This window comes from Dipodomys spectabilis, unplaced genomic scaffold (assembly GCF_019054845.1).
Source record: "Dipodomys spectabilis isolate Male_0828 unplaced genomic scaffold, ASM1905484v1 ptg000069l, whole genome shotgun sequence".
In the NCBI taxonomy this organism is placed as follows: domain Eukaryota; kingdom Metazoa; phylum Chordata; class Mammalia; order Rodentia; family Heteromyidae; genus Dipodomys; species Dipodomys spectabilis.
In genome coordinates, this window is record NW_024870746.1 from 8,822,745 (window position 1) to 8,944,640 (window position 121,896).

General features: G+C 46.5%; 8 protein-coding genes, 1 long non-coding RNA gene and 1 pseudogene across 11 annotated transcripts in view; 7 read left to right on the forward strand and 3 right to left on the reverse strand.

Moving 5' to 3' along the window:
* Positions 1–4,439, forward strand: part of Them5 (thioesterase superfamily member 5) — a 7,852-nt gene extending 3,413 nt beyond the window's left edge. Inside the window, exons 4-6 of the mRNA XM_042682181.1 lie at positions 3,237–3,347; positions 3,591–3,715; positions 4,287–4,439. Coding sequence (XP_042538115.1) covers positions 3,237–3,347; positions 3,591–3,715; positions 4,287–4,330 — 280 coding nt within the window. The 3' untranslated portion in view covers positions 4,331–4,439. The remainder of the gene's footprint in view (positions 1–3,236; positions 3,348–3,590; positions 3,716–4,286) is intronic.
* Positions 4,440–15,939: 11,500 nt separating this feature from the next.
* C2cd4d (C2 calcium dependent domain containing 4D) lies at positions 15,940–17,084 on the forward strand. Its single transcript, XM_042682302.1, has one exon. It carries the CDS (start codon positions 16,049–16,051, stop codon positions 17,078–17,080), a length of 1,032 nt encoding a protein of 343 aa, XP_042538236.1. The 5' UTR covers positions 15,940–16,048; the 3' UTR covers positions 17,081–17,084.
* Positions 17,085–22,339: 5,255 nt separating this feature from the next.
* On the forward strand, positions 22,340–44,692 carry Rorc (RAR related orphan receptor C). Its single transcript, XM_042682266.1, has 11 exons — positions 22,340–22,417; positions 25,060–25,089; positions 37,060–37,145; positions 37,732–37,873; positions 39,111–39,632; positions 39,825–39,946; positions 40,964–41,096; positions 41,264–41,371; positions 41,549–41,659; positions 42,732–42,841; positions 44,388–44,692. The coding sequence occupies exons 1-11, from the start codon at positions 22,378–22,380 to the stop codon at positions 44,547–44,549; spliced, it is 1,566 nt and encodes a 521-aa protein (XP_042538200.1). The 5' UTR covers positions 22,340–22,377; the 3' UTR covers positions 44,550–44,692.
* Positions 44,693–47,227: 2,535 nt separating this feature from the next.
* Lingo4 (leucine rich repeat and Ig domain containing 4) lies at positions 47,228–51,552 on the forward strand. The gene is made up of 2 exons (XM_042682179.1): positions 47,228–47,266; positions 49,567–51,552. The coding sequence occupies exons 1-2, from the start codon at positions 47,245–47,247 to the stop codon at positions 51,414–51,416; spliced, it is 1,872 nt and encodes a 623-aa protein (XP_042538113.1). The 5' UTR covers positions 47,228–47,244; the 3' UTR covers positions 51,417–51,552.
* Positions 51,553–60,391: 8,839 nt separating this feature from the next.
* Positions 60,392–61,330, reverse strand: LOC122109742. Its single transcript, XR_006147735.1, has 3 exons — positions 61,306–61,330; positions 60,945–61,087; positions 60,392–60,571 (listed from the first exon to the last, which is right to left on the reverse strand). It is a non-coding gene; the product is annotated as an uncharacterized LOC122109742 (long non-coding RNA).
* Positions 61,331–61,702: 372 nt separating this feature from the next.
* Tdrkh (tudor and KH domain containing) lies at positions 61,703–82,903 on the forward strand. Of its 2 annotated transcripts, XR_006147734.1 has the most exons (15): positions 65,875–65,879; positions 70,877–71,010; positions 72,508–72,614; positions 73,735–73,924; positions 74,661–74,800; positions 74,907–75,228; positions 77,101–77,261; positions 77,414–77,586; positions 77,796–77,860; positions 78,287–78,438; positions 78,815–78,916; positions 79,374–79,470; positions 79,897–79,987; positions 80,139–80,688; positions 80,732–80,905. XR_006147734.1 is itself a non-coding variant. In XM_042682332.1 (14 exons), exons 2-13 carry the CDS (start codon positions 70,887–70,889, stop codon positions 79,947–79,949), a joined length of 1,686 nt encoding a protein of 561 aa, XP_042538266.1. In that variant the 5' UTR covers positions 61,703–61,779; positions 70,869–70,886; the 3' UTR covers positions 79,950–79,987; positions 82,723–82,903. The 2 variants fall into 2 exon arrangements, 1 of the variants encoding a protein (XP_042538266.1); XM_042682332.1 differs by lacking the exons at positions 65,875–65,879; positions 80,139–80,688; positions 80,732–80,905 and adding exons at positions 61,703–61,779; positions 82,723–82,903 and having other exon boundaries at positions 70,869–71,010.
* Positions 81,987–87,897, reverse strand: Oaz3 (ornithine decarboxylase antizyme 3). Its single transcript, XM_042681511.1, is given in 7 exon segments — positions 81,987–82,238; positions 82,835–82,920; positions 83,375–83,550; positions 84,324–84,401; positions 84,403–84,463; positions 84,720–84,896; positions 87,776–87,897. Coding segments are annotated over 7 exon segments (843 nt in total). The 3' UTR covers positions 81,987–82,095.
* Mrpl9 (mitochondrial ribosomal protein L9) lies at positions 87,878–92,358 on the forward strand. 2 transcript variants are annotated; one of them, XM_042681702.1, is made up of 7 exons: positions 87,878–88,039; positions 88,223–88,379; positions 88,786–88,910; positions 89,106–89,156; positions 91,085–91,186; positions 91,635–91,718; positions 91,832–92,358. In XM_042681702.1, exons 1-7 carry the CDS (start codon positions 87,896–87,898, stop codon positions 91,964–91,966), a joined length of 798 nt encoding a protein of 265 aa, XP_042537636.1. In that variant the 5' UTR covers positions 87,878–87,895; the 3' UTR covers positions 91,967–92,358. The 2 variants fall into 2 exon arrangements, with proteins under 2 accessions (XP_042537636.1, XP_042537637.1); XM_042681703.1 differs by lacking the exon at positions 91,635–91,718.
* A 12,324-nt stretch (positions 92,359–104,682) lies between these two features.
* LOC122109790 lies at positions 104,683–104,802 on the forward strand (annotated as a pseudogene).
* A 5,529-nt stretch (positions 104,803–110,331) lies between these two features.
* On the reverse strand, positions 110,332–119,764 carry Riiad1 (regulatory subunit of type II PKA R-subunit domain containing 1). The gene is made up of 5 exons (XM_042682068.1): positions 119,649–119,764; positions 119,064–119,140; positions 112,517–112,563; positions 111,390–111,516; positions 110,332–110,378 (listed from the first exon to the last, which is right to left on the reverse strand). The coding sequence occupies exons 1-4, from the start codon at positions 119,730–119,732 to the stop codon at positions 111,446–111,448; spliced, it is 279 nt and encodes a 92-aa protein (XP_042538002.1). The 5' UTR covers positions 119,733–119,764; the 3' UTR covers positions 110,332–110,378; positions 111,390–111,445.
* Positions 119,765–121,896: the final 2,132 nt, after the last annotated feature.

Here is a 121,896-nt window from a genome sequence, read left to right on the forward strand (position 1 = left end):
AGCAAGAGCCTGACCTCCATACCTGCTCTGGAGTTGCAAACAAGCAGTATCGCCTCTGTTTTTTGTTTTGTTTTGGTTTTTTGTCGGTCGTGGGGCTTGAACTCTGGGCCTGGGCGCTGTCCCTCAGCTCTTCAGCTCAAGGCGAGAGCTCTACCACTTGAGCTACAGCGCCACTTCCGGTCTTCTGGTGGTTTATTGGAGATAGGAGTCTCACGGTCTCTCCTGCCGGGGCTGGCTTTGAACTGCAATCCTCAGATCTCAGCCTCCTGAGTAGCTAGGATTACAGGGGTGAGCCACCAGCGCCCGGCTCACCTCTGTTTTTTTATCTGTCTTACTTGAATTCTAGGACAATAATACCTGCCTGCCATAATAGACTATATAATAAACATAGTGTATGCTCTCATGAGCCAAAAATCACAATATAGTTATCATACATGTATATCCAAACTCTTGTATTACCCTGAAGTGCAGAGACATTAACTTGTCTGAAGTAGCACAGCCAATCAAAGTCAGATCCAGGACTCTAATCCAGGGATTTGGATGCCAACTCTCCTTCTACTGTACTCTACCACTGCCAAACATATACTAGACCTAGGAAGAAAGTCATACTGAACGTAAATCAGGATGTCCCTGGGCCTCTTGGCTAAGGCCACAGGACCTTCAAGTCCATGGTTCTCTACCTTCTCTTCCATTCCTATTCCTACTCCAGTCACCAAAGGAGAAAGTTGTTGAGGGCAGAGTTCTTGCTAGGGAAAGAGGGACCAAAAGTGTAGCATAAGCTTTATAGTCCTAAGAATTCTGACAGGAGCTTTACAGGGCTAAAGAGTATCCAGAGTGCTAAGTATGTCAGCTCCATAGGCTGTGGGCACAGACTGCAGCCCTCAGAGTCTTAGCCATCCCACAGATGTCCTTCACTGAAACACTGTTCTCCAAGCCATTGAATAAAGCCTTTCCTGGGACACCGTCCCTTTCTTTCTGCAGAAGAAAACTCCAAGAGGCAGATGGATGTCTGATATGTGCTAAGGAAGCAAAACAGACCATCCAACACAGGCTGGCCAGCAGATTGAGAAGGATCCAGACAAGAGATTAATATTCATTGGTCCCCCCAGGCAATAGGAACAACTCATTGGTCAAAAGCCACTCTGCAAAATCAGTAGTTACTAATAGTCCCTTTCTGGACAGCAAGATAAAGAAGGAAGAACAGATCTCGGTGGTTTGGTTTTGTTGTTGTTGTTCACATCAACGTCGTTTCCCTTTTCTAAGCACTTTAGGAGATGAGGAGGTAAATACCTGGAAATATGCATAAGGTTTTACAAACATTTGTTCATTGAATCCAGTGAGATGGGAAGTTTTTATTCACAGTGTATAATGGAATAATTAAGGTTCAGAAAAGTTTAATAACTTGCTCAAAAGCAAACAGGTTGTTAGCAGTGAAACAAGGAGACCAACCTGATGTGGTGCCATGGCCCCCAGTGAGGGCCTGCTAAGTTCACTGATGGCAGAATCTGGAAAACAACCTTTGTACTACAGCATGAACAGCTAAGTCCATGGAGAATTGCAATTGCACTTTCTGGTTGTGTGTGCGTGTGTGCGTGCACACGCAAGTGCATGCACCAATCCTGAGACTTGAACTTGGGGCCTGAACGTATTTATTCAAGGTTAGTGCTCTACCACTTCAGCCACACAGCTCTACTTCCAGCATTCTGGTGATTACCTGGAGATAAGAATCTCACCACTGGGACGGGAAAGGTGGCTCAGTGATAGAGTGCTTGCCTCTCATGCATGAGGCCCTGGGTCGATTCCTCAGCACCACATAAGCAGAAAAAGCCAGAAGTGGCACTGTGGCTCAAATGATAGTGTGCTAGCCTTGAGCTGAAGAGCTGAGGGACAGCGCCCAGGCCCACAGTTCAGGCCCCATGACAGACCAAAAAAAAAAAAGTCTCACCACTTTCCTATCCCAGCTGGCTTCAAACTACGATCTTCAGATCTCAGCTTCCTAAGTAGCGAGGATTACAAGTATGAGCCACCAATGCCTGGCTACAATTGTACTCTCAAATATCAGAAACTTAAACCTATTTTGTTATTTGCATTCTAAAGTTGGGGGTCTCTGAATTTTCCCCAGTTAACTAAAATGATGTGACTTTGTCATGAAGGCCAGCTTGCATGGAAATGAAGGTTTTCATATCCAATAAGTAAAGCAAATGTTTGCAGCATGTTTGCAGCCTGCTAGAGCAGGCTTTTACCTTTTCCAAACAATGCTGCTCAGGAGTCTGCCTTGCTGGCATATATGGTATAAGTTATTTCTCAGATCTACCTGTCATGAAACCGTGAGCTAGTATCGCAAGATAGCACAACCGCTGAAAGGGGTGGGGCGTGCTACTGGAGGGGTGGGGCATTGAGCCCCACATGGCTAGCTGTCAGGAAGTGATTGGACAGTGGACAGCTTGGGGAAGGCACATGAATGGCAGTTGGAAACCCATTGGAGGGAAAACCGTTAGCCCAGAGGGAGGAGGGGAAAGCTTGGAAGAGAGTAGTACGAGTGGAGGGAGAGACGGCAGGAGGGAAAAGCCTTCTGGAGCAGAGCAGGGCAGGCCTGTGAAGGACAGGGCAAGCCTCCAGAGGCCATTTGGGGCTTCTCAAGGAAGCCATTTGGGGCCTCCTCGAGGGGCCATTCGGGGCCTCTTTCAGAGGTCATTTGGGATCTCCCTCTTGAGAGGCCTATGGAGAGGCGCCTCCCTGAGCAGAGCAGGGCAGGCCTGTGGCCTGTGGAGAGTGGAGAGGCCTTCAGTGGAGGAGGAAGGGAAGAAAGGGAAAAGCCTTCCCCTTTGGAGGTTTGGAGCTTTGGAGCTATGGAGGTTTGCAGGCAACTAATTGAGGTTTGCAGACCAACGAATAATGATCGGGGGCGGGGGGTCGGGGCTGCCTATTGGAGGCTTGGAGGCTTGATGGTTGAGGTTGCTCTTGGTTCTGGGTATCTAGCCCAGGACAAGGTAGTCTCAAGACCCTTTTCTGGTGTAAATAAACTTCTTTTGTTCATCTTTCAGCGTGACTTGATGGATTGTCTCGCTCTCCAAAGGTCATAAGTCTGCCTTGAGCAGAAAAGCTCAAGGATAACACACAGGCCCTGAGTTCAAACCTCATAACCAAAAAAAAAAAAAAAAGAGTTTTGAGGTAGGCTAGAAGGTGTGGTGAGGTGGTCTGCCCATTCTTACACTTGCTCCCCACCCAATCCCTAGGTTTGCCCATGGAGGATCTCTGGCAGCCATTATAGATGAGACCTTTTCCAAAACTGCCTACCTGGCTGGAGAGGGGCTGTTTACACTAAGCCTCAACATTAGGTTCAAAAAGTAAGTATGGATTCCTGGAGCTATCGTGGGCAGTTGGAATGTGGAATCCCAAACTGCCACTCTCCTGCCTTGGCCTACTCCCAAGCAGTCCCCAAGTCCCTGGCCAGAGTGCAACCTCAGCCATCCCACTTTGGGAATCTCTGAGCCCATGTATGAGTCCCTGGGGCCAGGTGGGGTAAAAATAAGATGAGGGTCACAACGAGGGTGAAGTTGAAGGATGGACTAAACTGCCTCTTCTCCCAGCTTGATCCCTGTGGGCTCACTGGCTGTCCTGGATGTCCAAGTGGAAAAGATTGAAGATCAGAAGCTTTACATGTCTTGTGTTGCCCAGAGCAGAGACCAGCAGACAGTCTATGCCAAATCCTCAGGTAAGGAATTACTCAGCCCTAGGCTCTGACCTGCCATGACCCACCTCAGAACAAAGACTGCTGGGGATCCATTCCAAAGCTGGGGGTCTAGCTATTTTTAGGGGTGGGACAGGGCACCTACTACTACTACTAGAGACATGGATGAAGGGAGGAAGAACCCAACTAGGATTTTCTTTCCTTTTTCCCTTTCTTCTTTCTTTCCTTTCTTTCTTTCTTTCTTTCTTTCTTTTGTCGGTTGTGGGCTTGAATTCTGGGCCTGGGCGCTGTCCCTCAGCTCTTCAGCTCAAGGCTAGCACTCTACCACTTGAGCCACAACACCACTTCTGGTTTTCTGATGGTTAATTGAAGATAAGAGTCTCACGGACTTTCCTGCTCACATTGTCTTGGATTCTCCACCCTCAGATCTCAGCATCCTAAGTAGCTAGAATTACAGGGGTGAGCCACTGGCCCTGGTAACAGGGGACAGTTCCAGGTAGTGGGTAATTTGGAGTCTAATGATCCATTCACATAGGCAAGCTCTTGTCCTCGTGGCCCTCCTGTCCTCTAGACTCAACGCACCCTTCTCTTGTAGGTGTTTTCCTTCAACGGCAATTGGAGGAAGCGTCACTACAGTAGCAGTCATTGTGTCTTCAGTAGCAATGACCCTGATGGCCCTTCCAACTTGGTGCCAACCACACAGCAGGCAGGGTTCCCCAGGAAGCAGATGGCAGGTGAGGGAAAGGACATGTTCTCCAAGTAAATAAACTTTCACCCCGTGCTCAGCCCAAGAGTCTTCTGTAAATGGAACTCAAAATCTTTCCAGGGCCTCCCATTCACCCCTTCCCACTGAGATCTCAGAGAGTTATTGAGTTCCTCCTAGGTGCCAGGCACTGGGTGGGGCATTGAAAGATGCACAAGGGGAAAGTGGTACACAGAGGGTCTGTCAAGCTCCTCCTGTCTCAACCGTGCAGGAACAGTAAAGACAGACAGAGGCAGGTCCGTGTTGCTCTCTGAACACAATGAGACAAGGCTTCCTAAAGCAAAATGTGCCTGAAAGAAGTCTCAAAAGTTAAGTGGAACTCACTCACCAGGCAGGAGGGGCAGATGGGATATTTCAGCCACAGGGAACCAAAAGAAGAGGCACTGTCACATGAAAGAGCACAGGGACTTTGGACAACTGCAAGGCACTGAATAGGGTAGGAGTCTCAGGAAAGAGAAGGTGCTCAGGGCAAAAGCACACCATGGGAACCTTCAGAATCACCGCCATAGAGTAGGAACTGCATGTTATAGATAACAGCAGCCACAAAAGGTCTGCACTGAGGAGAGACATAATGTTGTTTTTAATAGAGGTGACAGGTGGGAGGAAGCAACAGCAAGACTGAAGGGAGGGGGCTGGGAAGGTGGCTCAATGGTAGAGCGCTTGCCTTGCATGCTCGAGGCCCTGGGTTTGATTCCTCAGCACCACATAAGCAAAAAGAAAAAAGCCAGAAGTGGCGCTGTGGCTCAAGTGGTAGAGCGCTAGCCTTGAGCTGAAGAGCTGAGGGACAGCGCCCAGGCCCAGAGTTCAGGCCCCACGACCAGACCAAAAAAAAAAAAAAGACTGAAGGGAGGAATGCTGGTTAGGAGACCCCTTCAGGACTCAGTGCTGAAGACAGGAAGGACTGAGGGTCACAACCATATAGATGAAAGAGCTATGGGGAAAGCTGCAAATAAAAGTGCAAGCTTGGGCTGGGAATGTGGATTAGTGGTAGAGTGCTTGCCTAGCATGCATGAAGCCCTGGGTTTGATTCCTCAGTACCACATAAACAGAAAAGGCCAGAAATAGCACTCAATTGGCAGAGCATTGGCCTTGAGCAAAAGAAGCTCAGGGACAGTGCCTAGGCCCTGAATTCAAGCCCCAGTACTGGCAAAAAAAAAAAAAAAAGTACAAGCTTTGCTACTGGTTACACATAGTAGATGTGTGAAAGAGAGCTATCTAAGATGATTTCAAGTTTCTAGTTTGTGGAGCAGGGGCTGTTCCACGTAATATCATAGGGAACACAGGAAAAGCAGAAGTAGAGAATGAGCTGTTTCACATGGACTGAGCTTGGAGTACTCATGGAACCTACACTGTGAAGGAAACACCAGCAAGATCCTGGATATTATGATTGGGTCCTCAGGAAAAGAGAAGCTACTTACTCAGTTTGTGGATTAAATACTAAAGCCCACATGGAACCCCTGGCAATAGCTTGTTCAGAGTGAAAGTGGAGAGGAAACAAGGGAAATGAGAGTGGAGGCAGGGAAGAGGAAATGGAGAAGGAAGAAAACAGCCAAAGACAGAGCCTGAAGCCACAATGAGGCTTAAAGTTGGAGCAGAAAGCCAAGGACCCACTAAAGAGACAGAAAAAAGAATAGGAATGCCTATCTCTGAGAAGATGAGATCTGCAGTCTCAAATGCTAACAAGAAAGCAAGGAAGAAGAGAACTAAAAAGAGGCCTTTGGATTTGGCAATGAAAAAGGAGGTAGTCTTTTTTTTTTTTTTTTTTTTAAATGCCACACCTGGGGTTGGAACTCAGGACAGGGCTTTTCTGCTCAAGGCTAGTACTCTACCACTTGAGCCATAGCTTCACTTCTGGCTTTTGGTAGTTTATTGAAGAGTCTCCTGTCCAGACTGGCTTCAACCTCCTGAGGAGCTAGGATCACCTGTGAGCCACCCACACCCAGTGACGTCATCTTTACCAGAGCAATTTAAGACGTAGAAGCAAAATTCAGAGTGTGATAAATTGAAAAGTGATGATGAAATGAAGGTAGTGATTTCTTTCAGGGAATTTTGTTGTTTTAGCTATTCTTTAAAGAAAAAAGGCATTAACTGTATTTATAAATTTGTTTAGGAGGAGCTAGTAGAGAGAGGCTTACGATTTTAGGAAAGAGAAAAGCATCATCCCAGAGACCAGCTTGTTGCTCTCACAGATGGACTGAGAGCACAAAGAGATGGGAGAGCATCAGACTGACGCTGAGACCAAAAGGCAGGAAGTGAGGACACACAGCAAGATGAGAAGTTGAGGGGATCCTCCTCAGACTGTCTCAACTTTCTCAGTGAAAGAGGAGGCAAAGCCTTCGGTGGAGAGAGAGGGAGAACAATGACTTGGAAAAGCCTCTGTAGGGATGAGGAAAAGCAATTGATCAAATACACGTATAACCAAGGCATGCTGAGGTCCCCATTGCTAGTGGAAAATAGGTTTCTGGAGTGACACCAGCCTGAGGAAAAGATGGGAGCTAGCCAGCAAAGCTCAGGGAAAAGGGCAGCTAAGACAGGTGGGAGCAGAGTAAAAATAGAAAGAGGGCAACATGGCTGGTGCACCTTTTAAGCAATGATGCTGTAATGGAGATGATGGAGTGAGGAAGGTAACGTTCACCTAAGAGTAGCCTGTACCTTCTCAGAACCTGGGGAGGAGATGGGAGAGAAACGGTGCAGCTTTCACAGGGAGAACTGCAAGAGAAGAGGGCTCATGTCTCAGGACAGTCAGAATTGCAGTAAGGCCAGTAGGTGGAGAGGATGTTTAAGAAGAGGTCAAGATTAGAAATGTTTTGAAATGCCATATGATAAAGGGATTTCTTATTGTGTGTGGTAAAGTCAACTGTTGAAATACATAAGCCTTTAACTTTCCATAGCTTTATCCATACAGAATATAGTTCTTACTCACCTGAATTCCAGTTAGTGGTGTCTAAGAGTCATTCAGGAACTTGGCTGATAAAACTTCTGCCATCTTAAACACGTGACTTCCAGGGGCCAGATAAAGTAAGAGAGAATCCCCACAAAAGGTGGAGATCAGGCCTCAAAGTGGTTCCACTCACTAGAACACAGTTACAAGACCCCCCCACAAAGCCACAAAGGAGTTTTGTTTGAAAAATATTGTCAGCCGGGCACCGATGGTTCACACCTGTAATCTTAGCTACTCAGGAGGCTGAGATCTGAGGATCAAGTTTCAAAGCCAGCCTGGGCAGGAAAGTTTATCTCCAATAAACTACCAGAAAACTGGAAGTGGCGCTGTAGCTCAAGTGGTAGAGGGCTAGCCTTGAGCTGAAGAGCTGAGGGACAGCGCTCAGGCTCAGAGTTCAAGGTCCACGACTGACAAAAGAAATGAAAAGAAAAATATTGTCTAACTATATGTTGAAGGACAGGGGAAAAGGGGCTCAAGGAGTAACTAGCAGCCTCTGCCTTTGTTTGACATCTGTAGAAGGAAGAGTCTGTGCCTAAACACTCATCCTGCCAAGTGAAGGATTTGGCTTCAAGCCTACACTGAAGTTCCAGGATCTGAGGCTGGGACTGAGGATTCAGAGGATCAGAGAGAATGTAATCCTTTGCAGCATGGAACAAGGCCAAAGAGCTGTGCGCAAACTCAGCAGCAGTGATATACAACATACTTCTAAGTGAAAATAGACATAGACTAGAAGGGCCTTGACCCAAAGCTTCCCAAAAGGTGAGGACATAGTGGAAGCTGAGGCCAGAAATCTTGTAACAACCAACTGGCTGCTCCCCATATACTCACCTCAAAACCTTTTACCCTTTGTGATTTCACAGTTACCCTTAATAATCTGTTAAACCTAGAGGCTAAATCAATGTATCCTGGAAAAACTAGTTGTCTTCTATTCATGGTCAAGAAGATTTAACTATCATTCAAGAAAAGAAACAAATTTTTGTCTTTTTTTTTTTTTTGGTCGGTCATGGGGCTTGAACTCTGGGCCTGGGTGCTGTCCCTGAGCCCTTCAGCTCAAGAAGAGTGCTCTACCACTTGAGCCACAGCACTACTTCCAGAAATACATATATATTTTTTTTTAAGGAGGGAAATATAGTTCATCTTTCCTGTGCAGAAAAAACAGTTCTTGGGTTTCCATATTAATATAAGCTGAATGCATCCTCTACTAAGGAGATGGAAAACTCTCAGGGAAAGTTCCAAGGCGAGACTGGAAGTATCAGCCCTGACTGGGCAAAGTCAGCTGGGTAAGCAGGGGTCTTGGAAGGAAAATAAGGTCAGTCCCCCCAGGACATGTCTCTAGTATCTAAGGCTTGACTGATGAAAGCCTCCCACAAGGCCAAGTTTGACAGCTATTTGGGTGAAACAAGGGGAGATGTTACCTCCACATTTGCAAACCCATTCCCATGTGTAGCAGCTATCTGTAATACAGCTGCTCCAGAGTACACGGAACAGCATTTCGTAGGCCATTCAAGTACAGGTGGTAACTTACCCTGTTTGAGGTAGGGAATATTCTCCCGATACCTGAGTTGGGTTTCAGGAGAAATTGTTAGAGTATATTAGACTTGCCAGAAAACCACACAGACATCCAGGTACAAAGAACAAAGAAAACGTTTATTGGGAGTAAAGGGAATGGCAACAGCCCTTTTCACAAGAGAGGAGTGAGAAGTGGTGCCAGCTATTGTCTGAGGTGACCTATATAACCTACTGAGTCTAGGAGGGGCTAGAAGGGGCTAAGAGGCGGAGACCCTAGTGTAGAAGTGTGGGCCAGGGGCTTCTTCATGGCAGTCTAGGATTGATGGCTGCTGCCCAAGTGGTAGATTAGGGGCTGCAGCTGCCCAGACCTGAAGGTCACTCTAAGGGGTTCTTGCTGCCTTATATGGTGGTGGTACCCCAGAGGAGTACCATCTCAAGGTAAAGGGGGGTTGGAGGCTGATTATTTACTGTCTTTACTAAATGGGCCTACTGCTGCCTAGGGAAAGAGCATGCTAAGCTATGGGAAGGGAGCTCATTGGGCTAACAGAAATTTTAAAAACATATATAGCCATTGCAAAATCAAACAGTTCAAAAAGGCAGAGGATATCAGTAGAAGATACTATCTGTGTGTCTTCTTCTCTGTCTCTATCTCTCTCTGTGTCTGTCTATTTGTCTATCTGTCTGCCTGTCTGTCTGTCTGTCTGTCTCTCTCTCTCTGTCTATTACTCATATGGGGCTTGAACTCTTCTTTAACTTTCTGCTCAAGGCTGACACTCTACCATTTAAGCCACAGCTTCACTTCTGGCTTGTATTTTTTGTTGTTGTTGGTTAACTGAAAGAAAAGAATCTCAGTCTTTTCTGCCGAGGACTGGCTTCAAACTGTGATCCTCAAATCTCAGCTGCCTGTGTAGCTAGGATTATAGGCATGAGCCACTGGTGTCTGTCAGGACACCAGCTTTTAAAAAGGGGCCTGTTAGGCCCTCTTGGAACCGAGACCACGGAGTTAGATCTTCACTACAGGTTCTCAGTGACAAGCCCAAGCTGGAAGACAGCTTATCACCAACCCCATCACCCTCTAGAGCTTACAGTGAGCATTGGTGGCCAAGTCACACACCTGAGGCCACCTCAGAACCCATGTATTTTCAAGACCCCAAACCTAGGGAGCCCTGTGGCAGTGGCTTTCCTCTCTGCAAGAAAAACCTTTCCTTCTATGCCTCTTCCACCTGACTTGGACCCGGGAAAGCACTCTGTACTTCCTAGTCCTCTAAGTGCTTTTCTTCAATGCCACCAGCAAGAGCCAAGAAATTGAGTCCCTTGGGATACCTGCAGGGTACTATGGTTTGAATATGCTTTGTCCCCTCTGAAAATCATGTTGAATCATGGCGCCATGGTGGTGGTCCTGGGAAGAGGGCCGTTAAGAGGTGACTAGGTCTTTAAGAGAGAGCAATGCCTTTCTCTTTGGAGTGGGCTTGTTCTCATAAGAGCAGGTTATTATAAAGTAAAGTCACTCCTATGATGGCTCTCCTCTCTCCTCCACTTTTCTACCATATTATGAGGTAACACAAGGACCATACTGGAGCCAACACCATACTCACAGATTTCCCAGTCTCCAGTAGCATGAGCCAAAATAAATCTCTATTCTTTGAAAGTCATACAGACTCAGTTATTCTTTTTTTTTTTTTTTTTTTTTGTCGGTCATGGGGCTTGAACTCTAGGCCTGGGCACTGTCACTTAGCTCAAAGCACTAGCTCAAAAATCTAGTGCTCTATCACTTGAGCCACAACACCACTTCCAGTTTTCTGGTGATTTATTGGAGGTAAGAGTCTCATGGACTTTCCTGCCCAGGCTGGCTTTGAACCATGATCCTCAGATCACAGCCTCCTCAGTAGCTAGGATTACAGGTGTGAGCCACCAGCGCCCGGCTCAATTATTCTTTTATAGCAACAAAAAAGTATACTAAGAAGTTCAAAAAGTATGGAGCAATGACACTGGGAAAAGTGAAAAAGTACTCATGTCCCCAATCAAAAACAAAGCTTTGCTCAAATCCTTAGGGAACAAGAAAAAAAAAATGTTCTCTGAGACAGAAAATTGGAGTCCTAATCTAGACTCTGCTATTGTTGTAGGCCATCATTTTTTTCCAGATCTGTTTTCTGTCCTGCAAAAACAAGGATGGATTCCTTCCAATGTGTAGATACTTTGTTGTCCCTAGGGAGGCAACATTGCTAGTCATTAATCTACTTGCTCCAAGATTTCTCCTATTCTACTTTATATAGCAGAATATATATTTTCTCCTATTCTGCTTTACATGGCAGAATATTTCTATCTTTTCTGACCCCCTTTGTCATCAACTTTAGGAAAGTCCAGAGACAGTTTAGGATGTGCCAAGAAGGGATAAGGAAGGCTATTTCTTCACTGCTCTTTGTTTTGCGAGGCAACTAAAGCAGTAACTGGATCGCCATAGTTACAACCCCTTTTCTAGACACTTCCCACCCTATCATCTTGTTTGCCTTTTAAGCTCTTCAAATACCTTTGTAAGGAATTTCCTGTTAACTCCCACCTCTGTTGAACTACTTAGCAAGTGCCATTTTCTGGCTAGACTCTGACTACTACAGCCAGGGTGTGAATTGTTCCTAGCTAATTTTCAATCCCATAGCTAGTGTGCAGTCTCAAATGCAATCTTCATTTTGCATGCACCAAAAAAAAAAAAAGGAAAAAAGTGAACTGTCAAAGATTGAGCATAATCCTAACTAAATTAAAAAAAAAAAAAATCTCTGCCATTTTCTTCCTATACATTGCTCACAACTGGAGAGAAAAACCCAACCATGCTGTCCAGTTTCACTTTAAAATCATGACCACCGTCCTAAAGTGGGTCATTCACACTGCCCAGCAATCATCCCGCACTTCCCTTCCCGTCACTCTGCTGCCCCAAATGCCACCTTACTCTCAGCTGGTAACCGTGTTTCCTATTACGCTAAGAAATTACAAGCATTCAGAAGATAACAAGTTCTTGCCATCACATCTCTCCTCTTGGTAATCTGTCCCCATTTAATCAACTGTTCTTCTATTATCTGTGGGTAAACTGTCCACACATCAGGCGTGAACAACCCTACATCTAGTTTTTTAACTCAGGGCACTCATTTTTTGGTCTATTCAAGAACATTATTCTACAATTCTCCCTTCTTTCTTCTGCATTAGCAAATGTTCTTCCTGTTCCATGGAATCTTTCCTATCAGCACATAAACCCTCCGTCGTTTCTTTCATGTAACATTTTCTTGATGCTCCTTTCCCCACTAGCCTCTGCCCCACTTCTCCCCTACCCTTCCAGTCAGTACTTCAAAAGCATTATCTTGGCTCTTGTTCTCTCTGTTCTTATTCTTTCTTGACTGCACTCTGATTAGGCATTTACCTCCACCTCTCCTCCAAAACCACTCTTGTCAAACTTATCCCTCATCTTACCCCACCTCTCCTTGGCATCTGGCTCAGCAGGTTCTTTTTCCTCTCTTCAGCCTCTGTACATGGGAGTACCCAGGACTCAGTGCTGGGACATTTTCTCTTTTCTGCCTTCACTTTAACAAGTTTAATGACTTTAAACTCTTTATTTTCATTTCTTTTGGTGCCCACATTTATCAATTCCAGTCCGGGCCTCTTCTCTAAGCTCCAGATTCACATATCCAACTGCCTATTCGACATCTCCCCTTAGATGTCTACTGAGCATCTGAAACTTAGCATATCTACAACCAAGGGTATTTCCCCTTCAGAAAAATGGTAACACCATTCTTACATCACTCAAGCCAAAAACCTTTGAGCATCCCTTCTCTTTGGATTGAAGGACTAAGTTAACTCCATTCTAAAAACAAACCATCATTACCTGTAAAACTGACCTCAGGTTAAACTTAAGGGACAAAACAGTTATTGGAAAAAACAGTTTTTGGAAAAGTTCTCAGAAAACCCACAATCGAAACTACAATTATACCCCTAGCAACTGCCAGTTAGGTAAGGGTTGAGAAACATGACCCCAGTTATTAGAAAATGGACAGGTTGGTCAAGTTCCTGGAATAAGCTATAGGGTCATAAACAGTTAAAAAACATATTGTTGCCTGCATTCCTACGGTAGTCTTATGTATCCCAACTAATGATCTGCTTGCTATGTATGATTTAACCAATCCTGTAACTACTAAGTTGGAAAGCCCCTACCCTTACTGGAAATGATTATGCCCCTAACCAATGAGCTTACCCCGAAATTTGCCCGTGAAATGCTGACCAGTTGCCGACCAATTATGTAGAAGCCCGCAAACCAACCCCCTCCTATTTGCTGGAAACCCTATAAGAACCCTACTGAACATGTGGTAAGGGCTCACAACTCTGACCTGCTGCATCAGTGACAATTGTGAGTCCAGGCTCGAGCTTGCAAATAAACGACTCTTTTGCTGTTTGCTTTGGTCGTGGTCTCTTGGGGAGGTCGCTCAGGGGTCTCAAGTTCAAGTCTTAACAGGATGAGGCTGGGGCGCTCAGGGACCCTAGTGGCTACTTTCAGATTATATCCAGAAACTCACTACTACCCTGATCCATACCCCAGACATCCAAGGCCAGGATTATTCCACTAGTCTGCTATCTGATTCCCCCCTCATTCTGTTCTCTACATGGCTACCAAATGGACTCTTTTTTTTTGGAGGGGGGGGCAGTCGTGGGGCTTGAACTCTGGACCTGGGCGCTGTCCCAGAGCCCTTCAGTTCAAGGTAAGCACTCTACCACTTGAGCTAGAGAGCCACTTCTGGTTTTCTGGTGGTTAATTGGAGGTAAGAGTCTCACAGACTTTCCTGCCCAGGCTGGCTTTGAACCGTGATCCTTAGATCTCAGCCTCCTGAATAGCTAGAATTATAGGCATAAGCCATCTGTGCCTGGCTTAAATGGACTCCTTCTGACATAGGAATCCAGCCATATCTCTCCTTAACACACCGAAAGTAGAAGACTAAATTGTTTCAGTGGTTACAAGCTGCTTCATCCTGGCTCCGTTACCTCTCTGACTTCATCCTTCCCACATTTAATCTGGCCTTTGGTATCCTTGACTCCAGGCATCTCCTGGATCTTGGTAATTCCTTCTGCCTAGACATTTTTCCTTGGAGTCTTTCTCCTTCCTTTTATTTCTGAAATGTTGCCATCCCTAACCCACTGTATTTAAACTGCATGCCCTCACGCCTTCATTCTCTATCATCCTCTCATACTTTTTCTCCTCAACAATTACGTCTAACTAATAAACTATGACTTTGCTAATATAATTTTATTATTTTCTTTCTTTCCCCATTAAAGAATAAATTTCATGTGGCCAGGGGACTTGTCTGGGTTTCACGAGGAGGACTGGAGTCAGTACAACAAAGGAATGGGCCACTGGCCACTGATGACAGTCTCCCTCTTCTCTGCAGTCCTCCCTTAACCTTAACCCACGCAGTCTGGATCTAGGCTTTGCAGGTTCTGCTAGAAATCTGGATCTGGCTGAAGGAAGAAGTTTAGAAGGCTGGGGTGAGACAGAACTCTGTTTATCCAGGAAAAAAAGTCAGACGCAGGCAACAGAGGCCCCTGCCAGCTCCTCCCAGAAGTAATGGGGGGAGGGGGGGTGGCAAGCTGGAGAAAGAAAGAAAGAAAGAAAGAGAGGGAGAGAGAGGGAGGGAGGGAGGAAGGGAGGGAAGCAGGGAGGGAGGGAGGGAGGAAGGGAGAGAAAGAAAGAAAGAAAGAAAGAAAGAAAGAAAGAAAGAAAGAAAGAAAGAAAGAAAGAAAGAAAGAAAGAAAGAAAGAAAGAAAGAAAGAAAGAAAGAAAGAAAAAGAAAAAGCAAGCAAGCAAGCTGCTCCTCTAGAGCTCTTCACGCGTTTTCCAGGCTAGAAGCCAGATCCAGGCCCCATCGGCAGCCCACAGCTAAGGCCGGCACTCAGGTATGGGGCTCCAACTCCCAGGCGGATGATCAGACCAACACCGTCCCCCCACCCTCACCCCTGCAGGACGATCAGACCTACACCACCCCCCACCCCCACCCCTGCAGAGCTGTGGCGACCTCGAGGCACAGCCGAGGAGCCTTATGGAGCTAGGAGCTACTCGGGAGGTGTAGAAGAATCAATGCAGCCTTTGTGTGGAGTGGTTTCCTAGGAAGAAAGAGTGGGGCGTGGGAGGGGCGACCCAACGGCCCGGACCCGCCCCGCAGACCCGGGATGTCATAGGGCTGAGAGACTTCTTGAGAAGTAAAGGTGGGAATCTGTTCCCCACCGAGAGGTGCATCTACTTGGACTGGCCCTGGATGTACTCAGATCCGGCGTGTCCCCTGCGTCCTGGAGCAGAAGAGAGACACCTTTTGTCCAGAACAACTTGAGAAGGTCAGGATCGACTTTTATGGGAGGAGCCAAGGTAGATAGGAGGGGCTAAAACCTAAGGATGGCACTGACCAGAGATTCCCAATTGGGGGGGGGGGGGGGGGGAGGAATCCTGGAGGCCTGGAGGAGGGCCAGACCAGATCCTGGAAGAAAGCTCAAGTCATCAGGATGGGCCAGGGGGAGGGGAGGGGAGGGGCGAGGAGAAAAAGAGAGAAGGTAAAGCCGGTCCAGGGCACCAACGTCCTTACAGGGAAGTGTCTACAGGCAGGATTAGGAGTCCGCGTTTGTGACCACAGAACTTGTGGTTATGCTAGTTCCTCTAGCAGTACCCTAGGGGTTCAGTGGGTGTCTTGGGTCCTTATAACTTTGACGTGGACGAGGCATCCTCCATAACAATGGAAAGGTCTGTGTGCTTGAGAATCTGAGGCTTGAATCTGAAAATGTCAGGCTGGTCCCGAGCTCCAACAATCTTCAGCTTCCTTCCTTCCTTCTTTTTCTTCCTTCCTTCCTTCGAGCTCCAGTTCTCTCTTTCTTTTCTTCTTCCTTTTTCTCCCTTTTTTCTTTCTTTTCGTCTATCTGCTCAAATAGAGACCTAGCGCCCCAGGAGTCTGGGGAAGAAGGGCGGGGAGGTGGTTGTGCTGGATTTGTCAAGTGTTGACTCAAATCACTGACCTCCGGATCCTCTTCTCTCTCAACCCAGCTCCGTCCACCTCTCCCAACTGAGCTGCTGGATTTGGACTCTCTCGGCCCTACGGATCTCCAGGTTTCCTTACTCCCTCCCCACTGCATGTGGCTCTTGGAAAAAGCTGGCTACGGGGTGGGGACCGCGGAGCCCGGAGCCCGGTGGGCCCCCTCCAGGCTCTTCCCTAGGCGCCGCGCCCCGGCCCCGCCGACGCGCGCCTGCCCCAACGTCCTCACCCCGGATCGCATCCCGCAGTTCTTCATCCCGCCTCGGCTCCCCGATCCCGGCGGCGCCGCGTCCCCGGCCGGGCGCGACGCGGGAGGGCGCAGCCTCCTGGCCGCCTGCTCTCTGCCGCACCTGGCGGGCCGCGAAGGCTGGGCCTTCCTGCCCGAGAGCCCGCACACGCGCCGGCGCGAGTCCCTGTTCCACTCGCCGCCGCTGGGCCTGGCCGCGGGGCTCCCGCCTGCGCACTCGCGGCTGCACGTCTCCGCCCCGGACCTGCGCCTCTGCCGGGCCCCCGACAGCGACACCGCCTCGTCGCCCGACCCGTCGCCCTTAGGTTCCCCGGGGCCGCCCAGGCCGCGCTTCCTGGCCCCAGAGGCGGCCGGCTCCAGGGACCCGAGCCCCCGCGCGCCGCGCCGCGCCGCGCCGCCCCTCTTCCACCTGGACTTCCTCTGCTGCCAGCTGCGGCCCACCAAGGAGAGCGTGCTGCGCCTCGGGCCCCGCGGCGGGCAGCTCCGGCTCTCCGCCGCCTACCACGCGGGACCCGGGCGGCTGCGGCTGCGCCTGGTGAGCGCCGAGGATCTGCCCCGGCCTCGGCCCGGGCCCGGGAGCGGCGGCGGCGGCTGCTGCGTGGTGCTGCGGCTGCAGCCCCGCGTCCGACCGCAGGCCCAGCGCAGCCGCGTGGTCAAGGGCAGCGCCAACCCCATCTTCAATGAGGACTTCTTCTTCGACGGGCTCCGCCCGCCAGACCTGGCGGCCCGCAGTCTGAGGGCAAAGGTGCTGGACAGGGGCGCAGGGCTGCGCCGGGATGTGGTGCTGGGGGAGTGCGAGACGCCGCTTATTGCCCTGCTGCCCCCCTTGGGAGGGGGTCTAGGCCCAGGGTCCTCCCTGGCACCTGCCCATCTCAGCCTGTAAACGGAGACTGGGGGCACCTCTGGAGGTTTCCTCTGGGTCCGCGGTGATTCTTACCCAGGGTGTATTTATTTTTGTTAATAAAACGTCCGTTTGTCTCTAGTTCCATTGTTGGTGCCCTACTGCCCTGGAGTTTGCAAGCTACTTTCAGGCAGGCTGTACACAAAACGGAAGATGCTCCTCATTCGGATTATCTGAGCAGGAGCAGACCTTCAGCCGTGGTTCTCAAACTTCGAGGAGTTTCACAATAACCGAGCATCAGAAATCCTGCAAGAGCATGTTAAACCTACAGAATCCTGACCTCCAATGCAAAGGGCTGTTACTCCAGAAGATCTGGGCTGATAGGTCCCAAGGCCCCTGTCCAGCAGGGCCCTAGATCTTCAAAAAACCGGAGGGCTCTTTGGGTCACTCCCAGCAAGAGCTCTGTAACAAAAGGCAGCAAAAGCCACCTTCCCCTGGAGGTTCCTGGAGGATTTGGGGGGTGGGGGGGGGAATTAGCCCTTTTCTTCCTCTCTCCCTCTTACCCCCTACATCTGTCCTGAAAACAAATGACATCCTTGCACCTTGGGAGTGGGTCAGGGGATATCACACAAACACACCTGTGTGTGTCCTTTAACCTTCCTGTCTCCCTCTTGCTTGTGTCTTCCACACCTATGCTTCCTAACAGCAAGACTGGAGCCAAGAACAAGAGAACAGCATTTAGATATCCAAAGCCTGAAATAGAATGTCCCAGAGATGGAGAAGGAGGGCTACCAGAGTATAAGAGTTGTTCTCAGCAAAAGCTAACCTGGCCAAGAGGAGGAGGAGGAGGAGGTAAAGGACAAAGAAGTAAATGTGGGTCAGATTATGTTTACCTCTTACCTGAATATCCTTTACGTCAGCAATGACCTTCTTCTCTCTACCTCCACCTTCCTGGGAACTGGTTCCTCTTGGCTCAGGTTAGACTCAGGGGAAGGAAGGAGGAGAGAAGGCACTGGGCCAGTCTAGCTTCCTCCTCCCTCTTGGGCCCTTTCTTACTTCCAATGGTCGCAGATTTACACTGCTCCAAGGCTAAGCCTTCTGAGTCTGAACAAAACTATAGAACCCGAGCTCAAAACTCTAAGGACAGGCACACAACACCCCTCTGTTCAGATGGTTCCCTATGTCCTTCTCCCCAGGCTGATTAGATCCCCACTACTTGTGCCCTAGGCCTAGGAAACCTAGCTCCAGATATCCACCAGGTGGTAGCATTGACCAGATGATCATAAGTGGCAGGAGCTCTGCCCAGATTAGCCTCATACAAGGAAATGTTCCAACAATTTGTCAAGTCAATTGCTCTCTCCAGCAACTGCCGTAGAGGTGCAGTCCTATTGTTATCCAATGTGACCTTGAGCTTGACTCAGCTAAGCTAGTGAAGAGGACTTGAACTGGGAGAGACTGGCTATAAAATTCCCCAGGTGCTACCTGCTTCTAGCTCCGTTGGGTCGCTCTGAAAGGGTCTTCCTTGCCCACGAGGATAGCTCTCCAATCATCTCACACCCTGGAAGTTGGAATTCATAATTGTGGTCTCTTGAAGCCTACCTGAAGGTCTAGTTTTATCTCTCTGACTGTATTGAATTTGTACTTCAGCCCTAAAATCCTCCCACTGACCATCCTTAGTGAATAGCTGGATTTGGAAGTATCTGGAATGAATGTTAAAGATCATAAAATGTTCATTTGTAACTTTTAGGAAGGTCTATGAGGTGCCAGACCTTGGATAAAGCAGTGATCAAAACAGACACAGAAATCAGACAAATTGCAAAATGAACACTATCACTTGGTGATAGGGTATAGAGGGGAAAAGAAACAACAAAGGAAATAGAAAGTGGTGGTCAAATAAGGAAAGGGAGGAACAGAAAATTGAAGAGAGGGAATAAAATACTTATTTGTAACGGTGGTACTTTGTGCTAGGTCCAATACTTTACCCATGCCCTTATCTCTGTCATCACAACCACTCAGTAAAGTAGATATTATTCCTATTTCACAAAGGAGAGAAGAGATCAGAGAGGTTAAGTAAACTGCCCCAGGGTCAGCCTTGGCTTCAGGAAAGGTTTCTGACTAAGACTCTACCAATGTACCTTCAGCTGCAACCCAGGGGCTCATGGGAAGCTGTAAAGTAGGAAGCAGTGCTCTCAGCATGCACAGCCCACAGTGGCTTGTGATGGGGGCTACACCATCACTGGAAGAGCCACAGACACATACCCGAGGGGCATATGAGTCAAGAAAAGCTGTCCTGTGTGCAGACTGCTCAAGCTGCTGAGCGCCTCCAGCGAGGCAAGCCAGGAACAGTGGTATTGCCACTTCTGACTGATGTGGTCACTGAGGGCTTTGAAGGGCCTCAAGGCCCACAGCTGATGCCCAGCAGACCACATCGCTACAAGCCTTTTGGCTCTAGAAATCAGAGCTCCAGCTTGTCAGTGCTTTTCAACGCTTCTAGGTCTATGTGACTCTCAAGTTGAATTGATTTGGATGAACGGTTTGAAGAGGGTCACCAAAGTTCAAGGCCAGGGCTGGGGCTATGGTGGCCTTTGTGATTACAAGGGGAGGTCTGGAGGCAGGGAGATGAGAGGCTACAGCTATTTATGGAGTCTGCATTGACCTTTGGTCAATGGTTGAAACTCTCTCCCCTCCTGAAGTCATTCTGGTAAGTTGAGGGCTTCTCAGGGCTGGAGCCCCTCAGACCCAAAAAAAAAGGCAATCCCTTATCACTGAGGCAATGTCTTACAGGCAATTGCCTGCCATGGATGGGGCTAGAGCTGTGTGTGGCATCACAGGCTCTGAACCCAACCTATTTTCCATCTTTACCCCCTAGGCCCTCCCTGGAAGGACAGGCTTGTTCTGAGCTTTAAGTGGTTTCTGTGGTTTAGGGGGTGGGGAGGAAGGGAAAGAAAAGTTGGTGACTACTCCCCAGAGTCAAGCCACCACCAACAGCCCCCCTCCAGGCTGTTTGCCCCCTACTTTGAGATTCCCCAGCCTGATAATGGGACTGGGCACGTGGGGGGAGGGGGGTTGAAATGATTCTCTGATCCCTATCAGCCTCTTCCTTGCATAAGAATGTACGACTGTATTTGAGGAGGAAATCACCAGTGCTCAGTTTTGAAAGGACTGATAACCTCCGGAAAGGGGCTGTGATTACAGCAAATGGGGAGGGAGGTTTACTAGAGAGGCCGTTTCCCAAAAGGGTAACCTAAGTCCTTTCTTCCCTTGAAGAAAAAGAACCCAAACCATCTATATTTTAGAGCAGAGAAAGCCTAGCCTAGAGGCTAGACCCCTGCCTTCCCAGCCCTCCACTCACTTCCTGCCCACTCCACACAGCAGCAGGCAGTGGCCCTCTGAAAGTGGTATCTGGAGATGTGGAGGCCCAGCCCATCCACAAGCATTCTGCATTCTGCATGACCACCCTCCCCCCACACCCTGTGGCTACAGTTTGGGGGAGGGATAGTGTCATGGGGGAAGAAAAGCCTAAAGAGGAGAGGAGATGGAGGGGCAACCTGGAGAGGCACAGAAAAACCAAAGAGCCAGGGGCAGACGGACCAGGAGAGAAAGAGACAGGGACACCGCGCTCTTCTCTCTGGGGAAAAGGAAAACAGATCTATGCTGCCTGCACTCTCCTCTCTTGCTACCTCGTGCCTACTCTACTTACCAACCCTTCCCCCGCATCCCAGGGTGGGGTGATGTTTCCAGAGCTTGGCATTTTATCCAAAGCTGCCCAAAAGGTAGAGCCCTGAAACAGACTATCATTGTGTTCTGAGCAGAGTGTACCATGGACCTGTGTTTATCAAAAAAAAAGGACATGGGGTACCAACACATACCCTCAGACTCTCAGTGCCGAAGGGACCTCAAAATCTACCCTCCTTTCTTCTTCCCCATCTTCCTGTCAACCACCCCAGGAGTTAGAAAGTCCTTCTCATTTTCTAGTCCTTATCCCTCAAGCTGCAGCTCTTGGGAGACTCTGGGAGCTACCCTGGGACAGAGGTGCTGATGGTAGCAGAGTGTGAAGTTCCAGGGCGGGGCAAGAGCAGAGGCTGGTGAGAAGGGACAGCTGCCTGCCCTCTCCACGCCAGGTGCCACGTGCATCAGGTGGGGGGAGTGGGCGAGTCACGAGGCTGTGTCGTGGCTGGCTCCTGTTCTGCTGTTTACCAGCTGGGAGAGCGCAAGAGGGAGGAGGTGCCAGGGAGCCTTCCCTGAAGCCTGGCCCCTGGCCAGCTGCCTGTTGAGTAACTAGGAGTGCCAGGCCCAGCTAATCAAACTCTGGGCCGATGGTGGGCAGGAGAATAGCAACATCTCAGATCCACAGAAGCTTTGCTCCTCAGTGCTCCTCAGACTCCAGAGCAGGCCTCAATGAGGGCAGGCTCAGACTTGGGGGGTCTCCACACAACCAGTCCAGTGTAATCCAGACCACAGGAAAGGGCAGCATGGATCAGGGACCGACAGTGTCCTTAAAGAACCAAAGAGACACCTGGATGAGTCTAACCCCATCCCAAAGAAGCAGAACAAACAGGCTCTCCCTTCACCGTTACTTCTGTCACTTGTCTTAGTCTGATAGAAACTGTGGGGTTCTGAAATCACAGAGACCTGGGTTCAAATCATAACTCAACCGTGCATCATTTTGTGCAAGTTCTGGAGCACGTACTTAATATCTCTAAGCACCACTTGATTGACTCACTGATTAATCTAAAATAATTGTTTCCTGTGGTGGATGTCATGAGGAATTACATAAAGCAGTATGATGGTTTACAGAGAGGACCTGGCAAAGGACCTGGTCCATAGTAGGTGATTGCTAAATGCTAGGTCCCTTCTTTTCTTTTCTTCTTTTTCTTTCTTTTTTTCTTTTTCTTTTTTCTTTTCTTTTTTTTTTTTTTTGTCGATTGTGGGGCCTGAACTCTGGGCCTGGGCGCTGTCCCTCAGCTCTTCAGCTCAAGGCTAGCACTCTACCACTTGAGCCACAGCACCCCTTTGGGCTTTTTCTACTTATGTGGTGCTGAGGAATCAAATCCAGGGCCTCATGCATGCTAGGTAAGCGCTCTACCACTGAGCCACCTTCCCAGCCCTAGGTTCCTTCTTTTCATCTGTTCTGTTTCTACTCAAAGGCTCTAATCTCTAGTTTTTTGGTCTCTCCCCACATTCCCTCCTGGTGCCAAGACAGCTCTGCCAGCCACTCCTTTTCCCTGCCTGCTGACAGCCAGGTGCTCCCTCCCTCCTCTACCCTCCCTCCCCTGGGCCCTGCTCCCTGCCCTCCTGGGCAGCCAGGGCAGCAAGGACGGCACCAAGGGAGCTGCCCCATGGACAGGGCCCCACAGAGACACCACCGAGCCTCAAGGGGTAAGAGGCCCCACAGCTCTGTAAGCAGGTGGAAGGGACTGCCAGGAGGCTCAGAGGTGGGGAGAGATGGGAAGTCAGTGGGCAAGTAGAGAGGGGGACAGATAAGAATACACAGAAAGGGAGAGATGGACTGGTAGGGGAGCCCAGGTAGGTAAGATAGGACAAGTCCTGATTGAAAATGAAGAAGAAACAGGAGAAAGGACTGGAAACTAAGAGAGGGTAACAGGAAAGGCAGGGAGAGGTGGCAAGAACCCTATGGGGAGGGGAGGGGGGCAGAAAGGGAAGAAGTGAAAAAGAAAGACAATTTGGGGTAGGGGGAGGAGGGGAGAGCAGGATCAGGGTAGCTGGAAGAGTGAAGAATCAGAACAGGGTGGCCTTCCCAGGTGTGAGTGCTCTGAGGGGTGGCAGGGTCCCCCCACCCTTACTGATCTCAGCAGCTGGCCAGGCCCCTGGACAACAGGGACAGGGAGGCTGGCTGCTTCATTCACCAGTGGAGGAACCTGTCCCATCCTGCTATGAAAGAGGGAGGGGGACAGCCACCACGCCCCATTAGTTGCCCATGCCCACTAGCCTGGCACTTTCCTCCCGTTGGCCCAGAAGTATGGGGTTTCGTTTCTGCAGAGAATGTGGGGCACTGGGCCAAGCACGGAGAGGGACCGAGAGTTGGATTAGCCCTAGGCCCCACCAATGGACTAACTCAGGCATCCTCACCCCATGCCTGGTCAATGTGAGCACCCAGGGAAATATGTGAGCTGAGCAAGTGCCAGAGCTACCAAGCTCCAGGGCCACCTGGTGGAAGAACAGCTTGCTCTCTGGGCAAAAGAAGCATACTCCCCCCCCAACCCCCCCCACACATACAAATTTAGGACTATTCTGAGGTGCAAAGCCAGAGGAGGGACAAGGGTGCCACCTCAGGAAGGAAGGTAGGTGGGGCTGGATAGGATGGCCAGGATGGGTGGGGCTTGGTGGTGTCATTCCTTCTCTGGGCAGACCCAGGGATCCCAGATCACCAGGCCCACTTGGCACCATGACAGCCCAGTTGTGGGGGGAGCATCCCCTGGACAGAGGGACAGTGACGGGGATGGGGAGGGGTATTGGAGAGAGGGTATTGGAGAGGGGGTATGTGTGGTAGGCTTGGACAAGAGAAGAGGAGAAAAGTAACAGAACAGAGTCAATGATTAGGGGGCTGGGATGTAGTTCAGTGGCAAAGCGCTTGCCTAGCAAGTACAATGTCCTGGGTTCGATCCCCCGTACCAAAAAAAGAAAAGACAGGGCTGGAAAGGTGGCTCAGTGGTAGAGTGCTTGCCTTGCATGCATGAGGCCCTGGGTTTGATTCCTCAGCACCACAAAAGCAGAAAAAAGCCAGAAATGGCGCTGTGGTTCAAGTGGTAGAGCGCTAGCCTTGAGCTGAAGAGCTGAGGGACAGTGCCCAGAGTTCAAACACCATGACTGGCAGAAAAGAAAGAAAGAAAGAAAGAAAAAGGAAGGAAGAAAGAAAGGAAGGAAAGAAGGAAGGAAGGAAGAAAGAGAAAAAATAAAAAAAGACAAAAAAATACAGTTAAAAAACAAACAAACAAACCCAGAGTCAATGATTAGGGAAGTTACAGGCATGGCTGGGACAAAGACTAGACATAAGCTCTACGAATTGCCACTATGTGGATATAGGAAATGGATCAAGATCTGGTCTGGAAGCTTCTTCCCATGAGGCTCCCTTCCCAGGTGCTTCATCACCTCTAACTGTGTGAGGGAATGCTTCCATAGCCATGCTCTGGCTAATCCTCCCTTAGCAGCTGCTCCTCCTAGGTGGTCCTCTATCACATCACCCACCCACCTGAGCCCTCTTCTGCCAACTCTCCATCCAGATCTAATCACACAGCAGAGCAGCACAGGAAAAGCAAATTCTTCCCTGGGCAGATGGCAGGCCAATGAAATCTGGCTGATGGAGGCCAGAGAGGGCTTTTGTGTTCAAAGCTCTCTGCTTTGCCACCAGCCCCACTACTCTGAAACTTCCGGATACTTTCAGGAATCAATCAGCAACCAAGAGTTTTGTTTTCATGCAGATTTTGCTCTGGGTACAGAACAGTTATGGTGCACTTCTAATGTACCAGGTACCATGGAGTGTTCTAGATATTGTCAGGACAGCAAGGTGAACAAGACAGATATAGGCACTGTCTTCCTAGGGAAGAGCAGACCCATTTTACAGACCACAGCATACTTTATGGTGGTTGGGTAATATGTGAGTGCCAGGAAATTAAGTGCAAGGTGTTGAGTGAGTAAACCTCAGTAAAAACTCAGGGGAGAGTGCCTGGACAGCTTCTCAGGAAGGGATAGAATCTGAGACGTGATAGGTGATGAGAGGATGGTAGATTAAGGGGTAGGGAAGAGAAGGTCACTCCAGGCAGAAGGAGTGGCACGGGGGAAGTCCTGGAGGCATTCAAGAGCCTGGCACTTTGAGAACCTGGAAGAGGGCCAGCATGGCTGAAGGGCAGAGAAGGCAGCAGAATGGGAGCTGGCAAAGGTGGCCTAGCTTTCTTTCAGAAGCCAGGCTCTGCTGGGAAGGAATGGAGTAGAATGGAACCAATCCTGTAACTGGGAGGAGTGCCTTCCACAGTTGACACTGAGCCCCTCTTTTCTCTTTCCAGAGCTGCTGGCTACAAAGAAGACCCACACTTGTGAGTAAGGGCTTGGGACCAAGAACTGGGGCTGAGCTGTGGTGAGAGAGAATTCGTCAAGGACTCTGGGAGGTCCAAAGTAAAGAAAGCCCCAGGGCTGGACAGAGGTAGAAGAGCCAGACAGAAATGATAGGCTGGAAAGGAGGCAAGCCTGGGAACTCAAGGGAGTGAGGAAAGGTTGGGACAGGTGAAGGGCCTCAGCCAAGGGCAAGCCTGATAAGGGAAAGATGTCAAGAAACAAACAAAGAACAAAGGAAAAGCAGGCAGAGAAGTTGGACAGAGCCACACAGGAAGTAAGAGGGAGGCCAGAGGGAGACTGGCGGTCCAGGGAAGGGGGGAGGGGGAGAGGTAGTGCTGGGTAGCAGCCTCAGAAACTCAGGGATGCCACAATGAGAGGCCCCAGCTTTGCGGCAGCAGAGCCAGGTTTGGTGTTCATCTCTGTGGTTAACACATCCTGAAGTGTGAACAAGCTTGGAGCCTGGCTGTGCCACACAGAAGAGCAGGAAAGCCTTGGCTCTGTAGGAAACAGAATGAGTTAAAGACACTCTCTGCCCTGGGGCTGTAAAAGACTACAGTCTGTGAGAAGAAAGCTAGAGCTCAGGTAGAACTTTCTAATGGATACATTCAAGTCAGCATCTTCTTTAGACTACTTTCCCAGAAGATGCACATGCTTCATTTCAGTAGCAAAACTCATCATCCCTAGCAGGGCCACACATGTGCTCAGCAGCCTGTGGGCACGCTGGAAAAGGCTTCCTGTTAGCAGGGGTTCCTGATCTGATGAGAATCCTCCATTTCTCCCATAAGTCCCTCCCTTCAACTGCTCAAACCATGGACAGTCTCTCTATTCCAGGCAGAGCCATCTCAGAGAGCATAGAGCTTCTCCTCCTTGAGCCAGAGACAGGGCTGGGGACCATCTAGGATTTGACATCCTCCTGGGGATGGGGGCTGCTTCGCTCAGCACAATCCTGAACAAGCCTCGCCTGCCTGCCCATAGTCACAGGGCCTCACGGAAATGCTGAGCAGGGCCCTATGAGGAAAGCAGGTCAGAGAGTGACGTAGGTGAGCTAGAGGAGGGGGGGAGTGTTGGGGGGAAGAAGGGGACTTTTGGAGCAGTGGGAACTGGGAGAGGTAAAACCATTCCTACTCTCAATCCCTTACCATAGAAACCTTGTTGGCCAGGACCCTATCTCTGACTCCTGTCCCAGGCCCAATAGCCCTTGCAAACATTCGGTACCCCCAAACTCATGAGTTAGTATTAGGATCCAGGCCAACAGGCCCAGCTCTCAAAAGCCTGCTTAGAAAAGCTCACACTGCCTGAGTTGCTTGTGGAGTTCTAGCAAGATCAAAGACTTCTCAGGAGAGTTGGCCCAAAGAATCTAGATGTTCAGGTCTCTCACAGATGAATCCCCAAGGCTGAGGTACACTGCCCAAATTATTTGGCCCATCGGTTGGAACCCCATATCAATCTACTGAGAAACTCGGGCCAGGAGGTATCTGAATCTGAGACACCTTCAAAAGCAGACTTGAACCAGAGAAACCCTCCTGGTCCTTTGAGGGAGAGCTAAGGCCAATCTGCCTGGGCTTGAATTCTATCTCTACTACTCACTAGGTCAGTGACCTTCAGCAAGTTACTTAACTTCTCTGTTTCGTTTTTCTCATCTTTGGAAGGGGAAAACTACCTTGGAAAATATTTTGTGAGGATTAGCTAAAGCCACATAATATGTTAGAACCACTTCTGGCACATAGTAAGCACTATTATTATGATTATGAGTTAGACAGTGATAAATGTCATTATCTGCATTCCAATTTAGCAAAGTTGCCCTAAGGAAATGTCTGATGGACTGACTCTCCCCTCCTGCCGATTCTGAGTATTTGCCTGATAATTGTTACTACTGTTAGTATTATGCTCACCTTTGGTCCTCAGCTCCTACTATAATTTTCATGTTCCCTAGCCCAGGGTAGATGGCATGTTGGTAGGGAGGAGCATAGGGATGAGGGTGGTGGTAGACAACCTCAGACACAACAGGCTGGGTTAGTCCACAGGGTTTCAATGGCAGATGCTGCCACCCTCAGCAGACATCCTGTAACTTACCTCTGGGACATTCCTGTCCCCCGAGTTCTCTGGCAAAGAGAGTCAGGCTGGGATCCTTAGAGAAAGGGGAATAGGAGGTCCATTCCGGTTCCCCAGCCAGAACTACCCTGGCAAGTGGAAACAGCTTTTACCGCGAGTGGTTGTTGCATGTGGTTTTGGAATTTTCCAACGCCCCCTACGATTGGCTGCTCCACCCCTCACACCCTGCCCCAGGCCCAGATTGGCCACGTGGAGCGCCTGTCATCTTACCCACTACACCCCTGGGGGACTAGGGGGGCTGTCACTTAGCCACCTGTGTGTTGCAGAGTTTATCCCCCCCTCCCCCTTTCAGAAGCACTGGGGGAGAGCTAGGTGCAGAGCTGCAGGCTGAGGCTCCGCTGAGAGGGCCTCACCCCCACCTCCACTGCCAGCTGTTCCCTGTTCCTGGACCACCCTGCTGAGAAGGACAGGGAGCCAAGGCCGGCTAAGCTGCCAAGCCTAGGTTCAATCATGAGAAGTAAGTGAGTTGGGGCCACCTGGGTGTGGGGGAAGCTTGGGAGTGGGGTCACCATCCCTGAGCCTCTCAAGAGGAGGGTGCCTTGGGAACAGTATGAACAGAGCTGAGGGCTCCTCCCTGGAAGGGTGTGTCGTGGTCAAGGGCAAGAGCCCTTGGAAGCTGGGCGGAGTGGCTGGAAAGTTGTGTTTCCTCCCCACCCCCCACCCCCTTCCAGGCAGTTCTTTACTGGAGCCGTAGTAAAAAGAACAGTTGAGGAATTCTTGCTGTAAGTTCTGGAAAGATTCCCTGAGAATGCCTGAGGTGTCCAGCACCTAAGTTCACAAAAGCAGAGACCCAGGGAGGGTAGTGGTACACCCCAGAACACACAGCTGGGAGCTGATGGAGGGTGGCAATTACCAGAGCTCTGAACTTACTCTCTCAGCTCCTAGTGAAGTAGATCCCTTAGTGACTCCAACCAGGGGAGTTGCTATGTTCTGAAGCAGGACAGTCAGAGTAAACTGAGGCAGGCAATGATGGATCAGAATGCCAGAATCTATACCTCACGGACACCACACTTTCTGCTCATCCAGGGATGCAAGAATTAAGTGCCTTCCAGCTAGGATGGGCTTTGTGTACATGCATGCATGTGTGTATGTGTATGTGCATGCTTTTCCAGGTTTAGTCACTAATTCAGGGATCAGAAGGATCAGAGCAGTGGAAATAGGAGCAGAAAACCTTTAGCATCATTCCCTTTCTGCTTTGAAACACTGGGCCAACCACTGGTGGGAAGATGTCTGGGGTCCTGGTTCTTTCAGCTGAGCTAGGTGGACAAATCAGATGGTTCATGTAAGGACCTCCAGAGAACCACTCAGAGCACAGGGTAAATGAAGAAAAGGGAAGCCTGTGTCCCTGCGGCCTGAGGCCTGTGACGGCCTCAGCCTCAAATGGGGTCTTCCCACAAGCCACAGAAGAGAGGTCATATTGAGTCCTGGAAAGACCCATGGACTGAGAGTCTAACAAACAGATTCTGGTACCATTTCTGTCACCATGTCACCTTTTGGCAAGTCTGCAGAGTCCTGGTCTCTCATGTGTAAAACAAGGACATTAAACTTAAAAACAACAATGCCAACTATAAAGGAGGACTAAAGAGTGAATCCTAGTTTCTGAGGTGTGCCCCAAGAGTTTCTGCCCTCCCAGGCAGTAGAAGAAAAGGAGACCAAGGCAAGAAAGGAGCTTCATTTCTGTAAGTGGGATGAGACGGCAGTGCAGGTGTATGAGCTGCCCTGGATGAAGAGCAGGAGAAGAGCCAAAGGCATCCAACAATGCAAGTAGGAACATCTGTTTCTAGCTTCTCCTCATTAGCAGCAAAGGCTAGCAGGCTGGACTGCCCACAAATGACCCCAAATAAGCACATTAACCCTACGATGCCATGCTGGGTATGCTTCAAGCCCAGCATGGAGGCAGGAGTTCCTGGAAGTGACTGAGGAGACAGTTGGGCAGCTCTGGGTTAAATCCACCCCTCACATACACACAGCTGTCTAGGAGAGGGGATCTCATCCGATTTGGAGGACAGTGCCACTGGTCCTCGTGTGGGCATTTCTGAATATCTCAGAACCCCAAGTTTTCTGGTCCTAGGTAGTACTAAGCCCCCAACACCTAGGGAGAGTTAGAAGCTTGTGAAGCTTGTGTCTGTGACATACCCAAACACTAAGGCCGAACAAACAAGGAGCAGAAACAGTCCAAGAACTAAAGAGATACAGAAACTAAACTCAAAGGACTGATTTATGAAAGGCACAGGAACAGGCTATTGTCTAGATGGAGATGTGGACTGAGCTTACCAAGAGAACCAAAGCTGTGTGGTATGACGCCTGAGAACTGCTGGAATGCAGTTCACCATGTACAGATACAGGGACGGGTAGAGAAGGTAACCATTAACCAAACAGACTCCCAGCTGGCCAGAAGGTGGCCCAAGTACTCACCCTAAGAGGCTTGGCCAATGAGGGGCCAATAGACATTGAGGCCCTGGCATTGAGCCTAGATAGGGAGGTGGGATGCCAATGGGTGAGAGGTCACATGTCTGCCCTCTCCGTGCCCTGATCTTTAATCCTGTCATGATAATGAGGAATAATGGGCCAGAAGGAACTGTAAATCCGCAGGGTGCCACAGAGCTCACCATGAGAGTCCAGGGCCATCTGAGGGTTTTGTAGAAGACTCTCCTTTCTAGCATCATTCCTGTTTCTTGCTCTTTTCCTTTCTTCCTGTTCCTAGCACAAATCCCAACTCCCTGGAGCCCAAGGCACTAGAATGTAGAGTCTCAGCCTGTCCTATCACTATGAAGATAAAGTATGTTAATATGTCTGTCCCTAACAAGGATGCACTTTTCCCTTCCCCCTGCCTCTGTGCCACCGCAAACTAAAGCCCAGGCCCAGGGCTCTCCAAGGAAAGCAGTCATGGAGTCTCATTCATGTACCATTTAATGCATAGTTCTTCCTGAGATCTAACCACCTTCCCTGGGGTGCTGAGGTTCAAGAAGGACGAGGATGTCTATTTGGAATGTCAGGATGGTAACAAGGCAGGGCCTTCGGGCCTTTCCGGGTCTGGTGGCTTTCCAGAGCAATGGTGGTGCCTAGAACGAAGACCGGAGGCTCAGGAGGCAAGGGAGGCCTCTGAATGTGACAGTGTGCCGTCTGGGCTCCCACTCCTCAGAGCTTCTTCCTGGTGATTCATCCCCTCCCCCCCATCCACTGGTTGTTTTCACTGGGTTCTTTTATTTCCCCTTCTTTCTCCTGCCCCAGACTGCGGGGGTGGTGGGGGCAGCAAGAGGGGGTTTCGGGAGACTGGCTGTCTTTCATGGCTTTGCAAAACCCCAGACTCTCTCTCTCGCCCACCTGAGTTTTAGCTTCACTATTTTCTCAGCTCTAGGATCCGAGTGTATCAGCATAAAATTGTCACCGGGGACTGTGGGGAGAGCCCTGCTCGGGCTGGGGTAGTGTCCACCAGGCAGAACAGCGCCTCCCCACCCAGCCCTCCTCCTGCTGCTCCTGTGGTTGTGCCAACCACCTTGGTTTTCAGCATTGCAGAAGCTGGGGGGAACTGAGAGCCAAGGAAGGAGGGAGGCTGGTAACAGATTGGGGTACACAGAGGACCCCTGGCTAGAGCTGTGGTCTCAGTGGTGAGAGAAGGGTCAGGCTAAGAAAAGCATTCCTCTTTCTCACTCATTTATCATTCATTTCTGCAAAGAAAGGCCTACTAAGAAGCAAGAACTCGTCCATACCCTATGGGAGCTATGGTCTGGCAAGGGTTAGGAGCTCACTTAGGTTTAACACATTGTCTCACCTTAGCAAAACAGGTAAGAGCAGGATGGGACGATGACTACAGAGGAAAAGCTGGGGACCGAGGGAATATCTGACTCTTTATACATGAGTTGTGGCTTTAGTTCTGTAAGTTTTCTCCCTAGATTATTTGTCTAGCCCATTCCTTTCACTCCCTCCCCCCACCCTGCAGCAAATAATCTCACCTCATCCCACTCTGGCCCTTCAGGCATCTCATCCTCACAAGGTACATAGCTTAATGGTCCAGGGCATTTGCTCTAGAGTTACAGAGACCAATGCCAGACCTGCCACTTGTGGCAGATCTGAGTCTCGCTAGGCCTTAGTTTTCTCATCTGAGAGAACAATACTAGTAGTACCTCCACCAAAAGGTGGTTGTGATCATTCAAAAGTGTATATAAAGTCAGGCGCTATTGACTCATGCCTGGAATACTAGCTACTCGAGAGGCTGAGATCTGACGATCATAATTCAAAGCCAACTGGAGGAAGGAAAGTCCATGAGACTCTTATCTCCAATTATCCAGCAAAAGGCCAGAAGTGAAGCTGTGTTTAAGTGGTAGAGCACTAGCCCTGGACAGGAAAAAAAGCTAAGGGACAGTGCCCAGGTCCTGAGTTCAGCCCCATTAAAAAAAAAAAATTGGCCAGTGCTCTGTGTGTGTGTGTGTGTGTGTGTGTGTGTGTGTGTGTGTGTGTGTGTGTGTGTGTGTGTGTGTGTTAGGGTTTGGGGGTTTTTTTGGTTGGTCATGGGGCCTGAACTCTGGGCCTGGGTGCTGTCCCTCAGCTCTTCACCTCAAGGTTAGCGCTTTACCACATGAGCCATAGCGCCACTTCCAGACTTTTTTATGTGATGCTGAGGAATCGAACCCAGGGCCTCATGCATGAGAGGCAAGCACTCTACCACTGAGCCACCTTCCCAGCCCCTTTTATAATTATTATTCCTCCTTATGCAGTATGTATTGGAGAGAAGCAACTGAGAAAGAAAAGGGCCTAGCTCTAGACTGACCTCACAGGAAGAGGATCAGGAATCCTCTGAATCGTTCTCCATTGTGCTGGAGGTGGTTCTGGGGTTTGAGGGGTAAGATCCCCCTGGGTTGCCACCCCTCCTCTGCACCTACCACTTCCTCTCTGTGGCATAGGGCACCTGGACATGGCCCAGGGCCAAGTTCTGGATACATTCAAAGAGCACTATCAATGGATCTCACAGCTGTGAGCAGAGTGAGATTCGAGGAGGTTGGAGGCAGAGTAGGTTTGCCTCTACCGTATTTCTCCTCATATGAAGCTCTGACGAGATGCTTCCTGGGGAGCCTTCAATCTCTGAGACAATCCAGGAGACCCATTTTCTTTTTCTAAGCCTACATCACAATGAAGTTTTACAGGTCACACTGGAAGGTAGGGAAGGTGTAAGAATGAACTTGATGAGCAGAGGTATAGCTTAGTGGGGGAGTGGGTGTTTAGCATGCTTGCAGCGCTGGGTTCAGTGCCTAGTACAAACACAAACAAAAGAAATAAAAGTACCACAAGGAGGAAGAAAGAGCTTGGGAAGAGATTGTAAAACCTACCTTGCCCACCTGGCACAAAAACTGGCCAAAGAGCTAAGTTCTTGCTACTCGAAGGGTATGCTAATGTATTGCAAATTTAGGTACCAATCTAGAGCTCATTAAAATATAGAATTATCAAGCCCATCTCCAATCTCCTGAACAGGGACTTACATTTTTTGTTTGTTTTGTCTTGTGATCTGTAGATGATACAAAAGGTAGAATCATCCCCCGACTAGCTGATTTAAGGAGCTATTAAAGACATTTTTCTTGGGGCTGGGAAGGTGGCTCAGTGGTAGAGCACTTGCCTTGCATGCTCGAGGCCCTGGGTTTGATTCCTCAGCCCCACATAAGCAAAAAGAAAAAAGCCAGAAGTGGCTGTGTGGCTCAAGTGGTAGAGTGCTAGCCTTGAGCTGAAGAGCTGAGGGACAGCGCCCAGGCCCAGAGTTCAGGCCCCAGGACCGGACCAAAAAAAAAAAAAAGACATTTTTCTCTCCTTTCTCCTTTTGGAAATACAAAATCGGAGGATTTTCTTTTGATAACCAATAATGTTGCTCCTCTCCTGTTCTACCAGTGCCTCAGGGTACTTAGCTTAATGGTTAAGGGTGCTTAACGGTTAAGAGCATAGACTCCAGAGTTAGAGAGACCTAATGCTTGTGCTGCCAATTCTGGTGATTATAATCTTAGTCAAGGCACTGAGTTTGTAGGCCTCAGTTTTCAAATCTTTCTCAGGAGAAAAGTACAGCGAGTAGCAGATGAAACACAAAGCTCTTCCCAAAACAAGCAGGAGTGGGAGCAGGCAGAGTTCCACTGCTATGAGAGCAGTGGGGTTAGGGGCTGGCTATGAGGCTCCTGACCTTTGTTTGGCTCTGGTTCCTGGCACTGTCAGGCCTGAAGATGGTAAGTTCCTGGCAGGCTAGGCTCCCAGGAAACAGTTTGAGTAATCCTGTGATTACTCAGCTCCCCCTCCCCATGTGGGTTCCCACCACCTGCTGCTCAAGGACTGGTTCATGGGGCAGGTCTTGAAGGTGGATTAACGGAGGTGTTTCTCAGCATCTCATACTCCCATCCCCCAAGTCCCCATCTTTTCCCCTCCCCACCGCCCTCCACTAGCTCTCTTGAGTACCGGTACTTTCTCTTTGAGGTTTGGGGTGGATGTCATTGAAGGGGATGCAGGTGGCAGGGGAAGGAGAAAGAGTAGGACAAGAAGCCTGGTAATTCTGAGGGTTGGACATAGGACCAGGACATAAGCATATGCATTCCTACATTCCTGCCTCTGTCTCTCCTTTCCTAGGGCTGTCTCTATTTTCACCTAGTCCTGAACCTCTTAGTCCCTCCAGCTCGGAGAAGCTAGAGGGTCTGACCTTGAGAGTCTCTGATTCTGTGTTCCTGTCACTGTATTCTTCTGCCTTGGATTATGGTTGAGGGAGGTGGGGAAGGGGCTAGCCTAGAGGCTGAGGTCCAAGGCTCTAGATCTCCCAAATATGGTATTTGTGAAAGAGGTCCTTGGCTGGTTACCTCTTCATATGAAAAGGGCAAGCTTTTGGTGACACTGTGGCGAGGTCCCTAAGGCCAGGACCAGCAGTGGGTCAGCTGTGGGGCAGGGAGATGTGTCTAGGGTTACCCATGTGGTCAGTGCATACACGCACACGGATGTGGCTCTTGGAGAAGGGGAGAGGCAGGGAGGCCTGTGGTCGGCTGCTGGGCCAGAGCCCAAGTTCCCACTGTGGCTTGGCCTAATCTCCCTCTTGCTTGTTTTTTGGGGTGACCAATGTTGTCTACCCCCCTTCTTCTGGTCTTAGGGCCACTGAGGAGAGATATTACCAAAACAGAGGGGAAGATATTGGGTGAGAACAGAGCCTGTGGGGCCCAAAGGCTTCTCTAGGCCTGGCCATGTCCACAGCTTCTTTACTTCTCCTGGGTCAGCAGCTACTGCCACTCATGGTGCTCTGCCCCTATGTGGTGCTATACTGGTAATGTCATCTAATGTGAGTCTGTGTGACCTACAGTCACTCATAGGCAATTTTACTTTTATTCTCATCTCACTGCTAAGAGAACTGAGGTAGACAGAATCTGACTAGAAGCATGAGAGTCCTCATACTTTCTACCCTTCTTCCTAACTCTAGTCTCTCCCCTCTTATTCTCTCTTCCCTTGTGTGCATTGACCTCTATTTATAATTTACTAGAAAGAATAAAAAATTCACTTGTCATTTGGTCCTGGGGTGACCACAGCTTACTATGTGGGTGCTAGGTGGCAAGTATGAGTAGAGGTGGGGGAAAGAATCAAGTCCTGATGGAAGGATTTCAGAACACCTTTAGCCATAAGGAAGCAACTACTTAACCTGACTCAGTCCAAGGCTGGCCTGAGAGGATGATACTTTAAAGATGGTGAAAATAAGATTTCAGGGCATGGTAAGCAAGTCATGGTCTCCCTGTCTACCCTATATAAGCAGGTCTTGCATATGACCAGGGCAGGCCTGAGGTTGGAAGTGAGCTCTTCAGAATGTAGATTTGCCCTCCAAAGGGCAAAAATTCTTCTCTCCCTAGGGTGGAAGACCTGTCACAGGTAAGAAGAAGCTTTAGAGCTGGGTGCTGGTGGTTCATGCCTGTAATCCTAGCTACTCAGGAAGCTGAGATATGAGGATCACGATTCAAAGCCAACCTGCACAAGAAAGTTCGTGACTCTTACCTCCAAGTTACCACCAGAAAACTGGAAGTGGCACTGTGGGCTAAGTGGTAGAGCATTAGCCTTGAGCAAAAAAGCTCAGGGACAGTGCCCAAGTCCTGAGTTCAAGCCTCACAACTGACAAAAAATATAAAATAAAATAAAGAGGCTTTGGCCACAGGATGATTTTTATGGCCTCCTCCTCTCCTAGCCTCCCTTTCAGAGGGAAAACCAACCAACCAGTGATGGTGGGAAAGAGACCCATAGGTCCTTGGAAGTGCTAAAAAAGACCTGGAGTGGCTTGGGATCCCAGACCTTAAAACTACAGAGAGCTGTGAGCACTGACAGGGACTAGGCAAAGAACAGGAGATGAATTTGGGGCCAGCAAGCAAGCAACAGAGGTATAAGCAGGTACATCTTACAATGCACTTAATGGGAACAAGACCCTGGGTACTAGTGCCCAATGAGCAAGCTTTAATACACAAACGTGCCCCATGTACACTGGTGCAAGCAGACATGCCATTGGCCCACAGCCAAGGTGTACATACACAGAAAGAATGCTCATAAACATGCTTAGTGGGCTGTGGTGTAGCTCAAATGTAAAATGTTTGCCTAGCAAGTGCAACATACTGGGTTCAATCCCCAGTACCAAAAAAGAAAAGACAAAAAAAAAAAAAAATAGTGATCTGTGACTCGAGAAGTCATTCATTCAGAGCAGCACAATAGGTTGGGCACCAAGGGTTCAGCCATATAATCCTAGCTACTCAGGAGGCTGAGCCCTAAGGATTGCAGTTCAAAACTAGGCAGACGAAACTAGGGAGACAAAAGTAGGCAGACAAATGAGAGACACTTGTCTCCAATTAACCAGCAAAAAGCTGGCACTAGAGGCATGTGGTAGAATGTTAGCCATGAGTGAAAAGTCTGCGTGAGAGCATGAGGCTCTGTTCTGAGTTCAAACCCAATACTGGCACAAAAACAAAACCAAGCAAACAAAAACAATAGCTTATTGGAAAGAAACTAGCTGTGTGAACCTGAGCCTTCTCAGACATTGTCCTTCATCTTCCAAGTGAGCTGGTGAATAAGATGGTCTCTAGTCTCAACCAGTGCTCACACAGGTGGACAAATGCCTTGTATTTTCTCTAACATTGATACATACAGAGTCACCTTCTGTCCACTCAGGCCAAGAGCCTAGAGTCTCTCCCTGGCACCCAACAAAGCTGGCTTGTGGAGTCCCACTCTCCTGGACTTCATCTGGGGCTTCTTCCTAGGTTCTCTGCCCCCTACTCTTTGAGTCCCTCTCTTGATTCCTGCTTCTGTGCAGCTCTCCCCAAGCCTTTTCTGTCTGGCTGAGAATGGCTGGTATCTTTACCTAGCCCCCAGTTGTATCCTGTATGATGTACTCCATCTTCCTGCCATGCCCCACACTCTGCCCATGGGAACTGAGCCCCCAGTGGGGGAGGGAGCTACAAAGAAAGCCCCTTGGGCGGGAAGCAGGTGTTGTGAGGCAGTGAGGACTCGTATGGCCTGAGACAGGATAGGGGGGGCAGCTGGAGACATTCAACTGGAAGAGCTGAGCAGGTGGCTTTTCTGCAGCTGTTTTTTTGCCTCCATAAACCTGATAGGACTCCCGGCTGCCCCCACTCTGCCGGCTCCTTGTCAGTGGGGGGAGGCGGGGAAGAAGGCCTCAGATCCTTTACTGAGAAGCATTTGCCACTTTACTTCTTCCATTTTACAAGAGGGAAATATCTGGAGCTGCCTGGAGAAGTCAGGGAAGGAAGGGGCACCTGTAGCCCAGGTACATAGTGGTAGAATGTAAATGAAAAAAAAACAAAAAAAGTATCTTGGTCTGATGTGTGTCTCTTTACCCCTGCTAGCTCAAATTGAAGTGATCCCTTGCAAAATCTGTGGGGACAAGTCTTCTGGAATCCACTACGGGGTTATCACCTGTGAGGGGTGCAAGGTAAGTTGTGCATGGGTATGCACACTCCTCTTGAGAGCTGGAGGCCAAGGTCTTAATGGTCAACTGAGGCAGCTAGGGAGCTTCCCAGTGGTGTTTCCCTGCAAGGAACTGAATAAATTACACAAGAGGGAGGTGAGCCAGCGCAGGAAGCTCATGCCTGTAATCCTATAAATTTAGGAGGCTGAGATCTGAGGATTGTGATTCAAAGCCAGCTTGGGCAGGGAAGTCCGTGAAGCTCTTACCTCCAGAAGTGAAGCTGTGGCTCAAGTGGTAGAGTGCTAGCCTTGAGCAAAAGAGTTCAGAGGGACAGTGCTCAGGCCCTGAGTTCAAACTACTGGAATGGCATTTAAGAAGGAAGGAAGGAAGGAACGAAGGAAGGAAGGAAGGAATGAAGGAAGGAAGGAAGGAAGGAAGGAAAGGAGGGAGGGAGGGAGGGAGGGAGGGAGGGAGGGAGGGAGGGAAGGGAAGATGGTGAGAAGACTGAGGATGGGAGGATGGATGGCTAAAGGATGTGAAAAAGCTGGATCAGGACCACCCTGGGCCTGGACAGGGTAAGCAGCCTTGACCTCCCCCATGCCTTCCCCAGGGCTTCTTCCGTCGGAGCCAGCAGTGTAATGTGGCCTACTCCTGCACCCGTCAGCAGAATTGCCCCATCGACCGCACCAGCCGTAACCGATGCCAGCACTGCCGTCTGCAGAAGTGCCTAGCACTGGGCATGTCCCGAGATGGTGAGCCCAAACAGACTTCTCTGGGGGGATTTTCTTGCAATCTGTAGAGGGATAGCTAGGCCTACCGTGCCAGATGGATTGGCCTGCAAAATGCCCTTCCTGAGACCTCCTTCCATTTCTCCTCTTGACAGCCCCTTGTCTCTTCCCTTTGGAGTCAGTCCTTTAAAGCTCTTCAGAGTCCCCAACTTGAGGTTCTGTCCCAACAATCCTTTCTCAAGATCCCAGTCCTCTCATCTCTTCTTCCTGAGATGAATTCTCTTCACACTACTTCCCTCTTGCCCAGCTCTCATCTAGTGTCCGTGTCTTTCCCTTCTGACTGTGGTTTACGTCTGTGAAGACCTAGTTTACCTCCATCTTCCTCCCTGAATTCCACCCCCCACCCCGGCCCCACAAATTCCACTCAAGGACATGGGACTAAGGCGAAGAATGGGAGCAGAATTAGCCTAAGGAAGACCCAGAAGGAGGGGTAGGGGGACAGATGCTCCCAGGGTCTTCACCCACCACCTTCTCACCAGTCCCCTCAGGTCCCCCACCACTGAGGAGCTGGGGGAGGGGGGGCACTAGGTGATGAGGATGCAGAAGGAGCCTGTCAGCACTTTTCAGTGCTCAAAATAACAAAGCGAAAGGAAACATGCAGGGGTGCAAAGGGGCAGGCAGGGTGAGGGGCTGTGCCCCCACACCTGGGAGGGGGAGCGGGGTGGGGGTGAGTAAAAGGCAGGAAAGAGAGAGCAGAAGAGGATGTTCAGAAGCAAGCCACGGAGCCTGGGTTGGGCTGTGGTGAGTATCTAGGTCACCAGGGAGCCTGCAGGCCTGACCACAGGGAGACCTGTGTTCTCAGCCCTCCTCTTCCTCCGGCCCTCCCAGACAGGCATGCTGACCCCAATACAGCCTGAGGCCTCCCCCTACCTGACACCTCCCCCCCCCCAATCTCAGAAAGCCAGAATCCCCTACCCAGGTTCATTGTTTGAATTCTGCCACTATTAGAAGCTAGTTGAACATCCATACGATTTTGTTCAGGAAATGGAAATGGCAGGTCAGGTATATCCTGAAGGGTTTCAGAGTGAGGGGTGGGAGGAGACCTAAGTTCCCAAAGTAAAGGTTCTTGGGGAAGGCCAGAGAAGTTGGGCTTGGAGTCAGAGGGCAGTTGGTCCATCCTGGAATGATCCTTGTCTGCTGACCTTGCCCTGAGCCTTGCATGTTCTACCTCCTGAACTCCTGATCCCTTGGCCTCTTTCAGCTGTCAAGTTTGGCCGCATGTCCAAGAAGCAGAGAGACAGCCTGCATGCAGAAGTGCAGAAACAACTCCAGCAGCAGCAGCAGCAGCAGCAGCAGCAACAGGAACAAGTAGCCAAGACTCCTCCAGTAGGGGGCCATGGAGCAGATATCCTCACCTATACCTTGGGGCTCCCAGATGGCCAGCTGCCCCTCGGTGCCTCACCTGACCTGCCTGAAGCCTCTGCCTGTCCTCCTGGTCTCCTGAGAGCCTCAGGCTCTGGGCTGCCATATTCTAACAACTTGGCCAAGACAGAGCCCAAAGGGGCCTCCTGCCACCTTGAGTACAGCCCTCAGAGGGCCAAGGCTGAGACTAGAGAGAGCATCTCTAGCAGAAACAGCCAGATTACTCCTGGAAAATGTGGACTTCCTTTGGAGGGGCCCAGGCACTCTGGGTTTGGGGATCCAGGACAGGGTCCAGACAGCTACTGCAGCCCCAATATCTGCAGTACCCCAGAGGCACCGTATGCCTCTCTGACAGAGATAGGTAAGCACCGGGGAAAGCCAAGACAGTGGTGGAAATGAGGGAGGGTTAGTTACATCAACAAACATGAGCCTCAAGAAAGCAAGGGGTCCTGGACAAGGGGCCAAGACAGGCAGTAGACCCAGCAGGAAGCATCTTGTAAGTGGGGGTAGGAGCTGGCTGAGATTTGGTCATGCCTTTCTTCTCTGGCCCCAGAACATCTAGTACAGAATGTCTGCAAGTCCTACCGAGAGACATGTCAGTTGCGGCTGGAAGACCTACTACGGCAGCGTAATAACCTCTTCTCCCGGGAGGAGGTGACCAGCTATCAGAGAAAGGTAAGGCCAGAACATGTGGCAAGTGAGGATGTCCCATCACCATAGATGGATACCTGCACAGGCTTAGGGGCTAAAGGGAAAGAAGGCCAGATACTGCAGATAAACACAGGCTGCCCAACAAGTGTATGTACTGCTTTTGAGTGTGGTGTGTTTCTGCCTACACCCTAGCAGATGGATAAGAGCTTTCCCTTAGCCCCTGCTATTAAACTTCATTCAGCTTCCAACCTACTCCCCTACTATCTAGAACTTGATATACTCTCCCTTCTCTCTCCCTTCCTCCTCCTTTTCCTCTTCCTTTACCTTTTCGGTCAGTACTAGCTCTACTCAGAACCTGAGTTGTGTTATAGAGAATACCCTTTTTCTGCCAGGCACCATAATAAATGCCTTACATAGATTATCTTTGAGCCTTCAAATAACCAGACTACAAGAGTGGTATTTACTGCTGTATGGATTTAATCACAATCATAAAGTGACGGAAACAAAATCAAATTCAGATCCAATGGCTCTGACGATACCACTTACTCTAAAAAGCACTCGTTTGCACATCCCACTGACTTCTGAAGCTTACTAAGACCTTGGGTGTGTTTTGGGAGGAGATGAAGAGTAAGTAGGCTTTGAGGGTAAACCATACCTCATATGGTTTTTATTCCCCCACAACAGCTAATGCAGTGCACTTCAGGAAGTCTCTCCACCCCCCTGTAGCATAATCCTTAGTACCTAGTATTATAAGAGCTACATGGAATACTAGGCTACCAGGGAGAACATAGCTCGAGGTTAGGAAAAGTTGCCCTTTCATCTCTCCTCTGTTTCCTTTGTACTGAGATGGTAGATGCTCAATAAGTAGGATCACATGACAGGAATTGACTTGTGCCTTTGTGCTAATAAAGGTTTTGAATTTTTCCAGAACATGGGAGTTCAGAACCTACCACCTGCAATTTATTATATGGAACTCCTAGGGGCTTGGAGGGATCACAGAGCCACACAGGGCTACAGCAGATCTCCATTCTGTCCCTGCAGTCTATATGGGAGATGTGGGAGCGCTGTGCCCACCGCCTCACTGAAGCCATTCAGTATGTGGTCGAGTTTGCCAAGCGGCTCGCAGGCTTCATGGAGCTCTGCCAGAATGACCAGATCGTACTACTGAAAACAGGTGCCATGGGATAGGGAGGTAGACCTTGGGGAAAGGGGACAGAGCATGGAGCGGGAAAGGCCAAATGGAGGGAGGTGGCTTAAAGATATCAAGACACTGAGTGGGGCAGAAACAGGCTGCTGGCTTTGTTTCATGCTGTCCATCCATCTTTTCTTCCCTCTCACCAGGAGCAATGGAGGTTGTGCTGGTCAGGATGTGCCGGGCCTACAATGCTGATAATCATACAGTCTTTTTTGAAGGGAAATACGGTGGCATGGAGCTGTTTCGAGCCTTGGGTGAGGGGCAGTGGTGAATGAGAAGGAGGATTCTGATGCCAACCCCATGCAATGCTTTGTGATCCTTTTATATAGAACTGGCTGATCTTCCCCTCTGTTCCTAGCATCCAGAGGGCGGTGTCTTTGGGCACATGGTCTTATCTGCCTTGCTTATGCTTCTGCTTTCTACTCCATCAGGCTGCAATGAGCTCATCAGCTCCATCTTCGACTTCTCCCACTCCCTCAGTGCCTTGCGCTTTTCCGAGGATGAGATTGCCCTCTACACTGCCCTTGTTCTCATCAATGCCAGTGAGTGTGACTGGGCCTGACTTGGGAAAGGACATTCTGGAGGCTGAGGCACAGCAGATACTAAGTCTAGGCCTATGTATGTGGTTAAATCTAGGAGCTAGCAAGATGAGCCCTGCCCCATACTGCTATACAATCAAATCAGTTCAAATAAAGATGCCAAGGACCCTTGGAACAGGACAAAAACCAGCATTAGGTAGTGTGGTTGGAACAGGGAGAAGTGAGAGTCAGAGGAAATGAGCTACTTCCCTGATAGAAATTAGTCTGATGGTTGGTGACTCCTTTGTAGCATACATTGGAATTATCTGGGGAGCTCTAAAACCTATTGCTGCCTGGCTCTCACTTCCAGAGTTTCTGATGTAATTGGTCTGAGTTGCACTTGAATTTTTAATAGCCTCCTCCAGGCCATCAAGACTGAGAATCCCTGCTCTGTACAAGATCCTTTAAGACCGAATGCCTTCAATGGCATGGCTATGGGCATCCAACTCCACTGGACTAGAGTGGCTAGCTTGAGCCAGCTAAGCACTAAGTCTTCAGAGAACCTGCAGAAATAGGTCTGGCTGCCAACCTGGATTTTCATATCATTCTTCTAGCTCTGCCAATATGCTCCTTTCAGCTGGAAATTAAAGCTTTAAATGCAACTTCTTGGTATTTAAGGGAAACAGGTCAAAAGGTGGTTTGGGAGTTGAAGTGAGTCACATACTGCTGCAGAGGTCTGGAAAGGGCCTGAGTGGCTCCTATCAGAAGCCACTCACATAGGAGAGTTGGGAACTTCCTTCCTATTTTTATTTCCCCCTGTGGCAGAATGGGCTATGTGAAATACCAAGTTAACAGGGAGAAGGTAGCTTGAAGTTAGAAGATTAGAAGTTTCCAGCCCCTTCATTTCTCTCCAGTTTCCCTTGCAGACAACTAGGTCCCAGAGCTAATGGCTCCCAAACCAAGATACACATACACATACACACACACATGTACACACAGTTCAGAAGATCAGATATGTGAAAATACCCAACACATTCCTTTTGCTGTAGAATCCATGTTCTTTCTGTTCTCTCTTTGGTCCCATCCCTTCCTTCAGACAGACCAGGGCTCCAAGAGAAAAGGAAAGTGGAGCAGCTGCAGTACAATCTGGAGCTAGCCTTCCATCATCATCTCTGCAAGACCCATCGCCAAGGCATTCTGGCAAAGGTAGGAGCAATCTCAGGGGTAGAAAAGGCCAGGACCAATGACAGATCTGTGACATCAGGGTATGTAACACAGGGCTAGGATCTGAGGTTGCAAAGGAAGGACTGCTGAATGCCACATTATGCCAGAGAGCTTGCAACAGCAGTAGGGACTGAGGAAACAAGCAACTACTTCCATGTGTACAGAGCTGGAAAGTTAGAGTCTGGAATTAAAAGGAACCTCCAGGGAGCAATTCAGTTTAATATAGCCAACATTTACAAAACACCTGCTTGTATAAGGCACTGTGGAAAGATACAGATTCAGCTTTTGACCTCACCAAGATATTTTAGACTGGTATAAAGAGATTTGGTGTACCTTTTAATATACCCCTAATATAGAGTAGAATGTGATATGTGATGTTATAATAATGAGATTAACAAAGTGCTTTCACTAATATGTTCTGTCATCCTTGTGGCAACCCAGTCAATAAGGACAGGTGTTAAAAATCTTCCTGTAGCAATGACTTGTTTATGTGACTCAACTGATAAATGCACATTTTAATTCCAGTAGTTTTATTTTTTTGTCCCTTGTCTCTGTGTCCCCAGTATGCTGTTGTAAAAGCCTTTGGAAACAGGGACTAGAACAAGGATTCCAACAAGTTGAGTGCAAAAGGAGTGACACATAAATGCTTCCTAGAAAAGGTAGCACTTAACAAGGTCATATTAGAGATAAGGTTTTAACAGACCTCCGTGAGGGTGCGGCCGAAATTCCAGGCTTAGGGAATGATATGAGCAAAACTAAGAAGGCAAAGTAGTGTATAGTTGGGGAATAGCTGACAGTACTTTTTTAATAAAGTGTAAGTTCAGAAGATGGGATTGGGGACTGGGAAGGTGGCTCAGTGGTAGAGCACTTGCCTTGCATGCATTAGGCCCTGGGTTCGATTCCTCAGCACCACATAAGCAAAAAGAAAAAAGCTGGAAGTGGCGCTGTGGCTCAAGTGGTAGAGCACTAGCCTTGAGCTGAAGAGCTGAGGGACAGCGCCCAGGCCTAGAGTTCAGGCCCCACGACCGGACCAAAAAAAAAAAAGCAGAAGATGGGATTGATGAGGCTGAAGAATAGCCGAAGATAAGTCTGAAAATAGAGGAAAATCAGGGAGAATTTTCAGTGTCATAGAAAGAGTTAAGACTTTGTTTCTGGGCAGTGGGGAGTTCCGAAGCTAGGGAAATGCTACAATTAGAGGTGTTATTAGGCAATTTACTTGGGAAGCAATATGAGGATCCATTGGATAATCACTCAAACAGTCCTTTGCTACATGCTAGGCACAGCGCTAGTGTTGAAGATCCACATATGACTTTTGGGGCTGCATGCAAAAGACATTCACTTAGCTTCAGTTGGGTTTTTTTCTTTGTTTGTTTAACATATACATACTTTTACCAATGGGATTTGACTGATCCAAAGTGCCAAGTACCTAGAGCAAAAACAAGGAGAGGTCATACAGTCCGGCATAGGCAAGAGGACTTGTTTGCTCTGGGGAGAATGCTGACCGTTCTCTCCATTAACCCATCCCCAGCTGCCACCCAAAGGGAAGCTCCGGAGCCTGTGCAGTCAGCATGTAGAAAAACTACAGATCTTCCAACATCTCCACCCCATTGTGGTCCAAGCTGCTTTCCCTCCGCTCTACAAGGAACTCTTCAGCACTGAACTCGAGTCTCCTGAGGGGCTATCCAAGTGACCTGGAGAAGGGACACCTTTCCTCTCCTTTCAGCCTGCTGGCCCACCTCCCTGGACCCTGTTCCACCATCAGTCTTTTCCTTCCTATGCCTCCTGGAGGGTGGTCCTGCCTATGTCCTTGGGGTGAACAAATGCTAAGACTGGTTTTCTGCCTCCCAGGCTTGCCTAGTAGTGGATAGGGATGGAGAGAAGTCTTGCTCCACCTCACTTCCCAGAGCCTCTGCCCCAGCTTCTGGAAGGTGTGGGGTGAGGTAAGATATAAGAACCTCTAGGAGCACTAAGATGTCCTCAAGAATATAGGGAATGAATCCAAGCATCCTGGATGAAGAAGACTCAACTCTGGGCTCAAAAGCGAAGAACCAACCTTTGAAATACCTCATTGCATTTCCCCTTGAGCTTCAGCTAGGGGAAATGGATCAAGCTCAGAGACTGGTGGCAAGTGCCCAGAAGGACCTGTACATAACACGAATCTGGACCCTTAGATGTTTCCGCCTTTCTCCTTTCTCTCAGTACAGCAAAGGATTTGTTAGGCACCCTGTCCTTTTCCTGGGATCTAGAAGAACCTGGATATGTGGAGAGTAAAGGATGGGGGTAAGAGGCCGGGATAACTGCTTTATGGGGTTTGGGTATGGAAACAAAGCATAAAAGAGGCCAAGAGCATCAGTGTTCAAAGTAAAACCTGTCATGTGCACTTTAAAAACAGACTTTAGGAGTTAGCACAAATCTAATCAGACATACCCATTCTATACAAGTGAAACATACTAAATTCATCCTATAAAAGGTGGTCCTAAGAACATATCTTTTCTGACATCATTTTTTTTTTTTTTTGTAGTATTGGGATTTAAAGTCAGAGCTTCAAATTTGTTTGGGAGGAGAGCTACCACTTAAACTACATATCCAGCCCTTTATGCCCTGGTTATTTTTTATTTTATTTTTTTGTTGGTCCTGGGGCCTGAACTCTGAGCTTGGGCACTGTCCCTCAGCTCTTCAGCTCAAGGCTAGCACTCTACCACTTGAGTCATGGTGCCACTTCCAGCTTTTTCTACTTATGTGGTGCTGAGGAATGGAACCCAGGGCCTCATGCATGCAAGGCAAATACTCTACCACTGAACCACCTTCCCAGCTCCCCTGGTTATTTTTTTTAGATAGGGCTTTGTTTTTTGCCCAGGTTGGTGTGGACCTCAATCTTCATATTTACACTTCCCCCAATAGCTGGGATAAACAGGTGTGTGTTACTATGCCAAGTTTTTCTTGGTTAAGATAAGGTCTCACAAATCCTTTATCTGGAGTGGTCTCCTGGCCTCTATCTGAGAGTAGATAAGATTACCAGCACCAGGCCACAATCTCCTTGAGTTCACTCAGAGAAACCAAGTGGCCTCAGGGAAGTCCCCCTGTCTGACAGGACCCCGGAACATTTCCATGGTGCTTCAGTTTACCTATTTTAAACCTGGGATGTACAAACTCCATTCCAGCTCCGGCTGTCTTTTATCACACAAACCCCCCAACAGAAGTGGAAACAGCTGGACAATTGCCAATCAAAATGTCAAGGACAACCCCTGGGAGAACTTCATTAACCTTGGCCTCCAGCCCTGCTCTCACTCTACAGAAAGCTGGTGTCATCCCACATCTGTGACTGCCTGCCTCTGACTCCAGCATGAGGGGGAGACCAGGAACAGGGCAGGGACCTGTTTCTCTTACCATGATCTCACCCCTGAACTTCTCTCAGCTTTGTAAATGACTGCAGACCCTCCATAAGGGATAAGTACCAGATGATTGAGAGAAGGGGATATTTTTTCTTCTCAGGGGAAAGGTTTAGCTGGGTAAACCTAAACCCCAACTTCTGCCATTGTTTATAAAATGATTTAAAGCAAATGGTGTGCGGGGTGTAGGGTATGTGTGGATGTGTGTCGGGGTGCGGGTGTGTGTTGGAGGTGGAGGGAGCCTTTTGAATACAACTACCTACATTTCTGACCTTTGGTCTTTTTCCTATGTAGAGTCAGCAATCCATTTGTTTCATAAGGACTTTTGTCCCCTTCTCCTCCTTTCCCAAGCCCTGATTCTCCCATGGCTGGAGTTCCACTCTCCCTGTGACGTTTGTAAACTGATCATCAGGTACCTCCACGAAAGGGCTTCAAGCTAAGCTCCACGGGGGATGTTCTGGGCAGGGAACTTTCCCTTGGGGCCGTTTAGAGGTTGCACAGAAAATCTGAGCATTTTAGCTACTAAAAGACAATCCTCTGATAGTGGTTGACCCACGAGAGCTCTCTAGCACCCCAGAGGGGGAGCAGGATGTCAGAGGGACCTTTTCAAGCTTTCCAATCCCTCCCTGGCACAGAGCCCTTCTTGCATCCTCCCCCTACTCGTCATCCTGTAGTGGCGCTTGCTGCAGCCCTCCCTGGTTGCTTTATTTATTTATTTTGCACCAACAGGGTTGCGGCAGACTCATTCTTGCCTGGTTTGAAAAGAGAGAGAGAGAGAGAAAAAGGAGAAATGCTTCCTGGCTCTTTTCTCTCCCTCAGTCTTGGCAGCATTGGCTGCAGCCACAGCAGCGCAGCGGCTGGCTGGCTGGCCGGCTGGCGGCTGGCTGGCGGGTGGCAGGGAGTGGGGAGTCAGACACACAGGAGGGTGCAGGGGTTCTGAGGTGCAGCACGAATGGGACAGGCCCCCAACTCTGGACAGATGCAGTGCCCAACTTGATGCTACCCTCCAGCTTCTCTGGTAAGTGCCCCTACCCTCTGTCCTGAAGCCACAACTGCCCTTTGCCATAACATTCTCACAGACAAGGCCAGATTATGTGCCTATCAAGGAAAGAGGATTTGCCCTCCTGCCCGGGACAATCCCAAGACTAGCCCCCTACCCCAGGAATTTGATGGGAAAAATAAAATACCCCAGGGTGGAAGGACTCCAAGGAGATCCCCTTTCCTTCTTCCCACTTTTCCTCCACCTCTGGGAAGCACCCCCCTCTGTGTGGATATTCCAGAGATCTTTCCCAGGAGCCCACCTCCTCAAGGTCCCTATGCCTCTATCAGGTATGCTTTAAAGAGGACATCCATGTTTGCATGTGTCTCCAGACTGACACACAGAGATAAGAAGAAAGTTCCTGGTCCCTGAGGTCCCTGATACCCCAGACCCCACCCCATTGCAGGGAAGAAAGAAGGGCTTTTGATAGCTGTCTCTTCCTGCAAAGTGGCCAGATGCCAGTAGTGTAGCCACAGAGGATGGTAGGGATAGTTTGTGATAAAAATTAGCCACTTTAAAAATAAAAGAGGCCAGCCCTAGGTCCCCCAGTCCTTAACTCAGCAGGCTTTGGGGACTAAGAGGAAACTTACAGGAGCAGGAAGGAAGGAAGCTGGGTTCCACGCTTCATTGCACTTTTGCTGAATGCAGAACACACAAAGGGGAAAAAAAAAAAAAAAGGATGAGCAGGAACTGCAGCGGCAATGAAGAGCTAGCAGTCAGGTGGACTTCCCAGAATGGTTACAGGGAGGCTGGGACATGGACCTCCTTGGAGAACTCTTAGCACGCCACCGAGATACCTGTTAGGTTGGGATAGGGGCAAGAAGAGCCGTAGCCTTTGCCCCTTACCATTTTTTTCTCTTTCTTACCACTTCAGCTAAGCATGGTTTCCTGCATGCCTCATTCCAACCCCCCCACCCACCACTCTGCATCAGCCTCTTTCTTTAGTTGCTCAAATACTACAGTCCTGTGAATTGGCTAAAGGAAGAGGATGAAGTCACACCATCTCCTAAATTGCCTCTTCTGTGGTTCAGCATGGGAGAAAATGGGTCATGTAGCAGAAAGCTAACCCTCACAGGGCTAAGAAAGCCTCAAGTCCCAAAGCCTTGAGGTGATGAGATCTGTAGCCTGGGAGAAACTGAGGCATGCTGCCTCCAGGAGCACCAGTTGGCTCTTGCTCCTATTCTTTTGTCATCTCTTGTCACCTCCTCCAGGGTTGCACTTAATGGTTGGAGCCAAGAGGCTCTTACCTCTAGATAGCCCTCTTCCTCTATCACCTTGCCCAGCACTATCCTCTTGATAATTGCCCAGGCCCTTGGTACCCAGAAACCACTTTAGACAGGACCTATCTGTACACTGCCTGTGCCTAGATATCTGCTATGCAAACCTAGGGCTCCCTTTCATCCCAAGCTACCTCTCCTCCCTTATCTATGCCTCACTTGATCCCAATCTGTCTCTTATATATTCTCAGACAGTTAGGGCCAAAGAGATCAAGAGCTCTCCCTCAGAGCTACAAAACATCCTTAATACCTATATATCCCTACATAGGATACAGGGATATAAAAGAAGCCTAAAACCAAGGACCAAGCAACAGAATTAAAAACTTGAGCACCCTTTGGATCTTTCACACACCACAACTCCATCTGTAGGGGAAAAGGGAATGCCTGGAGGCTCTTGTAGGATTCTCAGCATCTCTATCAAGTGTCCCATGTACTCTATGCCATGGCCAATGTAGAGCTGTGCTGTCATCCACATAGAAACTAGATCTGCTAGTCCAGGGTGTGGGCTCTGGGCCAGGCTGGAGAGGGGGCAGAGTCTGGGGGTAGTGGGCATGTTCCCCAGACTCCGACAACTTAGTCAAAGAGAAGACCTCTCTCCAGTTAGGCCAGAAAGTTCTGGCCAAAGGCATGATCTCCCTGAGCCTTAGGCAAAACTGTGGGTTCAAATACTGGACAAACGGGTGGGTCGAAGGGAATAGAAAAGAATTTGTAGAGAGCAGATATCAAGAAGGGAGGGACCTGAGGTATGTCCAGATCTCACAGGTGCAGAAAAACCCATTACAGACTCAGCTACTTCCTTGTTGCTCTCCGTCCCATTCCCACAAAGCCTTCCCCATAGGAATCAAGATGACTAGGGTCCCACAAGCTAAACTCATGGCCATTTATCCAGGGAGGGAGTGAAATAGAGAAATTCTCCAAGAGGGAGCCCCAGGGAGGTGATGCACTTGAAGTCTTTCTTTATTCTGGTAATGCTGAGACAGATCACTTTTTCTCCCCTCTAAGGAGAACCAGGGAAGTCCAGGGATCACCATCATCTGAAGCTTCTTTTCCATCTTTCCAGGACTCAGGGGATGGACGCAGCCCTAATTCCAAAGCAAGCCTGGTCCCCATGGCACCCCCTGCTTCTCCTGCTCCTCCTGCCTGGAGGGAACACCAGCAGCTGTCCTGCTGTGTGTGACTGCACCTCCCAGCCCCGAGCAGTGCTCTGTGCCCACAGGCGACTGGAGGCTGTCCCTGGGGGCCTGCCACTGGACACTGAGCTCCTGGACCTAAGTGGAAACCGCCTGTGGGGGCTTCAACGGGGCATGCTTTCTCGACTGGGCCTCCTCCGGGAACTGGACCTCAGCCACAACCAGCTCTCCACCCTTGAGCCAGGGGCCTTCCATGGTCTACACAGTCTATTAACTCTGAGGCTGCAAGGGAATCGGCTCCGAATTATGGGGCCTGGCATCTTCTCAGGCCTGTCTGCCCTCACACTGCTGGATCTCCGCCTTAACCAGATTGTCCTCTTCCTAGATGGAGCTTTTGGTGAGTTAAGCAGCCTCCAGCAGCTGGAGGTTGGGGACAACCACCTGGTGTTTGTGGCTCCAGGAGCCTTTGCAGGATTGACTGAGCTAAGCACCCTTACCCTGGAGCGCTGCAACCTAAGCACAGTACCTGGTCTAGCCCTTGCCAGGCTCCCAGCACTAGTGGCCCTTAGGCTTAGAGAACTGGATATTGAAAAACTGCCAGCTGGGGCCCTGCGGGGGCTGGGGCAACTAAAGGAGCTGGAGATCCACCACTGGCCATCTCTGGAGGCTCTGGACCCAGGAAGCTTGGTTGGGCTCAATCTAAGTAGCCTGGCCATTACCCGCTGCAATCTGAGCTCAGTGCCCTTCCAGGCACTGCACCACCTGAGCTTCCTCAGGGTCCTGGATCTATCCCAGAACCCTATTTCAGCCATCCCAGCCCGAAGGCTCAGTCCCCTGGTGCGGCTCCAGGAGCTCCGGTTATCGGGGGCCTGCCTCACCTCCATCGCTGCCCAGGCCTTCCATGGCTTGACTGCCTTCCACATGTTGGATGTGGCAGACAACGCCCTTCAGACCCTGGAGGAAACAGCCTTTCCTTCTCCAGACAAACTGGTCACTTTGAGGCTGTCTGGTAACCCTCTAACCTGTGACTGCCGTCTTCTCTGGCTGCTCAGGTTACGAAGACACCTGGACTTTGGCACGTCCCCCCCTGCCTGTGCTGGCCCCCAGCATGTCCAAGGGAAGAGCCTGAGGGAATTTTCAGACATCTTACCTCCAGGCCACTTCACCTGCAAGCCAGCCCTGATCCGCAAGTCAGGGCCACGGTGGGTCATTGCAGAGGAGGGGGGGCATGCTCTTTTTTCCTGCTCTGGAGATGGAGACCCAGCCCCCACAGTCTCCTGGATGAGGCCTCCAGGGGCTTGGCTGGGAAGAGGTGGGAGAGTAAGGGTCCTAGAGGATGGGACGCTGGAGATTCGCTCGGTGCAGCTACGGGACAGAGGAGCCTATGTCTGTGTAGTAAGCAATGTAGCTGGGAATGACTCCCTAAGAACCTGGCTGGAAGTAATCCAAATTGAACCACCAAATGGCACTCTCTCAGACCCCAACATCACCATGCCAGGAGCCCCAGGGCCATTTTTTCTAGACAGCAGAGGTGTGGCTATGGTGTTAGCAATGGGCTTCCTACCCTTCCTCACCTCGGTGACCCTCTGTTTTGGTCTGATTGCCCTCTGGAGCAAGGGCAAGGGGCGAGTCAAGCATCACATGACTTTTGATTTTGTGGCACCTCGGCCCTCTGGGGATAAGAACTCTGGGGGTAACAGGGTCACTGCCAAGCTATTCTGACATCTCCTTCCACACTGGAGACCCAGCCAAGTCCACTTTTGATACCAAAGGGGAAGACAGAACCAACCAAGGCCCCTGGGACCTCAACTTCATCCCCAGCAGCACAGATCTCCCACAGCAGCCGCCTGCATTATGAGCAGCTAGTGATGGCTTCTGATAGAGGGGCTGCTGCCCCATGCTTTCCCAGGCTGAAGGGAGCATTGTCATCTCTTCTCTGAGGGAATTGCAGATCTAGACTCTGTAATCAGCCCAATCCTCCCTCCCCCACCCACAAAGCAGAAAACAGAACCAAGGCTCTAGCCTATTATTCTAATCACTAGGCATTCTTCACACACTTCTACCTTCTAATAACCAATAACAGTGGCCAAACACAGCTAGATTATTTCAAGCTGGGAAGTGCCAATTGCTTTTTTAAGTCTCTGCTCCTCTGAGGCAGTTTCCCTTTTTTTTCTGCTTCCTATTCCTATACCGGCGCTCATCCTAGGTGCAAAGAACTAGAGCCAAGGACCCTCAGGCTGAGAAGAGGATGCATGCAAAATGGAGGCTGGGGGAAGGACAAACTATACACTGGCATGATGTCTGCATGAGCTTCCAGCCTCCATTGTCTGATCATTAAATCTGCTGCCAAAGGCCACTACAGTTGCAGTCAAAATGAAACACGATTTCTGGAACTTTCTTTACGTCAGTCTATTTCTGCTCCTTTCTGGCTGCTCACTGATCATGTACCCCAGTAGACCTTGCTTCCACCTAATCCAACCTGACATTCAGGATTAGGGAGGCCCATCATGCCTGGAGAGATCAGCACCCCCAGCCCCTCCTCTCATTCTCAATACTTTCCCTTTTATGCTTCATCTCTGGGCCTGGGGGCGAGATTCCATGTTCCAGGGTAATCCTTCATGCAGAAATTCCAGCCTAGGACACCTAGTGTCTTCCTTCACATTTCTAAGTAATTTGGAAGGGTTGAAGATCCCTAGTGCCCTTGGGGGAAAGTCAGAAGAAGGGAACTCCTAGAAAATGAATAAGCTGTCAAAGGAGAGACCCTAAAAGCAGGAGGGGCTAGGCTTGAAGGAACAAGGGAGGGCAGCCTAGCAAGCTGCAGTGAAAAAGTGGGGAAAAAAGCAGCAGCCATGAGAAATGCCTGCTTGGTAACTTTGCAAGTCCGTAGGATCCATGTTTAGCACAGACTCAGTGGGAAGTTGTCTCTAGAGAGACGTCACCCAGATAGGGAAGGAGTGAGCGGTGAAACTGCTGACGACCAAGGAGTGTGCTTCCAACAGAGGACAAAGCACAACCCCAAAAATGCAGAGATGCTGAGAGCTAAAGAGACCAGGCGACAGCATCAGCATCATCACAGGGGAAAGGGGGGAAGGGGGGGCCCAAGAGGAGCAGGAGGAGGGCAGAGAGAGAATCACGAGGCTGGGAGCCTTTCTCTCGGCAACAACACCTGCCCAGTGTCCTTAGTTTCCTTCTTCCTGTGGAATCCTTGCCACCAAACCACATGCACACTGAGCTTGCTAGCCAATGCTGTCGTCCTTGCTCCGAGGAGACTCCCAGACAGGTGAGAGCAGCTGATGCCACTGAGGAGGCAAAGCTGGATTTCAGGGTAGACAAACTCTTCAGGGGAGTGAAGGTGAACGTGAGAACCTAGCAGTTTAAAGAGCAAAGCTGGACAAGCCAACATTCTTGAAAATGCCCATCCCTGAGCCCCTAGCCGCCTCACACACAATTCAATGGTCATCCAGCTAACTAATCTCCAGTTCATGACATGCCCTCTTCTCCACAATCTTCCATCTGCATCTTATTGAGACTTGTAAGCCTGGTTTAGTCTGGTTGCCCTTTCTGCAATGCAGATACTGGTGGAAGCAACCTGCTGTTTAGACAAAGTTTCTCTGCGAAGGCCCCTGGGGCAGTCAGGAACAGATGTGTGTCTGGCACAGGGAGACATTGCTGAGGAACATTTCATGAACATCTCAAGAGAAGACAGTCAACAGAAAGAGAAGTTGAGTCACACGTGTATTTTCAAATTTTCTGGTAGCCGCACATTTAAAAAAAATCAAAATAAAACAGATACAATTAATTTTAATACTATTTTATTTTACCCAATTTACCCCAACTTTTTTTTTTTTTTTTTTTTTGCCAGTCATGGGGCCTGAATTCTGGGCCTGGGCACTGTCCCTCAGCTCTTCAGCTCAAGGCTAGTGCTCTATCACTTAAGCCACAGTGCCACTTCCGGCTTTTTCTGCTTATGTGGTGCTGAAGAATGGAACCCAGGGCCTCATGCATGCAAGCACTCTACCACTGAGCCACTTCCCAGCCCCATATCCCAACTTTTATCATTTCAATGGTAGCAGTATAAAAATCTGTAGTAAAATCATTTAACATTAATGTTTTTATACCAGGTCTTTGAAATCCAGTGTATTTTATACTTATGGCATATCTCTAGTCATTGCATCTGAAATAGCTTACTTACCAGTATTAGGTTTCATAAGATTAACTGTTGAAAACGTAGATTCATTCATCTAAACTGTTCCAGCTGGGCGCTGGTAGCTCACACCTATAATCCTAGCTACTCAAGAAGCTGAGATCTAAGGATTGCAGTTCGAAGCTAGCAAAAGTCCTTGAGACTTTTATCTACAATTAACCACCAGAAAACTGGAAGTGGAGCTGTGGCTCAGAGTGGTAAACTGCTAGCTAGAAAAGCTCAGGAACAGTGCCCAGGCCCTGACTTCAAGCCCCATGACCAACAAAAAATAAAAAAATAATTGAAATAAAACATATTGTTCCAAACATTCTTGAATGTTTCCCAATACCTGAAAAAATATTTTAAATATTAATTACAATTAAGTGTTTTTAAAATTCCATGCCTCAAACTATCACCTTTATAAGTGCTTAGAACAACTACATGTGGTCAGTAGCTACTCTCCTGGCCAGAATTTCAGTCACTATGACCCGAGGCATGGATAAAGGTCTCCTCGATGGGCCAAGAATCACCCCCAGGAAACATATCTGCATCCTAAGGAGGTGCCTATGGTGTTGTTCCTGACTAACACACTCATTCACCTGCCAGAGCTCTTGCAGGATACCTTCAAGGGTTGCAACAAACTAATGTAACAAGGTTCATGCAGGAATCCACAAGTCAGTCCTATATGTTACCCATCTGGGAAGCCTGATCTTAGAGCAGCTGTGACTGTTCAGTTTTTTGTGTGTGTACACCAGTGAGTGCGCAAATGCATCTAAAAATGCAAGTAAGTTTGTGTATGCTACATGGTTTTGTGGGAGCATGTTCACATATAAGGATATGATGTTATCATATTGTGGGGGCAATCCAAAAGAAGCTCTTCCCGGAATGGGATAGTGGAACAGACAGAAGAAAACATTTATGGAGGGCCTATTTCACATGAGAGGCTGCATCTATGTTTTTCTTTTCTTTCTTTCTTTTTTTTTTTTTGGTCTGAGACCAGGACTCAAACTCAGTACCTGACGTTTTCCTTCACTGGCTAGTGCTCTACCCACTGAGCCATGCCTCCAATCCCTGCATGTATGTTTTCTTATTTAACCTTTACATCAATCCTACAAGGCAGACAGACAACTTAGCTGATTAAGTTGATCAAGTGCATAGAGCTAATTAGTAAGGATATTGAATTTGAACTCAGGACTAAGTCAAAACCCATATAGTTTCCACCATACTGCTCCATCTGCTGTTGTCCTCTTTCAACTTTCCTGTGCAGGCCTTTCAGTTGTAGGATGTAACATCTTCTACCCGACTCACTCTGAACATTTAAGGACACTGGAATCATTTGTTGATTCTGGTCATCCTTCCACAACTTCAATGTACCTGATTCAGGAGGTTGTTTTCTAGTTTTTATTCCTTCTTCCCCATCTCCCTTTCCAGTGTCCTGACTGCCTCTGCCTCGGGGAGCAGAAATTCCTGGGATCAGACAAACTGAAGGGAAATGCCTGTTTCCCAGCAATGGATCTTCTCATGATTAAAAATGGAGACTTAGCTGGGTGCTGGTGGCTCACACCTGTAATTTTAGCTACTCAGGAGGCTGAGATCTGAGTATTACAGTTCAAAGCCAGCCAGGGCAAAAAGTCCATAAGCTTCTTATCTCCAATTCATCACAGAAAAAGCTGGAAGTGGTGTTGTAGCTCAAATAGTACAGTGCTACCTTGAGAAAAAGGAGCTTAGGGACAGTGCCCAGGCCCAAAGTTCAAGGCCAAGGATGCGGGGAAAGGGGGAGGAAAGGAGGCTTAAAAGCCAGGTGCTGGTGGCTCATGCTCGAAATCTTAGCTACTCAGGAGGTTGAGATTTGAGGATCACAGTTCAAAGCCAGCCTGGGCAGGAAAATCCATGAGACTCTTATCTCCAATTAACCACCCCAAAAATTCTGGAAGTAGAGCTGTGTCTCCAGTGATAAAGCTCTAGCCTTGAGCAAAAAAATGTCAGAAACTTTTTTTTTTTTGCCCAGGCCTAAAGTTCAAACCCCAGAAATGGTTTGAAGAAAAAGGCTCAGAAGGGCTAGAGTGTAAAGCAGATGTTAGGAATGGGCTCTATCTGCTTCACCCACCAGCATCCACCTGTTGAGGACAGGAAGAAAACTCTGGCTCTAAGCAGCAAGCATGAGGATGATGCAAGCTGGAGAACCCTTGAGACCAAAGGCTTCCAGGTCCTGTTCCTTCAATCTGTTTTGTAAGAGAAATCAAGTAGGAGGACTTAAGAGCTGGATGGTGGTAAGTGGGGAAGCTAAGGAGAATTTCTCTCCTAGAACATCTGCCCCAATTCACCAATCTGATCTAAAAACAAAACAGTAGCACTAACATAAATGACAGTAAGGCTTCTGTTCCCAGTTGATGCTTTCTGGTAAAGAGGCCTAATTAATGGGTAAGGAAAGGATGACTCCCATGCTGAGCTAAAGGAGAGATGAGTGTTATTTTTCAATTACTTAGACAACTAAATATTACTTGAATTCAGTACAGGAAGGGAACTCTGAGCAGCCAAGACCCTGGACCAGGCTACTTGAATTTGAAACCCCTCACTGCCCACAAGCTAGCTTAAAGTCTGCTTTCCTGCTTTAAATAATTGAGTGGAAACTTCTGACCACTGAATTCTCTGAACAAATCCAACCCTGTGTAAACTTAGTTTACCTACTGCCTCCTGTAAGACTGTTTAGAACCCTTTGCACAAAAAAATAATGGATTTTTAGGAATTGAGAAGGCTGTAATTGCAGGCTATAATCCCAGCCACTCAAAGGGTTTCAGACTGACCTGGGCAATAAAAGAGTGACACTATTTGGGAAAAAAGAAAAAAGAAAAAAGAAAAAAAATAGAATTACAAGCAAAAGGACTCAAGGTATGGTTCAGGTTCAGAAGAACAAAGCCCTGAGTGTCTAGTTCTTAAAAAATATAGTGGGCCTATAAAATAATTCTGGCTTTTTGTAACCACACTGAACACTATTCCTTGGATTTAAACTACTGTTACCTGTTTTAAAGTAAAAAGGTATAGAGCAATCAAGGTGCTCAAATACTTAAATATATATTCAGAAGACTCATGTAAATTCTATATGATGAAAATGCTAAAACATTACTAGTCAGGCACTGGTGGCTCATGCCTGTAATCCTAGCTACCTTAGGTGGCTGAAATCCAGCAGGTTCCACTTCCAGGCCAGCCCAAGCAGAAAAGCCTGAGACTTCATTTCCAAAATAACATGCAAAAACCAGGGCTGAAGGCATAGCTCAAGTGATAGAGCACCAACTTAGTAAGCACAAGGCCCTGAGTTCAAACCCCAGTACTATCAAAGTAACAAACACTACTGATAGAACATCAAAGAGTTAAATTGCAAGAAGATACTATATCATAAATACAACAATTCTTTAAGAAAATCCATGCAAGCACCAGTGGTTCACACGTGTAATCATAACTACTCAAAAGGCTTAGATCTGAGGATCGCAGTTCCAAGCAAGCTTGGGCAGGAAAATCTGTGAAACTCTTATCTCCAATAAACTACCAAAAAAAAGTCAGAAATAGATCTGTGGCTCAAGTACTAGAATGCTAGTCTTATTTAAAAAAAAAAAAAAAAGCTCAGGGTGCAGGGCGCTGATGGCTTACACCTAAAATCCCAGCTACTCAGGAAGCTGAGATCTGAGGAACAAGGTTCAAAGCCAGCCTGGGCAGGAAAGTCCCTAAGACTCTTTCTTATTTCCAATTAGCCACCAAAATCCAGGAGTAGAATTGTGGCTCAAAGTGTGAGCCCTAGCCTCAAGCAAAAAAGCTCAGGGACAGCACACAAGCCCTGAGTTCAAGCCCCATGACTACCCACCCCTCATAAACAAACAAACAAAAAAAAACAAAGAAGAAGAAATCTAAAAATATGACTCCAAACAAAATAAAAATAGGAAAGAACAAATTATGTTATATCCTCATAACATAATACTAACATAGTAATGAGAATGAATAAACCAAATTATATTCAATATAGCTGCATCTGACAGAAATGATTTGAAACCCAGACCCAAAAGCCAGTGTGTAAAATAATGTATATACTGAAACGAACTTCAAAGATACAGAAACAAAGGACTTCTTAAATTGTTTGTTGTTGTTGTTGTTGCTGTTGACTCTGTATTCTTTACTTTATATACAGTGTATTCACATCCACATCTGTGGGAGGGTAAGGAGGGAGGGCACAGAATCAGAGAAAAAAGGCTGAAAAAGTGCAGCAGTGGAGCACAGTGGCTGCAGTGGAAACTGATGAAAGTAAACTATGCAACTCATGGGTGGAGATGGGAGGGAGGGGATGGGAGAGAATGAGGGAACAGATGACACTATGGGAAAGGAAGCGCACTTATTCCCAGATGTATGTAAAGGTAACCCTGCTGTATATCACCCCTAAAACAGCAATAAAGTAAAATGAAAAATAATTAAATAAAAAAGAGAATATGTGCGTACCTAAGCCTATACATCTGTTCACACCAAAAAAGAAACTATAAATACTAGTTTATAGCATTTGAAGTGAGAAAAAGAATGGTTATCAGCAGGGTGCCAGTGGCTCATGCCTGTAATCCTAGCTACTCAACTGGCTGAGATCTGAGGATCCCGTTTCAAAGCCAGTCTCAGCAGGAAAGTCCATGAGACTGTTATCTCCAATTAACTGCCAGAAAACAGGAAGTGATGCTGTGGCTCAAGTGTTAGAGCACTAGTCTTGAGCTGAAGAGCTGAGGGACAGTGCCTAGGCCCAGAGTTCAAGTCCCAAAGCCAACCAAAAAAAAAAAAGGTAATACTCAAAAGTAATGGAGAAAATGAGTTAGTAAAAAGAGTTGAATAAAAAAAAAAAAACTGGATCTCTATCTTTTAATGTTACATAAAAATAAGTCCCCGATTAATCAAATATACCAAAAGAAGAACATTACACAAGTACTGAAGGAAGACATGTTTGTTTGCTAGTACCAGGGTTTAAACTGAAGTCCTCATACTTATTTGGCTAATACTCTACCACTGAGTCTTGCCTCCAGCCTGGCTATTTGCTGGTTATTTTGGAAATGGAATTTGTCAAACTTTTCTCACCAGGCTAGCTTCAAACCATCATCCTTCAGATTTCAGCCTCCTGAGTAAATAGGATTACAGCAATTTCAAAAGTATTCTTTAGTAATGGGAGATTTTCTGAATATGATAGAAAAACCCCAAAAGTTATCAACATAATGTTATCAAGATGTTACATAGAAATAAAAACACCATTGACATTGAGGGGCTGGGAAGGTGGCTCAGTGGTAGAGCGCTTGCCTTGCATGCATGAGGCCCTGAGTTTGATTCCTCAGCACCACATAAGTAAAAAGAAAAAAGCCAGAAGGGGTGCTGTGGCTCAAGCGGTAGAGCGCTAGCCTTGAGCTGAAGAGCTGAGGGACAGCGCCCAGGCCCAGAGTTCAGACCCCACAATCAGACCAAAAAAAAAAGAAAAGAAAAGAAAAGAAAAAGACATTGAACATACTGGGGAAAGAAGTATATTAAATTTATACACAAAGAGAGAATATAAAGGAAAGATTCAATATCCAAGGCTGGATACCACTTGTTTATGCCTATAATCCTAGCTTTTTCCATCAATTGCTGGGGCTGTGGCATGTGCCTGTACCAGCTACATGGGAGGCTAAGATTAGGATGATTGTTGTTCTAAACCAACCCAGGCCCCTTCTCCCCCCCAAAAAAGTCCAAGACATCAAATCTCAACAGAAAAAAACTGAGCATGGTATTGCACATCTATTATTCTGCGATGGCAGGAAATATGGGAGGATTGAAGAGGGAGCTATCTCAAAAATAATCAGAGCAAAAAGTGCTGGGGGCAGGACTCAAATGGTAGAGCACATGCCTAGCAATACAAAGGCAATGAATTTAATCCCTTCTACTGCAGAGAGAGAGAGAGAGAGAGAATTAGAATTCAATGAGAAGCCAATTACACTATCAGATTATTAAAAATCAAGAGGTGATAACATATTGTATAAGTGTGCTATCAAACAGGTCCTTTTTATCCATGGCTGGTAGAAAAAAAAAAAACTGTTAAAACCTCCATGGAAAGCAAATTGGCAATACTAAGCAAACTCCTTTTCAAATATTGCTGGTGGAATGAAAATTAGAAAATTCTTTGTAGGAGGGAGAGAATTTACAGAACTGTATCTAATAAATGGAAAATATGCTCTTTTTAAACCTAGTTTTTGCATTCCTATAAGTAATTATCATGCAGATATACAGGGGCATAAATGAATTGTGCTCATATGTATATAATTCTAAAGGACTTGTTAAGTGTATTTTATATATCAATCAGTCATACTGTGAGACAGATATATATGAGCTGTTATGGGAAGGCTTCCAGATTACATTAACTGGGTAAAAATATATGCTTATGCATGTGAGTTATGGATTATTTTGTAAAAAATTTTGCAAGAAACTGGAAATATTGATTGCCTCTGAAGGAAAGATGAGACACATTTTCTATATTTTTTTCCTTTTGAATTTGCTAAAAATATACATGTATTCCTTACACAAAATACATACATATTTTTTTAAATAGAATGTGTCTGTAGTTGCAGCTACTCGGGATATTGAGGCAAAGAGGATCGTTTTGAGCTCAAGAGTTGGAGGCCAGCCTGGTCAACACAGCAAAATCCTTTCTCTAAAAGATAAAATAATAATAATAATATTTATAATAATAATAATCACAACAGAAATGGGGAGAACTGAAGCGCAAAGGCACCTCCCTCATTAATCAGAATTATAATCTTGTATTCATTAGCATGCTTAGGGTAGATCCGGCCCCGGGTCCCCACGGTTGGGTCTCCGGTGTGGGGATGGGGGCGCAGGGGCCTGCTGGCGAGGCTCCTAACCGTTCTTAACGGCGGCTGGAATTCAACCTGCCAAAGCAAACCGCTGTCTGGCAGAAACCCACCCCTGAGGACAGCGCCCCCGGGAGCGCCCCCGGGCCCGGGCCCTCCACCACCACCCCCAGCGGGGCGGGCCCCGCGCCGCTGCGCCCACAGGTCCCTTACCCAGGTCCAGTCTCCGCCGCTCCCGCCACCGCTCGGTCCATCCACATGGTGTGTTCAAGCCTCGGCCGGGGAAAGCCAGCGCGGGTCCTTGCTCTGCTGGGCTGTGCGGCGCCTCCCCCTTGCGTCTCCTTCTGTCCAGAAATCTATTTCGTGTTTTCAAAAAAAAAAAAAAAAAGTTTTAAGTGTTCCCACGTCTCTCCGGGGGAATTTAGGGGACAGGTCGAGGCAAAAGTTCGCAAGAAAAGCAAGTGGTGGAGTGTACCACTGTCCTGAACCCGTTACCCCAGCGGAATGGTAGCGGCTCGGTACAAAGCCGCTAATTGTCTGGGAAGCGTGGCACACGTGAGTCAACCCCTCACACCTGGGTCCCGGCCTCGCGAGCGCCGATTCCTCACCTCATGAAGAAGGAGGCACAAGCCTCCTCTGTGATTGGCTTAGAGGCGGACCCAGAAGACTCTGTTGGAGCTTCTAATTGGCTAGTTAATTCTCAGCAGGTGCGAGCTCAACAACTACTTTTCCCGGCTCTTACTGGCTGATGAGGTGGGCCGGTCTTGGATTTCTTGCAGGTAATTGGATTTTAGCGCGCAGTAACTATGTCACTCACGATAACTCGCAGAATGATTGGTTGGGGTAGGGGGAGACGATTGGTTGACTACAAACCAGACGCTGATTAGTGCGGACGCGCTTTGGAGGCGGGACAGTGGTGGCTGAGGCGCGGCGGGCGGAGCTCGATTTGTGGTGCGTGTGGGAGGAGGAGTCGGCGGCGGCGGCGGCGGCGGCTGGGTTGAGGTGCGAAGCGGAGAGCAAGACAGTTGACTCTCGAGGAGCGCTAACGGTGGGGTTCCAGGGCGGGGTTTGGGGGTGGGGAGAGGCCGGGCTGTGGGCAGTCGTGGTCACCGGGATGCAGAAATGCGGGTTTGAGGAATGCCAGGCGGCCTGCTGAGGGTGTGGGGCCCAGGAGCCGGGGAGGCGCTGGCGGGCCGCTTTACCCAAATCCAAAGGACATTCTCTGGTAGTTGTGGTGTCTGCTGCGGGAGGGTTTGCCCCTTCGGCTGGTTCCTTTAGCGACAGAGGCACCATTCTTTTATTAATTTGCTGTGGTTTTTGTTTGTTTGTTTGTTTGTTTTTTGGTGCTGGGCTTCTTGAATTCAAGGCCTAGGCGCTGTCCCTGAGTTTTTGTGCACGGGGCTAACTAGTTTGCCTTTTTATCCACCTCCCTCCCACCCACCCCCCACTCAGCTTTTTCTTTAGTTATCTCTAAATATTGCGGGGGGAGGGGGGTTTGCAATGGTCAGAATAGTGTGTCAGAAGGTTTTGGGGGTGTATGTGTGTGTATGTTTCCTCCCTGTAGTCCTTGATCCTTAAGACAGTTATTATTGTGGTAAGTTTTGTCTGATTTGACTTCATTAACTCAGCACAAGATAATTTGTAATATCTGAAGAGGCTTTAGCTTTCAATTCATTCTCCCCACAATATATCAAGAACTGCAGATGTGGCCCAGAGTAGAAGGATCAAGATTTGAAATCAGCCTTGGTTTAAAAAAAAAGTTTGTAAAATCTTATCTCAACAGAAAAAGTTTGGTGTGTGGAATGCATCTATTATTACAGCTATGGCAGAAAGTGTAAAATAGGAGTATTACAGTTCAGGGGCTCAGTGGTAGAGCGCTTGCCTTGCATGCATGAGGCCCTGGGTTCGATTCCTCAGCACCACATAAGCAAAAAAGAAAAAAGCCAGGAGTGGCGCTGTGGCTCAAGTGGTAGACCGCTAGCCTTGAGCTGAAGAGCTGAGGGACAGCACCCAGGCCCAGAGTTCAGGCCCCACGACTGGACCCCCACCCCAAAAAAAAAAAAAAAAAAAAAGAGTATTACAGTCAGGCTGCCATTAACAAAAATCAAGGCCCTATCAACAAAAATAACCAGAGGAACAAGGGCTTGGAGACATTGCTTAGACACTAGATTGCCTACCTAGCAAGCTCAAAAGCACTGAGTTCAAATCCCAGTACTACTTTCAAAAAAGAATGATAAGCATGATGTGTGTTTGGGATACTGTGGAAGTCCATGTTGATGAACCCCAATCTATAGTAAGTCAGGCTTCAGAGAGTTTAACTACAAAATCAGAAAAACATAGGGCTGGGAAGGTGGCTCAGTGGTAGAGTGCTTGCCTTGCATGCATGAGGCCCTGGGTTCGATTCCTCAGCACCACATAAGCAGAAAAAAGCCAGAAGTGGTGCTGTTGCTCAAGTGGTAGGGTGCTCGCCTTGAGCTGAAGAGCTGAGAGACGGTGCCCAGGCCCAGAGTTCAGGCCCCACGACTGACCAAAAAAAAAAAAGAAAAAAGGAAAAACATTAGCAATCCCTAGATTTGATTCTCATAGTTTCAGAACTGAAAAAAAATTTTTTGTGTGTGTTGAGTCTATTTTGTCTGCCGCGGGGAAGGACATTGGTGTCCAGTTGCTACCATGGCTTCCGGTACACTAGCAACGCCTTAGATGCTGGATCTTCTGGCCAAGCATGGGTTCATATTCATTGTATCTCTGGGGATCTCAGCTCTCTATAAGCTTGGTGTGGCTGAACCAGGAAAGAAGACATATGCAGATTTCTACAGAAAATATGATTCCATGAAGGATTTTGAGGAGATGAGGAAAGCAGGTATCTTTCAGAGGGCAAAGTGAATTTGGAGTGTAAAGAATTTCTTTGTGTTGACCTGTGTTCCTGAACTATGAAATATAAATATGTGGGCTAATGAATAGTTTCTCTTATAAATAAATGAATACTATGGACTGGAAAACAAAAAAAAAGTGTTTTGGGCTTCCCTACAGAGATATGATTATGAGTGGCCTTCAAAACAGAATTATTTTCCTTGCACTCTGTAATGTGGAGAAATTCTTTCATATCCTTCAGCCTTCATTTCTCCATTTGTAACAAGGGGAACAGAATAAGCTCAATGGTCTCTCTCAGTTCTAAAACTTTTGCATAAACCAGAAGTATGGCTAGCAAGATCATGTTAAATGAGAGAGCACGTTTATTTAGGTTTCCCAGAACCACCTATAGGCATCTGCCTATCAAGATTTCTCCTACCAGACAAGCTAAATCTTAACTTGTATGCCTAGAGCAGCCTCACATTTGACACTTTACATTTATTGGTTTGACTAATTTGGCAGAAAGTGAGTAGTACTTTTTCAACTATGTCCTTTCTAAGAAATCTATTTAACTTCTAGTTCTTTCCTGATATTGAATTTTTTAAAATTTATTTTGCTGTCTAATTAGTTTTAGTGTTATCTCTCACCAAACTGTTTCAGAACAAGATTTTTATTTTTGGTGGGGCAGGGATGGGATGGGGGGGAGTTTAATTCAGAAGCTTGAACTCTGGCACAGTTTTTTTTTTAACTCATGTCTGGAACATAACCACTTGGGCTACACCTCCACTTCCAGCTTTTTACTAGTTAATTAGAGATAAGTCTACTGGATTTGTCTGCCTATGCTGGCTCCAAACTTCAATCCTCAGATTTCGGTCTCCTGAGTTGCCAGGATTACAGGCATGAGCCAGTGTTGTGAGGCTCAGAACAGGAATTATTCCTCCTTTTTTCCTAGCATGCTCAACCCATAATAAGCTAGAAGTACTTAACTGAAACACATTAATAATGAAGATGTTTACAGACCTTGAGAAAATCTATGCAATAACTAGATTTTTTTTAAAGTAAAACCTTTTGTAGACATCCAGAATAAACTATTTCTTAGTGTAGGAAAATATCAATTTGGGAGTCATATATTTACAAATTATTTATGCAGAAACCTTTCTTTTTGAAAACAATTATGTTTCCTCAGGTATGTTAAAGGTATTTATGTTATAATACAAAGAGTCATATAAGGTTTTTCTTGTTGACTCTTTAAAAAACAAGAAAACAGCCAGGCACTGGTGGCTCACACCTGTAATCCTAGCTACTCAGGAGGCTGAGATCTGAGGATCTCGGTTCAAAGCCAGCCCGGGCAAGAGAGACGGTAAAACTCCTATCTCCAATAAACCACCAGAAAACCCGAAGTGGCGCTGTAGCTCAAGTGGTAGAGCACTCGCCTTGAGCTGAAGAGCTGAGGGACAGCGCCCAGGGCCAGAGTTCAAGCCCCACGACAGACCAAAAAACAAAAAGAAAACAGTTTTATTCAGTGATTTGAGGAATAAACTTCATAAATGAAAATAAATACCATACATTAAACTTAGTCCTTCCATCTTTCCCTTAAAAGTGGGGGAAAAGCGGGCTGGGAAGGTGGCTCAGCGGTAGAGCACTTGCCTTGCATGCATGATGCCCTGAGTTCGACTCCCAGCACCACATAAGCAGAAGGAAAAAAAAAGCCGGAAGTGGCGCTGTGGCTCAAGTGGTAGAGTGCTAGCCTTGAGCTGAAGAGCTGAGGGACAGTGCTCAGGCCCACAGTTCAGGCCCCACAACCGGACCCCCAAAAAAAGTGGGGGAGGGGCTGGGAAGGTGGCTCAGTGGTAGAGTGTTTGCCTTGCATGCACGAGGCCCTGGGTTAGATTCCTCAGCACCACATAATCAAAAAGAAAAAAGCCGGAAGTGGTGCTGTGGCTCAAGTGGTAGAGCGCTAGCCTGGAGCTGAAGAGCTGAGGGACAGCGCCCAGGCCCAGAGTTCAGGCCCCACGACCGGACCCAAAAAAAAAAAAAAAAGTGGGGGAAAGCTAGATGTAGTAGTATACTCCTGTAATCCCAGCTACTTAGGAGGCTGAGGCAGAAGGACCAAAAGCCTGGAAAACTTATCAGGACTCAAAACAATATCAAAAAGTATAGTTCAGTAATAGTTTCCTAGGATCCATGAGGCTCTAGGTTCAATTCCCAGTACAATCCCTGAAAGGATGGGAAGAGAACAGTATTCCTTCATGTTGATGCTGAGTCTCTAAAAGTGATGTACAGAGCAGTACATCAGTGGTTCATATTTTTAATATAGCTGCTCAAGAGTCTGAGACACAAAGAAATATGGTTCAAATGCAGGCTGAGCAGAAAAATCTGGGATATTTCATCTCCAAAATAACCTGCAAAAAGCAGAGCTATAGGCCTTTCTCAAGTAGTAGAGCACAATAATATATTGGATATTGGATAACTAATGGTCTGTAATAGACAAGACACTTGAAAACACTCCTCAACAAAGAGGGATTCCCCGCGGCCCCCCCCCACCCCCGCCCCTTTCAAGCCAGGAGTCTCTCAAGAGGGTAATTTTGTTTAAAGATATTGTCTAGAGTCAAGTGACAGGAGATCTCCCTGTAATCCTAGCTATTAAGAAGGCTGAGCAATGAGAATTGCCCTTCAAAGGCAGCCCTGACAGAACAGTTTTAGAGATTCTGTCTCCAATTAGCCAGCAACAACAACAAAAAATTGATCTGGAGATAGGGTTCAAGTGTTAGATCACCAGACATGAGTGAAAAGGCCAGTCAAAAGCATAAGACCCTGTGTTCAAGCTTTGGTACTAGCAAAAAAAAACTACAAAAACCCTACTGTCTTTAAAAAATAGATTTGTAGGGGATGGGAAGGTGGTTCAGTGGTAGAGCGCTTGCCTGGCATACATGAGGCCCTGGGTTTGATTCTTCAGCACCATGTAAACAGATAAGGCTGGAAGTGGCACTGTGGCTCAAGTAGTAGAATCCTAGCCTTGAGCTGAAGAGCTGAGGGACAGTGCCCCAGGCCCAGAGTTCAAGCCCTACAACTGACAAATAAATAAATACATAAATAATAGATTTGTAGCAGGCCACCAGTGGTTCACTACTATAATCCCAGCTACTCAGGAGGCTGAGATCTGAAAATAGTGGCAGAAAAGTCCCTATAAGGCTTTTTTTTTTTTATTGTCAGTTGTGGGGCTTGAACTCTGGGTCTAGGCTTTATCCCTCAGCTCTTCAGCTCAAGGCTAGCGCTCTACCACTTGAGCCACAGCGCCACTTCAGTTTTCTGAGTGGGTTATTGGAGATAAGAGTCTCATGGGCTCTCCTTCCCAGGCTGGCTGTAAACTGTGATCCTCAGCCTCTTGTGTAGCTAGAGTTACAGGAGCGAGCCACTGGTGCCTGGCCCCATAAGACTTTATCTCCAATTAACCACTCAAAAAAATGAAGTGGTGCTGTGGCTCAAGTGGTAGAGCACTAGCCTTGAGCACATAGAGGCTCAGAGACAATGCTCAAGCCCTGAGTTCAAGTCCCACAACCAACAACAATAACAAAAAAAGGCATCCACTTGTCTGGACATATTATGTATGCAGTTGATTTTACAAATTTAAAGTTTAGGAGGAAGTCCTAACTGTAACAACATATAGATGAGATTTTAGTATAATAGAAGAGAGGAAAGAACAACTCCTTGGGACATCTGGTGTGACAAGGTTTAACAAATGAGAAAGAACTAGAGATTGAACCTTGATAGATTAGCCAGAAGAGGAGAAAAGTGAGGAGGATGTGCTGTTTTGGAAGCCCAAGAGAAGAAGGTGTTTTGTTTTTTGGGGGGATCTGGTCGTGGGGCCTGAACTCTGGGCCTGGGCGCTGTCCCTTAGCTCTTTAGCTCAAGGCTAGCGCTCTACCACTTGAACCATAGCACTACTTCCGGCTTTTTTCATTTTGCTTATGTGGTGCTGAGGAATCAAACCCAGGGCTTCATGCATGCAGGGCAAGCGCTCTATCACTGAGCCACCTTCCCAGCCCCAAAACAGAAGGTGTTTTTGAAAAGAGTAACACTCACTATTCCAGATCCTGTGGCAAAAGCAGACAAGATGAGACCTAATCTTTGGATTTAACAATACCTAAGTATTAACACTCTCAGTTCTCCATGTAAAAGGAAAGGAAAACATGGGAGGTAGTTAAGAGGAGCAAGTAGAATGAAGACAGGCTTTCTTTAAGAAGAGAGAATACTTACTGATGGGAAACCCAGGGGAGAGGAAAGCATTAACAATACCGAAAGAAGAACTTGGAGAACTTTTTTTTTTCTTTGTCATGGGGCTTGAACTCTGGGCCTGGGCCCTGTCCCTCAGCTCTTCAGCTAAGGCTAATGCTATACCACTTGAGCCACAGTGTCACTTCCTGTTTTCTGGTGGTTTATTGGAGATGAGTCTCACAGACTTTCCTGCCTGGGCTGGCTTTGAACCGAAACCCTCCTGAGTAGCTAGGATTATAGGCATGAGCTACGAGCACCCAGCTTTGGAGGACATTTTTATGAAAGACTTCAGTATGGGCCTGGGAAGGTGGCTCAGTGGTAGAGTGCTTGTCTCTCATTCATGAGGCCCTGGGTCCAATTCCTCAGCACCGCATAAACAAAAAAAGCCAGAAGTGGTGCTGTGGCTCAAGTGGAAGAGTGCTAGGCTTGAGCTGAAGAGCTGAGGGACAGCGCCTAGGCCCAGAGTTCAAGCCCCATGACTGACAAAAAAAAAAAGACTTCAGTACAAGGAATAACGACAATTTATTGTTACAGGAGAAAAGATCAAATAGAGAAAGGTGAATGAATGGGTGTTTGTGGATACTTTCTTTGAAGGCTCTGCTTCCTTAATGAAGTAGGAAGCAAGAACATTTAAGGAATTTAAGAAAGAAGTTGTTTGGGGCTGGGAAGGTGGCTCAGTGGTAGAGCGCTTGCCTTGCATGCATGAGGCCCTGGGTTCGATTCCTCAGTACCACATAAGCAGAAAACAAGCCAGAAGTGGCACTGTGGCTCAAGTGGTAAAGCACCAGCCTTGAGGTGAAGAGCTGAGGGACAGCACCCAGACCCAGAGTTCAGACCCATCACCGGAACCGAAAATAAAAAAAAAAGGAAGGGGCTGGGAAGTTGGCTCAGTGGTAGAGCGCTTGCCTTGCATGCCTGAGGCCCTGGGTTCGATTCCTCAGCACCACATAAGCGAAAAAGAAAAAACCCAGAAGTGGCGCTGTGACTCAAGTGGTAGAGCGCTAGCCTTGAGCTAAAGAGCTGAGGGACAGCGCCGAGGCCCAGAGTTCAGGCCCCACGACCAGACCCCCCCCCCAAAAAAAAAAGGAACAAGTTTTTTAAGGTTGGAGAAGAAAGATGTGAAATAATTGTCAAGGGAGTTTGAATGTATGTGGAGTTACAAGGAGGGAAATGTTAAGATTTTCTTGGCAGCAAAATGAAGGCATAGTGTCAGATTTTAATAAATGCTAGTAAGGCCATTGCAATGTTCTAAATAAAAGGTTTGTGCTTATTGATTGATAGATTGATGCATGCTGTTACTGGGGCTTGAACTCAGAACCTGGGTGCTTTCCCTTAGCTTTTTCGCTCTAGGCTGGCATTCTCCCACTTGAGCCACAACTCCAGGTCTGACTTTTTGGTGGCTGATTGAAGATAAGAATCTCATGGTCTTTTGTGCTGGACTGGCTTCCTATTATGATTCTGAGATTTCAGTCTCCTGAGTAGTTAAGATTACAGGCACGAGCCACTGGTGCCCAGCTAAGATGTTGTGCTTCTGACCAGGTGCTATGTGGTTGGAGTCATTAGCATGCAGTCAATAATTGAAGCTTCAGGTGTTGATGAAATTTCCTAAAGAAAGCAGTCACATTAGCAATGGCTAGAAAGCATAGGTTGACAAGCCCCAAATGGAGAAGTATTTGCCAGAGAAACAGGAAGAGAATGGAAGAGAAAGAGGACACAGAAACCAAGGATTTTTATTTTATTATTATTGGTATGTGTGTCTGTCTGTCTGTGTCTGTCTGTCTCTCTCTCTCTCTCGCTCGCTCGCTCGCTCGCTCTCTCTCTCGCTCTGTCTCTCTATCTCGTTGTGTCTTTTCTGCAGCTTGACCTCAAGGCCTGTACATTGTCCTTAAGCTTTATTGCTCAAGTTTTAGTGCTCTGCCACTTGAGCCACAGCTTCACTTCTGGCTTTTTTCGGGGTGGGGGTACTTAATCGTGGTTAAGAGTCTTAGACTTTCTTGTTCCTGCCGGCTTCAAACTGCAGTCCTCAGATTTCAGCCTTCTGAATAGCTAGGATTACAGACATGAGCCACCAGCACTCAGCCCAAGGAAATATTTTTGTGGCAAGAATAATTGCCTTCTGGCTGCTGCAGAGTAAAATAAGTCCTCATGCATGTTCTCTAGGTTGATTGTCTGGCAAGTTAATTCTAGTAAAGGAGCAAGGTAGAATCCTATTTCACTATTGGCTGAGCTATAAATAGAAATCGGGAGAGACAGTAAATGAAGGCTATATCACCATGCAAGATAAGTAAGATGGTCTTTATCTGGCCTAGAAAAGGCAGTCCTTGCAGAGACAACAGTTTCTGAGACTATCCAGAGGCATAGATAAGGAATTTTAAATCATTTGATATAAAATCTAAGAGTATATGTGTACGCATGGGCACACATAGCTTACAAAGCTGACAGAGTACCATTGAAACCAAACCTCCAGCTGTACTTTTTTTTTTTCTAGTTAAATTGGATTATGGTTGTGGCCACTGCTCCTTTGGCTTTTAAAACTGATCAGTGGGCTGGGAATGTGGCTTAGTGGTAGAGTGCTTACCTAGCATGCATGAAGCCCAGTTCGATTCCTTGGTACTACATAAATAGAAAAAGCCAGAAGTGGCACTGTGGCTCAAGTGGTAGAGTGCTGCTAGCCTTGAGCAAAAGAAGCTCAGGACATTGCCCAGGCACTGAGTCTAAGCGGCAGGACTGGCCAAAAACAAAAACAAAACAAAAAACTGATCAATGCATAGATCTCCTTGAGAAAAAAAAATTAAAGTTTCCTATTTCATTTTATGTGCATGTTTCCCTTAACATATTTAAAATACAATGAGACATTTTTTCCATGAAACAGATTTTTGAGTTTGCTGAAGTTCTTAAATGGGAAAATCAGCACTTGTGTTCTTTTCAGTAACAGTGTGTTCTCATGCCTCTCTGCCAGTCAGACAAGTGTTGGTTGAAAATGCCAACATTTCCTTGGTTTGCTTCTTTCAGGATGTCAGTCAGCTGAAAATGTCCACTGAGCAGACTTCTTGGACAAGCTTGTCCACTATTCAGAAGATAGCCCTGGGCCTCGGCATCCCAGCCAGTGCAGCAGTTGCCTATATCCTATACCGTAGGTATAGAGAAAGCAGAGGTATGTGAAGCACTTCATCATTGTACCTAAAAATATTTAGATCATGTTTCTGCCTTGTCAATTAAAATAAAAGTTTTTTCCTTGCCAGACCAGTATTGTGTCTGAGATAAGATTGGCTTTTGGTAAGGAATCATACTGAAAATATTTCTTCTTTGTATTCTGTGTAGCTAACGTATGAAATGATCAAGTTGTATAATCCATTGGTCTGTTATACTCTTATTTATATGCTTCTCTCTAGTTGTCAGAAGTCACTATCCCAGCCACATGTTGATGGCTCACCCTGTATGTAATCCTAGCTATTCAGGAAGCTGTGACCTCAAAGACCAAAGTTCAAATACAGCCTGGGCAGAAAAATCTATGAGACTCCCATCTCTAACCAGGAAAATTTTGGACTGGAGATTTTGTACTCAAGTGGTAGAGCACCAGCCCATGAGCAAGAAAGCTGAGCAAGAGACCCTGAGTTCAAGTCCCAGTCCCAGTACCTAACTAAACAAATGAGTAGTATCCTATAGGCTAGAGAATAGAACTTAGAGAAATGGTTAATGTAAAAGTCATTCAAGAAAGCTAGGTGCAGTACACTTGTAATCTCAGATTCTCAGGGGTTAGAAATCCAAAGGATCATGTTTGAACTTCTAGTGGACAAAACAGCAAGACCCACTCCCCCTCAGTACAATTAGCTGGGTCTGGCAGCACATCTGTGGTCCCAGCTACACAGGAGCCCATAACATGGAAGATCACAGTTTGATGCCAATCCTAGGCAAAATTACCTAGGATTGCTAAAACAAAAATGGCCTAGAGGTGTGACTCAAATGGTAGAACACCTGTCCAGAAAGGCCCTGAATTCAAACCCTAGTACTGCCAAAAACAAAAATAATCCAGAGGGCTGGGAAGGTGGCTCAGTGGTAGAGCGCTTGCCTTGCATGCCTGAGGCCCTGGGTTCGATTCCTCAGTACCACATAAGCAAAAAGTAAAAAGCTGGAAGTGGTGTTGTGGCTCAAGTGGTAGAGCGCTAGCCTTGAGCTGAAGAGCTGAGGGACAGCACCCAGGCCCAGAGTTCAGGCCCCACGACTGGACCCCCCCCCAAAAAAAAATTCAGAATTTTTGTGACTATAGATATTTAAAGCAACTTATGGCCTTCATTCTTATCCAAGAATCATGTTTTGGGAAAAGTAGTTTGCTCAGAACCAAGAGCCTCCTCTTTCCATAATCTACATTTCCCATTTTAGTATCTTAGAGAAAATGCCCTGTTTGTGAGTGTGTATGTGTACTGGGGCTTAAACTTGGCCTTATGCATGTTAAGTATGTACTGCACTCATCACTGAACTATACCCTCAGCCTCAACTCTAGTTTTTGAGGATCTCTTAATTTCCACTTAGATATTCCTTTTCCTTCTCACTGTGGTTAGATCCACACTTTATATCTTGCATCAGTGTCTCTTGGGATAATAGTATTTTGGGGTGTATTTAAGTCCAATCCAGTAAGCTCTGATCTGTGCAGAAGAACGGCTGACGTTTGTTGGAGAGGATGACATTGAGATAGAGATGCGGGTTCCCCAGGAGGCTGTGAAGCTCATTATTGGACGGCAAGGAGCCAACATTAAACAAGTAAGTGTGGGAACAAGCAAGTGGCTTTTCCCAGGCCTTGATTCGGTTTATTGATTTCTTGTTCCCTTCCTCCGACCCTATATCAAGAAAGACCCCCCAAGCTGTTTATATTTTTAAATGAAAAAAAAAGCTTTTTATCTAGCTACACTATTTACTTTCCAAAGATGAATACTTTTTAGAGAATTAATGACTAGATTAGATGATTCTCAGCTTAATATAGCTTGAATTTTTTTCTATTATAGAATTAACTTATTAATTGGCAATAAATACAGAATTATTGCTTTTTAAAAAACTATTTTCTAACAAAGGAGGAGGCTGCAATGCTTGGTAAGAAATGTACGCATTATCCTGCCCATGTAATTGTAACCCCTCTGTACAGTATGTTCACAAATATAATAAAATAAATTTTAAAAAAAAAACTATTTTCTATTCTTCAACAAAACAAAATCTTTTGGTTGAAGATATAGTTCAGTGGTAGAATTCTCAACCTAATACCTATGAGGCCCCAGGTTCACTTCCTAGCAAAACACACACACACACACACACGCACGCACGCACGCACGCACGCACGCACGAATGAGGAATGAGATGGGCACCTGTGGCTCATGCCTGTCATTTTAGCTACTCAGGAGTCTGAGATCTGAGGATCACAGTTTGAAGCCACCATGCCCTCTCCCCATGTTCCCCTTCCCCCCGCCCCCCCAATAGAAGCAGAGAATGAGACTTTTATCTCTAGTTAACCACCAAAACCTGGAAATGGAGCTGAGGCTTATGTGGTAGAGCTCTAGCTTTGAGCAAAAAAGCTCAGGGCCCTGAGTTCAAGCCCAGGACTGTCAAAAAAGAGAGAGAAAATTGTGATTATCTAATCTATCTAAAATCAGGAAAGAAAGGGACATAAACACAGAGAAATAAATGGTTTTAAATTAACTGCTATTTGGAATTATTCTTGTTACTGATTTCCTTCCATAAGTACAAGTAAATGAGGATTGCTTATAGTGTTTGTACTTAGCTGGTGCTTTTGCTTAACTCCATGTATCTCCAGGATTTAGTTTAGAGTATCCTTAGCTGGGCCCTAATTGGAGCTCTTTCAAAGTGTACTGCTACATCTTTTTCTCTGCAGTTGCGGAAACAGACAGGTGCTCGGATTGATGTGGACACAGAGGATGTAGGCGATGAGCGAGTGCTGCTTATCAGTGGTTTTCCTGTTCAGGTGTGCAAGGCCAAAGCAGCCATCCATCAGATCCTGACAGAGAATACCCCTGTGTCTGAGCAGCTCTCAGTTCCCCAGAGATCCGTGGGCAGAATCATAGGTACCACTGGACAGCTTCCTCTGCTATTTCCTTTTTTCTTTACTTTTGCCTTTCACACCTTCCCAGGGGTTTTCCTGATCTACCCTCTTTGACCTCGTTGAGGAAAAAAGACAGACATTGAGACCAGTACTTTACTTTCTTAGAGAATTGGTGGTAAAAACAAAACTTACTATCTGAATCTTATAGATAGATTTATAAAGGAAAAATTTGATGTCTGTACTATCTTGGTCTTTCAAAGCAGTGCTATAAAGAGTACCTGTTAGGGCTGGGATGTAGCTCAGTGGTAAAGTGCTTGCCTAGCAACTCCAACATCCTGGGTTTGATCCCCAGATCCCTAGTACCAAAACAGAAAAGATAAAAAATATACGTTAAGAGTACCTGTTAAGTGTCCCCCAAGTAACTCCGTGCACTGTTTCAGACAGAGAAGAGTCCTCAGTACAGGATTCTAATACAACACGCAGCATATTTTCTTAAGAGCTGGAGATGCAAAGTATAGTCTTGCCTAAGAATCCAGAAAATGGAAATGACATGAAATTAACATAGCTAAACATCAAGAGTAAATAAAATTGATAGAGTCCTTTATTCTCTTTCCTATAACAATAACTCCAGTAGCTCATCCTTCCATTCTTCATTTTATATCCTGCTTAATTTGGAAAGTAGCACTGATTATGATTTTTCTAGTAGTTAAGATTGGCCAGGAGGGAAGGACAGATTTTTTATGTGTTGTTCAATATAGGGAGAGGCGGCGAGACAATTCGTTCTATCTGTAAGGCCTCAGGAGCAAAAATTACCTGTGACAAAGAATCTGAGGGGACATTACTACTATCAAGACTTATAAAAATCTCAGGAACACAAAAGGAAGTGGCAGCAGCTAAGGCAAGTAGCTGATGCACTGAATCATATTTAGAGTGAAAAGAACCCTTTACTTGATCCTGGATCAGTATCTGACTGAATAGATTATACCTTCTTTCATTTTCCACAGCATTTGATACTGGAGAAAGTTTCAGAGGATGAAGAACTTCGAAAGAGAATTGCCCATTCTGCAGAAACCAGAGTCCCACGCAAGCAGCCAATCAGTGTGAGAAGAGAAGAAATGACAGAGGCAGGAGGAGCTGGAGAACCAGCTTCATGGAAAAACACCAGTTCTAGCATGGGGCAGACTGCACCTTTGGAGATTCCTCCCCACAAAGGAGGTGGTGACATGGCTGTTCTAGGACCCAAAGAAGGTTCCTGGGAAAAACCTAATGATGACAGCTTTCAGAAACCTGGAGCCCAAACCAGTCCAGAGATGTCCATGTTTGAAAGTATGTAACAAACTGAGAACCCATTAATCATATAAAAGATAAGACGACTAGCTTATCTGACCTCAAATAGGAATCAATAAAAAATGTAAATCTATCATCATAAATCATGCCTTTCTGGTAATGTCTACTTAGGTTGATACTAAACAATATATGTGTATATATATATGTGTGTGTGTGTATGTATATATATAGAAAGAGATTTTTTTTTCTGGTTGTGGGGCTTGAATTCTGGGCGCTGTCCCTCAGCTCTTCAGCTCAAGGCTAGCCCTCTGCCACTTGAGCCACAGCACCACTTCCAGTTTTCTGGTGGTTTATTGGCTATAAGAGTCTCATGGACTTTCCTGCCTGGGCTGGCTTTGAACCATGATCCTCAGATTTCAGCCTCCTGAGTAGCTAGGATTACAGGTTGAGCCACTGGCGCCTGGCTACAATAATTTTTCTGAATGTAAGCCAGCTAATGATGAAGGAAAATGAGATCACAATATGCTGACACAGGAAATTAGTCTGTGAGTGGTACATCAAATAATTAAATGTATATTCTTTCCCCAAACACACCTTTTACTGGCTGGGCACTAGTGGCTCATGCCTGTAATCCTAACTACTCAAGAGGCTGAGGTTTGAGGATCATGGTTTGAAGTCAGCCTGGGCAGGATAGTCCATGAGACTCTTTTCTCCAATAAACAGTTCAAAAAAGCTGGAAGTGGCTAAAGTGGTAGAGCACTAGCCTTGAGCAAAAGAAGCTCAGGGACAGCATTCAGGCCCAGAGTTTAAGCCCCAGATCTGGCAAAAGAAAAATTTCATTAGCGTACACAGGAAACTAGTCTGTGAGTGGTACATCAAATAATTAAATGTATATTCTTTCCCCAAACACACCTTTTACTGGCTGGGCACTAGTGGCTCATGCCTGTAATCCTAACTACTCAGGAGGCTGAGGTTTGAGGATCATGGTTTGAAGTCAGCCTGGGCAGGATAGTCCATGAGACTCTTTTCTCCAATAAACAGTTCAAAAAAGCTGGAAGTGGCTAAAGTGGTAGAGTACTAGCCTTGAGCAAAAGAAGCTCAGGGACAGCATTCAGGCCCAGAGTTTAAGCCCCAGATCTGGCAAAAGAAAAATTTCATTAGCGTACACTAGTTCTATAAGAAAAGTTTCATTTTGACATGTCCATACATGTATTCAATGTATCCCATCAACCTCATCTTCCTTATTACTCTCCCTTATTCTTCTTCATCTTAAAACAATTTCACCTGGCTTCATGGTGTATGCATGTAAATGTACGTTGACAAAATTCACCCTTATTCACTCTCTCCATTGATGTTCCCCTTCTCTCACTCATAGCCACCCTGAACAGAGCCTGTTTTATTCTTCTGTCACCAGACATGCTTTTTGAATAAGTAAATTCTTAGCCTAATTTTGTATGGCCTGTCTGGTTTGTTTTTTAAAAATCATCACTTCAAGAAGACTGAAAAAGCCATGAGCTTTCTCTCTATGCAAAGATGCTGGGATGAACAGGGAAGACCAGGGCCCCCCAGAGGCTCATGCTCATGACGTTGTCCATGCTCACATGATGGATCCACGGTAGAATGGAATCTGGAACAAGCAAAATTATTCATGTACAGCTTACTGCCCATGTACCTTTTCATGATCTTGATGCACCTGCCAGATGGAGGACTTCTCTGAATACATGGCATATGTCAAAGAATGTATATTATTGTTTCTCAGTTACATAGAAAGGTACTGAGGATAACTTAGTACCTTTCTTCAGGACATTCTTCCAGTTGTTCCTCCAGCCATTTTCTAAATGGTTAACAGCCAGTCAGTATTTGTACCATTCACAGTTCTAATACAGTCACCATCCTTATCCCTATGTTCAGTCCCCAGTCCTGACTTCAGTTTCCATGCTGATGAGTACCTAGAAGTCTACGTTTCTGCCTCTGAACACCCTAACCACTTCTGGATCCAAATCATTGGCTCACGTAGCCTGCAATTGGATAAGCTTGTCAATGAGATGACCCAGCATTATGAGAATAGCCTGGTGAGTTTCCATAAGCACAGGGCTGGGGCATTTTCATTGTAATATGTTTTCTTTCTTGTGAGGCAACTGTTCTTTCTCCCTTATGGTATTCCCTGTTTATTAGCTACCATTCATAACTCTACCCCCTCCCAACTCCTCACTCCCATGTATAGCCTGAAGACTTGACTGTGCATGTAGGAGATATTGTAGCTGCACCTTTATCCGCAAATGATTCCTGGTATCGAGCCCGGGTCCTTGGCACGTTGGAGAATGGAAATTTAGACCTCTACTTTGTTGACTTTGGAGATAATGGAGATTGCCCACTGAAGGAGCTCAGGGCTCTCAGGTCAGTGTGGACTCTTCTGGAATCTCAGCTGTTGGCTCAGCCCTGACCATATAGAGTAGTAAGCTCACATCACCATGGGGATTTAAAAGAAAATCTATTTTCAGAAAGCAGATGATTATCTTCTCACTGGATCAGTTGGTTCTATCTAAAAGAAGACTATAAGAAGTCCCACTTTGCCCTGAGCTTCTGATTTGTTTCTCTCAATTTAGGAGTGACTTTCTAAGCCTTCCATTTCAAGCAATTGAATGTAGTCTGGCACGGATTGCCCCCTCAGGTAAATCAGTCATGTCAACTTTGTCTTTCATATAACATATGTGAGGAGCTCTCACATTACCAACCTTTTTGAGTTGGGAGTCTCAACGCTTTTTCATTACTAGTATGAAAAAGCAGCAACCAGAATTTGCCTGGCAGTGAGGCAGACTCACCAGAGATGTATATAAGTACCTTCCTGAGTAAAAATGAATAGTTCCCACTATGTTGAAAATGAACTATTCAACTTATGGGTGGAGATGGGAAGAGGTGACACTGTTCAAAAAGAAATGTATTCATTACCTGACTTATGTAACTGTAACCCCTCTGTAATCTTTATAATGACAATAAATTTTTTTTTAAAGAAATAGTTCCAACTTCCCTCCAGGGTATATGCATACCCTCTCAGCACCTTCTGTGACACTTCCACCCTCTTATAATTTTCTGCCAGGTGTACAATGGGAGGAGGAAGCTTTAGATGAATTTGACAGACTAACTTACTGTGCTGAATGGAAGCCCCTGGTGGCCAAGATCTCTAGCTACGTCCAGACTGGGATCTCAACTTGGCCAAAGATCTACTTATATGATATCAGCAATGGGAAGGTAACACTGCTCAATCTATCATCTGCATTTTCATACCCTATTTCTCTCCCAGAAACCTTTATCCTAGTCACCATCTCACACACGCACAAAAAAGCCTTTGAACTCTGGGCCTGGGCGCTGTCCCTCAGCTCTTCAGCTCAAGGCTAGCGCTCTACCACTTGAGTCACAGTGCCACTTCCAGCTTTTTTCTTTTTGCTTAGTGGTGCTAAGGAATCGAACCCAGGGTCTCAGGCATGCAAGGCAAGCACTCTACCACTGAGCCATCTTCCCAGCCCCGGACAACCTTTGAAGTTTTAATCTGAGTTATTCCATCTTATTTACTCAGATTTGTCCTCCCTAACAATGGGAACAGTATTCTTTTTGTTTTATTTCTCAGAAACTTGATATTGGGCTAGAATTAGTTCGTAAAGGATATGCAATTGAGCTTCCTGAAGACATGGAAGAAAACAGAACTGTCCCGGACATGTTGAAGGACATGGTATGTGAACTCTTACTTAGACAGCTGCTTCCAGGAAAACCTTGGGCATGGAGACACAATGAGGCCTTCTAGACATAACATTAACTTCTGGAAAATTGAAAACTGTGCCACTCTAGAACTATTAGGTTACTTCAGCTTCCAAACTGCTTAGGAAAATGTTGATCAAAGGCATTGAGTAGGAAAGGAATGATGGAGTGGGGGTAAATATGGTCACAGTGCTCTGTGTGTGTGTGTGTGTGTGTGTGTGTGTGTGTGTGTGTGTGTGTAAATAACATGAAGCCCATTAAAAGTTATAAAGGGAGGATTATTGAGAGGTATAAGGAAAAAAACCCAAAACAACAAAACAAGATATTTTTGTTCCTGTCAACTGCCTTAATCTGATCCTATAGGCAAAATGACAGGATGACCTCTCTTTTCCCACCAGTCAAGATGGTCTTTTTCTCTTTTATGCCCTAAGGCCACAGAAACAGATGTCTCTCTTGCCAGCATGCTTAGTGAGACCAGAGAGAGCCCGGAAGAGCTACCACATACCCTGTCCTGCCTCAGCTTATCAGGTACCATCATTGTTGCCTATTTAGCATATCTGTGGATTTTTTTGTTTTGTTTTTTGTTAGTCATGGATCTTGAACTCTGGACCTGGGCACTTTCCCGGATGTGTTCAGCTCAAGATGAGTGCTACTACTTGAGCCACAGCACCACTTCCAGTTTTCTGGTGGTTAATTGGAGATAAGGGTCTCACGGACTTTCCTGCCTGGGCTGGCTTTGAACCTCGATCCTCAGATCTCAGCCTCCTGAGTAGCTAGGATTACAAGCATGAGCCACCAGCACCCGGCTGGAGTTACCTTTTCAGTTTCTCCAGAGTAGGGAAGTTAAAGCTTGGTTCTTAGATCATTGAGCACCAAGAGCCCAGTTTAATCCTGGGCCTCACTGGTAGTACCTGCTAGAAGAGGGCAGTATCTAATATCATTTCTGCCCAATAGAAGCTGCCTCTATGTCTGGTGATGATAACCTTAAAGATGACTACTTACTCTGAAGTCCGTGCTTCAGCTGGAGAGCCATCTGCTTTGCAATGTGAGTAAGGAAGTGATGAGGGTAAGAACGGGAGCCTTAACTTTATTACCCCTTCCCTTTACTCTACCTTCATGTAGTCCTCTGCAGCTGCTTTCCTGCTGATTAACTTGCTTCATACTGACTCTTTAAGCTTTTTGCCTCTGTTTGGCAGGATTTGGTGCCAGGAGAGAGGAATCTCCAATAGAGATCCATGCAGTCCTTCCTTTGTTACACAGAGTCTGGCTTGGACCAAATTTATTTTCTCCTCCCATTGGACTACCAGAAAGTGTGTGGGGAAGAGGGAGACAAAAACATCCTCCCTACACTTTACTCCCAACCCCCACCCTGCTGCTGTTATTTTCAAGGGTCTGAGTCAAGCTAGGTCCCCTCTGCCAGTCATAATGTGTATTATTGTGGGGCTGTGTCTTTCAAGGCTGGGAAACAGCCAGAGTTTGGGCACTGAAATGATGATTCTGAAGACTGTGACTCACCCTATCAGGTGACTCTTGTTACAGGAAGTGTTATGAGTAGTGTTTGAGTCGAAAAGCAAAGGCAAAAATCAGCAAAAATGTTGAGCTGCAGGACGTGGAAAGAATACCACCTCCCAGCCACAATTTCAGATAGGTTATTGGAGACAAGTGTGTGTGTACATGTACAAACTTTAATTAAAATGTAAGTAAAAAAGAGACAGCTCAGGAAATGCTGTAAATTGCTAGTAAAGTGTTAGTAAAGTGTCTATATATGTATATACATACACCTTGAAAGTTCAAATCATTTGGGGGACTGAATAAAAATCTCAAAAATATTTAAACTAAGTACTCATTGGCCACCTAAACCTAAATCTCGTGAGAATTATCAACAAGTGTCTTTCCATACACACATTTACTTTCTTCCCCCAGAGTCACTTCCAAATCAGCCAACTCAAGGTTAGGCTATTTAGGCTATGTAAATAAAACCCACCTAAACTATTGTAAAAAGCCTGGATTCGGATTCTGGAAACCTGGATTCAAGGAATGCTTAAGAGCAATTTTTCATTTGTGACAGTATTGTCTCTAATGAGAACTGTGAAGGTAATTGAAGGTATGTATATATGTAATGTGGGTAGGAGGATAATGGTAAGTGAACAATGAAAGGTAAACTAGAAAAAAATACATAAAGATGCCTTATGCAGGCCCTTTTTAATATCAAGGGGTTAGTGAGATCTTCCCTGATACTATGTGGAATTTCCTCCTCCTTTAGGGTCTTTGCTATCAAAGATAGCATGAACTTCACCCCCCTTTGGTGGAAAATTAGTGCCTGTCTTACCTGCAGTTTACTACTATAAAATATTCTTTTGTTGTTGGTCATGGGGTAAAAATTATTCACTTCATGTCTTGTCAGTTTATATCCCGTCCTGTGAATTCCATTCGTTCTTCCAATACAACCCTGTACTTGCTATCTGGAATACGCTCTCTTTGCATTTTGTGATCCATGTACCTTCTCTCCAAACAACTGGTACTTGTCTCCAATTTCCATTGAAATGTGTAAATGTGTAGATCTAGTTGGTCGCTTGTGGGGCTTGAACTCAGGGCCTGGGCACTGTCCCTGAGCCTCTTTATGTCCAAGGCTATCCCTCTACCACTTGAGCCACAGAACCACTTCTGGTTTTTTTAGTGGTTTATCAGAGATAAGAGTCTCACGGGGATTTATCTGCACAGGCTGGCTTCAAACTAGTATCCTCAGATCTCAGCCTCCTGAGATTACAGGCATGAGCCAACTGGGCCCAACAAGACAGTCTTTTTGAGCTCCCTAATTGGTTGGTAATACTTTGCCTTAGACATTTATACATAGGATGTATAAATGGCTTGGATGTATAAATGGCTTGGGATAAGGGAATGGAAAAAGGAAATTGAATTCTTTCCCTCTGTGGCACAGGTGCCTCTGATCTTTTTAATCACCAAACTCACCCTACAGTGAGTTTAGTTCTGTACCCCCAGTCATCACTACCCCCTCCATCCAAGAAACAGCGGACACATTTTGATTGCACTACCCTTTATTCCTAGGGTGGAGTTGTTTTGAGTCACATCCTAGGGGTCTTGAGTCCCGTGTATCAAGGCTTCCAGCCCCTCACAGAGATGGAATAAGCATGTTTAGGGAGGCGCATTAGGCAGGTTGCCAAGGTCCCTTTCTAGGGGATACACCATGAAGATGACATTGCCCCAGGGAGGAAGGGCAGGATGATCTGGTCTGACCACCTCAAAGCCCATGTAGCTGAAGGCCCGAAGCAGGGCACCTGTAAAAGGACAGTACAAATGATTAGAACAAGTGATTAGCTCATCCCATTTATTCCCTCAGAGATCTGATTTATGGAAGCAGTAGAGTACAGGCTTTATTTAGGATGTGTTTTGGTGTGAAGCAAACCTAGGCTCCAGCCCTGACTTTAACACTTCTGATGTTCAATTCTCTCATTGTGAGACTTCCTAGAACTTTTTCTTCACTAAATTTAAGATTAATTAAGCATCTATCTGGTTAAATGTATTCCACTTCTGGCTTTGTGCCCAATCCTTTCACATAAGGAATGATTGTGCCCAATCCTTTCACATAAGGAATGATACATTCCCTTGAACTCCTGCCTGGTCCACCACATCTCTTGAATTTTCTGTGTAATTTTATCATTGCTCCCTCAGTCTAACTCTGACACTGTCTCCAGGGACTTTTAGTTAGTTCAGCTACAACGTGAGTAAACAGAATACTGAGTGATTTGATTTCTTTTGTAGTGGGGGAGAAGAAAAATCCCTGAAATACCAGGAAAGAGAGACTCTAACAAAGGAAAATAAGCTTCTGGCTGCCTCTATAGAAAGGACAAGAAAAAAACCAGCAGATTCCCACCTCTGTCCTTCCGATTGTTCTGGAAGTTCACAAATACAGAGTCCACACTGGTCTTCTCCTCCACATACTCCAATGTTGCTGTCAAACTAGAGGGCCAGAGAGAACAAGTCAACTCAGGGTCTAGAAAAATTTTTCCCCTTTTGCTGTCCAACTTGCCCAGACCAAGAAATCAAAGTTTTTAAACTAGATTTGATAGCTTTTTCTCTGAAGCCAAAGAATTATGACTGGAATGAAATATAAACCACAGAAAAAGTCTAGGAAGAAAGGTCTATTAAGACAAGAAGCTGGAAAGCCCTTTTCGTTATTCAGTTATTTCTGGATTCTCATTTCTATGTTTCTGAATCAGTCCTGCAACTTCCCATAGGCTCTATTCCCTTGAACACCAAAGGTTCTGGGTCACATCACAGGTTTATCTGTATGCTACTTGATTTGTGTGTCCTACCCAGTTCTTGAATCAGCCCACTTACTGATTGTGACACAACAAAAGGATGGAATCCCTTCATCCCTTCCCCCCCAACTGGCTCATCCTAGCTGAATCACCTTTCCCGATTGCCTTGATCCAAGGCCCGAAATGGGATGTCCAGGAAGAGTCGGTGGTCAGAAAGAAGGCCGTGCCAGTGGGCATAGGAATGGGGGGTGAGGCGAAAGTGGAAGTCTAACTGAACTGGATCCTGGTGGAGCAGAATGTCAGTAGACAGCACTGTCAGGTTCCCAGCCTGGAAAAGGAATAAAAAATATTCATATTCTTCTTACCAAACGTATTATAGTCTACTGCCTCAGTGTCCACAAGTCAAATTGTACAGATTTGGGTGCCTCTGGAAGCAAGATGAGTCAAATGAGACAAGCTGGGAGAAGTGGAATCTGTCTCAAAAGTCTCCCTTAAACCTAGGAACTAATAGCCATTCCTGTTAAGAGTTCTACTTGATATCAGATCTGCAGTCTATGGGGTGTTACTGGATGCTGATCTCATCCCAAGGACCAATTGAGAAATGTACAAATATTTACAGTTTATTTTTATCTTGTTTTGAGACAGTTTCACTATGTTGCCCAGCCTGGCCTTGAACTTCCAGACTCAAGCAATTCTCAGGCTTCAGTCCCCCATGGCTTGGACTACAAGGTGTGTACCATAGTACACAGCTTACTGTTTAAACAAAGCCTTATCATCTATTCTATTTACTCCACTTATTTTCTCATATCGGTTTTCTCTCAAACTGTTTTTCTAAGATCATGATTAGGAATGTTACTTGCAATATGATATAGATAAATGAAGTAGTTCTAGATTCTAGGTCAGCATCTAAACAGCTTTATGTCCCATATTCCTATAAAGCAAGTCTATATGTCTATAAAGCAAGTCATTATTACATCTCAGCTCCAATGTACTATCTACCTCTAATTTTCTGACAGACTTTTCCAACTAGCTAATGGCCTCTAAACATCATTACAACTAGCACTCTGCCCCTATCATGCCCTCAGTTCACATTTCACTTACCGAATACAATTCTTTAAGCTGGTTGTGCTCTTTTTCCTGCTCAGTGCTTTTGCCCACCTGGAGACCTCCTAGGGACTCAGGAGCACTGGAGGCAGCAACGGGGCCGGAGTGTCAAGTCCTCCTGTTCCTTATAAGTGATGCTAGTTGGGAAAATAAACCTAAAGTTAATTCACATTCGAATTTGATTAGGCTGTAACTCAAATACTTAGGATTACCTAGGAACACAGGACCAGCCTCTGATACTGTCTTTTTGTATCATCTATGAACCAGCCTATTTTTCCAAAGCAGTCAGATGGGATTTGTCCCATGCTAGATTTGTCCAACTTTACTACCAGTTGGGAAATACTTTCAAATTCTTCCTCTTTCCTACATTTTATAATAAAAAAAAATAAGTACCTTCTGTAACAACAGGGCAGCATCTTCTCCCGGAGGGTGATCCGGTATTTGTAACAGTAAAGATAATAGGCGTATGGTGACCAGAATGGGTAGAGGTAGTTCCGTGTTTTTCCCCTCTTGATATAAGAAAGGGAGTAGAGAGAGGGACGGGACCTGTAACAAGGCAGTTTTTCTGTTCAGTGCCTCCCTGCGGCAAAGTGAAGTTCAGAGACGAGCGGCAGAGGTTCAAGCTATCTTGCCCATTGTGACCTGGAAGGCACTATGACACACGCACTGAGTCAGCCATTATGTCACTGGACTCCACTCTGCTGCTGCTTGCCCCACCCTCTTCCTTAACCGACCGCATATTCACTTGACAGAGGTACTTTAAATACTGTAAAGTTTGTATTCGTTTCAAACAGTCCTACCCAAGCACTTGTGCTCACCCATCCTGGACCATCCACTGGGATACCTCCTTCTAAAACCCACCACTTAAGAGTTCTGACACTGCAGAATAGTTCCAAGACTCTAATTGAACATTTGCTTATTTAGTTCCTGTTCAATATTTTTACTAACATCTCTACCCTACACTTAGGCATTATAGATTATTGAAGTTCTCCATTATCTTGTAGGGTAGGAATGGAAAACTGAAAACCTCCAGGGGCCCAGGACAGCTAATATAAATTAGTTAGACCTGCAGGGCTACATACGAAATGAACTCACACCCTATTTAAAAGACACCAACACAACTCAGTTCATCTGGTTGCCATACAGAGCCAGTGGTATCAGACTTTATGGTTTTTTTTTTTTTCAACCAAAACCAGAAAGAATTTGTGCCAAACCCTTCTTTAAAAGCTAATGAGAAAAATTGAAACGATGTGTTAGCAAACCTTGGTTTTGAGACCACCAGTGTGAACATCTATATATTCTTTATTCATCCAATAAACATTGAATGAATAAATATTGAACACTGGGCTCACAGTGGTAACCCTAGCTACTCAGAGGGGCTGAGATCTGAGGATCACAGTCCAAAACCAGCCTGGTCAGAAAAGTTCACAAGACTCTTATCTCCATTTGACTACGAAAAAGCCAGAAATTCTGCTGTGGCTCATGTGGTACAGTACTAGCTTTGAACAAAAAAGCCCAGGAACAGTACCCAGGCTCCAAGTTCAAGTCCCAGGACAAGCACACACACAGAAGGAAAGCTGTGTGTGTATGAGAGAGAGACAGACAGAGACAGAGACAGAGAGAGCGCTAGGCCAGGCACTGTGAGTCTAGGTGCTTGGGATACAGTAGTAAAGAAAATGAGGATTCCTGCTGCGTGGAACTTCTAAGAATAAAAGAACAAACCTAGAAAATAAGTAATATTAGAAGAAGACTGCTGTAGAAATAGAGCTGGGTAAAGAACCATGAAGGGAATGCAGCAGCAGAGCATAGTAACAAGGTGATCTAAATAATCCTCACTGGAAAAGTAACATTTCATCAAACCCTGAAGGAGTTAAGGTTGTTAACAAGCCAAGCATCTGGATATGAGAGCCCCACTAAGAAGCAAGAACCAGTGTAAAAGCCCCAAATAGGAAATGATCCTAGTGTTTTTAAGAAATAGTAAGATAGCCATATCAATGAGTGAGCTGATACAAGCAATGAGAGCTTGTGGAGTGAGATTATAGAGACTTTGTCACTTGTATGGCCTTTCATTGTTGAATAAAGGGGAAATGATTGCAGAATGGCATGCTTTGACTCCACTTTATAAAAGACCCCTTATCTACAGGGATACCTTATTTCTGGGAGATGGTGACAAGTGGTTGAATTCTGAAATACTTTGGAATACCCACAGAATTTCCTGCTAATAGTATAAAGGAGTTAAGATGTGTCTAAGAACTGAAATAATGGAGTCTCCATCAATTGGCATGAGAAAGGCTAAGGGTTGGGTAGTTTGAGGGAGGGGTTATAAATCATGTTAGTTTGGGACAGTTTTAACTTTGAGATGTCTTTTAGCCACATAGAGGAAGATAATGGATACTCAGTTGGATATTTGTATAGAATTTGTGAGAAGTCTTGGATGGAGATGGAAATTTGGAAATTCTTGGCTTATAAATAGCATAAAACTAGAACAGTTCAAGAGAGTATACATTGAGCCTGGAGCCTGTGGCTCATGCCTATAATACTAGCTAATCAGGAGGCTGAAATGTGAGGATCACTGTCCAAAGCAAAGTCCATGAGACTTATCACCAATGAACATCAAAAAGCCAGAAGTGGAGCTGTTGCTCAAGTGGTTGAGTGCTAGCCTTGAGCACAAAAGCTCAAGGACAGAGGCCAAGCCCTGAGTTCAAGCTCCAGAAACCACACACACACATACACACACACACAGAAAATGATAATCACAAACGTGTTTGAAATGTCACTGGAGAATGGATGAGGTCTTCTCTCATGTTCCCAGTTTCCAAACAAAATCAAAGGTCCTTGATATAATAAAAACATGTCAAGGTGTCTCACAAAAAGAAGAGTCTCAGCCAGGCTCTGGTGTCTCGGACCTGTAATTCTAGCTGCTCAGGAGGCTGAGATCTGAGGATCACAGTTCAAAGTCAGACTGGGTAGGAAAGTCTGTGAGACTCCAATAAATATCAAAAGCCAGGAGTGGAGCTGTTTCAAGTGGTAGAGGGCTATCCTTGACAGTGCCCAGGTTGAGTTCAAGCCTAGGACTGGCACACACACAGTCTCACAAAGTGAAAGTTTTGGCAAGGATGTATTTTAGTGTAACAACAGGGTTAAAGCAGGAGGAAATGGAAAGAGAAGCATTTCCTGCTCCCCAAGCGGAAAACAGGACGGGCAGATTGAGACGTGGCCTCTGAGAACACCTGGAGCTAAAGCCAAGCCCGCTTGATTTCTAAAGCCAAGAAGAAGACAGTTTCTTGTCCAGTGTCAGTGCGCTAATTAGCATTCCATTATCTGTCAATAATTAAGGACATAATCCTCCCCCCTCCGCTCCTTAAAACCGGAAACCGAAGCTGGGAGCGCAGAGGGGAAAGGACTTGCTCTCCCCGCGCGGCGGGGCAGCGCCGGGGCGTCCCGGCCACCCCCGCGCCGCCTCCCGGTCCCAGCGCGCTGGCTCAGGCGCGCCGCGGACAGCCCCAGCGGGGCCCTGCCCGCCGCCGGCGCCGGGGTCCTTCTTCGGGTCTTCCTTTGAGTCCGGCATCATGGCGACGGCCGCCGGCCGAGCGCTGCTGCGGGCCGGCGGGGCTGTGCCGCTGCTGCGGGGAGGAGCCCGGGAGTTACTCCGGCCGCGGCTTGATGGGGGGACAGACAGTGTGCAGCGCGGTTTCGGTCTCTCCCATCGTCGGGTGAGGACGGGCTTGGACTCTGGGGTCCTGGACACTCGTGGGGCTATTGGCGTCCAAGTGTCATTTCTGGGGCGCGTTGGGAGTTGGAGGGGCCCGGCCGTGGCGTGGCGGGCTCTCCTTGGGGCGCAGCCGACCGGGGGGGGGGTCTCTTGGTGGTGACTCAGCCCAGCCTCCCTACCCCAGGACACGGTCATCGTGGAGCGCTGGTGGAAGGTGCCGCTGGCCAAGGAGGGCCGGAAGCCGCGCCTGCACCGGCGACACCGCGTCTACCGGCTGGTGGAGGACACGAAACACGGGCCCAAAGAGAACCTGGAGCTCATCCTCACGCAGTCTGTGGACGGTAAGGCCTGGGCGCAGAGGTACTTGCCCCCTCAGGCTGATCCTGTTTGATATTCGCTGTTTGCCTTTCTCTAGTTTGTAGAATATCTGTCTATACGTGAGGAAAGGAAGCCATTAAAAGTACTGTAATTGTAGCCGGGCGCCGGTGGCTCACGCCGCTAAATCCTAGCTGCTCAGGAGACTGAGGTCCGGGGATCGCGGTTTAGGAAAGAATGAAAACTTTGAGAAAATATAGAAGTGTACTCCCCCTACTGCTACCCCCAAAGACACACATAACTGGGGATGGAGCTCAGGGCCTGGGACATGCTAGTCAAGATCTCTACCACTGAGCTATAACCCAAGCCAGTTATCTCTCTTTGGTGATACATATAGTTTTTTGACCCAGTTTTTCTTGTTCTCATCGGCAGAGCTTGGAGTCCGTGGTGACCTAGTCTCAGTGAAAAAATCTGTGGGTCGTAATAAACTCCTTCCTCAGGGACTAGCTGTATATGCATCCCCCGAAAACAAGAAGCTATTTGAAGAGGAGAAATTGGTGAGTGGACAAGAGGAACCTGGAGGAACAAAACATTTAAGGAAAAGTTTTCTCTATGAATTTCCTCCCCTTCCATATTTAATTTAAATAGAAGAATAAGATTCTAGGAATCCTGCCTATTCCTGGCATAGTAAGAGTTTGATATTACTTAACATGAACTCATGTTTAATTCATTTTCATCTATTTCTTTTCTAGCTGAGACAACAAGGAAAATTAGAGAAAATCCAGACCAAGGCAGGAGAAGCAGTAAGTAGAAAGTTTATTGCTCACCAGCCTCTTCTTGAGAGTCTCCCTGATTTCCTCAGAATCTCCTGATTATACACACTAGAGTGTGAGAAAGAAGTGTTACAGGTTCCTCATATAAGTGCTACTTCCCTCTTGAGGAATTCTGGTCTTTTATATGAAGTACCATAGCTTATTGAGGTAATCTGGACATAGGGAATCCAATGAAAGTGTGAGGTGAGAAGCTAGTAAATAATGGCTCATGCCTGTGGTCCTAGCTACTTAGGAGACAGAATGAGAGGATCATGGTTCTAGGACAGCATGGGCAGAAAAGTTCACAAGACCCTCCTCCTTCTCAAGCCCATAGGCCAGTGTAAGCTACATGGGAGGCTGAGATGGGGGAGGACTGAAGTTCAGGTCATCCTGAACAGAAAAGTCCAAAGAGATTTCAACTTGGTGGAAAAAGCTGCTCATGATGGCAGGAACCTATCAGTCCAGCAACAATGGGAAGCCTGAAATAAAGTTGTCATGGACCAGGACAGGAAGTGAGGCCCTATCTCAAATGTAACCAGAGAAAAGCAGGCCTGGAGACAAGGCTCAGTGATGAGTTTCTACACAGCACATCTGAGGCCCCAAGTCCAGGGCCCAGTAACCTTCTTGTCTTCCCTACAAACGAATGTGAGATGAAGTCTCTGCCTGTAAGATCATTTACAGATAAGTAAAATGTAGACTTGAGAAGGCAGTAAATTCAATGCAGTACATTTTAAGAGTTACATGCATCATAATGGGCTTAAGGGTGACTGCAGAGGACCTTTTCTCAGATGGGATCAATAGGCTTTGAACAGTCCAGGAGAATGGAAAAAGTTCTTTTTAAAAATAATGTATTATAAAGGGGGTATACAGAGGGTTTTTGAGTACATTTCTTTTTGGATAGTGTTACCCCTTCCTCACTGTCTCCCAGTTTTTTCCTCCTGGGAAAAGTGTTCTTAAAGGAGAAAAAGTTTAAGTAGAAATTTAAGGCACATTTTAACAAAGTAGACCAGTCTAGGAAAAACAGGATTTACATAGTATAATATTAGGAAACATGGCTAGAAAGGGGATTAGAAGAGGATGTGCAGAACATCTTGAATCGTCAACTAATGAATTAATATTTCATTCTGTAAGCAAAAAAGAACTATCAGTTGGTGCAGGTAGCAGTACAAGTCCATTTAAAATGGTATGAATAACATTTTTTTGTTTTTGGTCAGTGGGGTCTGAACTAGGCCTGAGCACTGTCCCTCAGCTCTTCAGATCAAGTCTAGCACTCTACCACTTGAGCCACAGCACCACTTCCAGCTTTTTCTGTGTATATGGTGCTGAGGAATTGAACCCAGGGCCTCATTCATGCAAGGCAAACACTCTACCGCTGAGCCACCTTTCCAGCCCCAAAGATCTAAAAACATTTTTTTTGGGGGGGCCAGTCTTGGGGCTTGAACTCGGCCTGGGCACTGTTTCTGAGCTTCTTTTGCTGAAGGCCAGCAGCCACAGCGCTACTTCTGGCTTTTTCTGTTAATGTGGTACTGAGGAATTGAACCGAGGGCTTCATGAATGCTAGGCATATACTCTGCCACTAAGCCACCTCCCCAGCCCATGAATAACAGTCTTTAAAGGCCATTCCATCCTAGATATACTGGGAGTCCTTTTTGATGATCCTGACTAATGTTCCTAGTTCTGGTACAGCAGTGTATATAGGTGACATCCTTTTAAAAGGTTTGTTAAAATATCCTTTTACCTTATCAGCCACAATACAGTAAGGCTATATCTATCTTTCCCATCCATTTTCTCCCCATCTTGAGTATGAAGCAGAAATTGTGTCCTTGTTTTCTGAACTCTCAGACATGTGACTCTTAACAAATGGTTGTTCTCCTTTGACTCCAATTCAAATCTCAGTCCCTATTTATAATTCTTTTCAGACAGTAAAATTTCTGAGAGGCTGTCACCTGGAAGTGGGAATGAAGAACAATGTCAAATGGGAGCTGAACCCTGAAATAGTTGCCCGCCACTTCTTCAAGAATGTGAGTGTTTCCAAACACCGCCTCAAGACAGTGCTTCCTCTGGGAAGGAAGCCCCAACTTTAATCCTTCATTACAGAAGAGTGTGAGCATCGAGCTGGAGTTAAAAGTATTCTTTATTGGTTTGCAGGGAATGGGAGGGAAAGGATTGAGATAATAGACTTTAAAGATAGGAAAAGTTGGAGGAGGTAGGGAGAACCTGGGAATACATGAATTATGGGAGAATTACTACTCTCGTGGGTGAAAGTGATTTTAATGAGTTTCTATTTGTAAATTCACCTCCCTTTCTGGAAAGTCAGACTAAGTTTATCTGCTGTGGTCAGTTTTGTATCCTTCCATGAAATCAAACAGAATAAATTTTCCTGTACAGGAAATTGTAGGGGAGGTAGCTTTATGTGGTTGCCTAAAATGGCATCCTTAAGGATTCATTTGGCTGATTTTTTCCCCCCAGCTTGGTGTTGTAGTTGCTCCACATGCATTAAAGTTACCAGAGGAGCCTATCACACGGTGGGGCGAGTACTGGTGTGAGGTGACGGTGAGTGTTTCAAGTGTTGTTTTTCCCTTTTTCTCACTGGGAGAAACATCAACATGAAAAGATGGAGTTGGGCCTGACTGTTTTTTGTGCTGTTTTTTTTTTTTTTTTTCCAGGTAAATGGACTTGACACTGTGAGAGTTCCTATGTCTGTGGTCATGTTTGAGAAGCCCAAGACCAAAAGATACAAGTACTGGTTAGCTCAGCAAGCTACCAAGGCCTTGCCCTCCACCGACTCCCAGACAATCTGAATCTCCCCTCTAGTTGTGCAAAGCAGAATCAAGAACAGTGGAGTAAAAATGAGCCGGCACCTTGGCCTCACTCCTAGCTCTGACAAAGTGTGGATTTTAGAGAACATATGGACATGCCAGACTGAAAGGCATATGTCTGTGTTGACTCTTCCATGTTACCATCTGCACCTCTCAACAGTTCTCACATCTGGCTTTACTGGGACAGTTCTGCTCAGGAAGTACTAGACTATAGATTTATGTTGCATTGCAGTGGACTAAAACAGTCTGGATCCTGTTTAGCCAGAGTTAACTGGAGCAAATAGAAGAGCTAGCCATCATCTCTAGTACTTAGCTCTCATCATCTGAACTGAACATTTATATATCATACAGAAATAAAGACCTGTGTTCTTTTTTTAGGTATTATTTAATGGCTTCAGTAGACTGGGAATAGGACATCCAAAGTAAGATTTTTTTTTTTTTTTTTGGTCATTGTGGGTCTGAACTCTGGGCCTGGGCACTGTCCCTCAGCTCTTCAGCTCAAGGCTAGTGCTTTACCACCTGAGCCACAGCACCACTTCTGGCTTTTTCTCCTTATGTGGTGCTGAGGAATCAAACCCAGGGCCTCATGCATGCAAGACAACCGCTCTACCACTGAGCCACCTTCCTAGCCTGTAAGATGTTTTTGTGAGCCACTGAAGGTTTGTGGCTAAAAAGGAGAAGAGTATATTAAGTTGCTATGTCCTACAGTTATTATGAGTTAATTCCCCTGAAAATTGGATTTTGTCTTTGGTCTTAGAACTTAACTCTCATTAGATGTATTGATAAAGTCATCAGTGAATAAGCACAATGCCTTTATACAATGGCTTCTTGCTTCTCAAAAAAAAAAAAATCTGAATAAGGGCTGGGAAGGTGGCTCAGTGGTAGAGCACTTGCCTTGCATGCATGAGGCCCTGGGTTCGATTCTTCAGCACCACATAAGCAAAAAGAAAAAAGCTGGAAGTGGTGCTGTGGCTCAAGTGGTAGAGCACTAGCCTTGAGCTGAAGAGTTGAGGGACAGCGCCCAGGCACAGAGTTCAGGCCCTATGACTGGACCCCCCAAAAAAAAAAATCTGAATAAGACTTAAGAGTAATTGATGGAGGCTGGGAAGGTAGCTCAGTGGTAGAGGCTTGTCTTGCATGCATGAAGCCCTGGATTTGATTCCTCAGCACCGCATAAGCAGAAAAAAAAAAAAAAAAAGCCAGGCACTCTGGCTCAAGTGGTAGAGTGCCTGCCTTGAGGTGAAGAGCCGAAAGACAGCACCCAGGCCCAGAGTTCAGGGCCCATGACCAGACCCCCCCAAAAAATGGTAATTGATGGAGGGCTGGGAATGTGGCTCAGTGGTACGGTGCTTGCTCACATGTATGAGGCCCTGGGTTTGACTCCTCAGCACCACATAAACAGAAAAGGCCAGAAATGGAGCTGTGGCTCAAGTGATAGAGCTTTAGCCTTGAGCACAGAGAGGCTCAGGGACAGTGCCCAGGCCCTGAGTTCAAGCCCCAGGACTGGCAATAATAATAATAATTGATGGAGAAAATGATGTTTGAAGATTGAAAACTGGTCAAACATGAGTGGCTCATGCCTGTAATCCTAGCTATTCAGGAGGCTGAGATTTGAAGCTGATAGGAAAATCCGTGAGACTCTTATCTCCAATTAACCATCAAAAAGCTGGAAGTGGAGCTATGGCTCAAGTGATAGAGTGATAGCCTTGTGCACAAAAGCTCGTGGAGAGCGCCTAGGCCCTGAGTTCAAGCTCTAGTATGCACCAACACCCCCCCCACATACACACACACAAAGGAACTCTGCATTGTTTTTTAACTAGCTCCTGGAATTCTATAAATAATTTCTGGACTATGTCTAAGATACTAAGATGATTAGGTCATTCTGAAATAGATATCTTAATGGGAAATGAAAGAACCTAGTATAAAAGGAGCATATGTTGGCAATTGGGTTGTGCTCTTTTACAGTATGCTCTCTGGGGATGGAAAGATGAGAGCAGAATCCTTTACTGGCTTTGGAAGATCAGAAACATTGTTTTCTCTCATCCTAAATGTTTGAGCTCACCTGCCACACTGAGCCAACGAAGCACTTTTATTCCAGCCCAAGTAGTTAACTAGTGATTTCACATTTGCCAGAACCTGTATCACCATCTTTCCCTTAAAATAGAAGGTACACAGGTTTTGTTTTTTTTTTTCATATTGCTATCTTAGCATGTCCAGATTTTAGCAGCAGATACACTTCACACAACTAATTAAAATGTCATAAAGTGAGTTCTTTACAGAAACAATTAGTGAAGTCAGACACTGGTGGCTCAAACTTGGTAATCCTAGCTACTCAGGAGACTTAAGATCTGATGATCCTGATTCAAAGCTAGCCCAGGCAAAATGTACAAGAGACTGTATCTCAACCAAGAAAAAAAGCTGAAGTAGATGAGTAGCTCAAGTATGTGGTAAGTGTATAAGCCAAAAATTCCAGTTAGTGAATGTGTGGGAGTGAGTGGGTGAGTAAATGATCAGCTATTGAAACTCCAACCACTTAGATTTCCATTTGCTGCTGACTTTCAAGGCCACCTGTAGCAGGGCATTCATAGCTCAAGCCTGTAATCCTAGCTATTCAGGATGCTGAGATCTGAGGATCAGGGTTCGCAGCCAACCCAGGAAGACAAATCTTGAGACTCATCTCCAGTTAACCAGCAAAAAGGCAGAATTAGAAGTATGGCTCAAGTGGTACAGTACAAGCCTTGAGCTAAAAACCTAAGCAAGAGCACAAAACCAAGTTCAGACTCCATAACTGGAGGGGAAAAGGCCCCCTGTAAGTTTGCCATATTACAGCCATCATCCTCATTTTCAGCTTTCACCTATTAAGACACCCCATATGCTAACCAAGTTCAGCCTTTCTCTTCTGTCATCTGATCAGATCCCCTGAGCAGGTAGTTATAGAAGTAAACCATGAGAAAAACAGTACAACAGTGGGGGGTGGCAGGGAGTCTGGCCAGTTGCATGTACTGCCGTTTGCCTCTGTCCCTGCTTGTGCTCAGTTCTTACATAATACTATTACCTCAAGAAGGACATCGCTAGACCCACCTAGCCTTATAACTTGGAGGTATGACAGAACCAAGATTATAATTCCTGGTGACATGGTTGATGTCCCACAGGTAAGCATTTTGTCTCAACTAGGACTTGGCACAATCACAGACTAGGCACTGTCTTTTCAAAAGTGTGTTAATTGTAAGATTCATATGTGTGTTCCTGTTTGGCTTGCCATAAATAGTATGGAATGCTTTCCTACCACCTCCTTTGAAGTCTGGTAAGGATCTTGTTTCACAATCTAGACTTGCCACAATTTTGTTTTGCTTTTGTTTTTGTTATGGCCCGGTCAAGGCTGCCAGCCTTTTACTCCACTAGATTATTGGGTTAAAACAGTATTTCCAGGTGTGGAATGTGACATTTGTAGACACCGAAGAGGCTAACTAGTCTCTCTACTCCCTTAGTGAGAGATATGAGATGTAAAATTTCTCCTTTACTTTGGAAAGAATTCCCTGGCCTCCTCCAGATCACTAGACTATTAGGAACTGCACAAATATGGCAGGGTTCTGAATATCAGTAGGGTCAGTGTATATGATAAATGAAGAACACATCCCACCAAGGCCTCCAGTGTTCTTGACATTTCTTGCTCCTCCCATGCAATTATTATGATGCCATCAATATAATGTGATATCATATAAAATGTCCAGATGGTCTATCTCCCTTCAAACAGAAGTCGGAAGTGTTTACATGGTCCAAGGAGAGGGCTGGAAATGTAACTTTCATCTTAAATCTTTACGGTCTTCCTTTGCTTAGAGATTTAACAAAAGCCCCAGGAACATTGAGGGGAAAATACACTGCCCAGGTCAATACATAACCATGTTCCTAGGGCTTTGTTAAAGCTCTAACTGGGATATCACATTTGAGACAGCAGATACAATTAAGTTGTTTTGTGGGAGGTTGAACTCAGTGCTAGGGTACTGTTCCTCAGCATTTTTGCTCCAGGGTGGTGCTCTACCATGTTAGCCACAGCTCCACTTCCAGCTTTTTTGCTGGTTAGTTGGAGATAAGAATCTCCAGACTTTCCTGCCTGGGCTAGCTTCAAACCAAAATCCACAGTAGCTAAGATTACAGGTGTGAGTCATTGGCACCAAGAGTTCTAGAATTTAGAATTGCTCCTTGACTAAAATTATAGCTATATGAGGTAGCACATGCCAGTAACGTCAACACTTGGAAGGCTAAGGTAGGAGGATAGCAAGTTTGAACCCAATGTAGGTTAACAGCAAGCCCTCAACTTAAAAAAAAAAATTCTCTTCCTGCTATAAAGAATTATAAAGCCTTGGGGCTGGGAAGGTGGCTCAGTGGTAGAGCGCTTGCCTTGCATGCCTGAGGCCCTGGGTTTGATTTCCCAGCACCACATAAGCAAAAAAGAAAAAAAGCCAGAAGTGGTGCTGTGGCTCAAGTGGTAGAGCGCTAGCCTTGAGCTGAAGAGCTGAGGGACAGCTCCCAGGCCCAGAGTTCAGGCCCCACAACCGGACCCAAAAAATATTAAAAAAAAAAAATTATAAAGCCTAGATACTCAGGAGGCTGAGATCTGAGGATTGTGGTTCAAAGCCAGCCCAGGCAGGAAAGTCTGTTAGACTCTTATCTCCAATAATCCACCCAGAAAACCGGAATTGGCGCTGTGGCTCAAGTGGTAGAGTGTTAGCCTTGAGCTGAAGAGCTGGGGGACAGCGCCAAAGCCCAGAGCTCAAGCTCTGCTACCGACAAAAAGAATTATAAAGCCAGACAAAATTATAGAAATATTTGTAGACAGGTGCTGGTGGCTCATGCCTGTAGTCCTAGCTACTCAGGAGATTTGAGGATTGCAGTTTAAAGCCAGCCCTGTCAAGAAAGTCTGAGAGACTCATCTCCAATTAACCACCAGAAAACTGAAGTGGCACTGTGGCTTAAAGTGGTAGAGCACTAGCTTGAGCAAAAAGATCTCAGAGACAGTGCTCAGGCCCCAAGTTCAAGCACTACGACCAGCAAAAACAAACAAGAAAGGTGAACGTTAGAAAGCAGATAGTATAGAACATAGAGCTGGGAAATAAAAGCCTTAGCTCACCACCTGGAGAAAGTTTCCTGTACTGTACTATAAGGAGCAGTGCCGAGAGCCAGTTACCAGCCTGAGAGCAAAAACTCGAAGACAAAACTGGAGATGAGGAAATGACACATCTACAGAAGTGCTGTTTCAGACATTTGGCTGGGGACTAAGTATAGCTCAGTAGCAAAGTGCATCCCAATCAAGGGCGAGGCTATGGGCTCAGTTTCTACCACCACAAAAAAAGGAAGGGAAGGAGAGAGGAAAGTTGAATACCAATATGTACATGCATGAGGCACATAACACCAGAAAGCAGTATGCCATTTAATTGCCAGGGCTCACAAAGGGTTAAGAATATTTCATTTATATTTATAATATGAATACATTTTATAATATATACATGAGGCATAAGATAGCAACTTCAAAAGAATCCATTAAAAATTTACTCATTTAAATGTGGTTACTCAACCCATCATGCATAGTTTGAAAACAAATTTTAAAAGGATCAAACATACTAGTGCGCCAATCCAATACTCATTAAAGAAATGAGTAGAGCTGGACGAAGCTGTAATCCTAACTACGCAGGAGGCTACAATCTAGAGGATCACAATTTGAGGCCAGCTCAGCCAGAAAAGTCTGCCTCCAAAATAACCAGCAAAAAGGCAGGACAGGCTGGGAAAGTGGCTTAGTGGTAGAGTATTTGCCTAGCATGCATGAAGCCCTGGGTTCGATTCCTCAGTACCACATAAACAAAGCCAGATTTGCGCTGTTCCTCAAGTGGTGGAGTGCTAGCCTTCAGCAAAAAAAAAAAAAAAAAAAAGGAAAAATTGCATGGAACCAAGAAAAACAGTTCCAGAAGTTAAGCGATAGTGAAACTAATAGAACAATAAAACTAAACATGTTTAATACTCAAGAATATAAAGGAAAGCCAAGTGCTGGTGGCTCATACCTCTAATCCTAACTACTCAGGAGGCTGAGATCTAAGGAACATGGTTCAAAGCCAGCCCAGCAGGAAAGCCCGTGAGACTCTTACCTCCAATAAACTACCAGAAAACTGGAAACGGCGCTTGGCTCAAGTGGTAAAGTGCTAGCCTTAAGCTGAATAGCTCAGGGATAGTGCTCAAGCCCTGAGTTCAAGCCCCATGACTGACAAAGAAGAATAAAGGAAAACCAAGTGCCAGTGGCTCACATCTATAATCCTGAATATATATGAGGCTGAGAATGGGAGGATCTCTGTTAGAGACCAGCTCAGGCAGAAAGATGGATTGTACATATACATTTGTGTATACATACACATAATCTATTAGCTATGTCTGAAGAGGTCTACCTCATTCTTGCCAAGACTGAGTAGGAACCTAGACTTCTGTTGTCTCCTGGTTGTTAACACATCACATAAAGCCCTTGCTAATAGACACATGGAAGTCCCAAGTCAGGAATGGGAGTTTCATCTCAGCCAGACAGTACTGAGCCCTCCTCCTGTCAACTGTGTCAGTAAAGACCATGGTGTCAACAGAGAACCTGGATCCACTTGGAGAAATGAGGCTCCTCTGCATTCCTGCTGGTAGTTTACCATTATCCACATGTGAGTCAGCCTTCTCGGTAGGATCAGTGGACACCACAAAGGAGCCACAATTTTTTTGTCCTAAGGGCAAGGAAAAGCTCCATCTGAAAACCACAAGTGCAGCTATGGCTCAAAGTGGTAGAGCGCTAGCCTTGAGCAAAAGATCTCAGGGACAAAGCCCAGGCCCAGGCCCTGAGTCAAGCCCCACAACTGACAACAACAACAAACATTTCTGATCATATCAAGAACTGCAAGCTGGATGAGAAAAAAGCCAACAAGCCAATGTTGAGATGACACATACTAGAATTACCCAGTGGGGATTTTGAAACAGCCACAAACGGACAAGCAGCTCCAAGCACACTTTAGCAAGGAAATAAAATATATAAAGAACTAAATGAAAACACTAGAGTATAGGGCTGGGAAGGTGGCTCAGTGGTAGAGCGCTTGCCTTGCATGCATGAGGCCCTGGGTTCGATTCCTCAGCATCACATAAGCAAAAAGAAAAAAGCCGGAAGTGGCACTGTGACTCAAGTGGTAGAGCGCTAGCCTTGAGCTGAAGAGCTGAGGGACAGCGCCCAGGCCCAGAGTTCAGGCCCCATGACCAGACCCCAAAAAAAAAAAACAAACAAAAAAAAAAACACTAGAGTATAAACTAGCAATGCGTCACATGGAAGCTCAGTGGGTGAAACGGGATGAAGCCTGGTGGATGAAAGCACATCAGCAAAATGAAGGATGGAGGAGGGACCCGGCAAGCGCGGAGGGACATAATGGGAATCTGAACAACATGGAGAACATAGCTGAAAAAAAGAGCAAAAGAATAAAGCCACAGGGACCAACGAGACTATAACAAAAGATGTAACAATCCTGTTATTGGGGTCCCAGAAGGAGAGGGAAAAAAAGGAAGGATGAAAATGTACATGGAGGGCTGGGAAGGTGGCTCAGTGGTAGAGCGCTTGCCTTGCATGCCTGAGGCCCTGGGTTCCATTCCTCAGCACCACATAAACAAAAAGAAAAAGGCCGGAAGTGGCGCTGTGGCTCAAGTGGTAGAATGCTAGCCTTGAGCTGAAGAGTTGAGGGACAGGGCCCAGGCCCAGAGTTCAGGCCCCACAACCGGACCCAAAAAAAGAAAGAAAGAAAGAAAATGTACATGGAGGGCTGGGAAGGTGGCTCAGTGGTAGAGTGCTTGCCTTGTATGCATGAGGCCCTGGGTTTGATTCCTCAGCACCACATAAGCAGAAAAAGCTGGAAGTGGCGCTGTGGCTCAACTGGTAGAAGAGCTGAAGAGCTGAGGAACAGCACCCAGGTCCAGAGTTCAGGCCCCATGACAGACAAAAAAAAGAAAGAAAAAATGTACATGGAATCATGGTTGGAAATTTCAAGTTTATCAAGAGATATAGACAAGTGGATTTAAAAAACTAAACAAACACCCAGTAAGATAAACCTGAAGAAACTCATGGCAAACGCACATTATAACTGAAATCTAAAGACAATCTTACCTAAAGACAGCTTTCATACAAGGCAAAATCAGTTTAAATAATAGTGTACTTCTCATCAGAAACCAGGAAGAATAGAAGTGGTACAATATTTTACAAGTCCTGAAAGAATTATGCTATTACTCCCCTCAAAAAAAAAAAATCCTCCCAAGCAGGGCACTGGTGGCTCACACCTGTGATCCTAGCTACTCAGGAGGCTGAGATCTGAGGATCAAGGTTCAAAGCAGCCCGGGCAGGAAAGTCCGTGAGACTCTTATCTCCAATAAACCACTTGAAAACCGGAAGTGGTGCTGTGGCTCAAGCGGTAGAGTGCTCGCCTTTAGCTGAAGAGTGCAAGGATAGTGCCCAGGCACAGAGTTCAAGCCCCACAACCGACAAAAAAAAAAAAAAAAAAATCCTCCCAGAATGAAGGAAAAGTATTAGGCTGTGTGCCAGTACCTTACCCTTGTTATCATAGCTACTCAGGAGGCTAAGATCTGAGGATCACAGTTCAAACCAGCCCAGGCAGGAAAGTCCATGAGATACTGACCTCCAGTTAACTACCAAAAAACTGGAAGTAGAGTGCTAAGCCTTGAGCATGAAAGCTCAGGTACAGTGCCCAGTTCAAGCCCCAGGACTCTCATACACACACACACACACACACACACACACACACACACACACACAATCATGCAGGTAGGCCTTATGGCTGAGTTCAAGGCCAGCCAGCCTGAACTACATAGCTAGATTATGTCTCAGGAGAGCAGGATGTGAGAATAAATGTCTTAAGGAAAAAAATTTTAAGTATATTGAACCAAGTAAAAATGAAATAGGACACTGTTGGCTCATGCCTGTAATCCTAGTTACTTAGGAGGTTAAAAACAGGAGGATCCCAGTTCAAGGCCAGCTCAAACAAGACAGTTTACAAGACCCCTTCTTGAACAGTAGATGGTGCAGCAGCATACACCTGTTATTCTGTAGGAGACAGATTAGGAGCACTGAATTTCCCTATGCTAGCCCCAGGTAGAAAAGTCTATGAGAACCCATCTCAGTGGAAGAAGCACCTCTGTCATCCTAGCTACAGAAAAAAGAAGCTTAAAAATTAAGTGAATTGGCTAGGTGGTGGTTCACACCTGTAATTCGAGCTGCTCTGGAGGCTGAGAGCTGAGGATCATGGTTCAAAGCCAGCCCACACAGGAAAGTCCCTGAGACTCTTTAATTAACCACCAGAAAATGAATTGGTGCTGTTGCTCAAAGAGGTAGAGCACTAGCCTTGAGTAAAAAAGAGCTCATAGGGGCTGGGAAGGTAGCTCAGTGGTAGAGTGTTTGCCTTGCATGCGTGAGGCCCTGGATTAGATTCCTTGGAACTAGATAAGCAGAAAAAGTGCGAAGTGGCGCTGTGGCTCAAGTGGTAGAGCGCTAGCCTTGAGCTGAAGAGCTGAGGGACAGCGCCCAGGCCCAGAGTTCAGTCACCACTACCAAAAAAAAAAAAAAAAAAGAGCTCAGGGACAGTACCTAAGCCTTAGTTCAGTCCCACAACAACAAAAGAAATAGGTGAATTGCAGTCCAGGCCTTCGCCTGAGCAGGAAATGGATGTGGCAGAAGGGAGAGAGAGAGAGGAGGTAAGACTGAGTAGGATATATTGCAAATGAGTGGAAATTTAACAGTGAAATCCCTCCCTGTATAACTAATGTAAGCTGCAATGGTAGAGTGCTTGCCTAACAAGTGTAAGGCCCTGACTTCAAACCCCAGAACCACCAGGTAAAGAAAGCTATATAACAGAATTAACCATTAAACAGCTAAAACAGTGCTGAAGAAAATTATAGCACTATATATATATATATATAGTTAAACAGAAAAGTCCTAAGTCAATGATCTGAATCTGTATTAGAAAAATGATAGCATAGGCAAAGCCCTATCTCCAGCAACACCAAAAAGAAGCCTATGAAGGAAGAGAAGAAACAAAGTAGCAAGAATGTGAAAGGAAATAAAACGAATCAATGAAGCTTACTTTAAAAAGCAATACACAAAAATAATTGAAGAGCTCCTTCCTTGAAAAAAATAAAATAGGCAAACTACTAGCAAAACAATGAAAAGACAACTCATCAGTCCAAGAAATGAAACATGCTATCACTATAGACCTTGCAAATGAATGACACACAAATTTAAAACAAAATGGCCTGAACTCTTGAAAAACAAACTAAGGGGGGCTGGGAAGGTGGCTCAGTGGTAGAGCGCTTGTCTTGCATGCCTGAGGCCCTGGGTTCGATTCCTTAGCACCTCATAAGCAAAAAGAAAAAAGCTGGAAGTGGCGCTGTGGCTCAAGTGGTAGAGCGCTAGCCTTGAGCTGAAGAGCTGAGGGACAGTGCCAGGTCCAGAGTTCAGGCCCCACGACCGGACCCCCTCCCTCCCCAAAAAAAGAAAAACAAAGGTGAAATAAGTAAGTTGAATAGCACATGTTTACAGCCCAGAGGGGGGAACTCAGCATCAGCTGAGACGCTCCTATTCTAATCCCAGGGTCTCACTCCTTTTCAATAGACTCCATCAGAATTTAGACCTGCTGAATTAAGGTCCAGAAATAAATCCTGTACCTTACTCTCAGTTTTGTGGGTTTTTTTTATCAGGATGGGGGTGGGGGATCCTCTAAAATAAAGAGGCCTGTAGGCTTCACACTTAAGTCTTTCATACTTGGTGATTAACTGCACTCCGCCCTTTATTGTGAATACACTGATTGCTCCCAGAAATAGCCATCCAATATCACTGTCTTTATAAAACCTGATAGGATATCAAACCTGAAATACTTTCGTACTGACATTCCATTCTGCTGTCTCCACTCAGCACTAATGAAAGTTGAAATAATTACACTGATCTGTTGTCAGTGCCCAGACCTGGCCGGCAGTTCAGGAGTCCTCATTCCCAGCTGGCCAGCAGGTAATTCCACTTTTAAAATCTCACTTTAGAGTCTGCTTCCTCAAAGAGCTGAGGATTCAGCTCAGTGAAAGAACACTTGTCTGGAAAGTAAAAGGCCCTGGGTCCAGTCCTCAGCTCTAGAAAAAATAAAAAGTCATTTGACTATCTGCAAGGCGCCAGTGGCTCATGCCTGTAATCCTAGCTACTCAGGAGGTTAAGATCTGAGGAAAAGTCCCTGCAAGACTCTATCTCCAATTAACAACACAAGAACAAAAACAACCAGAAGTGGAGCTGTGGCTTAAAGGGGCTGAGCACTAGCTTTGAGCAAAAGAGCTCAGGGACAGCATCCAGCCCTGAGTTCAAGCCTCACAACCATCAACCAAAAATAATCTCCTTCCTCGGCACCCTTAGCACTGATGGTTGCCAGGATGGGTTCCTTGAGAAACATATTGAAATAGAAATTGGAGTAAAAGAAGTTGATTAGAAGTCAACTCAGCAAATGAAGAAGACAGGACAAGGCAGAAAGATGCTGAACTATGTGCTCTTACAGAGTTGTCCCCACACTGAGGAGGGAAAGCAGATCTCTGCTCTCCCATACTGACCAGGAGCAGCATGGTGAATGGTTTTCAGTGGAGGGTGGTACAGGAAGGGGCTCAGCTAACAGAACCAGAATTCCCAGCTGCCCTGGGGTTGATTGGCGGGGGAGGGAGGGAGGGTCACAGACAAATGTTCCAGTCCTGAAAGGCAACGTCTGAATGGACATCATGCCACCCACTCTAGATCCTTTTTCTTTCTTTTCTTTTTCTTTTTTGTCGGTCATGGGGCTAGAACTCTGCTTGGGTGCTGTCCCTCAGCTCTTCACTCAAGATGAGCACTCTACCTCTTGCACCACAGAACCACTTCCAGTTTTCTGGTGGTTTACTGGAGATGATTCTCATGGATTTTGCTGCCCAGGCTGGTTTTGAACCACGATCCTTAGATCTCAGCCTCCTGAGTAGCTAGGATTACGGGTGTGAGCCACGAGCACCCAGCCACTCTAGATCCTTTACACATAACATCATTTTATACGTTTCCCCAAGGACAGCTGCAGACAGCTCTCCCTTCCCAGCTGGCACAGCATCGCACGGGTTACTTCCCTGGTAAAAGCTCAAGCAGCTGAGGAGAATGAATCATACAGTAGTATACTCCAAACCTTTTATTATACATCAGGCCTGATGTTGGAATAACCCTTGAAAACAGGTGGAATATGCAGTAGCCGGCCGCTGGTGGCTCACACCTGTAATCCTAGCTACTCAGGAGGCTGAGATCTGTGGATCGAGGTTCAAAGCCAGCCCGGGCAGGAAAGTCTGTGAGACTCTTATCTCCCATTAATCACCAGAAAACTGGAAGTGGTGCAGTGGCTCAATGGTAGAGCACTCGCCTAGAGCTGAAGAGCTCAGGAACAGCCCGGGCCCAGAGTTCAAGTCCCACGACCGACAAAAACAAAAAACTTGTGTGTGTGTGTGTGTGTGTGTGTGTGTGTGTGTGTGTGTGTTTCATGTGCAATAAAGATAGGAAAAAAAATCCTCTTTTCTGGGAAGGGATGTGAAGGGTAAACAAAGGAGGAGGCTGCAATGCTTGATAAGAAATGTACTCATTATCTTGCCCATGTAATTGTAACCCCTTTGTACAGTATGTTCACAATAAAAAATAAAAATTAAAAAAAAATCCTCTTTTGCAGCCCAGAACTCATTGATCAGTATGAGTTTTGGTCTGTGTAAGAAGGAATACGATTCCTACAATAGTTTGAAGAGATGGAGGTATTGATATCCATTCAGGTTGGCTCTAAAAATAAAAGCATAGCTTAGGTTCCTGAGAATTAGTAAGTATTCCAGTTTTCTTGTAATAACATGAAGATGAAAATAAAACGAAGAATGGGCTCTGTGGTGAGCGGTGGCTGGCTCAAGTATAGCACCTAGCAAGAAGGCCCTGTATTCAAACAAAAAAAAAACTGTGAAAAAAGAATATGCTAGATTCTAGAACTTTCTACCCTAGCAATGTAGACATGTATGCCTACTTCCTATTCTCAGCCCTGTTTCCTCTTTACTTCCTCTGCTCCTTCCCATTCAGTCCTACAACAGGCACTCTCCGAGTGGTGGTACAGTGTCCACAAGAGGGCAGTAGAGGCCAGCCCAGCCAGACGGTGCCCTGCTTTTTATATGCTTTGGTTTCTCACCCTGAGAATGCACCAGACCTAGGTGACCTTCACTGCAAGTTCATGTAGAAGCTACTCTTCCAATTTTGGAGGGGAGATCTCTGACAGAGAAGGTTCTGTAGGTTAGTTGGTGGCAAAGCTGGAACCTGATTCGTTCTGGCTTTGCTCCTGCATAGCAGCTCCAACATGAGCAATAGTTCTAAAGCAGCTCTGAATTCTTTTAAGTCTAGAAGTAAAATAGGGGGCTGCAGATGTGCCATAAGTGGTAGAGTGCTTGCCTAGAAAGTGTGAGGCCTTGAGTTCAAACTCCAGTTTTGAAAAAAAAAAAAAAAGGTAAAAATATGAAATCTCTGCTGGGCATTGCTCCAAGAGGAGCAGGTGAAGTCTGGCAGAAGGGAAAGACAGAAAGTCCTGCTCTGAGTACTTGTCTACTTCTCTAAAACTGAATCCTACCCTGATAACACTATCAGGTGAGCAAAATACCCTCTTATTGGCCTATAATCCTAGCTACTCAGGAGACTGAGATCTGAGGATGGAGGTTCAAAACCAGCCCAGGCAGGAAAGTCTGTGAGACTTTGATTGCCAGTTAACCATCAGAAAACAGGAAGTGGCGCTGTGGCTCAAAGTGGTAGAGTGCTAGCCTTCAGCCAAAAAGCTCAGGGACAGTGCCCAGGCCCTGAGTTCAAGCCCTTTGAGTAACCAAAAAAAAGGAGATACCACTGGATGCTCAGCCATCCGCCATGACCCTTGACTCTGCTCTCCTTCCAGAGTTGTCCCTCCTGATCCTCCTTTTCAGCCATGTCTCCAGAGCCATAACCTGTGTGCATTCATTTCTGCATGTGCATTTCACAATCCCTACCCAGCCCACTGCACTGACTTCTGCCTTCTTCACCAAAACTATTCATGTAACTATCACCCATGACCGACTGCAAACTCCATGGAAGCCTTCCAGTCTAAAGTCATACCCGCTCCTGCATTTCTCCTGCCCACTTCTGTTTTAGTAAATAACCCCATCATTACTTGCCCACAGAATCTAGATTCCCTTGTAACTACTTCACATTTCAAATCACAAGTCCTGTGAATTACTCCTCCTAAAGATGTCTAGAATCTCTATCTCCTTGTTATTTATTTTTTATTTTTTGCCAGTCCTGGGACTTGAACTCAGGTCCTAGCCTCTGTCCCTGAGCCTCTCTGTCCTCAAGGTTAGCGCTCTCATCACTTGAGCCACAGCGCCACTCCTGGCTTTTTCTGTTTACTGGAGATAAGAGTCTCAGGGACTTTCCTGCCCAGGCTGGCTTTGAACCACGATCCTCAGATTTCAGCCTCCTGTGTAGCTAAGATTAGAGGCATAAGTCACTGATGCCCGACTCCATTTCCTACTTTTGTGCCACTGCATAGATCCAGATTTCATCCTGCAGTTCCCAATTTCACATCCATCTACCCATCCATCCAGTCATCCAGCAAATGTGTACTGAACAGCTATGCCAGATGCTGTTGTAGGTGCCAACCACGCGATGCTGAACATGCCTGACAAGGCCTGCCCTCCTTGGAGCTCACAAGATTTGGCCACAGACAGAGACAACCAAATAAATGAAATAATATCTGGGAATGCTACGAAGAAAATAGAACTGGATGATGTGATAGAAAACAGCTGGGGGGAAAAGCATACTTTAATATTTTTTAAATGTCTGGGGGAGGCTGGATCTCTAGGGGAGAACTCTCTGAGACTGAGACACGCAGCCATCTAGAACATGTTTCAGCTGCAGTACTCAATTTCCCAGCTTTCCTTAACAGGTGCTTGCACAGTTCTGTTCACGATGTCTGTGAAAGCCACTGGGGTGGAGGGCTGTGCTGGGTTCTTTTTCTAGAAAAGAAAGACAAGTATGCTGGCACAGTTCCTTCCTGGTCCTACGGCTCCTCCCCTAAGATAAAGGAGGAAAACATCAGAGATGCAGGCCCCAAACCAGCGCCAGCAGCTGCCCTCTTCAGACCTGCTGAGAGACAAAAGCAGCCCCTCTCGATGGGGTTTTCTCTTCCTCTCATCACACCACCCACTAGCCCTGGGGAAACCTGGGGGAAAGAACAGGAAGAGAGCTCAAAACCTCTGAAATGGGAACTACGTTGGCATATGTGAAGAACAGAAGACCAGTGAGTGCGGCTGGCACGTAGCGGGGAGGGAAGAAGTTCATGAGGCAGGAGGGACCTGGAATCTGAATTTTCAGTTCCTGGAGGACAGGAACTTCCTTCTTCCTTTTGTCCCTGTCTGGGTCTCTGTTGTGCCCAGGGTGGGCCACATGACCGTAGTTTGGCCCATGGGATGTAGGTAAGAAGGACTTCCAAGTAAATATTCTTCCATGATGAAAAGGGACAGTCAGCTGATACGGCTCTTTCTCCATCTCCTGCCCTGAAATGCCGAAATGACACCTGGGATTACCACCAAGAGGAGCACGTGAAGTCTGGCAGAAGGCAAAGACAGAAAAGGCCTGCTCTGGGTACTTGTCCACATCTCTGAAACTGAATCCTGCATCTTAACACTATCAGGTGAACAAAATAACCTCCTATTTGCTTATATCATTGTAAACTGGGTTCATGTTACTTGCAGTTAAATACATTCTCAGCTGACATCAGGCCAGAGGTAAGAGGAGGAGGAGCTAGTATTCACCCTCACATTTACTGCTTCTGGTCTTAAGCTCCAGGAATCACATCCCACATCAGAAAGTGCAAACTGTCATACATTCTCTTTCTTAATAATTCAAAATTTATCTGGCCCTGGTGGTTCACACTTGAAATCCTAGCTGAAAGCTGAGGATTTTAGTTCAAAGTCATCCCAGGCAGGAAAGTTCGTTTAAGACTCTCATTTTCAATTAACCACCAAAAAGCCAGAAGTAGAGCTGTAGCTCAAGTGGTAGAGTGCTAGCCTTGAGCAAAAAGAAAGGGCAGAGCCAGTGCCCAGGTCCTGAGTTCAAGTCCCAGGATCAGCACAAAAAAAGAAAAAAAATTAAATTTTTTCCTAGAACTTCCCACCCTCTAAATTCTTCTATCCATAGCTTATCAACTAAAAGCTGTGGGAGGCTGAAAAATCAGGAAATGTCATTGCCATTGCTAGATCAATAAGATATATTACATCAATATGATCTAGTAATAAGGCCTAGATCAAATAGGATCCACCACATGAGGCTGAGCTCTATACTGCCCTCAACAAGTCTGAAGTTCTGTGAGGAAGATGAGCAGCTAGGAGTTCTGTGCCCGGTAGAATGGGAGAAAGTGGGGGTATTTCCACCCCAGATCTGTCTGGAAGCCCCTTCCTGCCCATCAGATGCCAGTTTCTCTGAGATTGCCATCACTCCCCACCCAAACCCGGCACTCATCTTCCCTCTATATTACACACCTGCTCCCATTTCAGGTATCGAATTGTATTACAGCAGTTGATGTATGCATTCATTACGCATGCATTCATTCTCTCTCCCCAGATGTTTACTGAACACTGGCTCTTTACCAGATACTGCTAAGTGCCAGGAATTAAGCAGTGATCAAGTGAGATCTTTAGGTTTGAACCCTGCCCTGATGAAGTTTTCAGTCTAATAAAGCAGACAAGGTTATGGAAAGGAAGAAGCTCATCTCCCAGCCCATATACAACCCTACTCCTACAACCTAGGCCAGCAGCTCACACCAAGAAGCACTAGGAACATTAAATCCATTCTTTTCTCAAGAAGGCTTCAAAGTACATTATTTCAGGGCTCGTGCTGGTGGTTTATGCCTGTAATCCTAGATCCTTGAATCTCAGCCTCCTGAGTACAGGAGCTGGGGCAGAAAGTCCATGAGCTTCTTACCTCCAATGAACTTCCAAAAGTTGAGCTGTGGCTCAAGCCTTGAACAAAAAAGCTCAGGAATAGAGCGCTCAGGATCTGAGTTCAAGCTCAGGACCAGCACGCACACACACACACAAAGTTACATTAAGAGAAATGCTAGATTTCCACCATTGTGTCATACATTCAAACTTGAACCCTGCCCCCGCTGCTGCAGGTCTATTTTCCCAGGAAAGGATATACAAGTGTGGTAACGTAACCCTTTACTCACATCCCGGGTTCTTAGTGGCTGTTCAGGATGCTTTTTTTATTTTCGTTTTTCTCATTTTTTTTTTGAGACATCTATACAGGTTGGCCTCGAACTCACAGTCTTCCTTCCTCTACCTCCCAAGTACTGGGATTACAGGATGTGTGGGGGGGTTTTTGCTAAAGGTTTTGCTTGGATTTTTCTAAACCACGATATCTCATTCTCAGTGCTCAGAGCTGCCAAAGTGCAATTCTGAAAGCAGTTAAAATAACTTTTCCGGCTCCTATTCCATAGTTTATTGTTTTAACAGTAGTTTTAATAGTTCTTTAAGTGCCCTGTTTTGGTGCCCTCTCCACTACCGCAGGTGATGGCAGCTGGGAACAAGGCAGGCAGAGACAAGGGAAATCAAAATAATACAACCTCTGCTTTGGTCTGTGCTCCTGTTGCCATAGTGATGTTGACAAGGAACACACAGGTGAGAGGCGCTTTTTATATTGTGGAGGCCAGAGAGGCAGATACATACCACAAGCCTTGTAGGGCTGAAAAGGACTTCAGGAGGCCATCTGGTCCATTCTTCTGCCTCTCAGTTAAAAATCAAATGGATGGACAGCTTGTACCTAAAAATCCTCAAGAACAAAGTCTACCCCCCTTTTAAAGTCTCCTGCCAAGCTCCTCTTTCACAATATTCAGACCCCAGGGGGTGCGCAACGTCTTGCCTCAATCTCTTGTGGTGGCCTCCGGCCTCCTCCTCTCACTACACTGCTTCCATAGAAATCAGCTGATCGTTGCTTGCGCTCTATCTATCTAGTTGCCCGGGCACTGACATGCTGAAATGTGGACTTTCAGCTCCTGCCCCACTTGACCAGCCGTGGCCCCAGCTCAGGCCTAGACCCTGGGAGGGAGGGAGCAGCTGGAATGGGAATAGCCCACCACGGCTGAGAACCAGAACCATGGGCCTCTCCCTCCCCCAGTGAAACACAGCTGAGAGCAGAAAGGTCTAGTTTTAATGAGATTTTAAAAGCCTTTGAGACAGCAGACAGCCCAAGGCAGGTTGAAAACCCACAGCAACAGCAACAGGGCTCTCGGGCTGTCAGGTGACCCTGCAAAACAGAAATGGGTCTGCTAAGTCAGGAGTGTGTCCTTTTCCTACCTCACACCCGAAAAGTGAAAGAAAAAAAAAATCCCAAGTTTCACAACAGTTTCAGTAGTCATCCTGCTTGAAAAACAGCTGTGGTGACCTTCATGACACAACCTGGGCTTGGTTTTTGTTGTTGTTTGTTGTTTTCTTGTCCTGGTACTATGGCTTGAGGACTTGGGCTCTGTTTCTTAGCTTTTACATTCAAGGCTGGCACGCTTAAGCCAGAGTTCTACTTAGGGCTTTTTGCTGGTTAGCTGAAGAGTCTTATGAACCTTTCTGCTCAGTATGGCTTTGAACCTCAATTCTCAGCTTTTCAAGCCTCCTGAGAAGCTAAGATTACAGATGTGAGCCACTGGCACCTGACAGCACAGCCTGGTTTAAAGATGGAGTAGAACCGGGCACCGGTGGCTCACGCCTGGATGCCTAGCTACTCAGAAGGCTGAGATCTGAGAACTGCAGTTCAAAGCCAGCCTGGGCAGGGAAGTCTGTGAGACTTGTCTCCAATTAACCACCAGAAAATCAGAAGTGGCGCTGTGGCTCAAGTGGTAGAGCGCTCACCTTGAGCTGAAGAGCACCCAGGCCCCATGACCAACACACACACACACACACACACACACGTAGAAAGCACCCAATCCAATATGCACAGAAAGTAAGTGCTCCATTCCCAGCCCGGGGTGGTAGGGAAGGTCTCCTGCAGTAGTAGACTTGGTGCTAAGGACCCCTCCCCATCTCTTTGCTGCTTTCTCCCCGTTTCTTTCCACTCTCTTCCCTCTAACTGGTTCACTAGGTGGAAGGCTAGGCCAACGTAAGGCATCTCACAGTGCCTAATTCCCCGAAACCGTGGCAGGGAGACAGCCCACGGGCGCTGAGGTCTCCAGCTCCTCTCGGCCTTTCCCTGCTTGCTCTCCTCCTCGTACCCTAGACCAAAATGCAGAATGAAGCCGCCTCCCCAGCTAAGTGAGGCTAGCACCCACCAGAGGCTCGTTCTGGCTGGTCTCTCCCAACAGCTGAGCGTCAGGATTTTGCTAATTAAGTTGCTTTCTTGTCTTTAATTAGCTGCGTGTGAATCTTGTTGGGAAGTCTTGGATCCGTGAAATAGTCTGGGATAAAAATCAAAAAAAAAAAAAGAAGAAGAAGAAGAAGAAATCATTTATACTAAAGTGGAAAAGACTGGAGGGACACAGCTTACTTTGAGGATGGCTTGGTCCTAGCCAGGCTGCTGGAGGGACCCCTGCTGTACAGTGTCTGTGAGCAAGCAAGCCCTCATGGGAAGTCCCTAGGCCACTGTCCTTGCTTGAGGGGTCCAATCCCCAGGGAGGGTGGACCTATGCCCACAGCCATTTGCTCCTTGTCTGCTGACACACAGGGCGGCCTCAGAAGGCTCAGAGAGTCTCTCAGTTTTCTGCTCCGGGCCCATCTTGAGGCGCAAAGAAATGCCAAGTGTTATTCTCGTATTCACTGGGCTTGCCAGCGCTTGTCTCTGAGAACACCCTCTCTGAGGAGAGCCAGACTCCGCAGGATGACGACAGAAGAGGGCTTTCTACCCCGGCAGCATGTGAGTCACAGGCTGCATCTGCTGTGTAGCAAAGACGTACTTCGATTTCGTTCCCAAACACTGGAGAACGCGCGACCTGCTTGCAGGGTTAACTGCTCAAGAAATGGCCCAGCTCCATTCCAGTCCTGCTAAATACCACTGACCTTAAGCCACCTCAGGGCAACCAAGTCCATTAGAGTCACCTGGGGGCCCCGCCCCCCAGACTCATTAAATGAAAATATCTCTAGGGGTGGGGCCTGAGCATGGGCGTGTTGTAAAAGCTCCCCAGGTAATTCTAATATGCAGCCAGGGTCAGGAACCCCTGTGAGATCCCCAGGGAAAAGGGATGCGCCTGTCTTCCGTTGGGAATTTCAAAATTCTTAACAATCCTCACCAAGCGAAAGTTCTGTCTCCTTTCTTATCTGGCCTCATTTTGAGGAAATGACAGCAGAGCAATGAAGCCTTCTGAAAATAGCCCCCAGGGGGGACAGCTGTCAAAAGAGAAGGCCCCCCAGACTCCACAGGGCGGGTAGCCTGTCCAAGTCTCCATTCCCCATCTTACTCACCTGCAGCAAATTCTAGGATGTTGCCAGGTCTTTGCAGAAACATCTGTCTGCAAGAAAATAGTAAGAGAAAAGGTAGCAGGTAAGTCAAGCTTTGAGGCAGTCTGTGGCTACCGCTTGGATAGTTGGAAACTGCTCCACCTGCGACCTGAGACCTCATCCTGAAAGCCAGCAATCCAGGGCATCTCAGACAAATGATGTTTCTTCAACCCATGCTCTCAGGTGCAAAACACCCAAGTAGAAATAAACCTAGGCCACTGATTATTTCATTAAAAAAAAGCTATGCTGGCCAGGCACTGGTAGTTCATGCCTGTAATCCTAGTTGCCCAGGAGGCTGAGGATTGTGGTTGGAAGGCAGCTAAGGCAGGAAAGTCTGAGACTCTTATCTCCAATTAACTACTAAAAAAAAAAAGCCAGAAGTGGGCTTTTGGTTCAAAGTGGTAGAATGCTAACCTTGAGAGAAAAAGCTCAGGGCATGGAGTTCAAGCCCCACAGCTGGCAAAATAAAAAAGAAGGGGGGAAAATAAGCTATTTTGTAGCCAGGTGGGGCTTGTCATTCATTCAAACGTTTTCACAGAACCCAAATCAAGCCAAGAGCACAAGGCAATCATGAAGAGCCTCTGCCCATTCTTCAAAGGTTAAATATGCAACTCACAACATGCTGAGAAAGTTTAACTGTAAATTCTCACAAGGCAGGGGACAGAGAGCCAACAAACAAGGCTGAGAAGATGGACTTCAGGTGGCGATTAGCCCTGGGTACAGCAAGCAGACACAATGATCAACACCTGAAGCCCCAATCTCACTCGGCTCACGGAAAATGTCTTAGAACCTATCAAGTTTTATGTTTCACAAAATATGTTCACTAATGTTATCTTGTTTTATAGCATCCTTGTAAAATGACAATTAGTATGTCCCTGGTTTACATATGAAGAAACCAAACTTTCAAAGGTTAATCAGTTACCCCAGTTCATAAAGACAACAAATAAAGAGAGGGCCCTGGTCTGTAACTCCAAGGTTAGTGCTTGCTACATATGTTGCTGGTCCACCAGCCCCACTTCACTCTTAGCCAGAGGCTCTGTGCCCAGGAAGCCCCAAGCTTCAATACCAGAGCTTTACATTTGCTTCCCAAGCAGGGTACAGGTAGCTACTCAAAGAGATTGAGACCTGGAGGATTGCAGTTAGAAATCAGCCTGGGCAAAAAAATTTTGAAAAGACTCCATCTCCAATGAATCAGCAAAATGTCAGACTAGAGGTATGGCTCAAGTGGTAGAGCACCAGCTGTGAGCAGGAGAAGCAGAGCCTCATTACAGGCAAATGAATAGTTTGCTTCCCTTCTCCTTCATTTCAATTTGATTAAGTACAAATTATGTGTAAATTAACTGCACAAAACATGAGGGGTTGGTCTGTTTCCTAAAATGCAATCTGACAGTAGCTTAAATAAATTACAGGCAAGTGAAAGAGACCAAGTAAGTTCCCCAAAACTTCCCTCTGCAACTGGCCCTGAGACATTGACAGCACACATTAGATTTCTTTGGCAGGAGAGGGCTGAAGGACAAGAACATTCTAGATTCTGGAAAACAGCAAGAACCAAGGCCCAGAAATGGAAGAATATAGTCTACAGACTAAGACTTCCTTGAGATTAGCAACTAGGGATCCCCAGGATCACCTTTGATTGCCAGAGCCCAGAAGAACACTCAAAAGGTATCTGTGCTTCTACTCCATGAACTCAGAATGAGCACCAGAGCTCAGACTGGCTAGAGTCAGGGCAGGTTCAGGGAGCATGAAAAGTAAGGAAAAAGACAACGGGAGGCTGGAGGTGGAGTTTGGAGGTAGAGTGTGGACTTTGCACACAGAGTCCTTGGCTTTAATCCCCAATAATGCAAAAATGAAAGACAATGGCTATAGATACACAGCATGTGGTATAGTCATACAAATACAGAAGTGAGGATCGACTATTAAGGAAGGCACCAAAGAGTACATATTATAAAACGTCCATTTCTCTAAAATGCAAAATGAATCTGTGCTATTAGCAATCTCAACAGTGGCATCAGGCATGATGGTTCACACCTGTAATCCGCGCACTGAAGCTGCGGCAGGAAGATTGAGAGTTTGACATCCACCTGGGCTACATGATGAGACTCTCTGAAACAAACAAAAAAGGGGTCACAAAGGGGGCGCTGGTGGCTCCCACCTGTAGCTATAGCTACTTAAAAGGCTGGGACCTGAGGATCATGGTTTAAAACCACCACCTGTAGGAAAGTTCACAAGTTTCTTTTCTTTTCTTTTTTTTTGTTGGTCATGGGGCTTGAACTCTGGGCCTGGGCGCTGTCCCTCAGCTCTTCAGCTCAAGGCGAGCGCTCTACCGCTTCAGCTGCAGCGCCACCTCTGGTTTTCTGGTGGTTTATTGGAGACAAGAGTCTCACGGTCTTTCCTGCCCGGGCTGGCTTTGAGCCATGATCCTCAGATCTCAGCCTCCTGAGTAGCTAGGATTACAGGCGTGGAGCCACTAGTGCCTGGCACAAGACTCTTCTTATCTCCAACTGACCACCAAAAAGTCAGAAGTGGAGCTATGGCTCAAGAGTGCTAGCCTTGAGTAAAAAATGCTTAGGGACTGTGCCCTGGCCCTGAGTTCAAGCCCCAGGACCAGCACGCACGCTGATCAGAATGGGTCTGGGGTAAGATCTAATTTCTTCATCTGGATGCTAGAGCCACAAGCACAGGAAAGTCCATCCAGCTTAGAATCTGTCGCTTCTCTGTATATTTCAAAGGCAATTTTTGTAACAAGAAAAAAAGATATAGAACTACTGACGATTTTTTTTTTCAGCCAAGTAATTATATGGCTGCTGCCATGATTTAGTATTTACATAATTGGGTATTTACAAAAAAAACAACTAACAAAGTCTTTCTATAATTTCACATGTCCAGACCCAAACCCAAGATTTCTGGGTGGCTAAAATAAGTTTGATCCCTATTCTTTTAATTTCTCAGGTCCAAAGTTGAAGGTATGAAGAGTTGTATGCATAGTATTTCTGTGACAGATCAAAGGGCCATGGCTGAATGGCCATAAGTCTCTAGGATCAAAACTCAAGAAGAAAATTCACTTTTCATTAAAAATGGTACAAAACTTCTCAAGGAGTCCACAGCAGAGACCCGCAGGACAGACACAGGCATGCTGCCCAGAGCCCTGCTCCGTCTGCTTCTCTTCACAGGAAGGACTGGTCAAGTAGCCAGTCCAATGCTACGCTGATTCTGGCTCATTCTAGTAGCACTCAAAACAAATAATAATAGCACCAAACAAGCAAGCAAAGTAACTCCTCATACTTCAAACATTAGCCCTCGCCATCCCAGAGAAATGCCCAGGGGGGGCAGAATTCCATTTAGGAGAGCTGCAGGGACAGCAAAAAGAAAAGCCTGGCCTGCCTCATCTTGGAGATGGGGGTAGTAAGGAAGGGTAGGGAGGCACCAGCGGCTAGGCCCCTTATATCCAGCCTCCTCTAGGAAATGTTGTCCTCTAGGACAACAGAGAAACAGAACAGGGCCACAGGGACACAGGATTCAGACATGGCCTCTTCTTTTTTTTTGGGTCCGGTCATGGGGCCTGAACTCTGGGCCTGGGCGCTGTCCCTCAGCTCTTCAGCTCAAGGCTAGCGCTCTACCACTTGAGCCACAGCACCACTTCCGGCTTTTTTTTTTTTTATGTGGTGCTGAGGAATCGAGCCCAGGGCCTCATGCATGCAAGCCAAGCGCTCTACCACTGAGCCACCTTCCCAGCCCTCTTCCCTTTAGAAGAAAAGGTACAAAAGTAATGACTTGACCCCCTCGTGTGACACTATCAGATGACTCCTAAAACTTTTTTTTTTTTTTTTAATGTCGTGGGGCTTGAACTCTGGGCCTGGGCACTGTCCCTCAGCTCTTTAGGTCACGGCTAGCACTCTACCACTTGAGCCACAGAGCCACTTTCATTCAGTTTTCTGGTGGTTACTTGGAGATAAGAGTCTCACAGACTTTCCTGCCCTAGCTGGCTTTGAACCACCATCCTCAGATCTCAGCCTCCTGAGTAGCTAGGATTACAGTCATGAGCCACCAGCGCCCAGCTTACTCCTAAAACTTTTTTTTTTTTTGTCGGTCGTGGGGCTTGAACTCTGGGCCTGGGCGCTGTCCCTCAGCTCTTCAACTCAAGGCGAGCGCTCTACCACTTGAGCTACAGCGCCACTTCCACTCCTAAAACTTTTACCCAAGCCTTATTCTTAGTACTAAGGAACCCAGCTTCACAGAGGAACTAGATACGGTTTTGTTTTGTTTTGTTTTTTTCTGACGTCTCCCCATCAGTTCTATAAGCCTCATGCACCTAAGAGAAAAATTCCAAAACATAAAATCTGAGGCTCGAACCCAGATCCTCATGCATGCTAGACAAGTACTTTGCCACTTGGGTCTCCGCTGGATCTGCACAACATGGTAGAAAGAACCAGGATTTGAATCATAGGTCAGTAACTTGAAAAAGATACTTCATATCTCTTTTTTTTTTTTGGTTGGTCGTGGGGCTTGAACTCTGGGCTTGGGCGCTGTCCTTGTGCTCTTCAGCTCAAGGCAAACACTCTACCGCTTGAGCCATACCACCACTTCCGGTTTTCTAGTGTTTTATTGGAGATAAGAGTCTCATGGATTTTCCTGCCCGGGCTGGCTTTGAACCACGATCTTCTGATCTCAGCCTCCTGAGTAGCTAGGGTTATAGGCGTGAGCCACCGGCACCCGGTACTTCATATCTCTTGAGTTTAATGTGTTTCACCTGTAAAATGGAAATGATAATTACCTTTTTAAAAATCTTTCATAGAGTTTCTGGGAAAACCAACAACAACAAAAATGTTATCAAGACATCCCACACTGCATGGGCACTGGGACACACACATGGCTTCACCAGCTTGAAGCTTTGGACCAGTAACAGAAGCAGAAGATTGACAACACAATTACAATACACTGTGATGACTGCTGATGTAGGGAAACAAAGCAAAGCCTGGAAATGGAAGGCATTATTATTATTTAAGCCTTCCCTTGCTGACTTGTGTATAACCAAACAGTATGAGCAAGCTCTGTGGTTTGCACCCATTGTTGCGCCATGATTTATTTTTCCTTCAGTTCTTTTGTCTGATGGCCCTTTAGATTTTTTTCATTCAAGCCAAGTAGGAAGTTGAAATGTGGTGTGGGGGAAGGAAAGAAGGTACTCCAGGAGACACTGGAATGGCCTCTCTGTCTCTCTCTGTCTCTCTGTCTCTGTCTCTCTCTCTCTCTCTCTCTCTCTTTCCCGGCTTAAGAAATGGCCTGTGGGTTGGGCTGGGAAGGTGGCTCAATGGTACAGCACTTGCCTTGCATGCCTGAGGCCCTGGGTTCGATTCCTTAGCACCACATAAGCAAAAAGAAGCCGAAGTGGCGCTATGGCTCAAGTGGTAGAGCACTTGCCTTGAGCTGAAGAGCTGAGGGACAGTGCCCGGTTGAATTCAAACCCCACAACTGACAAGAAAGAGAGAGAGAGAGAGAAAGAAAGAAAGAAAGAAAGAAAGAAAGAAAGAAAGAAAGAAAGAAAGAAAGAAAGAAAGAAAGAAAGAAAGAAAGAAGGAAGGAAGGAAGGAAGGAAAGAAAGAAAGAAAAGAAAGAAAGAAAAGAAAGGAAGAAGGAAGGAAGAGAGAGAGAGATAAAGGCAGGCAGGCAGGCAGGCAAGCCAGGTGCCGGTGGCTCACGCCTGTAATCCTAGCTACTCAGGGGACTGAGATCTGAGGATCACAGTTCAAAGCCAGCCCAGGCAACAAAGTCCATGAGACTCTTATCTCCAATAACCTACTCAGAAAAAGCCAAAAGTGACACTGTGGCTCAAGTGGTAGAGTGTCAGCCTTGATTACAAAGAGACTCAGGGACAGTGCCCAGGCCTAAGTTCAAGCCTCAGGACCAAGAAAAAAAAAAGGGGGGGGGGGTGGGGGGAGACAGAGAGAGAGCATCCAATCCTTGAGTTTTCTACAATGCTCTCAGTAGGGAAGAGCCAGACATGTGATTTTTTTCTTAAATTTCTACTAAGGATCTTGAGCTCCTCTGGCTGAGAGCAGTATTCTGTATCTATTGGCTAGTTGGGTTTCCCAAGGTCAAATTCCCTTTTCCATTCCCTCTTCCAAGTGTCATATGGTACACATTTCTTTTCACAGTTAAAGTAAATGAGCATTAATATTTTAACTGTATTATTAACTGAATTTAGAGATAACTGAAGGAAATCTTTCAGGTATACTGAAAATCCTCAGTTGAACTATGATCCTCAGATCTCAGCCTCCTGAGTACCTAGGATTACAGGCTTAGGCCACAGGCATCCAGCTTAAGAATTTTAGAGATAAAATAAAGTTAGACAAACTCTCTTGTAAGAAAAAGTTCGTCTTAGGGTATTTTCGAACTTTTAAGAAGGTAGAAGCAATAGGGAATGTATGAAGAAAGGGACACTCCTATTCATCGATCTATAGCAAGACCCAGGAAGTTTTCCACTAGTTGCACAAGGTCAGTCTGGAAAGTTACCTACCTGAAGAAGCCATTTAGGAGCAACTCCACTTCTTTATGGGTCCTTAGGTACTTTTCATTTGCAATCCGAGTCTGGATCTGGAGCAAGAGCCAAGAGTCACCCACCGCTCCACGAAGGGACAGACCCAGTTCAACCCCAGAGGTGTGAAAGGCCGGGGAAACAACCTCCTCGGGTAACTTCGATCTTTCCCCAGGGTGCTTGTAAACGGAAGCCGCCCAAGTCCCGTGTGTGTACAGATTCGCCATCTTCCGGCTGCTTCCTGTTAGGGCTTAGGGAACTTATTATTAAGGCCATTAAAACCTTGTTTGTATCTGAACAGATGAATCTGGCACTCATTTCTCCCCATTTCTCCAGAAGGAACCCTACTTTAAATCTTGCCTTTTGAAGCGCCCGTTGGGCTCTGTTCAGGACCCCAGAAACCCCAAAGATCCTCTCCGGGACCCCTTCACCAGGGGTGGGCTCCTGCTCCCCTCCCCTCGGGGGCCCTTCGCTCCGTCGGGGGCGGGGCGGGGCGGGGGGGGGTCCCGCCCTGGGGAGCTGCACTTTTCACTGACGGAGGAAGGCCTGAAGGCTCGGACCACGCACCTTGATTTTCCGAAGCTCCTCGATCTGCTCCGGGCTCAGGGCCCCAGGGTCCGGCCCCAGCAGGCCGCCCTCCAGCCCATCCATCTTGCTTCGGTCGTCAAGGCGACAGGCGCGCGAGCTGGGCGGGCCCCGCCCCCTGCCCCGGGCCCCGCCCCTGGCCCGCCCCGGCCCGCCCCAAGCCCCGCCCTCCCCAGAGAAAGGAGAGAAACGTGTCCTGGGAAGGGAGCGGGAGCTGCAGCTAGAGCTAACTTGAGGGGCGAAGACGTGGTATCGCGCCGGGGCAGGCGTCTCCAAACGATCTTCATTCCTGGATTTGAAGACTTACTTTTTTTTTTTTTAAACTAACTTAATTGTAGGTGAAATGAACCTTTCTCCTTGACTCAAATACTATTAAATCGGATAGAAAAAGATCTCTAAGGGAGGCTCTCCCAAAGTCCAGTTCCTAACAGGCCCAAGTTGGAGGAAGTCTGGTCCTAGTGGAAGAGAAAGGGAAAGGGAAGCACAGAAATGGTGGGAAAAGCGTGAACTAATTCAGGGATGATACTCACTAGAGACTCTGTTGAAATGAACTGTGCAACTTGGGAGGAGGAGGGGAGTCAGGAGGGAAAAAACCTGGGAGAAAATGAGGTTGGGTAACACTGCTCAAAAAGAAATTGGGAATGTGGCTGAGTGGTAGAGTGCTTGCCCAGCATGCATGAAGCCCTGGGTTCAATTCCTCAGCACCACGTACACAGAAAAAGCCCAGAAGGGCGCTGTGGCTCAAGTGGTAGAGTGCTAGCCTTGAGCAAAAAGCAGCCCGGGGACAGTGCTCAGGCCCTGAGTTCAAACCCCAAGACTGGCCAAAAGAAAAAAAGAAAGATATGTACTCAATACCTGACTTATATAACTGTAGCCACTCTGTACATCACCTTTAAATAAAAATTAAAATAAACCTAAAAAAAAGAAAAGAAAGGAACCCAAGCTTGTTCCCTAGCCACTGGCCAGAAGCCATCCCTTCCATCTGTCCTGTACACACTTGACATTGAAGTCTGGGATTCTTAACAAGCAGGAAAGTACCCCCAGAGCATGGGGTGAGCCGCGATCTGCAAAGGAAAGAACATTCTTGGACTCTGGATGCCGGAAAGGACCCGTGGGACATTTTGGCAGAATTTCCCCTCTTGGACTGACTTATGTAGATGAATTTTCTTTTCACACTGGGTTCCTCATAAATTCTAAATGATTTCTCCCACTCCCGATTGAATAAGGGAGGAGAAATGGAATTGGTCTTCGAGATTTGTTCTTGTAGTATCTGATTAAGAAGGGTAAGTGAAACATAAAGCCACAGAGCTGAAAATAGCTGCCTGGAAAGGGCAGGAGCCTGTCTGTAAACACACACACACACACACAGCTTCCACACCCACAGATGATGATGCCCAGCAGAGGCTTTCTGAGAGGCTGGAGACAAAAACCCTGCAGGAGGGGCTGTCTTTTCAGACTGGTGAACAACTGCTCCAGAAAGCAAGGGAATAGTGTGAGACATAAGCTCGTCCTCAGGCCGCAGAGGGATTCTTAGTGGGCTGCCCCTAACATTTCCCAGCAAAGACAGAAGAGCCACAGAAATGTTGGGAGAGGGCTTTAAACCTCGTCTCAGAAACCTCATCAGGGTTAGTGATCATTTTGATTGGTAGTCCATTTTTTTAGGGGCGAAAGTTAATACAGTAAGAGGGAGATAAGCTACCATCTGTCCAAAGTGCAATGTTTTCCAACAGGAACAGAGGTTAACCAGAGGTGATCGTTCCTATTGGCCAAGACCCGTGTCTTGTCACCCTCCCCCAGAGCTTCACTAGCCAGGATGATCCCAAGCCACCTATTGCTCATTGTTTTGTGGTTTGGTTTTGTCGTTGTTGTGTAGTTTCTTTCTTCTGGTACCAACATTTGAACTCAGCCTTGCACTTTCTCAGCTGGCCCCTTCACCACTGGAGCTACACTTTTAGCTCAGCGTTTTGCTAATTATTTTTTTTGGGGGGGGTCCGGTCGTGGGGCCTGAACTCTGGGCCTGGGCGCTGTCCCTCAGCTCTTCAGCTCAAGGCTAGCGCTCTACCACTTGAGCCACAGTGTCACTTCTGGCTTTTTTCTTTTTGCTTATGTGGTGCTGAGGAATTGGACCCAGGGCCTCAGGCATGCAAGGCAAGCGCTCTACCACTGAGCCACCTTCCCAGCCCCTTGCTAATTATTTTGTGGATGGGAATCTCAAGGACTTTTCTGCCTG

Bases quoted from the DNA above. Each gene is read 5' to 3' on its own strand.
- C2cd4d (XM_042682302.1), top strand. From the start codon at position 16,049: ATGTGGCTCTTGGAAAAAGCTGGCTACGGGGTGGGGACCGCGGAGCCC.
- Rorc (XM_042682266.1), top strand. From the start codon at position 22,378: ATGGACAGGGCCCCACAGAGACACCACCGAGCCTCAAGGG. The intron at 25,090-37,059 runs GTGAGTAAGGGC...TACCCCTGCTAG, and splicing joins TACAAAGAAGACCCACACTT to CTCAAATTGAAGTGATCCCT. The intron at 41,372-41,548 runs GTGAGGGGCAGT...CTACTCCATCAG, and splicing joins GGAGCTGTTTCGAGCCTTGG to GCTGCAATGAGCTCATCAGC.
- Lingo4 (XM_042682179.1), top strand. From the start codon at position 47,245: ATGCTACCCTCCAGCTTCTCTG. The intron at 47,267-49,566 runs GTAAGTGCCCCT...CTCCCCTCTAAG, and splicing joins GCTACCCTCCAGCTTCTCTG to GAGAACCAGGGAAGTCCAGG.
- Tdrkh (XM_042682332.1), top strand. From the start codon at position 70,887: ATGTCCACTGAGCAGACTTCTTGGACAAGCTTGTCCACTATTCAGAAG. The intron at 74,801-74,906 runs GCAAGTAGCTGA...CATTTTCCACAG, and splicing joins AGGAAGTGGCAGCAGCTAAG to CATTTGATACTGGAGAAAGT. The intron at 78,917-79,373 runs GTATGTGAACTC...TTATGCCCTAAG, and splicing joins CGGACATGTTGAAGGACATG to GCCACAGAAACAGATGTCTC.
- Mrpl9 (XM_042681702.1), top strand. From the start codon at position 87,896: ATGGCGACGGCCGCCGGCCGAGCGCTGCTGCGGGCCGGCGGGGCTGTG. The intron at 88,380-88,785 runs GTAAGGCCTGGG...TCTCATCGGCAG, and splicing joins CCTCACGCAGTCTGTGGACG to AGCTTGGAGTCCGTGGTGAC. The intron at 91,187-91,634 runs GTGAGTGTTTCC...TTTTCCCCCCAG, and splicing joins CCCGCCACTTCTTCAAGAAT to CTTGGTGTTGTAGTTGCTCC.
- Riiad1 (XM_042682068.1), bottom strand. From the start codon at position 119,732: ATGGATGGGCTGGAGGGCGGCCTGCTGGGGCCGGACCCTGGGGCCCTG. The intron at 119,141-119,648 runs GTGCGTGGTCCG...CTCTTGCTCCAG, and splicing joins AGGAGCTTCGGAAAATCAAG to ATCCAGACTCGGATTGCAAA. The intron at 111,517-112,516 runs GTGAGTAAGATG...TTTTTATCCCAG, and splicing joins CATCCTAGAATTTGCTGCAG to ACTATTTCACGGATCCAAGA.